This window comes from Pholcus phalangioides, unplaced genomic scaffold (genome assembly GCF_987345545.1).
Source record: "Pholcus phalangioides strain wild (caught in Gottingen) unplaced genomic scaffold, Ppha-v1.0 ptg000015l_1, whole genome shotgun sequence".
Classification (NCBI taxonomy): domain Eukaryota; kingdom Metazoa; phylum Arthropoda; class Arachnida; order Araneae; family Pholcidae; genus Pholcus; species Pholcus phalangioides.
This window is the reverse complement of record NW_028301608.1, coordinates 35,020,788-35,141,351: the sequence shown is the minus strand read 5'-3', so window position 1 is coordinate 35,141,351 and position 120,564 is coordinate 35,020,788. Positions and strand designations below refer to the sequence as shown.

The 120,564-nt window shown below is 34.9% G+C and overlaps 8 protein-coding genes across 9 annotated transcripts; 3 read left to right on the top strand and 5 right to left on the bottom strand.

Moving 5' to 3' along the window:
• The first annotated feature begins 15,512 nt into the window (after positions 1-15,512).
• LOC149075914 (uncharacterized) lies at positions 15,513-29,630 on the top strand. Its single transcript, XM_089243419.1, has 5 exons — positions 15,513-15,702; positions 18,125-18,279; positions 23,181-23,345; positions 28,187-28,309; positions 29,478-29,630. Exons 2-5 carry the CDS (start codon positions 18,180-18,182, stop codon positions 29,582-29,584), a joined length of 495 nt encoding a protein of 164 aa, XP_089099545.1. The 5' UTR covers positions 15,513-15,702; positions 18,125-18,179; the 3' UTR covers positions 29,585-29,630.
• Positions 29,631-29,989: 359 nt separating this feature from the next.
• Mcm10 (minichromosome maintenance 10 homolog) lies at positions 29,990-56,477 on the bottom strand. Its single transcript, XM_089243417.1, has 17 exons — positions 56,235-56,477; positions 51,151-51,717; positions 50,378-50,474; positions 48,893-49,055; positions 48,548-48,709; positions 47,392-47,519; positions 44,959-45,039; positions 44,727-44,837; positions 44,369-44,539; positions 41,409-41,488; positions 38,703-38,929; positions 37,839-37,980; positions 36,397-36,512; positions 36,170-36,283; positions 31,945-32,093; positions 30,807-30,849; positions 29,990-30,407 (listed from the first exon to the last, which is right to left on the bottom strand). The coding sequence occupies exons 1-17, from the start codon at positions 56,248-56,250 to the stop codon at positions 30,333-30,335; spliced, it is 2,442 nt and encodes an 813-aa protein (XP_089099543.1). The 5' UTR covers positions 56,251-56,477; the 3' UTR covers positions 29,990-30,332.
• Positions 56,478-56,761: 284 nt separating this feature from the next.
• On the top strand, positions 56,762-76,239 carry asun (integrator complex subunit 13 asun). The gene is made up of 17 exons (XM_089243418.1): positions 56,762-57,193; positions 59,170-59,244; positions 62,964-63,169; positions 63,780-63,860; positions 66,864-66,954; positions 67,650-67,778; positions 68,431-68,515; positions 69,461-69,559; positions 69,663-69,752; positions 71,485-71,663; positions 72,196-72,277; positions 72,622-72,698; positions 72,843-73,000; positions 73,098-73,379; positions 74,343-74,555; positions 75,059-75,123; positions 76,078-76,239. The coding sequence occupies exons 1-16, from the start codon at positions 56,972-56,974 to the stop codon at positions 75,072-75,074; spliced, it is 2,085 nt and encodes a 694-aa protein (XP_089099544.1). The 5' UTR covers positions 56,762-56,971; the 3' UTR covers positions 75,075-75,123; positions 76,078-76,239.
• An 80-nt stretch (positions 76,240-76,319) lies between these two features.
• On the bottom strand, positions 76,320-80,460 carry LOC149075911 (formylglycine-generating enzyme). The gene is made up of 8 exons (XM_089243415.1): positions 79,945-80,460; positions 78,929-79,003; positions 78,742-78,824; positions 78,272-78,394; positions 77,386-77,500; positions 77,185-77,298; positions 76,992-77,051; positions 76,320-76,638 (listed from the first exon to the last, which is right to left on the bottom strand). Exons 1-8 carry the CDS (start codon positions 80,383-80,385, stop codon positions 76,531-76,533), a joined length of 1,119 nt encoding a protein of 372 aa, XP_089099541.1. The 5' UTR covers positions 80,386-80,460; the 3' UTR covers positions 76,320-76,530.
• Positions 80,461-81,091: 631 nt separating this feature from the next.
• On the top strand, positions 81,092-93,854 carry LOC149075910 (uncharacterized). The gene is made up of 6 exons (XM_089243414.1): positions 81,092-82,285; positions 83,388-83,559; positions 85,034-85,123; positions 88,380-88,514; positions 89,693-89,748; positions 91,940-93,854. Exons 1-6 carry the CDS (start codon positions 81,377-81,379, stop codon positions 92,084-92,086), a joined length of 1,509 nt encoding a protein of 502 aa, XP_089099540.1. The 5' UTR covers positions 81,092-81,376; the 3' UTR covers positions 92,087-93,854.
• Positions 93,855-95,510: 1,656 nt separating this feature from the next.
• LOC149075908 (U8 snoRNA-decapping enzyme-like) lies at positions 95,511-102,057 on the bottom strand. The gene is made up of 3 exons (XM_089243413.1): positions 101,371-102,057; positions 97,090-97,356; positions 95,511-96,026 (listed from the first exon to the last, which is right to left on the bottom strand). Exons 1-3 carry the CDS (start codon positions 101,542-101,544, stop codon positions 95,832-95,834), a joined length of 636 nt encoding a protein of 211 aa, XP_089099539.1. The 5' UTR covers positions 101,545-102,057; the 3' UTR covers positions 95,511-95,831.
• On the bottom strand, positions 98,099-101,372 carry Fpps (Farnesyl pyrophosphate synthase). Its single transcript, XM_089243412.1, has one exon. The coding sequence runs from the start codon at positions 101,168-101,170 to the stop codon at positions 99,902-99,904; it is 1,269 nt and encodes a 422-aa protein (XP_089099538.1). The 5' UTR covers positions 101,171-101,372; the 3' UTR covers positions 98,099-99,901.
• Positions 102,058-106,577: 4,520 nt separating the features above from the next.
• On the bottom strand, positions 106,578-118,290 carry BCL7-like (chromatin remodeling complex subunit BCL7B-like protein). 2 transcript variants are annotated; one of them, XM_089243409.1, is made up of 7 exons: positions 118,051-118,290; positions 116,242-116,300; positions 114,518-114,537; positions 114,298-114,391; positions 112,339-112,422; positions 108,971-109,102; positions 106,578-106,957 (listed from the first exon to the last, which is right to left on the bottom strand). In XM_089243409.1, the coding sequence occupies exons 1-7, from the start codon at positions 118,140-118,142 to the stop codon at positions 106,878-106,880; spliced, it is 561 nt and encodes a 186-aa protein (XP_089099535.1). In that variant the 5' UTR covers positions 118,143-118,290; the 3' UTR covers positions 106,578-106,877. The 2 variants fall into 2 exon arrangements, with proteins under 2 accessions (XP_089099535.1, XP_089099536.1); XM_089243410.1 differs by having other exon boundaries at positions 109,010-109,102; positions 118,051-118,284.
• Between the last annotated feature and the right edge of the window lie 2,274 nt (positions 118,291-120,564).

Sequence of the window (120,564 nt, the reverse complement as noted above, 5' to 3'; positions counted from 1 at the left end):
CGCTTATGTGGGGAATATGTCACCTGGAGGCATCCGTCCATATGGGGACCCCCCTTCTGATCCTGAAAACTACATTCTTCTTGACGCCGCCGGTCAAGGCTTTAAAAGCTTTTGTGCTTAATGGATGGCCATCCGTGAAGGACGCCGACATAGATGATCCTAATTGGAATATAAAGAAATTACGGTGGTGAAGAAAAATCTAGACGAGGTTTGCGATTCTGCAAAATAAGAATAGCTGTGTTTGGAGCCACTTGAAGTAAACTCCTTGTTTTTCCCCTGAAAAAAAAAACCCCACAAATGTTGAGATAGACAGTTCCACAGTATTTTATGGTTTGTGTGGACCACATTCGGTTGTGCACGTACATTATAACCTTCTGTTAGTAAAACATGTTGTATTACAAGAAAACGGAAAAGTTCCTCGTGATTCCGCACAGTTTCCTGACAGAAAAAGTAAGCAATATTAAATATAGCTACACATTTTTGATAAATTCATGCATTTTAAACATTTTCTTTAATGATAATTTATTCAGAATCTTCAAAAACAATCTAGATTTTGCAGCCCTCTAATACTTATAATCAATAAAGCGTAGTATAAAATACTTTTTTTTCTGTTAGACATATCAATAAATTAATAAAACTTACCATGTTTTATTTTTTTTCAATCATATTTAAAATTTATTTAAGAAAAATTTAAACTCCATTTGGCTTGCATACTTGTAAAAGTGACAATATTTGAATCGAGTTTTTAATAAGAAATTTATGCAACTAAAAAAATTATTATTTTTCTAATTTAAAACCTGATATATGACTCAATATATGAGAGTAAAATAAATCTTAAATAAGTGACATGTAATTTGATTTTGGGGGAAATATACACTGTATCATAAAATATAAATAAATACAGGGCTCGATAAAAATCATTAAAAAATCTAGGCACCAGCCAAATTTTGTAAGAGCCAAGCATGGTTTTTTCACGAGAGAAGTATCTTAAATAATCTTTTTTCAACCTTTCTGGGAATTGATGACCCCTTCCCAGGGCCGCAACTAGATACTTTGTCACCTGGGGCAATTCGGAATTTCGGCGTCCCTTGCATGTAGAAGAAGCAGTTAAAGGGTGAATTCGACTCACATTCTGGTCCAGCGTCCGGAGCACCAGACCTACCTGCTTTCTCTAGTTGTGGCTCTGCTCCTTTCCATGTTGGAAGACAATTATGAAATCGGAAAATTTTGAGCCATCACTAGATTCTGATTTAGCAATCACATATACAAAATTTTAGGCGCGAATACAGATTTTCCAGTCACCATGGTGACCTGGCACTTGGGGTTTGTCCAACCCTGGAATAAATAAAGATGCATATACTGTTCTGAATATATTTTTTGTATATAGTCATTTTCATGACCCCGCCCAGGGGATTTCGGGATTCATGAGATCTGGGGGAATCCTGGGAGGATATACTCAGATTTACGGCATGACTAGATCTGAATAAATTGCCTATGGCGATAGACCGGAGTTGTGCTCGTTTCAATGAGAGAGAGAGAATGAAAGTATATTTTTACTTGGACCGTGATCAAACTAGAATGGGGCTCAAGGGCAAAGGCTACGCCCCCAACAATCAAATAAATTTTTGTTAATTAAATGCTTTTGGGAAATTGGCACCAACTCAAAAATTCTCTGAAAGAAATTCCGTGTCCCCCCCCCCCCCCAATAGATTGGTTTTCTTGGGTACGCTCATGCTCAGGGGTAGTCCCATTCCAAGGGCGTAGCGAAGAGGAAGACTTGGGTGTCTGGTCCCCTCGTCCGAAATGTGAGAAAATGACCGAAAAAAGGGGAAAAAGATGACCAAATCTATTGTTCTGTCACTTTGGTCCCCCCTGCCGAACGAAATTTCTGGCTACGCCCTTGTCCCATTCACTTTGATAACAATACATTAAATGATTGTTATACAGTCGAATATCCTGTTATAACGAACTCCAAGAAACCGGAGAAAACACTTCATTATAAAGAAATTTCAGATTGTTTGCATTGTTCCTATGTATACTTATTAGAGGGATTAGAAAACCATTCGTTAAAACGATATTTTCGCTGTAACGGTATTCGTTAAAACGGGATTCGCCTGTAATTAGAGCCCGAATTTTCCACTTAAAAAAAATGGCTAAATATGAACTAAAACTGAGAAAATATGTGCTAAAAGAACAAATAACCAAGCAAAAAACGCAAATGCTTTTTTAAATGCATCTTTTCTATTTATCTCGATGCATATTCATTTGCAAAAACATTCTCATGCAAATGATTTCTACATGTATTTTATTTAAGAATTTCTATTTATTAGTACTGTAGCTGCTCACTAATAGAAAGAAAAAGTTGCTCGAAAAAGAAGCAAACTACACGTGCACACAAGTAACAAAACATGAATAATGTCAAAAATGGGCGGATTTTTCTCCTGAGATTTTACTTCTTTTTACTTGAAAAAAAAGAAATGACAAGCAAATAAAGCACCCGGGCTTCGGGTATGGTCCATGTAGCTAGAAGGTCCTTGTAGTTGAGCAACCAAACTATTTGAAAATGTCGAATTTCCGATTCGATAGACGATGTTGCCTGATCCATAAATCCATGGAAGTGAGCATGAATGTAATAAGTTCAGACTTTTAATTGTTCAGTTGGTCATCTAAACCGCTTTGATGATACGAAATTCTATGGAAAACGTCTTATACTCTTAGAGAATCAACTGATTTGAGATCAAAAATCAATTTCACATGACTAGAGTTCCGTTCAATCGTTAATATTAGAACGAAATGATCTCAAAGACGTCCCAATGCAGATAAAGCAGCAATTTTCAATAATTTTATGTCCTTACAGAGCGAAACGTGAAAATTCGTTTATAATGAGAACTACGTTACAGCGAGAACTTTTCTTGTGGTTGTGAGCTGTTGTTATAACGAACTTTTATTGTATTATGAGCAATATTAATTTGAAAAATTACAAAAATTTAATTAATCTTCCGCACAACTTGAAAATTTGCACTTATTCTGAAAATTCTTCAATTACATACATTTATATACACATTAATGCTAAAAAGAGGTTAATTTATATAAATGCAACAAACAGGACTAATCATAACAAATTTATAAATAGTGCAAAAAAAAAAAAAAAATGAATAAATCAAAATTAAAAAGGTCAATTTCCCGTGACCTTTCATTAAATTAAGTTGTATAATAACCAAGAATGGCCACTGAAGCTGTGCTTTCCAAAGTGTGAAATATCGACCCCTGGGGGAAGGGGTCGATGCAATTGTCCAAAGGGTCGATAGAAGCTATGGGTTTAGTATAGGATCCTATGGGTGGGCTTGAGTTGGGAGAAATGAGAAAGAAATTTTTTTTAAAGAAGAACTATGGAACACAAAAAGTTTGGGAGACTTTTCACTGAAGCAGCGGTTCTCAACCGGTGCTCCGTGTACACTTCCCGGGGGCTCCGCACCCACTCGAAGAAAATAAATCAGTAAATTCGATAAATGAATATAAGGAGAGCGTACGGGGCTCCACCATAGAAATTTTACGCCGAATAGAGGCGACCACTGATGCATATTTGTGTTTGAGTACAGGTGATCATTTATGGAGATTTTACTGTATTTAGGAAAATGTAATGGAACCCTTTGTATATATCTCCCTATTACGTTTCTGACCTTACTTATTTGTACGAGGTTTTGCTTCAGTTGCTATACATTTCTATACATTATCCCTGTATACAGGGCCTAATTTCTTCATGGGCAAATGAAGCCTTTATAACTTTGAGCCCCCGAAATTCAAACAACATACATTCACTGACCAATTAACATCTTTGACTCTTGTCGCAAGAGCCTCCTAATTCCTGCTTTACCCAGGGCCCTGCCTGTATACACTTCAATTAATCGACGTTTTCACTTCGATTCGAACTCCCAAGTCTTTGGAAAACACCTTTTCTATCAATCGAATCACATAATTTTTCAATTGGTGAAAACGTGTCACTGAAATACAGTGTTTTACAGTTTTCAAAAACCCATCATGAAGAAACGTTGTAAGCGGAAAAACTAAGCGGGATCGACTGTAGTTTCTCATGCATATTTTTTACTGAAAAAGTAATAAAATTTAAAATGATTGACTGGTTCAATCAGGGCTGCAACTAGATGCTTGGTTACCCGGGGCAAGCGCGCATTTTGACGCCCCCCTTGTAATGTTGAAGGAGAGGTTTTAGAATGAAATTTGCACCCCATCCGGTCTAGCGCCCGGGACACGAGACCCGCCTGCTCCTCCCTAGTTGTGGCCCTGTGTTCCATGGCTTTTGACAGGTACTGAAATAATTATTGAACGGGCTACGGTATGCTGATAGCCAGGGCTGTAACTGGGATTTTTGTCGCCCCCACATTCGATAATTTTGTAACGGTGTTCTCTGTCAAGTAAAGGACGTTTTACATAACGTTTAAATAACGCTTTTTTTTCTGTTAAATCTTGAAATGAATACCGTAAAATTGCTTGAGACTTTAGCAACAATAATGTTATGATAGTATTATAAGTATATTTCTTCTCAAGCATAAGATTTTGAATCAAAACGACAGATTTTCACAAAATTTTTTTTCGGAAACGTCTGTAAAAAAAAAGTGGGGGGGAGGGTAATTTTCGGAAAAAGTTCGTTTTTCAGTACTGCTTTCGCATTTATACGACGCGTCGTATAAACGAGGTTCCACTAGAGCCTGAGCCCCCCCAACATTTTCAATAAGTTTACGCCTATGGACTCTGCCAATTCCTGTGCAGTAGTGCGCTTTGCAATGATAGTTAGATTCTAATAAGGTGGGTGAAGACGTAGGTTCACCTGAGACCCAAGGGGTTTTTTTTTTCTTTCAAGCTCGGCTCTCAAGAGCCGAGCTATAATTTCGTAGTTTTCAAATGTTCATAGACCTGGCAACACAGGTCGAGGCATGTGTAGAAAATTTTTTGGTCTTTTTAATCGTGCTTTATCTCTACTGTCGTATGATGAAATCTCCGCAAGGTGTGGAAATTCAGAATCGTTCAATTTATCAAATCAGTTCTTTGCCCGTTTCTTTGCATATGACGTTACATCAGCTACTCCGGAATCACGTCTGATATTAACGTTTCTAACGTACCAAGGTAGTCCGGTGTATCTCCTCAGAGTCTTGTTCTGAAATCTCTCCAGAGCGATGATATTCATTTTCTTCGAGAACAACCAGACAGGCACAGCAAACAGAAGAATCGGTCTAATTGCCATCTTATACAGAATAATTTTATTTCGAACTAGCTGATACCCGGCGACGTTGCCCGCCCCGTAAAAAATTTATATATTTATAGCTTATTAATTACTTCTTAATCAAAAAAATTTCTGCATCAAGTAAGAGAAAATTACTTTCACATTTTTAAATATTTTAATTAAAAACTTGAGGCAATCGCTTGTGGGTACACAATATTTTTTGTTTGTCCATCTGGTGTGTAGATGTACAAATTTTTGCTATTACCAACACGCGAACAGGTGACGAAAAGGTGTGAAAAACAGGGCTCAAGTAAGTTGATACCTGCCACTGCTAACAACTGGCCTTGCACTTTGTTGATTGTCATGGCAAAAGCTAAACGAATCGGGAACTGCAATCGCTTGAAAGAGAATGGCATTTCTTCGGTGATGATTGGGATACGTGGAATGAAGACGTCTTTTTCTTTGTAACATCCAGTTAGAATCGTTGCTTCAATGATGCAATTGTGGAATTTCTTCACGCAGAGTCTGTTGCCATAGCAGAGTATCGGTGTCTCCAAATTTCTTAAAAGCATTACAGGTGCTCCGACTTTGAGGGTCAAATTGTGTGGTGGCAGACCCGGAATATCCAGAGTTCAGAAATTCTGCAGGATACAGAACTGTCTGCGCTGTGTCTCTGACCGTGTCAACCGATTTGTAAGATGTGGAGTCTCCCGGAATAATTTTTAGGATTTTTCCGTTGATCTTGTTCACACTCATTTTTCGGTGCCAGAATCGCACTCTCACAAAGCCACTCATGGTTTCGGTGATTTTGTTGAATGTTTGGGAAGACTTTGTCTGCAAGTTCTTGAACTGAGTTTATATATATAATAACTGGCAAAATCCATTTGGGAACGTTATCAGTCCAGTGCTTGGGTCTATGGGAATTCTTCCATTGCCAAGTTTGATCAACTGATGTGAAAATGATAGCAGTGCTGAGTCATTTTGCAGTTGAACTCGCATGTTGGTGGATAATGATAATTTTTTTGGCTTCGTGCCAGAGTGTTGATGTCCTAACAAACTCGAGGCGACCACCGATAGACAGAACCTTCACTTCCAACCCATCTCACTAATGGCAGTAAATTGCAATGTAGCGATATGGCCAGAGTTGGTGTTTGGTGAAGTAGAGTGCTGATGATTTGAGGCAAGCATTGAGTTCATCAGCTGGCGTTGAACATTTTTATTCCCAGTTTTATCGCCGTAGTTGTTGTTCTCTGTTGTTAGTGACGCCGTATGTCCAGCTTCTGCAGCGAATATTATTCAAACTCCTTTTAAGCACTTTTTAAATTGAAACTATACCTATACGATGGGCGGTTGATGAGATAATGGCCGCGTTAGCACTTACAGGATACCCTGTATATACGCTAGCAGAAATACCCAGCGCTCTTCCCGGGTTTTCTGCAATTAATGGGAGGATTGGAAAAGTGACAAACCGTTATAAAGGAATAAACTGCTATAATAACGGAATTGAAGGTGTGACAAACCATTGTAAAGGCATATATTCACGTCTGAAACGCATTGTTGGGAACCACGGTAACCAAAGTACACGTTCCGAAAGTGATTGTTGAGGCCCCAAAACCATTGTTGACCGACAGTTTTTTGCCCATTTCGGGCATTTGCCCAGCTCTGACGAACTTTTAAAGTAGCCTACGGTTCAATCCCGGACCTGTTTGGTATATATGCAAAATCTGGCGACGATCGGTCTAAAACTGTAGATTTGTATAAAGAGCATACATACATACATATTTTCACATTTATATATAAGATTGAAAGACTTGAGTGCCTGTGGCTTAGTCTGTTGAGCATGACCGAGGCCACGGTCGCCCTACGGATAGCATCAACACACTGCCGGGAGAAACTGAATCTCTTGTCCATTATCACCCCCAAATATTTATTGTGAATGACTGGGTTGATTATAACTCCTTGTACCTATTGGCGTAAAAGCAGCACCATCTAAATGACCTAGAAAACTCGCGCTGACTTATATACGTCTTGCTTATATATATATATATATTCATCAAAAATTAGTTTCGTTTGAAAATGATTGTATTCCGTTGTAGTACGATGTAGTAGCGTGGGGGGATCTTGTACTGCGACTTTTCAAATACCAATGCACTTTAGATCAAAATTGTAAGATGGATGCTATCGATATTAGTACGGGGGAATCTCCAAACAACATGGCACTCTTCGCTATCCATGCGAAGGTTTCAACAACAGGCTGATGCGGCGAAGATGAATTAAGGAAAGGAAGCTCAACTGCTAGGGCAGTCGTCCATGTACGGTCTCGTTCAGCGCACACAAACTCTCAGGAAAGATTGAGGTTCGTTGCCCTTGAAGCGTAGTGGTCTAGCGCGCTCATCCAGTGAGTGAGAGGACGTGAGTTTGATTCTCCGCCAGCGCAATTGAATTTTCTTTCTTACCTGAATTCGTCTTTGCATCAGCTAGTTTTTGAAACTTTCGTACAGGGGAAACCTCTCAATAACGAACACCCTTGGGACCGAAAATTTTAACGTGACTAAAATTTCAATCATAACATGGGAGGTTCCACTGTACGGTACATTATGATTATTTTTTTATGCCATACGGTCATTTTTTGCACATAAAGCAAAGGCGGATTTAGCGATGGGTGTACCGGGCGTACGCCCTGGAACCCGACTTCTGAAGGGTCCACAAAATCCCAACTTTACACTTTTCCCCCTAATTTAGGGGGGGGGGGGCTTAACCGACCTTAGTCCGTCTTTGACATGAAGGCTAATTTGACTGAGACCTACAGTTTATATTGCCGAATCCGAATGGCAAGCAAGTTTATTTATTTTTTCTTATTTTTTCTGTGCTGATTCCTCGAAGGGTGGGGGGCGAATTACTGCAGTTGCAATGTATTATGCTATCATCCTATCGCGCCGCTGTGGTGGTCGAGTGGTCATAGTGACGGACTCGTATATCGAGGATCCGGGTTCAAACCCCAGGCCGGCTGAAGTTGGTTTTCTGCGGTTCCCAACTTCGAGGCGCGAATGCGAGCCGAAATCCCTATTAAAAAGTCTCGCCGCAGAGAGCAACAGGCCTACAACGGTATAATTATTCACTCATTACACTTCACTCACTATGAGTTGAGAAAAACTGATTGCAGGTGGCAGCACTACACATAACAAGCATTACACAGACACAAACTTCACGGAAGGTTCACTATACGTAGACACGCATTTCAACATGTACCAATTCATTAGAAGTTCTGCAGAGGAATATGGACGAGGTGCAAGAGTCTGGTTTAGTAATAGTTGTACCATCTTATCGCCGTTTCTGTTGAACATTCCTTCAGGAAAGATTCTAACAAGGATGTATCGAACTCGCGACACCTCTGAATAACCTTTGGTGCTGCAGGCGAGTAACTGATCGCTCTGGGCTACACAGTGTCCCCAACACATTATGAAGTATGCTGGGGTAATTTTTCTTTGTTCGTTAGCAGACATACATATCGGTATACAATGGCGATAATTTCCAATTAGGTCTTGCAGGTGAGTCACGTGCTATCCTCAGACATTACGGAGGGAGGTCAAAATACATGCTTACCCGACTGACCGAGTATCTAGGTGCAGCCACACAGGGCCTGTTTCTCTTAAGTTCGAGCCCTGCACAACTATGAATTTTTTGGAACCACTTATACGGGGTCTCCTGCAGGTCCTAATTCGGCCTTTATCTCATCAACTGTTCGTCATATAGGTGTGGTTATAATTTTAAAAATGCTCAAAATGCGTCTAAGAATCACTGTACCAGTTTCTAGAGTAAAAATAGAGTTTGTCATAAATTAAAAAAAATAAAAATTTTTAAACGGTCCCTCTGTCCTCTGACTTTCAATTAGAGAGTTGTTTCTCTGTCTCTTTTGAGGTCGAAAACAAATTCTATACTTCTAGGTGCAATATTCACTGAGATATTTGAATACAAAAATCGTAGAAAAGTTGAGGGGAAAAAAACAGTATAAACTAACGAGCAACGCTTCTTTTTTTCGTTTATGCTGTTCGTTCCCATATTTTCTCCGATTTTTGAATTAAAAAATCTAAGCGATTATTACACTTGAAAACGTGTACATTTTTTTTTGTTGGTCTAAGGACAGAGAGAGAGCAACAACTTTCTAATTGAAGTTAGAGGACGTGTGTGTATAAAAATTTAGATTTTTTTATTTTGTGACACTGTATTTTCACTCTCGAAACTGGTACAGAATGATTCTTGAACACATTTTAGGCATTTTTTTTAAATTAGGACCATGCTTCTACGACGAACAGTTGATGAAATATAGACCGAATTAGGACTCACAGGACTCCCTGCATATAGCGTTCTTTTTGGTAGAAGCATACGCAGGCATGTGAGGCATTGCTTAAAGTACAAAAGGTAGTTAGTTTTGAGGCCCTGGGCACATTCCCCGTTTGCCAATGTGAAAAACAGTCTCTGATTACAGCCCTAAAAACGTCATTCAGCAGAAAACCAACCATAAAGCTAATTTCTTGGCCGAAAGATGACACGGTATTTTTTTAATGTATTCTCCTTAAAACATTTTTTTCCATTTGCGTATTCTATGTTTAGATAGCGCTGCATGTTACTGTGGGAACTGTGTACGTAATTATACAGGAAATGTCTTCTACGAGAGTTCTACATTTTCATTTGTTACATTAATTTGTTGTTGTTTTGCAATCAACCATTGCGTAACTACACCAAAAGCTTCTATCATCGTGATTGCTAAAAAACTGAAATTTTTGGCGTTTTACAGATGCCAAATGATTCTGGGGGAAAAACAAAGGGAATGTGTCTTTTCGGTGTCGCCACATCAGTGATCGCTAAAAATCGAAAGTCTCAAATTTTAATCGACTGATCCACAAATAAAAGAAAATTATTTTCAGAGGAACGTAGCCATAACATGGATTTTATAAATTAAAATTTAAAAAAATTGAAATCATGTTGATTTCATCCTTGGTGCCATAAAAATGAAAACGGTTGATTAATTACAGTTTATAATTATTAGAAATTCCTTGATTCGAATGTGCTAGTATTGGAAATAGCCTGCGAAAGTGCACGAACAAAGAAATAACAGGTGTTCTGTTTCGAAATTGTAAGTTTCGATTTTTTTCTATAATTAAGAAATAATACTAGAATTTGTGTTGCATTATTTTTTGAAAATATCTGATCGATATCGTTAACGGTTTGTGCCCAAAATATCCGTATTCACTCGCTTAAATTACATCTAATTTACATCTGCCTTAGAATAATGAAAGTCTGATGATGTTATAAATATTTATGATGGTCGGAATATTAAGAAAATTAGTTTCGTATCGTATTTCATGAATTCGCGATGAGCATGTGTGCATATTATTTCTTTACTATATACTTTTTTACTGATCTTTAAGGTATCTAAAAACATCATTTTGGAAGAAAATATCAATTTTTTTTTTTTTAATGAAAGCCCTATTCCTTTTAATTCCAAAACAGCCCTTACTCTGTTTATATGACACTTATTTTGGCTCGGGGATCCATGATGTTCTTAAGTCAGCCACCTCGTTGGGCAATTTGCCTGTTGTGGCGTTGTATTTGTATCTCTTTGTATAATCGAAGTTACGTCTACTTTAGTGTTGCATTTTTACATGCAAGCAATCCGTAAATAAAAAATTTAAGCACATTCAACGAGGAATGCCATTTTCCACATTTTACAATAACGATTAATTTGGAAATCGATTGCGAACGAATGTAAAAATTGGTGTCGTACTTGCATCGCTTGTCAGAAGTCGAAGATTATCAAACATACCAACTCTCCTTTAGGCTCTTTCGAGGTTCCTGATTGTTGCTTTGCACACGTTCATCTGGACATTGTCGGGCCCTTGCCTCCCCTCTAAAGGATACACGTATCTCTTGACATGCGTTGATCAGTACACGCAGTGGCCTGAAGCGGTAACAATGTCTAACCAAAGCACTGAAACTACAGCTGAGACATTCTTTTCTACCTGGATATGTCGGTTTGGCGTTCCCGAAAAATTGACCCTTGCACGGCTGTGCGGCATCGAAAAATCCCGCGCACTGCCTACAATCCAAAGTGCTACGGCCAGGTCGAGAGATTCCACCGCGAAATGATTCGTGGTACAGTTCCAGAGCACTTAAAGCCGGGTTTTCCTAGGAGCAGGCTTCCTGTGCCGCGCGCAACGTGATTCGCCCAGCGCGACACGCCGTCCACTCACCAATAAGAAAAGCAGCATGACTGTTTTCCTACAAAGCGCAATATGCCTCACGACAGCGCTTTACGTCGGGCGTGATTGACCAACTGCTTCTGGAGGAGTCAAATCCGTCGTGCGCTGCGGTTTTGCCGATATTCTCTTCACTTTTGTGTGTTTTCTTTACCTTCCCTTCAAACCGGAGCATGCAGACGACAGAATAGCCGATGCCAAGGCCATATACTATAATATAGCCGCCCTGATCTGATGCGCCACGCTAGGAAAACACAAACGCGTAGCGTGATTATGTAACACGTTGCTGCCGACGCGAAATTATACTGTCCGGTTCACGCGGCGCAAAACACCTATTCCTAGGAAAACCCGGCTTAAGCGGTCCACAAACGCGCTCTAACGCGTTTCGAAACGGCCGCTCCGCAAACGTTAAAACGGCATTCCGGTTGAAATTTATCTGGAGAAGAAGAACAGTATGCATGAAAATGTAAGGAGAAGAAACCGTATGCAAATCTACGTCACAGTGAATAAAAGGCGCGGACGCCAGCCATGTGAAGTTATTCCAGCGTGTAAACGTTCTAACAGTTGTAGCATATGGGATAATGACGCACTTTAGTAATACTGAAAAAGGATACATGCATTTCATTTACGGAGCTTTGCATACGGTTTCTTCTTCCCCAGGTTACATTTGCATTATGCATGGTGTTCTTTTCATCCCTATAAATTTCAACAGGAATGGCGTTTTAACGTTTGCGGAACGTTAGACCAAAAATTCTTTGATGACAATTGTTTGTAGTGGTGTGTACTATCACCTCTTAAAGTTTCCCCATCTTTTCTGAATCACCCTGTATTTTCTCAATGACAAGCCTATATAGTTGGTAGAGCTGATTTTTTTCAATGGGATACATTTTCTTATCCCCCTTACTATGCATCTGCTAAAACGTGGAAAATACTTCAGAAAAAAAAAAAAGTGTTGTGTTTTATAGTTTAGTAAGCTCTACTATACGAAGATTTTTTAACAACTGGCTGTTGCGAACATATATTTTGGAAAGAGAAAATTCAACTGCCTCTGCGGGGAATCGAACCCACGTTCTTCCACTTTCCGGATGAACGCCCTAGACTACAGATGCATCGAATCTCTCAATCTTTCCTTGGAGCTCGTATACACTGAAAGGGACCGTACATGGACGGCCGAACCAGATTCAGGCCAAGCTCACAACTGCTGATGCTGCCACTAGATGGCGACTTATACAAGGATCGATCCTTGTCCCTTTCAGTGTACACGAGCTCCAAGGAAAGATTGAGCGATTCGGTGCCTCTGCAGTCTAGTGGTCTAGGGCGTTCACCCGGGAAGTGAAAGGACGTGGGTTCGATTCCCCGCAGAAGCAATTGAATTTCTCTCTTTCCAAAATATATGTTCGCAACAGCCAGTTGTTAAAAAACATCGTATGGTAGCGGAGAGTGACGTCATCCTTGTATATGTTCTACTATGCCGGTATAAAAGCCCTATTCCACGAGCTCGTATTCCAATGCGTGTGTCCGTTAATTGGGGGTGTTCAGACTCGTGATGTTGCTCGGCTTTAAACTTAGTGTAGGAAATATTAATTTTTGAATTAATCGGGGGGGGGGGGGAAGTTTATCAGATAAATGCTACAAAAATACTGTGGGTGCACTACAAGAACTTTTGGCTCTAACGCCAATTTCGTGCTCGCTAGGTGGTAATGTCCGTCCCGGGAAGTTTCACTATAGACATAAGGAATAGAAAATTATTCGTACCGTGAAAGGGGCTCCGTTGTCTATTTTCGCACATGGTCCCGCGTTCGGTAGAGGCATCCTGGTGCTGGATCACTGTTTCAGCCAATTCATTACAAATGCGAATATAGAGGTCGCTTTTCCGACACATAGCCCTGGATCAGCCTGTCTCCGCTTCATTCGCAGCAGGTCTGCCTCAGCTTCTTTCACTATTGAAGATGCCTGCCTCCACTTCATTCATAGCTGAAGATGTCTGCCTGCTGCCTCCGTTCCATTTGGATCTGAAGCCTCCGCTCAATTCACAGCTGAAAATGCGTGCCTCTGCTCCATTCGCAGCTGAAGACGTCTACCTTCGCTCAGGCACGGATCCCAGAGGGGGATAGGAACGATCGCCTCTCCCAAGAACCGAATGCATGTAATATGGAAAGAATTTGTCTGTCCCGTAAAATACGGACGATCCAACAAACTTACACAATTCACCCCTCCAGATCATCGTTCTGGATCCACACCTGATTGATTATATACTTCGGTGGTTCTCAAAGTGTGCGTCGCGGCTGCTAGGGGTGTCGGAGTGAGCTGGCGATATTGATGTGTGCCGGTTGCGTGCTTTGGAAGGCTCTTTCTTTCTTTGTCAGACTATTCTAGGGATCCGCGGATGAACGTTGACCTAGGCAAGCAAGGGAGCGCGGGTGAAAATAAATTGAATACCACTGATATACAGTCGAGTTCCGTTTAAACGAATACCGTAATAGCGAAAATCTCGTTTTAACGAAAACTTTTTTAATCCCTCCAGATAAGTTTACATAGGTTCAATGTAAAAATCTGGAATTCCCTTGTAATTAAATTTCGTTATTACGAAGTGATTTCTCTGGTCTCTTGGAGTTCGTTGTAATGGGATTCGACTGTACTACTCCATCAGTCGGGCAAACATGCATTTTCTTGTATCATATCAGACACGAAGAATAAGGAGGGGGGGGGGGGTAAATTCGGATGCCAGTTAAAACATCACTGTATATGTGTGGGTGAATTCATCCATTCTTCAACAACTATAAACCACCCGTAAATGCCATCACACAGTGGTGTATTTACGGGGGGGGGGGGTTCTTAGAGGGCTATAGCCCAAGGCGGGAAGTTCAGAGGGGTGGCTTATTTGAGGAATGAGTGGCCAAGAAAATTAGTAGAATGAGAGAAGGGTGGCAAAATTTGCATAACCCTAAATAAATCCACCTCTGCAGTGATAGTGACTGTGTCAGCGAATGACCAAAAGAGTGACCTACGAGCATGAGTGTGAGCAAAACAACGACCTATAGAGCGAAGGACCAAGTTAGCGAGTGAGTGACCAAGAGCGTGTGCAAGCATGTGAATGACCTAGAGTGTGTGTAAGCATGTGAATAACCAAGAGCAAGTGCAAGGAGTGCCCTGGAAAGTGTGAAAGCATGTGAATGACCAAGAATGGCCAAGAACATGTGTAATCACGTACATGATCAAAAGAGGGACTTATAAAGCAAGGAACCATGTCAGTGAGCAACCAAAAGAGGGACTTAGAGCGTGTGCAAACATGTGAATGACTAAAAGAGTGACTTAGAGACGGTATGAGCCTCGGAGTGACAGAAAGATAGACTTAGAGACACGGGGGTACTTGCAGGAGAGGGGAGCAAACGGGGTTATAGCACAGAGTAGAGGATTATAGAAAATAATAGTCAAGAAAATTAGACTAAAATAGGAGTAGGGAGGCAAAATTCGCGTAGCCCACAGGCTGCAAAACCATAAATGCTCTTCTGCGTACACAAACACGCATATTTTTCTTTCATCATCCTGAAATACTTTCGCAGGATTTCAAACATTAATATGTGTGTTATCATTCTTCTAATAAATCATCGACAAAAAAAAAAAAGTGTAAATCAATGGATATGTTGAGAAAGCGGAAAATGCTGTCTATGATCGAATTATATAGAATGACGAGCCGGAAACAGAAAAAGTTTGGGTTTTTTTTTTCTTCTTTTTACATAAAAGTGTATTTCTTTTCTTCATTTATATATACTACATATACACATTTTTCACTCTTCTTCCTTTCAAGGAGAAAAAAAAGAAAAAAATGTTAGGTACACCCATCGGTTTTTTATCTCATAATATTCTCTTTTTTTGTCTTTTCTCGTGTCTGTATGTGAGAGTTGTCTTTTTTTTTTTTTTTTTTTTGCATTGTTTTCCACTTTCAGTGCGTCACATCGATGATTGCGTCACATTCGTTATTTACGGTTTTTTAGCCAAAAAAAAAAATGCTTTTCTATCTTTCTACCTCATTTTACCTTCGTTGTCAGTATCGCAAAGATAATGGTATCCTCTTGATAGAACATAAACTTTGATTATATACTCATTTTCTTCTATATCTTTTTTTTTTTTGCATTTCAAGCGGAATGCTTTGAAGCACTGAAGTCACGGGTATTCATTGCGGTGGTGAACTGAACGGTCGAAATACAGGTAATGTGAAAATTATTATGTTTTTTTTCCGATATCATTCAGTTTGCCCTTTAAAAAAGTATTATGTACTATGTGGAATTTATTTATTTTATCTGAGATTTTCTTCAAACACACGTGTGTGTGGTAGTATTGCAACGCGCCTTATCTGTACGTACGCGTGTCATTACACTTTCAGTTACTCTTGTTTTTGTGTTTGCCTTATATTAGACGGTATAGGCTGGAATAAAGATCGTTCGTGTCTCAACGGGTGCAACGAGGCCTCTAAAATATTGAAGACTTTCACTCATCCATCCTGAATTCTCATTCTTTTTAGTGTATGACTATTTTTATGAAGATATCTTTCCAGCATTTCTGTATATTCCAAGAGTATACAGTAGAACCTTGATTATCCGGGATAATGGTGGGAGGGAAGGTAAACATTGATAATCGAAATACACGGTTAAACCACCGGGAGTAAGAAAAAAAGATTTAAAATAACAAAAATTGGAAAAAAAAATAGTATTTATGTATTTTATCTGTTTAAAATGACTCTATCCACCGTATATATTCATATTATCCGTGCGAAAATTCTAATAAGAAAATACACTTATTGAAGGATAGCCACATTACTAATATACTGGGTTTCATTGATGGCAGAAATACTATATATGCCTCACAGGATGCCGTTTTTTTTTGCCCTGAAATGGGCAAAATTGGCTCAAGGTGGGTTTCGAAAAACATTTGGTCCTGGACTTCCAAGCTCATTGAGTCAGTCCCGATATTAACCACGTTAAAAGAGGGGGGTGATGGGCTAAAAATGAAAATTTCAAAAACAAAGTCCACTGAAATAATTATTTCAGATTCATTTTATATACAGTGAAACCTCGCTACAACGATACTCGATATAACGATAACTTTTTTAGGAGCTTTCGAAACTGCTTTATATATACAGCGATACATAGGCGTATGCAGAATTTTCTCGAGGGTGGGGGGGGGGGTTTAAGATTTTTTTCCTTCTAAGGAGAGGTTTTTACGTTTTTTTCTGCAAAATAACACTATAATCTTGGCTCGGGGGGGGGGGGAGGATTAGAACCCCAAAACCCTTCCTTTGCATACGCAAATGCAGCGATACATATATATCTATATTTCATATTTCACTCAAAATTATATTCAATATATTTTCAAATTCCTCACCAGTTTTGGTTTTTTTCTGGCAAAAAACATCGGTATTTTGCACTATTTACCCTACGAAAGTGTTGAAATTGCCGTGAATATGCTTTCTGTGAAATTACCACCCATAAAAGGGATGGGTGGTAAGCTACTTTACGGGGGCAAAACAAGTAACTGAATTGTATTAATCAACTAAATACAAATACCGGCCGCAACAAGCAAAATGCCCAACGAGGTGGCTGAGAATCACTTGTAGTTTTTTGCTGCGAATAAATACTTATAAATGCACTTTATGGTGGTCTCATTCAGAAGAGATGCCAACCACAGCATAAAATGTGACGGCACCTGGTGATATATTTTATAATGCCACCTCTCTTAATATATCGATAACCCCTATACAACGATGTGTTTCTTGATCTGCAGAGTATCATTGCATTGAGGTTTCACGTTACTATCTTCAGGACAGAAATTAGCCATTTTGCTACACTCTCACAATATATCTGTTGCAGTAAATGCAATAAATCTGATTATCATACATAATCATCGGCGACTTTGGTTAGTTTGATAAATTTTGTTCACATATTGTTAATTTATCACATTTACTGGTAATTACGTATAATTCCCCCCCCCCCCAACTCTTATTTGTAAATGCAATAAATCGTCAACGATTTTACTCAAATTTACCGGACATTATGTACAAACTTCAGTCTCAGGATAATAAATTCGATCGGTAATGTTGGCTAACTTTGCACATGACAAATGTGAAGAAAGCCAACCCCATCTCAAGACATAAAATTTTTTATAATTTCTTCTTTAATTTCACACATTTCAATTTAATTCAATTTTTATGGCGAAATACGTGTAGTGCCCGCATCGGGCCCGTTATTTGGGGAGGGGGGGGGGTCAGGAGGGAGGGCCGTTGCCCCCCCCCGCCCGGCTTTTGATAATACACTAAAAATGGTATATATATATATACATACATTGAGTACATGTTCTTTGCCCCCCCCCCCGGAAAAAGTTGAAATGACGGCCCTGGCCCGCATTAGGGGTTCGGGCAAAACTGATAAATTTAAATTAGTGACATATTTTCATATTGATTTCTTTCACATTAATCAAACTCACCGACTTCATTTGGGAATTAAGCATAATCACCGGTAAAAGTGATAATTTGCTATGAAATTTGTCAAACTTATTGAGGTGATTGGCGACTATGCATAATAACGACAAAGATACTCAAAGATGAAATCAATCATGTCATCATTTTCTTTGTCAGGATTCCTCGATCAAAATCATCTCATCCATCCATGTGAATCAAAGTTCGAACAGTAATGATCAAATCAACTCCGTTATTTGCTGGAATTACTTACTGTTTCGGAGGATGTTTGCTGTTCCTACTAATGACATGCTCGTCTTCATCTAGTGCTGGGGGTGAGTGACTTTAAGCCTTCATACACATCTGTACAATTATTTATTTTTGCGTGATAGATATTTTCGCTAGCAGATATATTGTTGTACATACATGTATAATAGTCTATGAAGGGTAATTAGAAATCTCTTTTGAGGGACAATAAAGAAAAAGACCAACGATAAAAGAAATATAAAAACAAAATCGTGATATACCCGATAAAAAAAACGTTAGATAAAACGCAGTGGTGAAAATATATTCCGCGCCAAGAAATTCCGATGTGTTTTTAATGTATAATACGTAGATTAGACGCAGGAAAACAGGGTAGGTTCGTAAAAACTCTAAGCATAAAAAATTGCATCATCCCAACTCTGACCACAAGGAGTACCGTACGGGGAATCACCAGTCAGTGTGACCAATACCGCATTAGAAAGAGTCATTACCCCACTAGAATAGTCATAGACTAAAGATATAATTATTTATTCTAACTATAATAATTTAATTATAATTATTATTCTAACTCTGTGAGAATAGTACAGTCGAATCCCGTTAAAGATATTCGTTTATAACGAAATTTCGTTATAAAGGAATTCCAGGATTTTGCATTGTTCCCACGTAACCTGTATCTGAGATATTAGAAAAGTGTTCATTAAAACAAGATTTTCACTATAACGATATTCGGCTGTATGGTATCTTTAGTATAGTATTGGCGTGACAGAGTGGCTGTATTATACTTTTGAAAATGGCGTCCATAGTTTGTCCAAAAAAAGCAGGATTTTGTTTTTTTCTATATTTTCCCCCTTTCACGCTAATTTTTTTTTCTTTATTATGGATGGAATATACTGAGTGGCTACTTCATGATGACAAGTTTAACCCTTTAAGTGGCATTGACGAGATATCTCACCTCCTTACCACTGGAACCGTGGACTGGGTCAAATTGACCCAAACTGTGAAAAAACGGTGTTCCGAAGCGAAAACAGGAATTTATTTTTGGTTCCTGGATTTTTCCCTACTCTTATTCAACGTTGTTTAACTGTGTATTCAATAACGGAAAAATGTTTATGAATATGAAATAAGCTTCAAAATTAATTAAAAAATGATGTAATTTAGTAAAAATATGATTTGTATACAATACACCGTTCAATACAATACACTTTTTTTTTGGTAATTCTGTAATAATAAAGAAAGATGTAAAACGAGCGTGTCAAATTAAGTATGGGAAAGTTATAATATGATCCTGTCAAAATAAATATAGAGTTCTTCCCGATAAACGGTTTAATCATTTATGATGAGCAGTTTGAAGCAAATTATTTTCGTGATTTTTGTATTTTACCGCATGTTGAAGCTGCACAACTCATGCAAAAATTAACAGATTTGTTTCTACATTTTTATGTTACCTAAAAAATCAGACTCGTTTCTTTTTTTTTTTCTTTCTTTTGATAATTAACGAAATTACGCGATCAAGAGCGTACAAATAAGTCTTCTTGCGTAGGGTGACATGTATGATGAACGCATCTCTTCAATAACATTTTAGAGGAACTGCTTTAGAAAAATAGTTTTGCCCAAGGGCGTAGCCAGAGGGGGGGACTTGGGGGTCTGGTTCCCCCCCCTGAAATGTGAGAAAATGACCAAAAAAGGGAAAAAGATGGCCAAATCTATTGTTCTGTCACTTTGGTCCCCCCCCAAACTAAATTTCTGGCTACGCCCCTGGTTTTGCCGTTCTGTACTATTCTACACAAAATCCAGGAACTTATAATAGTAAGAACCAGGATGTTGTAGGAAATGTGGACAGAGGCCAGCTCCGTGAGGCTACCTTCACCAATTATTTTTTCGGTCACTTTATCGGTACATCTATGGCAAATTTTGTTGAATTTTAGTATGAAATTGTTTTTGGGTGTGCTACTGTCGATATCGACTGTTACATGAAGCGTGCTGACTGATGCAGTTTTTTTCCTTTTTTCTTTGATAAATTTTCATTATGACATCATTGTATTTCAGTAGTGATGTTTCGTGCAACTGTAGTTTCACCATCTTTATTGTTTCAGGTACTTCTCTTCGATTTCGTCTCACCGTCCCTACTAAGCTCGTATTTTTTGGCTTTTAGCATTTCAGCCAGCTTCAGTGTAGCTAAAAAAGTTGCCAGTAGTGAGATTTCTGTCCTTGTTCTCAAATGGCTTGATCAGTTGGATGACTACGTGCTCTCTGAAAGAGAGACACTCGTTGGGCGCTGATCCTTCCCTGGATTTGGAAATCAAAATGTATTGGTGTCCACCTCAACTGCAAGCCAGAATTCTGTGACATCGCTTGCGTACAGAAATTCAATTTCAGCTACACGTTTTTTCTAAAGTTGAGTTTTTACTTTCCCAAAATCTTTCTACGTTGGGTCAAAATGACCCAAACCGCGGTTCTAGTGTTAAAGATCCCTTATTTGAGCTATTATATATACCGATATTTTGTAAAGTTCATTTCCAATGGAACACTTTCCCTCTACACCCCTTACTACTTACTTGCTGAAAATTAGGAGAAAGCTTATTTCATTAAAAAAATAATTTGGCATTTTAAAGGGTGGGGATAGAAATTTCCGTTGCGCCGCTAAAAGGGTTAAGCAAAGGAGTTATGGTGTCACACTGTTCTTAAACTTCGGGCATGTAAATACTAAGACGGACACTGTATGAGATGGAAACCTGTCGTAAACGAAACAAATACATAGTGTTGTGAATAATGCTTTTTCAATAAGAAACCTGTAAAAGACGGAAACTTTCTAACGCGGAAACGGAAGGCATATTTAGTCCATTAACAGAACCTGTTAAAATGGAAAGCCTTTTTTGCCGGGTGCGTGTTTTTGTCCTTTGGATGGGAGGAAGTTACGTCGTTCTGATCCCCCTTTTGTTAGGCGAACTCTAACTTCTTGCAAAAACGATGAGTACTTATTTATCTGAACTGGTTCTTGGGGTCGGACTTGAGAGGAAGCGGATTTACTCTTCGAAATTTAGTAAAAGCTTGTTTACCATTTCATTTATAATGGAAATGTTGACTTTTGTTAAAAAACACTCCTATTTTTCTTGGAAAAAGTTTGATAATTTCGAGAAAGAAATACGCGATGGAGAATGTGACTTACTGTTCAAAATTTAGCGATACGTACCGTGTTTTGGCTACTGCAGAGATTTTCATTCAGTGTAAAGATGGCCACCAGCAACAAGAAACGCGTATTGAATTTGAACAAAAAATAGAGTTTGTAGAGGCGTAAAAAAGCAAAATTTTAAAAAGTGTTATAAATATGCAGAATCTTTCTTTAACAAACGTCATTGATCTCATGAGTTTTTCATAAAAAGGTATGCAATTTCTCGATTTTTATTTTAAATATAGTGAAACCTTGCTACAACGATACTCGATATCCTTTACTAAGATTAAATACCTACTACCTCTATAACGGTATTTTTAGGTTCTGAAACCACTATAAAAAAAACAATATTTTTTTATATTGATCAAAATAGTTTTGAATTTAATTTTAACTTCGTCACTTATTTTCCTTCTTCTGAAGGCATCTGATAACATCATCTTTCACTAAAAAACCACAGAAAGCTAAAGGAAGTTATTGCTACTTTCTGTGTAAGACACAATAAGTAAGTGCAATGCGGTAAACTTCTTTACAGGGACAATGCATCTTGATGAATTTTTATAATAAATTAATCAATTAGAATTTTTTTGCGTCGAATAAATACATGAAAAAGCATATTTTCTGATGCCATTAACAATGTCCATGTAGAAAAGATGACAACAGAAGCATAAATTTGATGACACGCAAGGATAATTTTGCCTCTTAATATAACGATATTTTTTCTTGGTCAGCAGAATATAGTTATATCCAGGGGTTTTACTGTATTTAAAAATTTTAATTTTTTACAAAAGTAAGTGTTCATTCTATTGCGATTCAGGAGAACGTTTTGTATTGAAGTTTAACTATATTAGCGTATTAAATATGAAATTTCAAATTTATAGTTATTTGAAACAGCACATGAGAAAAAATTCAAAATAATAAATATGCATATCTGTTTAACACTTATTGGTTTGTAGAAGTTAGTACCATGTTCTCAAAATAAGTTTTGTGAACGATAGAAATAAACTCCTGCATATATTTTTATGTGCACCTCTATGAAACCTGTCTGGAACAGAAGATAATTTCTCTCTTGACCTTCCGTTTCATACAGGTTTCACTTTATAATACTTGAACTAACACGTTCCAGCGCATATTCGGTCAGATGGCATCACTCCACATATCAAGCATCACACAGAAACAAACTTCACGTTAGGTTCACAACACTTATACACATTGCAATATGTATCAATTTGTTAAAAATTTCGCAGAGGAATATGGATGAGGTGCATGCGTGGTTTAGTAGTAGTGGTGCACATTCGGTCATGTTTTTAGGGGGGCCAACAAAAAAAAAAAAAGTAAAAAAAAGGATTAACCTTGTTTCATAAAAAGCTGCAAATTATTTGTAACTTTCACAGAATACAGTCGAACCCTGTTTTAACTAATGCCATTATAGCGAAAATCTTGTTTTAACGAACACTTTTCTAATCCCTCAGAAAATTAAAGGATTAGAAAAGTGTTCGTTGTAATGAGATTTTCGCTATAACAGTATTCGTTAAAACGGGATTCGACTATAATACCCCTTTTACCAGCAAATAATTACCCTTACATAATGAAAGCATGCATTTCAAACCTCTGAGAAACGGTCACCCCTTTTTTTGCAGACAATTTTTTTTGTCCCACTGATATTCGCAAAAGAGGTTTTACTGTATTTATTTTTTTCATTCCCTTTTTATTTCACAGTCCTCTGTGACTATAACATCAATATTGGCAGTTAACGTAATTTATCTCAAAAAACCTATGAAATCATTGTTTGTATGCTTTTACCAGAATTTCAAGTTGGAATTCTTCCGAATATAACTTGCACAGCCGACTCTGAATGCACCGGCACCATTAATGGATCTGAATGTTTAGACGGCAACTGCAACTGTCCAGAAAACCTTACAGTTCCTGTTCTGGTTTCAAATCGGACTTTTCAGTATTATTGCTTCCCTAGTAAGTATTAATTTCTTTTCTTTTTTTTTTAAATAAATCAAATTCATAAGGTACACTTTATAACAGTCAGAGCTATCTCTGAAAGAGTTCAAGGGCATAGGGACTGAACCTTTTTTGAGGCTCCCAATGTAAAAAAATAAGTTACAGGTGGGGGACGGGAGAGGAGGCTGAATAAAATTGAAAATATGAACACGATGAATAAAAATTAATGAATTCAGAATTAATGAAAATTCAGAATGAAAGAACGATTTCAGAATAGATGAAAATTCAGAATGAAAGAACGATTTCAGAATAGATGAAAATTCAGAATGAAAGAGAAATAGTTTCATTAATTCTGAAACTATTTATCTTCAGATCAAAATTAGTTTTTATACAGATACCAGTCTTCTTATCAACTCGGTTGTCAGTCAGCTTAAGAAATGGCTCAGTAGAGCCTTTGAAAAGATTACTAGTTTAAAAAAAATCATTTTTGGACTAATACTAGGCCAAGCCTATGTAGTCTCCCTAGCAACAAAATCATTTATACAAACTACTAACCCTGGTTCTGACTAAACTTAATTTAAGTTTTGATAAACTTATTATGTGCCACCTTGATTTTACATAAACTGAAGAGCCAAAAAAAACTGGTACAGGCATGAGTATGCAAATAAAGAGATATGGAACCAATCAGAGTACGGCGCTGCGGTCGGCAACGCCTATATAACACAACAAGTGTCTGGCATAGTTGTTAGATCGGTTACTGCTGCTACAATGGCAGGTTATCGAGATTTAAGTGAGTTTGAACGTGTCTGGGACATAGCGTCTCCGAGGTAGCGATGAAATTTGGATTTTCACGTACGATCATTTCACGAGTGTACCGTGAATATCGGGAATCCGGTAAAAAATTAAATCTACGACATCGCTGCGGCCGGAAAAAGATCACGCAAGAACGGGACCAACGACGACTGACGAGAATCATTAAACGTGACAGACGTGCAACCCTTCCGCAAATTGCTGCAGATTTCAATGCTGGGCCATCAACAAGTGTCAGCGTGCGAACCATTTAACGAAACATCATCGATATGGGCTCTCGGAGCCGAAGGCCCACTCGTGTACCCTTGATGACTGCACGACACAAAGCTTTACGCCTCGCCTGGGTCCGACAACACCGGCATTGGACTGTTGAGGACTGGAAACACGTTGGCTGGTCTGACGAGTCCCGGTTCCAATTGCTTCGAGCTGATGGACGTGTACGGGTATGGAAACAACCTCATGAATCCATGGACCCTACATGTCAACAGGGGACTGTTCAAGCTGGTGGAGGCTCTGTGATGGTATGGGGCGTGTGCAGTTGGCATGATATGAGACCCCTGATACGTCTAGATACGACTCTGACAGGTACAACATAAGCATGCTGTCTGATCACCTGCACCCATTCATGTCCATTGTGCATTCCGACGGACTTGGACAATTTCAGCAGGACTCTTCTGACTTTAGACACTTCCGCTGGCCACCAAAATCCCCAGACATGAACATTATTGAACATATCTGGGATGCCTTGCAACGTGCTGTTCAGAAGAGATCTCCACACCCTCTTACTCCTATGGATTCATGGTGTCAATTACCTCCAGCACTACTTCAGACATTAGTTGAGTCCATGCCACGTCGTGTTGCAGCACTTCTGCGTGCTCGCGGGGGCCCTACACGATATTAGGCAGGTGTACTTTTTTTTTTTTATGATACACTTACCGTCAATAGATGGTAACATAGTTTTTTGTGGAATCGATAGTAAAGGCATTTCAATGTACAATATATTGTTTTTTACATTTAACAAGAAAACAATACTCCTACAATCAACCCAAGATATTCCGAAATTAAAATGTTTGCACATAAATATTTTATGTAAGTTATATAGCCTACAATATTTTTAGAAAGAATTTATTGCAAATCACTCTTATAAAGACCTAAGGAATAATAAAAATGAGAATTTAAAAAATAACAATTTTTTTAAATAAAATCTTCACACTTTACAGCTGGAATTTACAATTGTTTATAGCTAATAATTAACATTATTACTTAACACATTATATACAGTCGAACCCTGTTATAGTGCCAACCCTGATTAGCACTACAAATTTTCATTGAACTAATCTTACATACAGGGATTACAATGAAAAAACCTGTTTTAGCACCAACTAATTATGATGCCAACTATTGTTTGGATGTATACAAAGTCAATAAGTCATTTTCTAAGAAAATTCCACAGTTCTTCCAACATTTTGCTTTTTTTTTCAAAAGGAGTTGAGGATTTATCCTTTTACTACACTGTTATTTTCAGTCAACATGACAACAGTTTAGAGCAAATAAAGGCTAAAGAATGGTGTGGTCGCGGAAAGGAAGGGGCCAGCTGAATTACTTCTTCCTTGGTCAATGTCTCTGAATTACTATTAATTAGCTGTTCAACTTCTTCTATATCCATATCATTGAAAACCCTTCTCCATCCACCTGTTTCGCTAACATGACAATGTCTTTTATAATCTTTTCAGTTGGCTCTGTAGAATTGGTTGTCTTGAAGCACACATTATAGCCAAAGGTTAATCCAACCTGAGTTGACTTTCTCTCTCTTAAGAGCTGCCACAGCTCTAGTGACGACATTAGCAATAGTGTAATTCTTCTAAGGAGTACGTTGAAGATAATCTTAATCTTTGGTTTATTAACAATTAATTAACACATAATTATAATACTACTATTATTCACAATTTTAGATTATTGTAGAAATTAAACATGAACAATTAACAAATTTTAGATGGAGTTCGGAGATAATCCAACACCATCCCCTTACTAGTGTTGACTGCCTGCGTAACAACTTACTTCTTTCTTCTCGCCTTTGCACTTTTTTTTTTCCTACACGCCCACACGTTTTTTGCACCCTGCGAGTCTTTAGTCAACATTCAGTGGGCTGCTGCACTTCCATACCTTCAAGACATTTTCTGCATTTGCATCATCTTCTATTACGTGCGCAATCATCTCCATTGAGTGACATGTACAGTGAACCTTGAATGCTCGCATCACTCCCTGATCATGGGGCTGAATGATAGAGGTAGTATTAGGAGGCATGTAAAGGACTTCCATACCATCAGCTTTAAACTCATTAGCATCTGGTTATCCAAAAGCATTATCCAGTATCAAAAGAACTTTGAATACATGTCTTCACTCTCAAGGTACCTCCTGACTTCCAGAACGAAACACTGTTTAAGCCAATCTAGGAAAAGTGTTTTCGTCGTCCAAGCCTTTCTTTTTATTGTTCACCCAAAATACTGGGAGCTTTGACTTATCCCTTTCCTTCAATGCTCGCGGATTCATAGATTTAAAAATGATGACAGGCTTTATCATGTACTCATACGTATTTGCATTAACAAATCAGCATTAAACACCTGCTTCTGTTCACTAATTTTTTAATATGTTAAGTCTTTGGAGATTTTTTAGCTGGCACCTGGTCGGCTGAGGCATGAACAATGAACACCAGTGATTAATTTTTACATTGCTTAATCTAAATCGTTTCCTAAACCTATGAAACCAACCTTAAATAGACGTTTCACCAGCCCTTTCCTTTACAGAAATGTAAAATTTTTGCATCTTTTCCGTTATAATATTACTATCAATTGGAATACCATTTTTGTAGCAGTCTTGTATCCACAAAAAAAGCATTTTGTGTACGAGAAACACATGGATCCTGTAGGCGATGAAAAGTTTTCGCTGCCACAGGTGCAGCTACAGCCTTGGCTGTTGATATATATATATCTCACTGTAGATTCGTTGATTCCGTAATGGTAGGCCGCAGCAGCAATCGACATACTTTTGCCAAGCATAGTCAATATATCCAATTTTTCTTATAAAGTTTTCACTTTTTTTTTTTGTCTTTTCAAAGTATCAGTAGTACTAGAAAAATGAGCCATCCTTACAGGCACAACTCAAATTTTGTAAACAAAATAAGTAAATGACGATTGCTGAGTTGTGCCAGAAAAAATTTTCAATAAAGGAAAAAAATCATGAAACTGAAACTGCAAATACGAGGGGACCGGCTACACTTCCAATGTCTGAAAAATGGGAAATTTGTGATTAACAAATACAACTAAAAGCAATGTCACCATTATTTCCTTTGATTTATTTTGTTTTTGTACTTATACAATGTGTCACCAAATTTATGTAGAAGTAAAATAATTTTGAAGGTAAATGTACCTGTTTTTAATATGTTAAGTTTTATATCAAGAAATATTTAAATAATTGTACAGTGTTTACAATTTTACAAATTTTCTCAACTTGAAATTGAATGCATATAAAATAGGTTATCTTATTTATAGAGTAACACTAATAAGACACTGAAATACAGTAGTTCATAATAAACGTATGAATTTATGTCATTGAACTTCTCTGAAACACTATTCCGAACATGATCTGATATAACACCAAAATTCTTTGGGGACAAATGGTGGTGTTACAACAGTTTGACTGTATTTTTATTTAATTAATCCCTCCTGACTTTACCCAGCTGAGCTGTCACACATGTTCTGGCACATTGCAAGTGAAGCTCGGATGCAGAAAAACTTAATACATGGTATCATTGTAATCATTCATGCACTTTAATTGTGCAAATTTGTTTGAAACTTATCTGATTATGAAAATAAGCAAAAAAAAAAAAAAATGTGAATCTGAAATATTTATTTTCAGACCCAAAATAAGCAGCCAGAAAAGGGTTTGAAAATGTCTTTACATATATGCACGTGTGTATATCACAAATACAAAGAGACTATTTAATACCTAGTTATGCACAACTAACACATATTCTTAATCCAATGCTTCAGTGCTCAATCTCACAGATTCTGGTTGTGAATTCAAGGTGCAATGTGGTTACAGCCATAGTGATTGCATCAAAGGTGTTTGCACATGCGAAAAAGGTTACTACAATGATGCAATGGACTGTAGAGGTAAGTTTAACATTTATGCATAAAAATATAATGGTTATTAATTTATAGAAAAATGGTAAATAGAAATGAGGAATAGAAATGTGCTCAAAATTAAACTTATTTATAGACTTACAGAAAAGCTTTGGGCACAATCTTGTTTTATCTATTCCTCCTCCCCCCCTTTAATAATGAAATTATCATTAGAGAGAGGGAGAATAGGTTATTTTACTTGAATATTTTCATTTTAAATACGGATGATCAAGAAAACACAATCAAGCTTAGAGTTACACAATAATCGCTCATTATACAGTGCATGTCTAGTGACAAGGAAAAAAATGAGATGTAATGAGAGTGCAATATAACTGACCATTTTATCTGGGTTGTAATGTTAAAAATTCCTAACAGCATTTCTAACAAGAGGCACAAAATATATAAATGTGAGTTATAACAGAGCACAGAGAGAAGTGACTTCTATATATATTTTTTTCCAACCTTATAAATTTTCACTCAATAAACAATATGGCAAGAATAGTGTACCCTTGAAATGGTTTAATTTTGCCTCTGCAGCACATGTACAAGCACATTTAGCATATTCTGTTACCTCTAAAATACTATCAATTCTTGTATGATAACTAATAATCATGTGATCACAGCTTTCAGTCTAATAACTTTCCTCATTACAGCAACACTTAAAAATGCTTGTCAATTACCATAGCTAATATACTTGTAATATCAGAATTTGATATACACACACATTACTCTACAGGAGAAAATGAGAGAGAGATCCTTTTTCATCGTAAATTATATTCCCAAGAATAAATATGCTAATTATGAGTCAACTTGAAACATTTGCATCATATTTAAATGTCACTACAGCCACTGGTTGAATCAAATTTAAATTTCTGAAAACCAAAATTGGAAAGATGATAAATTTATTTCGTTGGGAATCATCTGTATGGAGATAGAGAGGGAAAAACAAATTATAAAATTTTTTTGTAGTTACAAGGTGAGCTTATAATATGATTTACATGGCATATTATATTATTTATTTGCGGGAGTGCAACTTATCATATGATGGATGGGAATGGGTTAGCGTGAACTAAAATGTATCCGATAAGAAAATATGTTTGCGAGTGGAACAGAGAACTGGTTTTGTTTATTACATTGTTTTAATTTATTTTTTTCATAGTTCAAAAAAAGATGATTGTGCCAATCGCAGTCGGAAGTGTCCTAGGAGCACTCATCATATGTGTACTTGGAATTTATCTATGCAGAAGCTCAAAAAATGAGAACTGATGAAAAAAAGTTAAAACGATCATTGAGCACAATGAAGGAAAAAGAAGAGTTAAGCAACAGTCATAACTCCAGCTTCGTGGTGCTGACACAAAGCTCAACTACAGACAGCAGTTGATTGATAGATTTTGGAGAAGGATCATGTGATATGCCAAGATAGCAATGAACAGGCAGATTTTCTCAAGCACAACTATTTATAAATATGCAGATGTATTTTCATGTACATCAAGAAGCTTTAGGAACAAATAAAGTTTCGTTCATCTTGTGTATAAACATATATATTTATAAAATAAGAATTTTTTTTCACAAGTTCAATATTACTTTATAGATTAAAAATTGAAATTGACTCTTACACATTGAGAAGAAAAACATATCACACAAATCACTATAGCTTTGTAGCTTTCTTCTGGAAAATGATCATCATAATTTTATTTGTAACATTACTAATTTCCAATATTTCAACTTGGATATCTATGATTTCCTTTGAAATTAAAATACGAAAAATATTTGTCAAGAGTGAAATAAACATTGATCGCCTCTTTTAAGAATCCTAATCTCAAGACTGAGGAAAATGTCACATAATAACATGACCTTCAACGATAAGAATGTCAAATACACACATACCTCAAAAAAGAACTAAAAACTTTTATAGATTTTTACAAAAACCAAACTGTAAAAATTAAGTTAAATAAACATGAATTGATTTTTTTCCCTGGTTTGTCCAGAATTTAGCCATCAAAAACTTTGTCTTCTAACTGTTTATAAATTTCCGCTCTTCCCCTCTGATATGAAGAATTTCACTGTCTAATTTTGGTCCCACACGAGGCTGTTAATACAACAAAAGAAAAAAAATTACTTGCATGGCATGGATTTTAAGATCTCCATCATACATCCAACTGGATTTTTCAAAATTTGTTTTACATCAAAGGGAATATAACAGAATCTTAAAACTTTAGTAGTTGGGATTATTGAAATGTTGACTCTCATCAGAATCAAAGTTTTAAGCAATATTTTTATATAAATAAAATATGACGAAGCAATAAAAAACAAACAAAACTGTGGTATAAATAATGAAAATGAAATTTGAATATCTGATCATGATCATATATATATATATTTGTATTGAATAATACTGTATTTCTCTGAGGGAGTGTCTTAATGAAAGATGAAAATTTTTTAAAAATAATTTATCTATGAATGTTCGAGAATATCTTATCAAACTTACTTTCATCATTCCTGTTTTCTCAAAGCTGGAGCCACCGCATCCCCTGTGAATAGATATAATAATTAAGAACATTGAAACAAGTGTTTTTTAAAATAAAACTATTTCATCAAATTATAACAATAAAATTAGAAAAGCAAACCATTAAACACAAATTTTTATGGTATTGAATAGGATTTATTTGTTATCAGTTGAGATTAGAAATCTCAGAAGTCCTGTGATGTGTCAAGTTACATTTGTAAAATAATTTGCAGAATTTTACATTTTTTTTATAATGAATTAATTTCCCCAGCATAACTTTTGAGTTCTTTGAAAATGTTATGCATAATAAAATAGAATGACCATCAAAGCTTATCAATTAAAATTCAGATTATGTTTCAACAGTTTTTACTTTCATTTCTAACTTATATACAGTCTGACCTCGGTATAATGTCAATCACACTTTTAACATTCGTTTTTCAAGGTCTAACCAACATAATTCATAAATTGGGGTTTTTCATTATAGAGTTACCCTTCTTATGCAGTCATTTTCATTTGGTCCTGAAGGGTGACATTATACCTAGGTCTTATATTACATACCGTCACCCTCATGCCATGAGCATGAATGTGCAATGTCCTTGAAAAAAAAAGAACGTGGGAAATGACGTTTGAATGTTTACTCTACCCATGTTATTCTATGGAAATTATTCTCTTAAAATTTTTTGTAACATGTGTCAATACGGATACACATTCATGCTTTTGGAAAGGAGGGGGGCAATATTTCATTAGAAAAAAATATTTATATTAATTATAAATAATTTATATAAATTATAAATAATTCATATTAATTATAAATAATTCATATTAATTATAAATAATTCATATTAATTATAAATAATTCATATTAATTATAAATAATTCATATTAATTATAAATAATTCATATTAATTATAAATAATTCATATTAATTATAAATAATTCATATTAATTATAAATAATTTATATTAATTATCAATCATTCAATAAAATCCAACATTACCCTAGAAAAACTGAAATTTTGAAATAAACTTATATCTAAGCACTAACTAGTATTAATGCTTGAATACTGAAGTGAGGAAATTTCTTAGGCAAACAATGACATAATGCTGTGAGAAATGCATACCTGCATGATTTTTTGGGAAGTTTAGTGAAACAATACGTTCTGCGCTTGCAGTCTGTGCATGCAAAAAATCTTTTCACTGCTTTATGGAACTTCAATGGGTGCTGCTCATTCTTACATAAATCAGTGGCATGATGTGCAGTGTAGTTACACTAGAGAAGCAAAAACATTCACATTACAAAAAATGCATTAGTATAATTTTTTATAATATTATTTATGCCATGGGTTCTTAAACTTTTTCTCACACGTGGCACCCTTTCTCCCTATTCAATGCTTATCCGCGAGCTCTGCTGGCTCCCCAGAGATGTTTAACAAAGAATATTTTCAAAATACCTTCGTCAGGGTCACTGCTACGGGGCGCTCCTGACAAAACTTGGAGGAGCACAGTTTGAGAACCCTTGATTTATGCTAAGAATTAAAAATTTAAATGGAAAATAAGAAAGGCAAATAATCCTTGTTTCTAATGCTGAAATGTATACAGGGTGGTAATAAAATAACTGCCTATATACAAGCCTCTAGCAGCTGCAAAAATTGACAAATGCGAATGAAATTTGAGATAAAGGGATTTCAAAGTGTGTGCTCGAGAATGAAGGAAAAAAAAAACAAAACCCTAGCTTTTGCGGCCACAGCAACAAAATTGCAACCCACTTTTTTGCAATGATAAGTGATCATTGCAGTAAAAGGCATTCAAATTGTATCTGTAGTACCATACGTGGCAGCCAGCACAGAACACTTACAATAACAGATCTCACCAAGGGGTTGGTGCAATGACAACCCCCCCCCCCCCCCGTTGGGGATCTTCCTGTGCCAGTAATGCAAGGCTCCCACTGAAAAACTTGTAAAAAGTAGGACGGGGGAGGGTACCCACCTTAGACAATATAATCATAGCATAATAAATAAAAATTCCTCAATTTTTTCTAAACTTTAAATTATTTTTTTCATAGTACTATATTACCATCCTATCAGATTGACTCAAGCCAAATAAAAATGACAGAAATGAATTGGTTATAAAAACAATTTTTGGCCAAAACAGTGTACTAGCAAACACAGATAATTCTTTTCTGTCTCTCCTAACAATATACATTACATTCTTTTTTGAAGTTTTCCACAGTCTAGTCTGCCCACGCTTTTTGGCAACACACAGCAAATTATGAAGACATGTAAGAAAGTATTGTAAAGTTTTTTAAGAATGAAACTCTTTCAGAAAGAAAACTCTTTCAGACCACTTTCAGAAGAACAATGAAAAATGTGTAAATCACAAGGTCCAATGTAAATAAGTCTAAGTGAACTGGATGGTTTTACTGCATTGCCATCCTTTTTTTTGAAGGGATTTGTTTGCATTTTACTGTTCAATGCTAGTGTAATCGTTGTTGATGAATGAAGCATTTTCATTTCTAGCTCTTTGCTGAGCATTGTAAATATTGTTTATGCCTCCTAATGCCCTAAAAGTAGACGACAATTAAATACTACAAACCTAGAATAGGCTTATATATTCAACTGCTTTGTAATGCAAACTGTTGTTCCACCTATGTAAAAAAAGTGGGCCATTATTTTGAATGATGAATGTTACTGTCCAAGACCATGAAGTAGTAAATATAAAATTATTTTTTCCATCCAGACAAGTTTTTGATGACTACTCTACTTTTTGAACCTTCAAATTAAGCAAATGGAAAATTTATAAACCAAATGTTCCACATATACTTCTAAATAACCTTAAAAATGATATAATTTATACTTTGGCAGAATCACTAATCACAATCTACATTTGTAATATTTGTCATTCTATATTGATTATTCCGTCCTCAAGTAAAATCAATTACACAAATTTTGTTGATAGAATTTGCTAAAAAAAGTAAGCCAAAACCAAGAAAATAGGACAAAAGAAGGGCATTTTACAGAAAAGTAAAAAAAAGTATGATGAGTGGGAGCCATGAAGTAATGTGATCTGCATTGGTTGTTTACACATGCTTCTTTGTTTGTGTCCAGCCGACATTTATCATTCTGCAGGTACTATTCAAACTCCATTTATGACTTTTTACTTAGATCACTTTGCATTGCATAAAACTGAGTGTTACCACAAGAATTTTTCAACCTGTTCTTTCCGTCACCACACCCACAAGAGCTAGGGGTTTATGTTTCTCATTTCATACTCGAGAGCATACTTTAAAACACCTGTATATCAAATTTTGTTCACATTAGTTGATTTTTGTGGCCGCTAAGAGCTTGTATATTGAGGGTTATTTTATGACCACCTATATATACATGACTTAATGTCTGAATTAAAGATAGCTACGGTCGCAAATGAAATCACTGTATTCCAGGGCTTGACAAATCCCAGATGCCTAGTCACAATGGCGACTAAAAAATTGGGATTGTTGTCTAAAATTTTCTAAACGTGGTTACTAAATTAGAGAGTCATGACCACACAAAATTTTTCAATTCTTAGCATATCTTATCTTATCAACATGGAAAGGGGTTGCTATATCCTGAAAAAAAATTGAGAAATTGAATTTGCTGGATGTTATGCCGAAACTAATATTTGGAAAGAAAAGTGATTTGTCTCCTCCAGGAATCGAACCCGGGTCCCCTTGCATACAGGGCTCAAATGCGCTAACCAATACACCAGAGACACACTTTTCAATTCCTCATAACACGCATTAGTAATGTGAAGTGCTGAGTGGAGACATAAATAAAATACTAATGTGTGTTATAAGGAATTGGAAAACTGTGCTTCTGGTGTATTGGTTAGCGCACTTGCCTGGTATACAAGGGGACCCAGGTTTGATTTCCGGAGGAGACAAACTTTTCTTTCCAAATATTAGTTTCGGCATAACATCCAAAAAATTTAATTTCTCAGTATATTTCAGGCCGAAAACATACCATCTCATTTCTTAAAAAAATATTGTTAGAAAAATTATGTAAATAGTCCTCATTTATCTTTAAGTCAAACTTACGTTTTTGACTTGCTAGTTGATGCCATGTGGCTCACAATTTTGTGACATTACTATTAAAGAGGTGAATTTCAGATAGGATTTTACATTTTTAATTTCCTATTATTAAGACTTTCTCGAACACACTTTTGTGGAGGTGTCCATTAAATATTGTGCTACTAATGTATTTTTCGTGTCTTTCTAGTTTTTTTTCCCAGTATTTGCTTCTTTCGACTTCCAAGGGTTTTTTTTTTTGCAAAAACGTCGGAAGGGGTGGGGGGAGGGGAGAACTGATGGTAATTCTATGTCTTTCTTTGGCTTACCATCATCAGAAACATTTTTGCTTCTTGGGACAATGTGGGGAGGGGGGTCCTCCCCTTCAGAAAAACCTTCTGATTGCTCCATTTATTTTTTTTATTTTCCCCTTTTGGCTCTAATTTTACTTGTATAATTTCTAGTTATATGCATACAGCTGCCATGGGTGCTCTACTCTGGCTTTTGAAATGTTTTAATTTTGAATTTTTCAACACATGATTTTAAATTCAATATTTCTTTTACAATGTATGTTATGACAAGAATGTCGCTCTCCACTTGTTAATACAAGATATACAGAAGACTGGATGTTGTGAAGATATTTATTATTTGAGATGTTAATTTTTTTAAGGAAGGAGATGAGTTTTTTCCTTCCTTAAAAAAATTAACATCTCAAATAATAAATATCTTCACAACATCCAGTCTTCTGTATATCTTGAATGTATGTTACATATATATATTGTGATTTGTCAATTCCTGCTGTATTCAAAGTTGCAGAAATGAAGTAGTATGAGTCCCACAAACTCATTGTTCTGGAAGTTCAGAAAAAATGAGAACCCCCTTTCTTACTAATAAAAAGTAAACTTCCATGAAATATTTTTCTGTTTTTCAAGATAACACAAGAAATGAATGATACTAGCAAATGGTATTTTCATTAAATAACAGATGACAACATAACAATGAGACTCAAAATTGTTTTTAAAAGTTTTCTCAAAACAAAATAACAATTCAGGCTATTTTTTGCGTCATAAACATGTGACAAGTCTTTCTCAAATTTTTACATTACAGTCAAACCCTGCTATAAAGAATTTCAACAGACCAAGGGTATCGGGGGGGGGGGTGCTATAATTAATCCAATAAGTACATAGGGAATCACGTATACAAAACAGGACCAAAGCGTTTGTTCTCTATAAGCCAGGTTCACTATAGCAGGGTTTGACTGTGCATATAAATCTATTCTAAAAGAAACAATCCTTATAACTTACTACTCTGCAGGACACAACATCACAAGAAATTTCTTTAGTAGCCATCATTTTTTCCTCCATTTTTTCTTTTTTTTCCAGTGTGTTGAAATAAATTTCATGTTTCTCAGCATCCATCTAGAATTAAAAAAAAAAACAAATGTGAACAAATTAAAAAACAATAGTTAATTCATAATTATACTCTCTAAACATATGAAATCAAGACAGGAAAAAACTGTGCAAAACCTAACCATTTCAACTTCATGGAAATGACTGGATTTCTTATCAAGTAATTTTTTCATTTTTTCTGAAGAAATATCAATACATCCCAATGCGCTGCTCACTACTTTCTTAGGTGTTTCATCAGCTAGAATTTAACAATACAACAAAAATTATATTTAAACTGCCTTAAAAAATTCAAACAAAACAAAGTATGTTTGGTTTTATATATATCATCAGGGATCAGGAAAGTATAGTCCTCCAAGCAGGAGATGAGAATTGGCTTTGTCACACCACAATAGAGTTAGAACGATTTTATTCATTTTTAGGAGAGACCAAATATGAATTTGCTGACAAGCAATTTTTGATGTGCAATCACTTTATTTGAAAGAAAAGAATACAATTGTTCGACATAATGTGATATAGCCTCGTTCTCACCTCGTTCTTGGAAGACTATATTCCATCTACATATACAGTGAAATGCCTGTATGATATTCACAGGGCCAGAGAAACAAAAGGGATAAATGATTTATATATAATTTTTTCTGTATTCGAAAAGTAGAATGTTCACCTATGCTATATACCAGAGGTTCTCAACCTGTGCTCCAGGGTAATAAAATAAACTGGTAAATTTGATAAGTGAACAAAAAAAAAGACTTTTGGGAACTGTGCCATATTTATTTGCCTATAACTACTTGTCTGATTTCTATGACTTCACCACAGAAATTATAGACTAAAAAGGTCTCCATGAGCCAAAAAAGGTTGAGCACCGCCGCTATATACACTACGTGTATAAAAAGTTCCAGACTCTATTTTTTTTAGGGGGGGGGGCTTGTTTAATATGCCATCTAAGCATCCTAATATTGCATTTTGTGAAAAATTGTTATTTCTCTCAAATTTTTTGTCTAGTTACTTTTCTAGTACATTTAAGTGTTTTTGATGTATCTAAGCTTTGATTTATAAATTTAAAAACATTATTTTGTTTTCAAATGAAAAATTAGTGTTGATGAGGGGGGGGGGCACTTACAGCATATCTATTTCTCTCATGAAGCAATTTTATGTGATATCAACACTCAAAAGCAAGCTATGCCAGTTGCTCACACAAAAACAGTTCATGAAAGGGCGTGTTTGAACACAAGGGTCATGCAAGAAAATATGAATAAGTGTGCAGTCCTTTCACTAAAGATGGGCATCAGACCGACCACCAGATTGATTGCTAAGATGCTGAATGTCAGTAAGAGCTCACTATTTCCCAAAGCTTTCAAGTTCAAATCAAGATGAAAACTTGGAATATTTGAAGTTGAGCTCATAAATGAAATTTATTTCAACATTAAAATGCATAGGGATGTATCAGGACGAAAGCCAAACGTCATATAAATGAGAGGTGCAAACAGGGTTCATTATATGAACACTTCTGATGGAAGGAAAAATTAAAGAAATTCAATTTAATCTACTCGTATACATCAATCATTACCTTTATCTTCGACTTTTTCTATGCTTGTTTCAAGGGATTTTTTTACCCTTTCCTGCTGTTCTAGTGACACTTTGCATTTAACTGCATTTGGATCTTTTGGTTGAATGGGGCCTTTCTCCTTAATCTTCTGTATTGCTTTGATCTACATGAAATATATTATAATAAAAACTCAGTTTCACTTTGAAATATGATGCATAATAAGAAAAAAATCACTTTACTCACATTAAACAGAAAAATTTACTAAGAAACAATACGGTTGCTACTTGTAATTGTTCTTTTGTGGATACTGTTTTTATTTTTTTTCCCCTTGCCAAATACCAATCTTTGCCAATCTTTTAATAACCAACCGCAAAGTTGTAAACTCTGGTAAGAAATGAAAGATACACAATACGTAAATGCTACTTCAGTTGAATACCATTATAGCGAAAAAAATCTCGTTTTAATAAGAGCTTTTATAATCCCCCCAGATAAGTTTACATAAGAACAATGCAAAAACCTGAATTTCCTTTATAATGAAATTTTGTTATAACAAAGTAATTTCTTCGGTCTCTTGAAGTTTGTTATAACAGGATTTGACTATTATCAGAATATATCATAGTGATTATGTCTCCACTGGATGTCCAAAGAAACAGATGAAAAGCTAAAACCATTAGAAGTAAAAAAAAACATATTTTGATTCCCAGCTAAAAAATTTAAAACTAAACTTTAAATCCTGAGAACTGAATGGGATTTGAATTTGACCTGAAATTTATAATGTTCATTTTTAAATATAAGTTGAATTTTTTAGAAATATGTTTTTTTCTTGTACATTCTCATAGCCATTTATAAATTCATGACAAAGAGATCAGGTGGTTTTTTCATTACCTTTGTCAGTTCCGCAGAACGAGAAAGTAAATGTTTCTTGAGATTGGGTTTCAAATCTAAACAAATTTCATCACCAGGTTTCAGCCCCAATCCAATTCTAGGTTGACTTTGCGGAGTTGAAGAAGAATCATTTCTGAGACCTTTTTCTATTTGTTTCTTTCTAAGTTGCTGTTCATGTAACTTGAGTAGTTCTTTCGGTGTAACTGATACAATAGAATTAGCTCCAGCTAAAACAGGATAAAAGACAATTAAAATTATATACAGTGAGACTCCTCTAAGACAGCCAATCAGCATTCAGCAAAAAGTGGCTGTCTGCAAAGGTGACCGCCGAATAGGGATTGTATGACAGGAAAAGCATATTTCAGGGACATATCAAAATAATGGTTTTCAATGTCACAAAAAAATCATATGATCAATTTAATTACAATGCCCATAAAACAGATACATGCATAGTGAAACCTTGCTACAACAATACTCGAAATAACGATAAATCACACTACAATGTTATTTTTAAAATATTGTTTGGAACAACTTATAGTCTGTAATATTAAACTTCTCTCGATACAACGATATCCTTTACTCCCCTCTATAGCAATATTTTTAAAAGGATTTTGAAACCACTACAACTTTTACTATTTTTATGTATTTTTCACTTGAAATATCTTTCAGTAAATTTTTTTAACTCATGTCGCATGTTTCAGTTCTTCCGAGGACGTCTAATAATATTGGTGTTGGACATCACCCAATTGCTGAAAGTGTTCGGTATTGCTACTTTTTGTGCAATACACTAAAGTGAATTGCGATAAACCCCTTTACAGGAGCAATAAGCATCCGACTGAATTTTTTCTTTTACCAGCTAATCAGTTAAAATATTTTGCAGCTAATAAATACTCAAAAGCGCATTTTTTTGGTGATACTGAAAACGTCAATTTAGACAAGTTACTAATTTATGTGTATTGAGGTTTCACTGTATCTTATGCAGAACTCGAAATACATCATCCGATCAATTCCTAAATCTGTATTATCAGGGATCTGTTCTTTCTTTATAGCAAGTACTGTACATGTTCTTTCATCACATTTTTTTTATTCCCTCACTGTTATTCTGCTGAATCCCTGAAGAAAGTGTCCTCAAAGCAGAAACTTCAACATCCTTTATTCAATAAAGATCACATACTATATTTGTCAGGTTTATCCTGTCATCCCGGGAGAAAATTTTCAAACTATCTCACTTACCAGCTAGCAGCACCCGTATAGCATTAGCCTTTGTTATCCTATCTACGAATTTTTCCAACCTGATAGTGTCATACATGAACAGGAACTCTGATTGATCCAAAAAAGTATTTATGCTGATTTATAAAGATTATAAGGTTACATTAAAAGAATTTCCAGCTCTGAATGCACTAGGAAGGGAAAAACTCACAGAAACTTGTTTGTTTAAAGTCTTATCTACAAAGTGGTCGTGGACAGGTTGGCTGCTGACCGCATACAGAGGTAGCCGCGGAATGGGGGTGATTTTCATATTATGTCCATAGAGCCTAAACCTCGAACATTCATCTGAGACATTGACAAATGAAGTAGAGCCTTTATTGACTGGACAGTAATGGGTCTGGGGTCTTCTCTAATGATAACAAGTTCACCCCTTCACTACCAATTTTAGACCCAGTATAAGACATACATGTCCCGGCAGAGTGAAAGAATTTATAGAGACAATCTCTTGAAAACATGAAAATAAGTCTGCCGATCACAGACGAAAGTTTGATATTTATTTACAAACAAATAAATATCAAACTTTTACACATGATGGCAATTATAAATTTGAATAGTTTTCTTGCTCATTATTCAGCGGCAGTAAAAAGTATATGGGTTGGTTGAAATTGATCAGATCCCACACCTCTGTTATGAGGCCTCAATTGATGGATGCTTTGTTAATTGAGGCTCTAATGCACACACACAAACAATGCAAATCCTGATGCATTGGGAACATTCAAGTATTACGTAAGCAGATTTTCAGCCATTTTTAACCCCCTCCCCTGTCAGCAGCTTAGAATATTTCATATCTTCAAAAAGGAGTGGTTGATGACGTAAGCAACTTTCAAACCCACCCCCCCCCCCTGATGCTGACCTAATACTTGAATAAACCCATTCAGAAGAAAATGGTTTAATCATTCTGTAGAGTTCTGTATACTCGTCTCCCAGTTAAAACCTTGACTTAAAAATACTGGATAAGACTCAAGAGCCCAAGAAGGGAAAAAGCCTCAGGAGAATATAAGTTGCAAGAACTGAAGGGGGACATTCGAAAATGAAAAAGTGAGAGAAATGTGAGTGAAAAATGATTGAGTAGGATCGTTGTCTCTAATTTAAGTTTTTATTGTTTACTAATAAATCCCTGTTTAACTTTGTCTTGATGAGTGCCCACTATTCAGAAAACCTAGGATCACTACACACATTCCTTTTTACTCATCTTTATTTTATGAGTTTTAATAACTACGGTAAAACCTTTCTTTTGTGCCGGTGGGACCGTTAATCAAGAGTTTGAAATGCATATTTTTATTATACAAGGGGAGATTACTGTTTGGCCATAAAAGAGGGGTGTCCGTTAAGAGGGGTTTTACTGTATACACTATACTTTACTTCAACTTACTTCATGCCACAATATTATCTATCATTTTGAAACTGAATAATCCACGAGTAGATTATCTCATTTACCTTTCTTCACTTTTTCCATATTGACCAGATGCTGAAATAAATTTCTTGAACCAGGTGTTTGATTTGATAGCCTTTCATCACTGAGAAAATTATGAAAGAAAAATGATATATTGAACTCTATCATATGCTGAATGTTTTGAGAAAAAATAATTATCAAAATAAATATTAATGTATCCCATAGGAAATTCATTTCCCTTATTCAGACTTCAATGCAACTGCCCCTTTATGAAATTAATTGGTTACTAAAAATAATCATGTGAAGTGAGTTGTATTTATTATGGGTAGAGATAAAAGGTTTCTCTACCATTCTTCAAAACAATAGAAAATGAAACTTGACACCCCACAGCAAGAAATTTCCATGAATGGAATCTTAAAAGAAACTCATAAATTTACGCAAGATAAATAAATAATTAATATTATTTTAAACACTATACTACTGATAATCTCCAATCTGATAATAAATGAACTGATTCTAGTGAGCATGAATCTCTACTCACCTTCAGTTTCCGGGATATAAAAGTCAAAATTTGGCTAACCAGCAACATTATCCGTCTGTCAATAAAATTTTTTTAACAAGCCAGAGAATTTTAAATATCTCTCGCAAATATAAAAATTCTAGTTTCATTGGGATAATTCTTTCTTCAGTTGTAATTCTGATGGCATTGGCACGGAGTTAAAAAAAAAATAACCATGTGTTTTCTTAAAAGCATGGTGGGCTCAATAATAAAAATCTTCCAATTCATATAATTCATGTTGTTAACAATTTCTAAAAATATATTTATAGGTGACCGATAGATGAGTAGAGTTTGAGCAGTTTATCCACATTTGTCTCATTCACATCCCAAAACCCAACAGATTTTGTCATTTTAACTATTTAATTTTTTTTATTCATGATACACTCTCTCTCATGCGGCTTCTCTTGGACATCACAACTGATTTATTACATTTCTGCATTAATATATGTTGAGTTATGCAATATATCTGACAAATCTTAAATTAAAAACACAGTATTTGAAATAATTTAGACAATAACAACACAGATGTATGCTATACGAGACATGCATTTATGAAAAATTCGAAATTGAACAACTATAGTCCATTTCAGGTTAACTTTGCAGTGAAGAGGAAGCTACGAGGGAACCGCATCACTCGTTGCTATGACAACGAAAGCCTCTTAACCTATGTATCGATGCGCGGCCTCGGTAAAGTATGGCTGATTCTCGCCAATGGCGCAGAAAAAAAAAATTTTTACGTGCAACGTAATGCTTGTAGAAAAAATTGCAGTCAGTTAGTAACAAAAAATTAGCTAATGAAAAAAAAAAATCATTGTCAATACTTTCAGAAATTAAAATGCGGTTTTTGAAATCATTTTTTTTTTATTGAAAAGTATCTTAGTAACTCCTATTAACCCGGTTTTCCCGTTTGAATTTGGGAATAGCCCAAATAATAATAAAAATGATACGGAAAAATTTAGAATTCTTTTACTCACTTTTCTTGCCGAAATTTCCGTCGCTCACCCACCCAAACGCACGGTATACGTCGATGCCACTTATTATAACTACAGTTTTAGTAATTTTTCACGGATTCCCATTCTATGGAGTCCTCACTTGACGTTGTAGAACTATCTGTTTCTCTATTACTTATTAATTGTTGTTGCTCCATCAAGCCACCTGCAATCCAAAATTCCTCTTCTTTTTCAATAACGTGCTTTATGCATTATTGCCAAAAAGAACGGAGAACGTTTTAGCGTGTCTATCTCTGGTGAAAAGAAAGATACAACTGTCACAGAAAAAAAAATACACTGCAAGCCTAAACCATTGTAGGTCTCTCTCTCTCTCTTGTTTGTTTATATTCATCTGGAGGAACAGCCTCTGCTGTGGGGGAGGAAGTTGGTGTGGGTGAAAAAGAGACATTACTTATGTCAACACCCTCCACTATGGGAATTCAGAAACCACCCCTATCCTACGAATACGGCAAGAAATAGATATAAAAAAAAGGGAGGGGGGTCTGGAACCGTAACCTACACCCATAAAGAGAGCCTCTCACAATGGTATCGGCGCTGTCGTGGAAGAGGGACACTTCCTGTAATCTATGAGTGAATATCTGAATTCATTGGAGGTTATTTTCGCGAGAAAAAAAAAAAACTGATTGAATATTCGTCTGGGTGTGTAGGCCTATAACTACATGCAAAACTTAATGAAAAATTGTATCGGAAAAAATTCAACAAAATGACGATATAATATATATAACTGTGCAATCAAAAAAAAAAAAAGCAAGATAGTAATATTGGCGGGGAAAATTTCTTGGAAATTGCGCCAAAATGTTCTTGAGCTCGCCATGGATTTTTAATTTAAAAATTTTAAACGAATATACATTGGTTCAAAACGGTATTTGTTCAGTATCTTTTTCAAAATCATAAAAAAATTTGAAATATTCTATATAAATGATCATCATAAACCTCCGATGTATGGGAACTATATTTTGCGGCGAAGGAATACACTCTCTACCTTTCTCTCCACTGCAAAGTTAACCTGAAACAAACTATAGCATCTTAAAAATTCTACATCAGCACTCCAGGGTTAATTACCAAGCTCATTTTTAATATTAAAATCATTGGAATCATGCTCAAAGAAAAATTTCACAGGCTGTGATTTTTTTATATTTCCTTTTCAATTTTGTGTTACAGCGAAAACATCTTAAGTGAGATCGCATAAAGTGAAGGATGCCTGTACATGTTAATAGGATGATTTAGAGTGAAACCTTGATTTCTAATGAATCTTATTCAACAAATTTTATTGATTTAAGAAACTATTCTGACTCGTGTGCATATTTATATTCATATTGGCCCCGATTTCACATTTCTTTGATATAGATAATCAAAATATCAGTCTCACCTGATTTGTTAAATCAGTGTTTGACTGCATATCAGAAATGCTATGTACACACCTTTATCAACTTACATGAATTTAGATTCGGTAGATTTCTTGCTGGTATCTTCAGTTTGTTCGGGTATTTTACTAGATTTTTTGTTCCGTTCCTCCAGATCTAGAGCATCAGCTTTCCTCTTTAAAGAATTAAGGTTGCCCAGAATAAACCTGTCTTTAGGAACTTTACTTTTTGTCTGCAGAGTGCTGCATAAATAACATATGAACGAAATTCAATGCACTTAATTACAGATATCAACCTATATATAAAAATAATTTCAGATATTTTCTAAAGTCATTGAAATATATTTTTGTTGACAGTTGAGACAACTAGTCACAGGACAAGCATATACAGCTCTTGGGAACAAGGTCAGGAATGAATCAATAAACTCACCTCCTAGAAGGGGTAGAAAACATCTGCCCGCCATACATGAAATTTTCTCCCTTGAGGACTCTAGTTTTGAAATTTGGCTGCTGTCCTCCTGATTTTGAATTTAATCTGCCACTAATTTGAAAAGAAAATATCTTTAGTATCAGTTGTGTTTCACAATCAATACTATTGTAATGTATCTCAGGTTAAAATAAAATTTTAAATTACTTTGCACAAAAATTTTATCATTACTTACAATCCTTGGAACTCGGTTCGACTTAAACTGAATTTCTTGTACTCTTTGCTGATATGATAGGTGCAGTATTCACATTTGGATCTATTTGAAAAAATAGAATGCATATTTATGAACTTGTGGATACACATGGATCATATAAGTTTTCAAAATGTAAATTTAACATTTTTTTAATTCAGTGTAATTCATATTCCTCTCTTCAATTACTACATCAGGTACAAAGTTTTTGCTTGATTCCATAACAAAAACTCACGAGTCAAGGGCTTATGCACTTGAAAACTAAAATTCACATGTATATCACCTTACTACTTAACAAGAAGAATTATGACAGCAGGTTAAAAGAATTTAAATCAAAATGTCAAAATAGAAAGAAATGTCATATGAGGATGTTATAACAATACTCATAGCTATACTTTTAAAATTATTAACACTAGAAAGATAGACAAGGTCTGTGTGACCTTGCACACTCTAGCTGCTCCCATATCTCAAGAATAAACCAAAAGATTAAAAATTTCTCTACTTTTTCTCAATTACCATGTTCTTATTGTACACTATGTATAAAGCTTTATTTATTATCTTTCTTAGCAATGGAGATACAAGCGGATATACCTAGAAAGACAGAAGTCAAACTGACCCTTCCATATATTTTAGAACACATTCACTGTACTACCAACATTGTCACAATGATTTTGTAAGACTAAAATTCTTCTGATAGTGTCTTTGTGCATCTAATATAGTGTAATCTCCCATTAGTGAAACTTTTATTTACTTCATTTTTATCTGCAGATGTTGGTTAGCAGGGACCTCAGCCTTGGTTGTCAAGTATTTTAGTCATTTTGTCTGATAGATTGTTTGTTCTGCAAAGTAGAAATATCCACATGCTCATGATTGTTGTAGAGATGGCAAAAAGATGTAGATTCATAGAAGAGTAAACTTTTCAGAAGTTGGCAAAGATTTCGTTAGAAAAATCCAGAAACAATGTTGCTCGTGATGAGAATTTAGAGAACAATAAAAACTATCCCAAGCAAAACCTTCGTGAAGTAAGCAACAGATAAATGATGGATGTGTGAATCAGAATGACATATCTCCAACAATGGCTCAGCTGATGCAAAATTAAATGCTACTAGAAACAGTGATCACAAACCACACTGAAATCACCAATAAAAACCTTGTCCTACATCCAACCGTCCACTGATTTCCATAAAAATCTGAGTTTTCAATAATATCTTGTCTATTGGTTGCGAAGACACTGTTACAGATGAAAGTGTATGAAATATTGTGGGGCCTTCTTCATCAACAGGATGTCAAGAATTCCAAAATATTTTGCCAGAAACTCATTGCTTACAGATACTGATTCCACATCACTGGAATTATGTGAATTTTTTAAAATCAAAATTGACAAGATTAGTTGAAACCCTTTGGACAGAATATTGTCAGGTGCTCCCAACTATGAAAAAAATAAAGTAAGATCACACTATCAAAACCTAGTGGAGACTAAAATCCTACCATGAATATAGAAAATAGAAATCCCCAGTCACACATTTCCTCCACACTGACACACATCGAGAGAGGTCATTTGCACAGAATGCTTTAAAAACTAAATAATAAAAAAGAAATAATATATCAATGGTTTCACCCACTAATGCTTTGTGTTATAACTATATTCTATAAAAAAATATTATATTAAAATGCTCAAAAATTTCTGGGAAAAGCTATTGGGTCACACAGCCTCCCTCCCCGTCTTTATAGTGTTAATCACTCAAACTATACTCTTAAGTATACTATCATCACCTGTTTTCAATCTTTTAGGAGCAACATTTCAGAGCAAAATTGAACATTTCAAATTTGTCAAGTAACATATATAAATGTTGAGTTTGTTTTAAATACTTTTTTTGTCACCCGCCTTTTTTTCACTCAAAAAGGTTTGTAGAAATTAATAGAAGTTAATCTCACTACAATTGGAAGCAGCAAATGTTGATACCAGAGCCACTACTACTAATTAACTGTATATGCACCTTGTTTATATTCTTCTGCAGAATTTCTAACAAAGCTGTACATGCTGGAATATGTGTTCTGAATGTACACGTGACCTCCACTGTATTCATGTTGTCAGAATTGTGTTTGTCCCACGTTCTTGCTGGTGCTGCCATCTGGCTTCTACATTTTGAAGTAAAGATTATAAATGCTTAAATTTTCCTGTTAGAGGTCTGTCTGGTCTCTGCAGAAAGACTATGTTAAATGAGAAACGGCTTGCACACACGCCTAAAAGTTTGAAAAACCACAAAACCCACTTCAGCCAACCACCACTGTGCCATGAACAAGGTTCAAACCTGAATTCTCCTAATGAGAGAGAGTCCTGCACAATGCCCATGTGGCTACCAGAACACTGAAGCATGTCTTCACATGTAAATGAGATAATACACAATAAATACTGACTTGTCAATTACTGCTGTGCAAAATCCTCCATTTTTAACTTTTCCTTTGCAGGTGCCGAAATCTTTTGATGAGCCAAACATTAACACTTTTCCAGGATGGTCAATTGATATTGACACTCCAGAGAATTTCTGAAAACAATTGAAAATATATAAAGATGCAGAAAAGCTTGCACCACTAGAGACACAACCCTGCCTTCCTTATTTCCCACACTGTGGCGTGAGGTGCTGAAGTAGAGAGGCATTAGTAGTCTCTCAAAACCTCAACAAATGGTCCTCCAGGTGGGACGATAGAGATAGAAATATTTTTTCTAAGCCCAGTATATCAAGGAAACATATTTTTGGGGTTTTTCTGCTGAGGTGAACTCAGAAAAAAAAGTTATCTGGTCTTCTCTGGGCAAGCCTGTTACCATCTACACCACTGGGGACAAGATCCTGTCTTCCTTATTTCACGCACTGTGGCACTACCATCCTACCTTGGGGGGGGGGGGACATTTGCTGAAGTTAAGAGAGGTTACTATACTATACCTCTATACTTCAGCATCTCATGGTGCAGTGCGTGAAATAAAGAAGGCAAGATCATGTCTGAAGCGGTGTATAGATGGTATCATGTTTGCCCGGAATACAAAGGGCCTGGGTTCGAGTCCTGGCGGAGACCAGATTACTTTTCTTTCAGAGTTCACCTCGGCATAAAATCCAAAAAATATCTATTTCCTTGATATATTGGGATGAGAAAAAAAGCTGTCTCTCAATCCAATTATGGTTTTATACCAATATTTATCATGGGTTATTTATTAGCATTTATTTTGAATTGAATGTATTCTTAGTTAAAGAAAAAGCTTACAAAACAAAAAAAAAATTACACGAAAGGTGATTTATGATTAGTTCTGGGTTTTTGAAAGAAATAAAAATGGTCATTTATGTAATTGTTAAAAATTGATGGATTCAAGACATAATGGGCAGGCATGTAAAATTTTTTTTGGGCCCTTTTTTCAAAATTAAAAGTAAAACTTAAAAATTGATGTCTCAAGATCGGAAAGACATCATTAAAAACTATCCAAAACTAAAATGTGAAGAACTGTCATTTTCATTTAATTATTTAGGTTTGCATTCTAATTGTGAATTTTATACAACCTAAACCTGAAAAAATAAATACTCACGGAAGAATCTTGATCAGGAACAATGGATGGATTCAAAATCCCTAAAACTGTGCCAATGGCTGTCTTCCAATGTGCTGTATGAGCTTTACCAAAGAAGAAAACACTGCTATAGATCTCTGAATCCAAACGATCACACATCTTCCATATTGAGTACGTCGCACCCTTCATCAAAAAAGGGGGAAAATATAAATCAATTATTTACATATAAGTTAGTAATGTCTTTGCTACTTTCAAAACTTTTCAATTTGATTATGTTTTGCACTATATTACTTGATTTCATCCAAACTAATCTCAATGGCAGTTCTTTATTTAGACACAACCTAAATAAATATCAAGTTTTCTTACATTCTTTGAAGTTTTAGGGGGCAGTTTATTTACAAGGACTCCAATGGTAACCCAATCACCTTCAACATCACCATTTCTCATACAACTCTTTATACATGACATCTTGACTAAACGCCTGCCCATCATACGTTCTTTCAGAAAGTCCCGTGAAACCACAGGATTGCTGAAATAAATCAAGGTTCAAACTAATTAAACCAATTTCCTCAAAAATACAAGAATATTCAAAAAATTTGAACTAGAAATCTAAAATCATGTCATTTAGCTGTAGCATTCACAGGATGAATTGATTTGATAAGAACTATTTTATGAAGATTCTACTTCTAAAATGAAATATAACTCATTTCCATGTGGAATAACTCTCATATTGGATTATGATCCACCCACTAGATCAGTGGGTCCCAAAATTTTTTGAAGCTTGTCTACCCAATCCTCTTTTGATAAGAATTTGCAGTACAACCTCCTTCATCTGAACTCCTCAGGACCTAGGTGATTCCAGATTTGAAAATCTTCCAGTTTATGAATCAACTTTTGTTTATTTCCCATGTTTTTTCATATTCAAAGTAGTAATATACATCTTTGAGAACTTTGATTCATATTTTTCTTTGAAAAAGAAATTAATAAAACAATATGTATATTCATATAGTAACAGATAATTTTATTAAAACCATAATTAAATTATGGTTGCATATTGTTGCTAGCTACAATAAATACATTAAAACATTTTGTAAATCATTGCTCAAATTAAAAAAAACTGGAAAAAAAAAACTTTTTTTTTTTGTTTCTGAAGATTGTAAATGGCAAATTTTTCCTTCTTCCCACAATATTCACATTGATGTTCCACCTGGTAGCTTTTTCAAAAGTTACTTTCTCACATATACATAAAGCATCATGTCTAAGTTTGCAGTTTGTACTTGTCATATCACTTGACGTTTTTGACTTGTTTGGAGAGAGAGAGAGAAATTCACTTTGATAAATACTTCTCGAGGGAGGTACTTCTCGGCCCCAGTATACAGTGTTGTCACACTAATGTCTCTGTAATATTCGTCTATTTGTATACTTGTATTTTGTTTAGTACTTGTTAGTATATGAAAATGTTTGCCAACAAAGAAAAATTTATGTTTGTATACTCTGGATGGATCAAGCGATCCCTGAGTAGAATACTGTATTTATATATATATTGTTTTTTTTCTTTCTCTCTTAATAAAAAAAAAAATGGCCCATGTATTAGAAAAGGGTGAATTTGAGTAAAGAAGAAACATCAAAAGTCCCCAGCTGAAAAAAGAAAAATTTCAGCTGAGGTGTCTAGATTTTATGGGAGGTTCTTATATATTACTAAATATATTTTGAAAAGGGAAGAAAGGAAAAAAAAAAGTTAGGTTTATACATTGCATTTAATATATAGGTATATGTGTTTCTAAAGTATTTATACATTATGTGAAATTAAAATTTCACTAAATATCTGAAATAAAAACATCAAATCCTCACATTATTCGCAAGCCAGAAAATTCTTCCACCATGTAAGATTCTTTGTTATTAACATGAGCTTTACTTGATAGAATAGTAGAATTCTCCTTATCTTTCCCTAAAGAAACAAAAAAAAAAGAAAAACCAGAATTTTTGGAATTTAATCATTTTGGAGTCATATGAGCATTTATTTTGAAAGAAAAAGAATCAAAATCAAATGAAGACCATATGAATGATAAGTTTAAGGAGAATCATTTTATATTAGCTAAACATCCCGAATTACAGCACACAATTAAGTTCTGAAACTCTGACATGTCATACGTTTTATTCCTCAAAGTTCTTGAACTAATATACATAAAAAATTCAGAAATGCAAGACGATACATTTTTTAAATACAGTGATCTCCCACTTATGCATATGTACAAGGAAAAAAGATGCATAAATGAAAGAGGCGTATAAGTGAATAGCATTATTTATCCATATCTTTAACTGGTAGTGCAGAAAATTGTCTTATAGCGGAGAGAAACGTATAGTCTAAGTGAGAGATCAATGTACAGTTAAAACTTGTCTGTAACGATACTGCGGGGCCTAGAAAAAATATTGTTATAGACAGGTTATCATTGTAGACAGTTTGAGGATTTGTGCTATTTCCTATTAAATAAGAATTCCACCAGGACCAAAGAAAATATCACTATGGGCAAGTTTATCATCATAAGTTTATCGTTATGAACAGGTTTCACAGTATTAAAAAAATGTTGAGGGAATAAAGACAAACACTACATAAACATACTTACACGTTTTAATTACTAATCTCTCTGGTTTTTCATAGGATTTCTTTACAGCAATTCTTTTCTTGATCATCTTACCACTCTCAGTCAAATGCATCTTGTGTTCTGGATCAATATCATCATCTGAACTGTCTGTATCACCTTTCCGCTCAGATCTTGATACATCTACAGATTCACTACTTGTAGTCCTTGATTCATTTGTTTTATTGAATAATGATTCAATAGAAATGTCTTTCAATATTCTCATGTTATTTTCATTACTTTTTTGACTGATAAGTTTATCACTTGCAAATTTTTCACCCTTGTTTGATTCATTATTTACTTCGCTGAAATTCCTGTTTGTGCATTGTTTCTTAAAAGTGTCTTTAGCATCACAAAACTGTTTAGTTAGACTATTTGAAGAGATTTTCTGTGAATTTTCTTCCTCTTCATTTTTTAAGGCGATCTCATCAATTTTTGTGTTAATAAATTCATGCTTTCTTTCTAAATCTTGAAAACTCACACTTGTGTCATTACTTGCATCTATTTCATCAGCAAGACCAGATAATTCAATTAGATCATCCAAGTTAACTTCTAAAAGAAAAATTTGAGTAAGACATAAGAAAAACTTTGAAAAATATGCATAGAAATTTAACAATGCCATTACCAATCAGCAATCAGTGGTGGATTTATGGCTTTGCTGCCAGTGGCTATTCATAAATTATTTGCAAATCTTGTCCACAAATGGCCTCTTAAAGAAGGCAGGGGCAGATCTAATAGTCAATGTATTGGCATAATGTACGTGCATTTTATACTGCTTTTTGATTAAAGAAATTAAGTAAGTGCATTTTATACTGCTTTTTGATTAAAGAAATTAAGTAAGTGCATTTTATACTGCTTTTTGATTAAAGAAATTAAGTAAGTGCATTTTATACTGCTTTTTGATTAAAGAAATTCCACTTCCTTTAACCCCCCCCCCCCCCAATGCTCTAACATCCTTCCCCAGATACTCGACCAATCACAAAATCATTCTGATTTGACCAAACGCGCTAGAGCAACCAGGTCCCTGAAGACTCTGTGGCTCCTTTTTTCCCTAAACTAACATAAACTAAAACAACTAACACTCTCGTCCCGACACATTCACTTTAAAATTTTCTATCAAGCTAAATTTCTTTTTTATCCAAAACATTTTATTCCTACTTACAAACATTCACTTCACACTAAAACATACATATAAACTCGTCTTTCGCCTCACATGGTTCCTTAACATGGGTAAAGTTCATAAGCCAGCTAGGTACCATACAAATTTTCAATTTTTGTCAATCTTGCCCCATTTTAACTTTATGTTCTTGACCACCAGACTTGCCGTCCTGGGCTATAGCTACTCTGTAAGTATGCACCTCTGTTAACAAATTAACAAACATACTTTTGCATACAATCAACATACAATTATCAGCATCAAATTATTCATTTTTATAACTTCAAACGCCACATTTCTAGCTGGAATGATGGGAATTTTATGGAGCTTCATGAGATAAACATACAAAGTTAGCATGAAGCTTTGCTCCGAGAAGTGTGTTTAAAGGACTTATAGGTAAGGTGCCCCCCCCCCCCCCCACAACTTGAGCCAGGCACGTCCAAAATAAATTAATAATGTATAAATATTTAAAATGAGATTTATCTCAAGCTGGAACCCTCCTCCACTTAGGACTCCTAAGTTGGGAGCCATGGTTAACTCTTTACCTACCAGAGGGGTGCAAATCTATGGACCCTAGAATTTCGGAGAGCTTCTTCGAGACAAATTTCTTCCCCCCCATATTTATTTCGTCTATTCTTCTGCTGCACATTGTAGAACCTTTCGCAACAATGACTGGACTACTCGTAGAAAGCAAAGTATTTCAACGCTCTCTTCTCCGACCAAACAAAGCGAACGGGTATGAAAAGAAGATTCGTCTTTCTTCACACAGTAAATTTCCCGTGATGCAAAGTTTTGGCTACTTATGCTATTTGACATAACCAACTTCGCCAATTGTCCTCATCAACGGCATTTTGTGACAGCAGAAATCGGATTAAACTTATTAATCGATAAAGATTTAAGAGGCTGAGTGACAAAATATTTTACGACCTACTGTTTTAAACAGAATATGTATCAAGACAAGATGACGAAAACTAGAGAAATGTGAAGCTTAAAAATAATCCCTAAACTAATCACATTACAGAATTGTGTGGACCATTGGCGTACGCAGGGTAGTGGGGGGGGGGAAGGTTGAGCCAATATTATAGTGCAGAATATTTTGCAGGACAAAAAGTAAAAACCCCTCCCCAGAAGGGAAAAAAATCTGAAAACTCCCTCGAGAAAATTCTGGGTACGCCTATGTTGTGGACATTATCTATTCAAGAAGATTGCTTATAACTAGTAGCATATCTGTTAGTAGAAGACAGAGTTTAGACTATATAAACATCCCACAAACTTTTAATCCTTATTTATCACACAATGGAACCCAATACCAGACGCATTGGTGGTCAAAAAAAGGTGCCCTGGGAAATACACGAGAATAAAGGTAAATTTTCTCTAATACAACACCTTTGCATTTCCCAACAAAATACTTATAGAGATCTCTGAATTACACGCCACTTGGGGTCAGCTAGCTTTTCAGTCCAAGGAGACAAAGCTGTCTTTCACAATAACTCAAAACTTATTCACGAGACAAAAAGTTTTTATTTTTTTTGCTAGTAAACTACACTGTATTATGCTTTTCTTAGTTTTACTGAAGAGCCACGTGTACGTACCCACAGAGCCGTAGTTCTCCACTCCCAATCTATGAATCGATAAAAAAAAATCCCCTTTTTTGAAAAGAATTTTAAATACCGTGTTTTCAGATAAGTAAGGACCTCCCAAACTCCAATCGCAGTAGGAAATCATTCAAATCATTTGAAGCCCCGAATCTTTTCACCGTAAGTCTTTCTGTTTTCACGAAGTCTTTCTTTTGCAGTGCCCTGCCCATGGGCGAATATTTTCCTTAATCCAGCCGTTGTTTTGATACAAACAAAACGAGAGCTAAAAATGAAAAGAGATGTCCAAACACGAAAAAGCAGCAGGATAACAAACAGCACAACAAACCGATGGTGAGAGCCACAACCCAAATTCTGCTATTGTTACAAGCATATATGTGTTGAGTATAGGCCAGGCCAATTTTTCTTGGAACTCGCCTGTATAACAGCCCTTACTTATCTTCTCATACATGTATTGTCCACTTTGCGATAGTGAATTCTTCAAGAATCTCAACCTTCTGTCAAGTGGATTAGAAGCTGAAAATGTTGGAGACAAGGAGTGGTGCTTATCAAAATCTATTCTAGTTTTGTTATCACCAATTTTAAGCCGACAGGGCAGTGTTTCTCAAAGTGTGCGTTGTGGCTCCTAGGGGGTGTTCCCACTTTTTTGTGAGGGGTGTCACGACGAGCTGGAAATACTGATGTGTATGTGTGTGCCTATTTATGCTTTGAAGTGGTTCTTTTATGGATGTACAATATCTATATTAAATTATTTTGCGAGCCACAGATGAACTATGAACAGGGCAAGGGAGGCACGAGCATGACCAACACCCACTAGAAAACATAATAAACCCACTAGAAAATATTAATTTACAAAAAAACTTCCACTTTCCGTGGATTTTTTTTTCTCTGTGGGTGTGTGATATGAAACTTGATTGAGAAAAATTTCATTTCAGTTATAAATTTATTTTCCTAAAACCATTTTCAAGGAGGAAAAGGATAATTTTTTTCTGTGGTTCATATTTTCAATGGTTCTGTGAACCTAGACAAGTACAGGGAATTTTTTGTATTTTTGTCTGAACTGAAAAAGGGGGGGGGGTGAGTAAAATAAAAAAATATAAATATATATAATCTAAATTCATCTAGTAAAACGTTAAGGCAGAAATATTTCATAGCACCAATTTTACTCGCGGAATAATAAATGAGTACGGTACATATATCAAGTCGATTCCACAGTGCGTAGCGCAAGCAGTCGCCTAAGTTTAGTGACGTCACGAGCTCGTGTTGCGACCTTGAAAATTCTCTAGTAGATGTTGGCATGACCCCCACAAGGGTAGAGCTGACAGGGCACCAGCCCCGGGGTCCGGGATGATTCTTAATTCCCCCCTCCCGCATAAGAAGGCCCGTGATGCAGGAGATCCGAGCCAATCTGATTCAATATGTGGAGGGGGGGGGGTTTGGCCACGACTGACGAAAGGTTGAGAACCACTGCAGTTGGATGTGGAAGATGGAATTCGCACTAAATCCAAAACAAATAAAAAATAAAAATTTCCCTTTCAGTTTTACAGATATTTAATTACTTTTTTGACGGAAACATCTTATTTTCTTGGTGTGCGTATGTTTTGCTAGAAAAACACAAACAGCTAGAAAAAAAAAGGAAAGATCGAACTTCGGTAATCTTAGTTCTAGAAATCATTTGAAATTGTACGTAAGTTAATTAACAATAACGACAGTGATGTGCAAGTACAATAATATTTAGTTGTCTTTTTCGACATTGATTCCTTCAAAATTTAATGGGTCCGATGTACAGTGCATCTGAACTTTTTGAGTGTTTCATAAAAAATGTCAAAAATAAAATTTTCGTAAGTTTTTAATTAGAAAAATAAATTAAGATATTCTGATGTATTTAAATTAATGTTCTTTTTTTTCTATTGTATTACGGAAAAAATTCTTCGACTACTAATTAAACCTATAGCTAGCTGGCGGATCTTTTACTAGTTTCAAAGAAAACTTTCAATGAAAATCAGAATGTTGGCGAAATTTCAAAGGATAGTAACCACGCGTCTTTCTCAAAGCTCATCCGAGGTATTGTCATTGTCAATAGCCATTCTTTCACAGGCAACTAGCTGTAAAATAATCCTCTTTCTCCGACAAGAACCCCACTCAGCAGCCGTCAACAATCCGTCACTGCGTCCCGCCCGCGGAATAAAAGAATGTGAAATGCCTATCCCCCCTACCTCGGCCGGCTGGGCCGGATCTGGTAGTCTGCATGACGAGCCGGATCGGCCGGATATAGTAGGGAAAGAGTTAAGGTAACTTTTATCATACTAATTAGTTACCTTCGTCAAGATCCATGTTGATGCTTGGAGGTAACTAGACAAATAGAAGGCGAAAACTATAGTTTGAACAACGTCTCGATGAAAATATGTATTACTCATAAATTTATTAACATCACGCTAATAGATAAGTTCATTATATTACTTTAAACATTCTAAATTTGGCACTAAATAAGGTACATTATAATGACTTTTTTCGACTTCTCAAGCGACACCGGACGATTTGGCGGGAACGCGACGTTCAGTGTTGCCAAATTTCATATTCCCCAAAATTTTATTAATGTGTTTCGAAGTGACCATATGACACATATTTACCGGGACAGAATTATTGATTTTCTTTCGACTGACACATTGTTTAGTAAAAATGTTCACTTTTTTAAGTTAAAAAAGCTTGCGCTAAAATTTTTCAATCTTGAATTTGACATCCAACGCTAGTTGTGCATCAATGAAATGTTCCGTTGTTTCAAATATGGTCATCCATGGAAAGAAAAAATAGAGGAAGGTCAATGCCGTTCATAGCAAGATGTGCCAAAATGGTTGAGACATAAACAAACCGTTTCCACGCATGTAAACAACAGGTCTACCCCATGGCAAATGAGTATTTTGTGACTCGAAACCCTTTATATAGGTGTTTATATGCACAATAAAGTGTTGCTCTTGACAGTTCTCCAATTGTTATTTAATAATCTGTGGGAAATCTCATCGAAATTGAATAAGTCTCGTGAAATTATAATTACCGCATGGCTCATCCCGTAAGTCACAAAACTGTTTTCGTGTTGGACCACGGACCCGATTTCAACGTATCGTGTCAACAGAGCATGGAATTCGATATATTCACGAAAACGAGGCAACCGGGAATCGTACCCTTGGCTCCTATATCCAAATCTCTATGGACTTGTTCAGTTGAAGCTGCGTTAGAATATTGCCGAATTATTTGGGATATATTTCCGGCTGGAAAGTTGGTATGACATGCTTAAAAGATGCTAAATATTCGTCACTGTAATCGTCTCATACATTGTTCTGTAACCAACATTTATATATATATATTGCATGCTTTTCTTTCCTTCATAGCATGAATTTTTCTAGGCTTGTTATATTATAGTACCACGGCTTTGAAATTTTTGTTCTTTGACCCTATTCTTTGCCACATGTCATGCTAAATGATTGCTGTAGTGCATTATGAGTATGGTTGATTCTTACTATATGGTGTACCTTTTTGTTGCTAAGTTTTTGACTATGCCAAAACATTGATACGTCTACAACACCAGTGATATATCCTCATCGCCACATTTTTAAATGCTGTGATTTTCTTATTCTGTTGGTAGCTTTAACAAATAGCACGGAATTGGGTTTGGCGATGAAATCAACATATACTGTACTGGTAGTCAACAGTATACCATATATTGAGGATTTACCATTAGTATTTACCACCTCATAGAAATTAAATAAGTCCTGTGAAGTTATAATTACAGCATAGCTTATCTGGTAAGTCATAAAACTGTTTTTGTGTTGGACCACTGACTTGATTTCAATGTATCATGTCAACGGAGTATGAAATTCAATATATTTATAAAAACGAGGCAACTGGGAATCGTACCCTTGGCTTCTATATCCAAATCTCTATGAACTTGTTCAGTTGAAGCTGTGTTAAAATATTGCAGAATTATTTGAGATGTATTTCTGGCTGGAAAGTTGGTATGACATGCTTAAAAGATGCTAAACATTGGTCACTGCGATCACCATATGCATTGTTTTGTAACTACCATTTATTGCATGTTTTTCTTTTTCATAGCATGAAATTTTCTAGGCTTATGTCTTGTTATATTACAGTACTACTGCCTCAAAATATTTGTTGTTTGACACTACGGAACAGCTATAGTATAATCCCTTTTGTTGACGTGTCTGCAATTTTTTTTATTAGCACCTAAAATTTTCTGTGTGTGATTTTTAAATTGGAGTTTATGAATATGACACAAAATTTTCAGATTTCATAACTGTGTCTCTTTTAACATAGGAAAAGTAAAAAACATTATTAATGACTATAATTAGAAATATAGGTAGCGGGATAATTTAACATAAAACAACCAGCACTATTTTTAAAAAAAAAATTATGACTTGCATAAGAAGAAAGATTGTGGAAAGAATCATCTGAGCAGGGCTAGAGAAATCTCAAGCACCAGGTCATGCTGGTGACTAAAAATTAGTATTGGCATCTAACATTTTCTTCATGTAGTTACTGAATTACAGGCTAAGAGCAGTACAAAGTGTTTGGAATTTAGAGCAGCATATCCACCAACATGAAAGAGGGTCACTATGCCCTGAAAAAGCCAAAAGAAGCATTCTTTTGCACCTTTTTCTTCAGGTAAAAAAATTTTCTGACTCTGAGTTTTTTGCAATTTGTCCAGCCCTGCATCTGAGTTTCCATTATTTCCTATGGGGAAGTTTGATATGATATAAAAACGAGTGTATTGACTGGGCAGCTCTTGGACAGTGCGGCTGCATGGGGTACCGCCATAGGAGGGGCACTAAATCCAAGTTTAAAGGGCAGAAACAGCTTTACTGACCAAAAAAACATGGTCAGGCGCACCAAAAATAGCTCCTGCTCGGTATATATTTTTTCTCGAGCCACTCCTGGTTTCGGATTATGAGCACGTTCACGAAACAAATTACGCTTATAAACTAAAATTTAACTGTACACAAATTACCTTTTCATCACCAAGTTTCTGATTATGTCAAAACATTGATTTGTTCCCAATGTGGTTATAAATTGTGTTATATGCAGTGCCATCTTAACAACATTATAGCCCCTGGGCAAAGGGATCTTTGGCCGAGAAATGCATCTATATATCTTTTTTATATAAAAAATATGTGTATTAGTCAAGTGTATAATTCATCAGGTTTCACTTTAACCTTAAAAGATTTTGTTTTTCATTTGTAGATTCGTTTTGTTGTGTCTGACAGTGCTGCTCAGAATCTGAATACATGGCAAGATGATCAACAGAATCTCTTCCATGTAAGTCTATTAGGTGCATATATATATATATAATATTTATATAATATGATAATTATATAGTAATTTCATTATTTTAGCATGTTGATCTTTATTATAAAGAAAATCTATTCACAAAACGTTTGGAATTTATAGCAGCATATCTGCCAAGGTATGAAAGAGGGTCACTGGCCCTGAAAAAGTCAAAATAAGCATTAATTTGAACCTTTTTCTTCAGGTAAATTTTTTTTGAAGCCTAAAAATTATTTTCTGACTCTTGGATTTTTTTGCAATTTGTCCAGCTCTGCATCATAGTTTCCATTATTTCCAGTGCTGTTATATCTTTCCATTAAAATAACTGTTAACAAGAAAAATATGTGAATTAGTTCATATGTGCTTTGGTTGTAAAATACTTTTCCTGATGCATTTCATCAGGAAATTAACATGCCATATGTATTGGTTAATATGGAAAAAATACAAGATACAAATTTTTTTTAATTGAACAGTTACAAAATAAAACTAATGAATACAACTTTTGAAACAATACATTAGCATTCATTCATCATCTATTGTGAAGTCTGCCAGTTGATCTTCTTTCCCTCTGTGTCTATCTCCCTGTTGGTGATAACTTTTTGCGATTTCTTTGGTCCCTTTGAAGTCAATCCTTCTGCATTTGTGACACAACAATTTTTTGTTTTTGCGATATCCTGCCATCACCCTAACTTATTCCTCCAAACTGTATAGTCTTTATTGGTTTTTTAGGGCAGATTCTACATTGCTAAAATCAGAATCATTTGCAAGATTGCTGGGCCCTGAAATGAGCTACTTCAACATCACAGATTCCAGCATGTCTAGATCATCAATTAATGCATTCATTGTAAACACTTTTTTATGTTTCATTCTGACCCCCACATGAGTCAAACCATAAAATAAGATCTGTCACATTCCTTCCAACATGAGTAAGAATGTATTTTTGCAAGCAGGAACAAGGTTCGTTGATACAGGGTGATCAGCGAATAAGCCTTTATTTCAAAATTAAATATCTCTACAACAAAGATCAATAGAATTATGCGGTAAACGGTACGTTTATTAGCAAAACTGTAAGAATGTTGTACAGAAATTTCGAAAATTTAGTTTTTTTAAAAATTTTTTTAAAAATTAAAAAAGCAAAACTGGAGATTTTGGCGTTCCAAAAATCCTCATTTGTGTGAAGAGAAACCACTGCATTCACCTAAAGTTACTGCATGGGCTGCGGTATGCGCCAGAGGCATTATCAGCCCCTTCTTCGTGCGAGAAACGATTACTACTGAACGTTACATTACAATTTTGGAACAATTTGTCAGCACACATGCCACATACCGCAGCCCATGCAGTAACTTTAGGCGAATGCAGTGGTTTCTCTTCACACAAATGAGGATTTTTGGAACCCCAAAATCTCCAGTTTTGTTTTTTTAATTTTTAAAAAATTAAAAAAAAAAACTAAATTTTTGAAATTTCTGTACAACATTCTTACAGTTTTGCTAATAAACGTACCATTTACCGCATAATTCTATTGATCTTTGTTATAGAGATATTTAATTTTGAAACTAGGGCTTATTCGCTGATCACCCTGTATATATCAATAAATATCAATATATATGATATATATATCTGATATTTATTTTCAAAATATCACGATATCTGATATTTTCATGATTTAATTATCAATGAATTTACATAAATTATTTGAATTTTTTAATCAGAAATTGGTTTATCAGTGAATAAATAGATTTGTTTAAAATAGATCTATTCAGTCTGGAATGGTTTGATATTTTTAGTTGAGAATGCATGTGATATTTTCAGTACCATATTTCCATTTGAGAACAGTTTAATATTTTCAGTGTCATATTTTCATTTGAGAATGGTTTGCTATTTTCAGTTGAGAACGATTTGCCATTTTCAGTTGAGAATGATTTGATATTTGAACTGAAAATATCAAACCATTCTCGAATGAAAATATGAGACTGAAAATATCAAACCCTTGTCAATTGAAAATATCAAACCCTTGTCAATTGAAAATATCAAACCCTTGTCAATTGAAAATATCAAACCCTTGTCAATTGAAAATATCCCTTCTCAACTGAAAAAATATCAAACCCTTCTCAAATAAAAATATCAAACTATTTTCATAATATATTGTATATATATATCAAAAATATCAGATACACATATGAAAATATTGGTTATACATGAAAATATCAGATGTGAGATTAGAAAGTAAGAGATTAGATTTAAAATATTTTTCTTATTAATAAACAGTAAAAGGAAATGTTAATGTTAAGTAAAATGTTCTCATTTTTAATTTATATCGTTCTTAAAAGATTTATAATAAACATTAGGTTGACCATTTTATTGAAAATATCAGATATATATCAAAATATTGGATATTTTCGAAAATACCGCAATATTTACGTACCCTGAGCAGCAACCCACTTCCTGGGCACCTCGTCCTGCAGTCCATTCTTCCCAAACATGAGAGAAACTTTGGTTTTGTTTTCCAGAGTGGATCCTAGTATTATATACCCTTATTTGCTTCTTGTAATAAATAACATTTGTTGGGATTCTCTTGGTAGGGGCAATGTTTTCTCCATGTCATAACATAAAGTTTGCAGGTGTTCGTTTTCCTTTGCAGTTCTGGGGTCTTCACTCAGTGCTTCTCTTGCTTCTAACTCATGCACATTTGAATTATCCTCTATTTTTCCCATGTCAGCAATGTTGTGATTGTTCTGCGTATTAGCATGGAAGCTGTCACATTTATTGTAGGTATCTTTTCCCTTCAAAGCACAAGTGTAAGCCGATCTCCCCATTAAAAAGCCTCACCGCAGAGAGCAACGGACCTACAAAAGTATACTATTCAATCATTTCATTTCATGCATAGTTAGAAAAATTGATGGCAGATGGTAGCACTACACATAACAAACATTACACTGAACAAACTTCACGGAAGGCTCACTACATGCACATCCCATTGTATACCAATTTGTTAGAAGTTCCGCAGAGGAATATGGACAAGGTGCATGTCTAGTTTAGTAGTAATAGTGGGTATCTTTCTTCAGCTTCTTTCTTTTGATATTAAAATGTTTGTAAAGTATCATCCTGTAGCAACTAAAATTTACTGTGTCATTCCCTTTATTTTCTTCCTTGTATAGGTCATACCTTGTTGATTCTGTTAGTTCTGTTGACAGATATTTTATATCACCACTCTTTCTTTGACAATAGTGGGATTTAAATCAGGGAACTTTTTAATATGTGATCCTTTACTTTCCGAATTTCATCTGGGGAAATTCTAGGGTGTCCTTTCCTGTGAGTTCCTCTCCTGTCAGTTTTCTGTAAACAGAGCCAACTGCCAAATATAACCTGGTTCTGTTTAAATAAAGTAAGATGATGAAAACTCAGTTTGGTAGTTGGTTCAAGTGCACACAGATGGCATCAATCCTAGATGTCACTTAGTTCTATTTAAATAAAAAAATTCCACAAATTCCACAATTCCTTTCTTTTTTCTTTCAATAGTTCAGATGTTGGTATATCTCAAAAATTTTTAAAATGACGCTTGGTTCCTTATATATAAATGCTGTCCATTTGAGAAACATGTTTTAACAGATTAATTAAACCTATACTTTCAGAACAGATTCCTTCTGCAATTATTGTTTGTTGTTTTGAAATTATTTGTTTTAATCATTTATAGGTGTACTTTTTTATTTTAGCTCATGGCTGCTCTGGCTCGTGTAGGTCCTCCTCAAGGTGCAAAATCTCGCAGAACATGCAGTATCATTCATGGATTAAATGCTGCAGTTGAAGCGCTTACAGAGTGCAGTGAAACTCAGCATCAATTGAGAACATGCATCTCAGAAACCACACAATCAAAAGTTATAAACAAGGGTAGAATAATTTGTATTGCATCATATAAAAGGTAAGATTTCTGGGGATTAATTATACCACCATGTTGGGCATTTTGCCTGTTGTGGCATTGTATTTGTATTAATTTGCAAACATATTCTCTTAAATTTCCTTTTTTATTTGTGCTCTGAGCTACTACAAACTTATGAAATAAATTTTCATTCATATTGTTTTTAATCTGAAAATTTCTAAAGTTGAGAAATCTAGGTATTAACTAAATTTTGTCATAGTTTCTTTATTCATCAAAATTTTAGCATTAATTTATCCATACTAACTTATTATGTGATTCATAGTTTTCATTAACCCTAGTATGATTTTTTTTTTAATCATTTTTTTGCTTGTATTACAATATTCTTAATATAACTTACCTTTTACTGAAAATGTATCTTTTTCATTATATCCAACATTAAAAATAAAAAGCTCTGTAATTAAAAATTGGCTTGAAGAATAAATATCTTTTTTATATCTTGCACATCCTATGAAACCCTCTTCCTAATTCCTAATTCCAATATTCTTATATGGTGCTTGATTCTCAATTTCAGAGTATTTTTGTTTAAAGACTTGTTTGAGAAATCTCATAGATTTTGTATGTGACATATATATTTTTTCTTTTTTTTCATTAGTGATGCTGAAGTGAAAGAGATCGAAGAATGCTTCCAGCAGACACTCTTACAAAATAACAAGCTTGCAGCTAGCTCAGACAGGTTATTTATATAATCATACGAAGTTTTTAACTACTTTTATTAAATTTGCTTTAAAATCTCCCTTACCTAAAATAAAGGGAAGCTGAACAAATCTTGTATATGAGTAAATATCTGTGCGCAGCTGTGAAAAGGCCTAAAAGTTTTAAAAATCTGCTTGTTCCACTTATACAATTGTATATAAATCTCTAAAAACACTACCGTATATACTCGTGTATAAGCCGACTCGTATACAAGCGAACCCCCCTACTTCAGGACCACCAAAACCGCAATAAATTGAAAACCCGTGTATAAGCCGACCCCAAAAAATCTGTGCATTTCAGAGAAAAAAAAAATCTTATATTTCCATGCAAAATGAATATCTTACGGAAATTTACAATAGAAAACGATTCAAACTTTTTAAACCGTTTCTTCTCAGTCTCCAAGCTCATCGTAATCCATCAGATCATCATAGCGTGCAGCATCGCCCCTATGATGGGTATGCTGTCATCGCCATTGTCACTTTCAAAGAGGATATCATCTTCAGTTCCGTCCATCGCATTGCTGATGCAACACTTTTTGAAGGATCAGATATGATAATTTCGGTGGAGACAGAATTCCACGCCTCATGTACCCATTGGCACACTAGGCCAATGTCAGGTTTCTTCAAGGCACCACCATTTGTGGTTTCTTTATCATCGGAACTCATCCATTCGATCCACAAATTTCTCAAACAGTCTTTGATAGCAAGGAAACAGTTATTTTCCGGATATTATGCTGAGGTGAGCTCGGAAAGAAAAGTCATCACGTCTCCGCCGGGACTCGAACCCAGGCCCTCTTGCATACCGGGCAAGCATGCTACCATCTACACCACTGGAGACACATGAATCTGCCTTCCTAATTTCACGCATTGTGTCGTGAGGCGCTGAAGTAGAGGCATTAGTAGCCTCTCTTAACTTCAGGAAATGGCCCCCCGGGTGGGACAGTTTAGAGAGATTTAGATGGCTTTTTTCTCAGCCAGAGATATCAAGGAAACAGTTATTTTCCGGATATTATGCTGAGGTGAGCTCGGAAAGAAAAGTCATCACGTCTCCGCCGGGACTTGAACCCAAGCCCTCTTGCATACCAGGCAAGCATGCTACTATCTACACCACTGGAGACACATGAATCTGCCTTCCTAATTTCACGCACTGTGTCGTGAGGCGCTGAGGGCCTGGGGTCGAGTCCCGGCGGAGACGTGATGACTTTTCTTTCCGAGCTCACCTCAGCATAATATCCGGAAAATAACTGTTTCCTTGATATCTCTGGCTGAGAAAAAAGCCATCTAAATCTCTCTAAAGTCTTTGATAGGCTTGTTGATGATCACATAAGGCTTTACAATCGACGTTAGCCCACCTGGTATCAAAGTCAATGATGTTTTCGATTTCTTTGACATTTTCGAGGGTTTGAACATATCCCATACCAATAACTATCCCATATCCATACTAATACTGCTTCAAAAATGATTACTGATTGTGGGGGTCAAAATTTTCTCATCAAAACCGACCCGAGTATAAGCCGACCCCCCCCCCCCCCACTTGAGAAACGAATTTTTCCACACAAAACACTCGGCTTATACACGAGTATATACGGTAGTTTCACATGATAATTTGTGCGATTTCTTTGGTAGCTCACCTCACATGCACTTCTCTTATCATATATCTTTGAATACGTAAAAATTACAGTCGAACCCTATTGTAACGCCACCATCTGCCCCAAAGAATTTGGGACACTATAACAAGTTTGACGTCATATCAAATCATGGTTAGAATAACGTTTCAGAGAAGCTCTATTTCATAAATTCAAACGTTTATTATGAACTACTGTATCTCAGTCTTATTAATGTTGCTCCATAAATAAGAACTTATTTCATACTCATTCAATTTTAAAATGATAAAAATTCATAAAATTGTAAAAACTGTTCAGTTGCTTAAATATTTCTTGATATAAAACTCAACAGGAAAACATACATTTGCCTTTGAAATTATTTTAATTCTACATAAACTTAGGGATATATTTAATAAGTACAAAAATGGAAAATAATGCAGGCATTGCTTTTAGTCTGTATTGGATTTATAATCACAAATTTCCCATTTTTCAGATATTGAAAAAACAACTCCTTTCAACATGATTTGAATGAAACAAATCGAGGGAGTTGATAGCACTTGTAATGGAATGACCAGCAAGTAAAAACATGCACTATGGAAAAACTTTCTTGGCAATCTTGAAAAAGCTGGTGCAGTACGCATGTTGTACTTTTTCCCTTAAATCTGTTTCTTTGAATACCTTGGTTGTTTTAATCCCTACACATGTTCAGTTATTCAATGCGACCCCTTGACCACAACATTCTTTATTATCCAAGTCATTTTTGCTAAACTATTGTTATGCTAATTATTATAGTGGAAAGAAAAAGATAAATCCTCAACACTTTAAAAAAAATGCAGAATATTATGGGAGAAAAAAGTCTGGGAATGATATAATGACTTGGTATACATCCAAGTAACAGTTGGCATTATAACAAGTTGGTGCTGAATCGGGTTTTTGGCATTATAATCCCTATATGGAAGATTTGTTCACTAAAAATTTGTGGAGCTAAGCAGGGGCCTATGCAGGATCGACCTTTGGAGGGGACAGAAAAATTTCCTTCCTGAGAAATTTTGAGTTATCACCCTTGAAAAAGCATTTAGATTAACAAAAATTGGCTAATATATTATAAAAACAGTATTTTCTGTCAATATTTAAATTTTTTCACCAAAATATAGTTTTTCCCTAATTTTTGGTGGGCTGGGGGGAGGGGCCCTGCATACACCTCTGGTGTTAAGTGGGGTTGATAATATAACGGGGGCGTATAACAGGGTTTGACTGTATCTTGGTTGTGCAGATGTCAGAGATCTTACCATGATGATAATTTTAAGCATTATCTTCTCTTAAGAATCAGTGTTTCAGATTTCAAAATTGTTTAATAAATGCACATCCTATGAATTCCAGCCAAATGGTGATACATCAGTGTGAGCTTGTCATGATGCACATATATCCAGTAAACAAAGAAAGTTGTGTTACAGAAAATGCAAAGCACACAGTAAGTAACATATTGAATAAAAATGTCTTGAGTATTTTAAATTAAAAATCCTACTTTTGCACTTTCTAATAGAATATAAACTTACAGTTATGCAACAGAAGGTTAATCAATTCAAATTCTAAAATCAGTACTAAAACATTATAATCTTATTTCTCAACTTTTGTGTTTGCTGATGGAATTTTCATCAAGAAGACTAAAAGTATAAAAAAATTAATAATTTTTAATTGTTTCCTTGTTCAACCATTATTATCAGCAATTGTTAAAATGGCCAGAACTCAAGAGGCTGAATAAAAAAACCAATTTATTGATATTTCAGTCAAAAAAATCTTTGACTTATACTTCAAGTCAATCTTATATGCCATCAAACACTGATAGGGGGTGGGGTCAACTGTAGTCAAGTTTCATTTGTTTTTTAAAAATCCAAATTTGATTGATTTTCTGGAAAGAATTTTTTCAGACCAACAATATTAAAATTCCTGTAAATCCTTTAATATGTTGATTATATTGTCATTTAATCTTCAACCAATACCTCAGCGAGAGTGAAAATTGTAAAATGAACTGTAATAATTGCAATTGTCCATGGAAATTATAAAATAAGCCTTTTATAATTCAGTTCATAACTTAAAAACATAATGGTTTCTGTGTTATATGTATGTATAGACATAAAACATAACCATTTCTGCCTGCATTTTCAGTTGTCTCCATCAGCCACTAGTGAACTACACTGTGTTAAATCTGGTCGTCACTTAGCTGCAAAGCTTGGAATTCTTGTTCAGCAGCACTACAATTTGGCATCAACTACTGTTACTGGTATTCCAATGAAGGTTTCATGCATTATTTATTTATTTATTTATTTTTACCATTAAAAAAATTGCAGTGAATGATCTGAAAAAAATCATTGAGTATAGAGTATAAAAAAAATCTTTTATTGCTACTTAATAGTTTTATCATTTCTCTGTGCAGCTAACACTAGAATTTTACATGGTGATTATTTGAAGTTGTCATAAAATTTTCTTGTATTTTATCACATGCTTCACAAAAATTTTTGTTGGTGGCTTTCTAGTTTTAAGAGAAAGAAAAATGCTTGGTATCAATGAAAAGCAAGGACAACCATTCCTAGAATTATTTTTCATTTGTTTTCTTTCCTCAACACAAAATCTGGACAACAAAACTCATAAAATTGGTTGCTCCGTGATCTTTGTGATTTTTAACTGTTGAATTTTGTCGAATTGAAAATTAGAGAGAACTATCAGAAGATATCCTTACGATGTTTCTAAAAAGTAGCTGTGATTTTAAATGAAATTCCAGATTCTTTATATTAGCAGAATGTTGTTATATCACAGTTGAAATACATTGCCAAAACATAAGTGAAGCTTTGAAAAAACACTGGTCATTTTTGATTTGTATTCCTCCAGGTGAAATTTTTATCTTTAGCGATATTTCATATCAATATGCTTATTGTTATTTTTTTAATAGGAAGAACAAAATGCTAATTCATCTGCAAATTATGATGTTGAGCTCCTTCACCCAGCCGCTGCACATGCTGAAGTGTTCAAAACTGGTATGTGTGGGTTATGCTTTTGGCGTGATAGTAATGTCCTAAGAGATGGAAGCTAGAAATAAATGCAATGTTACAGATTCGTCAGTATTTCACTTGTTCATATTATCTCCTCAACATACATATGTATATATATAATATGTTTGCATTATAACTCAAATGGGGATCGATTACATAAATTCATTTAGTCAAATTTATCTTATTTTCCTTCAAACAGCCTGCAAGTTTATATCAGTTAATGTTTTATGCAGTTTCCAATAGAATTTTTTTGAATTAAAGTTGCAGAAATTGTTCCTATGGTTGTTTGAAGATAACGGAAAATATTTTTTGAAGTGAAAGTTCTTCACATTGCATCATGAAACCATAATGTAGTGAATTTGTTTCATAGAAAATTGGAGTCAAGAAAATTGAAATGCTTTTATCACCATATTTACAACACGAGTCTCTAATAACGAGTTGTTGCTTGCACATATATGGCATGTAGTGGTAATGCCTTCATGTTTTTAATCACAAGTGTGTTGTTGCTGGGAGTGGGTTCTCACTCCATGTGCTGGGTAGAAGATATATTTGCATCACATTTCAGAACTTCAGAACCTTTATTGCAGAAGACATTATACTCTGTAGGGGGCTAGCTTCTACACATTATAATTGCTGTGGAAAATTAGTTTGTGAGACTTTTTTTTAAGTCCTTCTCAAATTCGCATTTAACCCATGTTCACACTATATTTAGAGATTTTGGTATCAAAAGTCTTTTTAGGTCATTCTCAGGTTATACACATGTATAACATAATCAATGTGAAATACATAAGAATATTGTATAAATCCATGATGTAATGTATATTAATTTAAAATCCATCACCATCATATCAACTACTCGCATTCTCAATTTCATTTGCAAATTTCACTTCTATCGCATGAGATTTTGACACTGGTTTTTTTTTACAATAGGTGTTGTGAGTACCGATGTTCAGGTAACTACTATGAAGGAAGGACAAATATATGAAACTGTCACTTTAAAATGGTGTACACCAAGATCAAGTGCTGTTGGTAATGAATTTTCTTCTAAATAATTTGTTTTTTTAAACATTGTCTTATTTTATTTTAATTTATCGTCTTGGCTGTCTCTCTCTCACCTACAATTTATTTTCAGAACTTCAGTACTGCACATCATCTTTTCGTATCACTCCAGTTGATGTGAATAGCCGGCCATCTTCCTGTTTGACCAATTTCTTATTAAATGGTGAGTATCACTTTCAATCAGCAGCACAGCCTTGTGATATTTATTTAGCTATAAATGAGAGAAAATTACTTAAAATGAGGTTAAACATGGGATTAGCGATGTTAAAAAAAAGAAAAACAGAAATGATGAAAATACAAAATTTTAAGTGATCATTAAGTGATAATTAAGTGCTCATTTCTTTGATCCGCTCAGTTTGACTACTCTTTGGGTGGTTAGTTGATTCATTTTGTTGAATGTTGCAAATAATCTTTTTTGCAAGAAAGCAGAACATTTAAAATTCACAGCTTTGTGATAAAGAATTGCAAATATGCTGGGTTTTATTTTTCACAATTGTTTCCTATTTCACAATCAGTAGACTTGGGTTTCAAAGCATGGATAATTTACTTATTTGAATATGAAATTATGATATAAGTTGATTTTACCAAGAGGACTGCCAAATAGCGAGGGAAAACCATTCAAGCCTAAAGAAATTAACCAATAAGCCTATTGTTACATTTGCGTGAATGATAGTTGTTGAATGTGCTTATTGATTACATTTTTCAAGTTTTATAAAAGAACTTTGATAAACGTTCTTTTATATAAAGGATCTTTTATTAAAGAACTTCATAAAACTTAACAAAGAACACCTACTGATACACTGTAGAAAACACTTCTATAGTGTATCAGTAGGTGTGGTAAGTCAGTGGGAAGAATTCAGAACAAAACTTTCTTCTGTTTTGCATGATGTTATACCCTTTGTTTGTAAAAAAGCGTTTTTTATTGCACGCTTTTACCCTGGTTCACGAATAATGTGCGCAATCTTTACCTTCAAAAGAAAATGGTATTCATAAAATTCAAAAGTGGAAGAGGTGATCGGTCGGAAATCGTGTCGAATTATCATCCAGTGAGTTTGACGAGCTCCCTCTCAAAAATTTTGTAAATTATTATCAAAAGGCAATTTGTGAAGTGGATTGATGAAAATAATGTGATGTTGGAAAACATGCATGGGTTCAGGAAGGAGGAAATCATGTGTAACCAACCTCCTTTCCTTCTATGATCACATGACCATTGCCTTTTGAAAAGACAAAAACGTTTTTATCTTGATTTCCAGAAGGCACTCAATCGGGTCCCACATGGTAAACTCTCGATGCATTTACATGAGATTGGGATTGGGGACAACTTGTTGAATTGGATAGAATCGTGGTTGCGAGGTCACAGCAGGTTATGATGAATGGGGAATTTTCTGATTAGAAAGATGTTAGAACTAGAGTCCCTCAAGGAAGGGTCCTTGGTCCCATTCTTTTTCACTCTTTGTCAATAAGCTCGATCAGGGTATCAAAGATATTGTGAGTGAATTCGCAGATGATGGGGGCCATGAATTCTAGCATGATTTGCATATTTAAAAACAAATACAATAAATATATTGAGATAAATCGAGAAGCTATCTATACTTGGATGAGACAAGCATAATTTTTTATGGGCAGGATGCAGATTTATATTTGATCATAATCATTGGTTTTTTATTGATCTTATTGAGTTGCTGTATGTTTGATATAGTTTGGATATATTTCGACAACCATATTTTTATAGGCATCTTTTTTCAGCCACTTCGTTTGGCATTTTGTCTGTTGTGGCATTTGTATTTGTAATCCCGGCCTTATTCTTGTAAGTCTGATTTCTGAAATAAGATTTTTTTTTTCAGATGCTATAAATCTTTTTTTTTAATATTTTATAAAATTGTATTAATTCATAGGAAGAGCCGTTATGCTGGAGATGCCGAGAAAATCTGGTTCAAAAGTCATGTCACACATGCTTGCTTGCCATGGTGGTGAAATTTTCATTCATACATTAGGTACTGGCAGATCTATTTTAGAAGATCCGCCATCCATCAGCGAAGGCTGCGGAGGTAGAGTCACTGACTACAGGATAAATGTAATTTTTTTATATATTAGCATGTTTACATAGGTTGTCAAGTGAAGGTAATCAAAGCTAAAGATGGAAGAAAATACTGGCATGAAATTTGTTACCTAACCTGCTTTGGGAAATATGAATTTCAAATTAGTTAAATTATTCATTTTTCTGCCTGGCAGTCAAGTGGTTGGGAACTAGACTCTGACTATGAAGGTCTGTATTTGGGCATGAATGTCTACTAACACTAACAAATTCCTTGGACAGATCATTCACAGATGCCTTAAAAATACACAAAGATCACATTATTAAAAATAAATAAATAAACGTAAAATCGTACAATACTACATCAGATAGATATAGAATGTTGAAATTAAAATAATTTTTGCTCATCATCAAAAATCATCGAAAAAATTTTTTTTCAGTAAAAAAAATAATTTCAGTATAATTTGTTATAGAAATTTTTTTGTGCACATAGATTCTGTTTTATAGTTGCTGAATTGACAGTTGAATGTCAGTTGTATATATCTTATACATGTATTTATTTTCCCCCCAGGATTTTGGACAGTTTATGAAACAAAATAAACTCTATCCTCTTTTACCTCCATCTGGTGAAATGGACACAAATATGGAGCAAGGTGAAATTTTATACATAGATTACTTGATGTACATTCTTTATATACATAGCATAGATTTCTGCAGTGTAATGGTTGGCTGAAGGTGTTTTTATGATTTAAAGGCAAAAATTTAAGCTGCGCTCCCATTTGAAAGTCTCTCTCCAAAGACCAGGCTGACCTGCAATATGATAATTCTATCATATCAGCTCTGATCAACATGATTCTTAATAATAAATGTGTTGAAATAAAAGAGAATGAATTTTCAACTCCTGGGTTCATTGACTCTGATCTATTATTTTTATAATGAAAAGTTTTCATTTATTAAAATTTATGTTCATTTATTTTGATAAATATTTCTTTTCCAGCTAAAAGAAAATTGTCAAGACTCACACAGTATTGGCCAATGGTCATCAGTCACACTACCATATTTAACATGATACCAGTAAGTTTAATTCAATACGAGCATACTTACAATGCTTGGGAAGGTAAAAAAGTTACTCCTTTAATGAAAACTCCATAAATGAAACTGTTTGAGAAACAAATTGATTCAGTTCTCTCAATCAATATTCTATTGTTTAATTTTTAGCAAATGAGTCCTCTTCTACAGCTAATAACAAAAGAAATCCTTACTGAAGAAGAGGTCCTCGAATGTAAAAAAGTTATTTTCAATATTGTGGGATTTGAAACAAAAGGAACATCACTGCCAGTACCTACCGTTGGGACCAGAGGGAAGGGACCTAAAAAGTTAGTTGAACCTTTCAAAACCCATTGAAATTATTTTTATTTACTTAAAAATTTTGATAGAATAAATTTGATTATTTTCTTTTGCTGTGTTATTAAGGGAGGAACAGTACAGGTTGATGTGGAACGAGCTTGAAGCATTCATCAGATGTAACTGTCTAACTGATGAACACCAACAGATCTTAGACTGCTTACTTGAGTGTCGTAAGCCTAATTTAGAAGAAGGTGCTTCCTCTATCGCAAGTGTTCGGATGCAATTGGGTGTTGTTCAGGGAGCACCAAATTCATTATCAGTTAAGAAAATGGAGAGAGCTCATTCAAAAGAAGATGGGACCGAAAATGGAAAGAGCTGTGATGATGATTTGAAAAGAGACATGTATTCGTAAGACTAGTTTTATAATTCTTATTTGAAAATGATTGTAAATTTCATCAAATACATAATTTACAAAGAGAATTGAGGGTAAATTATCAATAAACTGACCCTTCTAAAACAGTTTACCGTCAAAACCGACACACTCTGTGTTTCTAAAAGCAGTTCATTTAGTGGTTCAGCGTAGCGGGTCTGGACCCGTCTTCATTTACACAGTGCATGTTCGAGCTCACGGAACTTGTGTTGGAAAAAATGTTTCGTCGTAGGTGCATAGGAACTCTGATATGAAGAAAACGGAGATGGGGGGGGGGTCTAGGGTTGTTAGACGTCTTATATACTGCCCACAAGGTGTATACAGGTTTTAATTGCATTGAATATTCATGAATTATTAAGGGACTCTGCGACCTCGGCAAGTTGCTTCATGCAGCCCAAACCTTCTAGGTTCCAGTGCCAATGAGGTGATGCATTTAATGAACTTTCAATTAAAAATTTAAAAAAAAATTAAAGTTTTGAATAATTGTTTTATTGTGTTATGATTATGTTGTCCTAGATTATTGTTGTCATAGAGGCCCTCCATGGCAACAAAGCTGAACATTCATCACTACTGACTAGCTTTAAGCCAATGTTCACACGTCTGTGTATACCATTTCTAGTGTATTTTCAAAAGCTGCCCCTGCCCCAAATGACTGGCCTGCGTGTTACTGACAAAAAAAAATGGCTTTGACACAAAACATTAAAACCCCTGGTCAAACCACTACCAAAGAAAACACTGAAAGAGAAAGGAAGCCCCCATGTTGGAAATTGCCGATTTAGATGTTGAATTTGCTTCTTTATAATGCTTGTGAATATTTTTGGTGGATATTTTAATTTGATAATTATAGTAAATAGTGATAGTTGTAGATTCCTTTTAATTAATCAGTGTATAATGTAATGGCATCGCATTGATCTTTTTAAGTATTTAAATTTTTTTTTTAGATCAAGGACCTCTGATAATCAAGATGATGGTCTGTCATTAAAAATTTCCCCATCAAAGAAACTGAAGTTCAGTACAAAATCAGCTGCTCCACAATCGTTGCTGGAGATTTGGACTAATCGACTCAGTTTACAGCATTCCAAGCATCATGCAGAATTTGCAGGAAGAGCTTCTGGTACACAAGCTAAGCTGTACAGCAATTTATCAACTGAAAAGTAAGTTTTTTCCCACCCATTTCTCTTCCGTACTTGACTAATCTTTTCTTTCTGTGGGAAAAACTCTCCAATAGAGGTGATAATTTTATGGTCATGCCATTAAGTTAAGAGATATTTTCCTTTTGTCATATTTTCAATCATCTTGTATTCAACTGGTAGCAAATGATTTATTCTATTCAATTAGTTCTAAAAAAATTATTCATTTTAATTTTTTTCCTCTTAAAAATCTAAAAAATTCTCAAAATCTTAAAGGGGGATATGACAGATGATTATAAAATTAAGATAAATTTTTTTATGAAGCAAAAGAAAAAATTACCATTGTTAATCTAAAGCATATTAATTTAAAAATTATGTATCAACAAATTATATCAACATACTTTAGATCAAAAATAAATTGTTTAAAACCCAACTAGCCTATCCCCTGCAAAATGTTTGTATTTTATAAAGCAAATCATATTCATGACCTTGAATTAAAATTGGTTCATTTTCTTAATTAATTTCAGCAATAATGAAACTTGACTATCCCACAATTGGTGCTGTATTGTGAAGTACTTGTACAGAAAGAAAGGTATTAAGTTATTTTGTATACACATATTGTTTATTATTTTTTGAGATTCTCAGCTGTTGATATGTTGTTGTTGAATATACAACCAGACATCTTGCCACTGATATAATCAGTGGGAAATCATTAGATCGCAAAGCAAATAAAAATACATTTACAGTGAGACCTCCCATTCAAACTTGCTCTAACCATCAGACTAGTTCTCATCTAGAAGGCTTTGGTACATAATTAATTTAGTACAGTAGACTCTTGATAATCTGGCCATGCACTAGTCCGACCTATCCAGTAAGCCAGCATTTTTTAGGCTGTATACATAGATCATGATCTTGCAACTGATTTATGCTTAAATTATGATTTTATACTTGTTATGATTGTAATGTGTTTTTATAAAGAAATTTCCAGAGATACCCAGTTCATGAAGACAATGAGCCGATATTGCTATATGATGATGTGGCCTGGGTATCTTTTGGTTTGATGACGTTTTAAGGCAGGTTTTCTTAGAGCATAGAAGAAAATGTGTCTGTGCTCAGAAGTTATAGTATTTAAATAGGCTTGCTCAACCAACTTCCAGTAATCTGTCATACTCTAGTCTGATATGTGCCAGATTATCGAGAGTCTATTTATAAGTAAAAATGTTTGCTCATCTTGCTAAACACTTGAAAAAAACAAGTTACTCATGATCATAATGGTTTTCTAGCTATTATAGCATGAAAAAAAAAAGGATTGTATAGTCAATGATGTTGAAAATCATAAAAGTTTATATCAATTCATTAATAATATTCTTCATCAATTGTAATTGAGATAAACTCTGTGATATTGTGTCTGATGTTTGTGGTGAAATTTACAATTTAGAAGTTTTAAATACCAAGACAATTTTAGAAATTTAAAAATCGATTTATTTTTCATACATAGGATTTTTTTAGTTTTAAAATATGACTATTCCCATTTCTCTCTTTTCAGAATGTCTTGTAAATGTTGGTGGCTTTTAATCAGCTGATTTTCATCATGTTATAGTTGTTATCAATCGTGAAATTGTAGATTTTGGTTCCAATCAGTCATCTTTATATATTTTCCACACTGAATTTGATTCTGTACATTAATAAATCAACTTTTTTTAATGACAAATTTAGTGTAGTTGGATTACTTAGTATATTGAATATCCTCTGCTCAAGAATGACATCAGAAAATAAGTAACAATGAAATCAGAAAAATTCAATATTTATAGATCATATAAATAATTTACACACAGTGGTCATCTTGAATGACTATGAAAATTATACGAATGTACAATATACATTTCACATAAAAAAAATTTAAAAAATAAGATCTGTGGTTTTCTATCAAACTATTAATACTGTTTCTTGATTATTATGACTTGGTTGAAAGACGTATCATTTTCCTTCCTTTCTCATATCACTTTCTTGGATCATTTGAAGAAGCACACCGAAAACCAAGGTTGATTGCAGTAGTGTCTGGAGTGTTTTGACTTCGTGCTGCACATCGATATCGGTAGCAGTAACTCTGCAAGAGTAATGTTAATAATTCAAATAATATGAAGAGGAGAAAGACAATAATTCATTGTTTATTATTAAGGTTAAAATAAATTATTTTGACTTACACTGTTGAGATTAATTGATATGGTATCACACTGGTAGTATGGAAAATAGAAATAAATACATGACCTTCTTTAGTGTTTAAAATAACCGAAAAAACTTTATACTTTTTATGTGTTGATATAACTGGATTTTATAATTACAAACATGGTGTTTTATTTCTTTCTGAATACAATTGATTAATAATTCTTCAAAATATTTTAAATTGGTTTAAAATTATGGATGAAAAGTTAAGTTTTCCTATTAAAGAATCTCACACACCTTGTGACACATGAAAGAACCTCCTTTTTTCACTTTATCTTTCCCAGAAGGTGGGCCAGTCTAGAATAATACATCAAAATTAATCAAATACCTTTTGTAATTATTTGTGATAATAAAAAAAAAAGTGTCAGTCTCATCTGATTCATTAAATCAGGGTTTAATTATAAATGGTATATAAGTTTTAGGATATTACTGGATTGCCTATTGATTCCTTTGTGTGCCTATTATTCCACCAATCATTCGTCCACTCCCAGACATTTCCGACCATGTTTTTCAATCCATATTTGTTGGCAGGAAATGATGTCACCTGTTAATGGTACACACTATTTTATTCATAAATCTATTTGGATAAATTACAACTATTAATTACTATAATATATCAAACAGTACTAACCGGAGCAGTTCCGATGTATCCATCATCTTTTGAGTTATCTGTTGGAAATTTTCCTTGCCAAATATTGGTGTAATGTTTGTCATGAGGCATTAGTTTGTTTCCCCAAGGAAAGAGCCTAGTTTTTTTTAAAATGGAAAGGTAAGGGAAAATATTTTATTACTATTTAATTTAAAAAACAGAAAAAAAAATAGATTAAATTTCCACATTGGTAAAACTTTCTTGGGTAAGATGCTGTTGTGAATTTGAGTATTGACTCCAATACTACTCCAACTGCAGCAGTTGGCATCATCATGGAATATTAAATGAAACTGAACTGCATTAAAAATATTTAAAAAACTATATTGAAAATCATATATAAATATTAAAAACTGTTTATTTTCAGTTCAAAATCTTCAATCACAGTGTAACACTTCTTAAGTGGCTGCTGCATTTTTATATTAATTTCCCTATTTGCACAAAATGTGTATTAAGTGTGCTTGTAGTAGAAATTCGCTTGTAAAAAAGCTGTATTTAAAGCAGTTTGCAAAAAGCACATAGTAAACAAATTTGACAGTATTTTGCATGATTGGATGAACTGCTTTTGTCAAATTTTGTGCTTTTGGTCCCTATAGCAGGTAATCTACTTAGAGAGTTTTGACAATATGCGCTGAATGTAGATGAAAAAAATTAGTTATTATAATTACATTAATTTTTATTTTAATTTGAATAATTTTGATTTTTTTTTTTAGTTGACTATTCTGTTTTCCATACTAATCTTTACTAGCATTTACCAGAATGGGTCATTTTTTTGATTGACTCCTAGGTAAATTTTTTCTTTTTGTACTGTTATATGATAACAATAAATTTGATTTATATATATATATATATAAAAAAAAAAAAAAATCACCTGTCATGCAATCCACCTCTACAAGCATACTCCCATTCAGCTTCAGTTGGAAGTCTTTTCCCTTGCCATTCGCAAAATGCTTTAGCATCATTCCAAGACACATGAAGCACAGGATGATCCATCCTAGAATTGAAGAAAAAAGAAATCATGACTGTGAAAACCTCATTTATTCAGAGAATTTAGATTTTGGGGAACTAAAACTTTGAATTTTACAGCTTTGTATCATTTCTTATTTTGACATAATTAAAAGGTTTTATAAAAAGCTTAATTTGAACAAATCTGTATTTCTCTTATACTAACAAAAAAAATTATCTGGAAAACAAAGTTTTATTATAATAATTATTAAGGAATAAATGATAATTCAAGTTTGTCAGTCATATCCTCGAATGAAAAAAAACTAAAACGAAACCATAAAATGTTTATTGTGATGGCTTTATTCCTGCTCCTTTTGATTTCCTAAAGTTTGTTACCTTTCAGAAATGTCAGACCCAGGTCCTTCCGGATGTTTCCAATCAGCACCTTTAACTGGTACCCACCATGGTGCAGCTGCTACCTGTTAAAATTAAAATTTTTGTGTTGATCATTAAAAAATATGCATTGATCCGTCGCATGCTAATTTCAGAGTCACTGCAAAAATTTGTTTTAGAAATAACTTACTGCTTGTTTGATATCTTTTTTTACTGATTCACTCAATAAACTTTCCAGCACAAAAGAGTCCCCAAACTTCTCTGCCTGGAAAGGAAAATGTGACAAATTATGTCATACGGGTATGGATTGAGGAAAATAGCCATCACATAATTTAGGTAAATCGTTATATGATGATCACTCGTCTCCGTTTGATATCAAAGTTGTTTTTCCATCAGAGTTGCTCATAATTAATGATGCTGAGATAATAAAAAAAGGTCCGGAGTATGTAAAACTCAAAGTGTATTATTAAAATTGTAACTATTAAAAGTAATAATTGTAGTACAAGATACAGTGGAATCTCAGTAATGGGCAATCGACACTGAAATTTTTGTCTGGTAATAGGGACTGTCCATTAACCCATTAAAGACGACTGATTTTTTGAAAGAAAAAACACTGAGTGGAAACCACTCCCACCATTTATTGGCAAAGAAAAAAATTAAAAATTTGAATGGCAAATTTTCTTACCAACCGGCATTAATGGGTTAAGAGAGGTTCACCTGTATCAGTTTTTCTTTTTATACTACTATTTGTTACTCTACGTTTCTTCTATTTATAAATTGTGTAAGAGAAAACTTCAAAATCTGCAATCGTGTTTGTTTTCCCCATTCTTATAAAGGTAAAACTATTTGTTACTAAGGTTTCAATGGCTAGCTGATGAATAGGATAAATCCAGGGGGGAAAAATTCAATTTCCTCTGTGGAATTCCACAAACTCCTCACCCAACACTTGGGTTTGATTTCCCCCACAGAGGCAATTGAATTTTCTTTCCTGGATTTCTCTTCACATCATCCTGCTGTTGAAACCTTAGTATGAATGACGGAGAGTGACATCATTTTCGAATAAGTCACAATGTGATGGCAGTGTCAGCAATTGTGAACTTAGACCAGACCAACTGAATAGTTTTGCAGATTTTTATATTTACACGCCTTCAACAGAAGGTGTGTCTCATAGTTTAGCAATACCTGTGGTCTACAATTAAAACTTACCTCAGTGACGTGGCCAGTCATTTTGACAAACTCTTCAAAATCGTTATTGCTAACTTCGTAAATGTCCATGAAGAAATCGTTAATGTTTACACTTCTAGATGGGCCTTCACCATCAGCATGGAAGACTGGTTCATCCGTTCCCATCTGAAACACCCCTCCTTTAATTTGCGCAACTGCGCCAATCTTAACCGGTTGATTTACCACATTTTCAAAATTAACGTTAGTCTTCCCTTTGTATTTTTCGTGTTGATTATTACACGACTCTTTGTCCTTCATATCAGTAATTGGACAATAACTATCATCTTTGGGATTCCGGGATAATTTGTCACAACCACATCCACTTTTTTCTTCCACAGATCCTCTAATTCGGTCAACAACGCCAAATATTAACAGCGATGTAAAAAATAATTGGTAGAGCAGCGCGTATGGGTAAACGGGCATATTAATAGCAAACAATCGTGTCAAGGATAAATACAAATGTAAATCGGACGACTTTGACTGATACGATGATGGATCAAAAAAATTAAAATACTTTTTGTATACGTGAATGGCAACATAATCAAACGACGAATTTTTTAATTTATTTTTTATCTTCGTGAGGGAAAAACATTTGGCAAGAGTCTTGCCAAATGTTTTTCTGAGTCTTGCCGCAAGACTCAGTGACAATAAATTTTATGAACTTTTTCCGATTTTTCTCACTGTTCAGATATTCTGATAAGGAAGTGTCAGTCTGACCATGACCGATTCGATAACTTGAGTCGGCTGTGGTCTTACGGTCCTACTGTTGATAAGTTGACGGGCTGTATCAACATACTGAGATAGAGGAAGCTGTCGGCTGTATTCAGCATCGAAAATGAAATGGACGGTATTTTCGAGGGAAAACTTTAGTTGTACGAAAATTTCAACCATGCAACTTCAAGCTTATGAAGACTATCAGTAGAAAGTAAAACAATGACTTGACTTGACCATTTATTGTCCTCTATGACTGCTGAGAGCTTTAAAACAGATGAGCAAGCATATAAGTCACATCAAAAAAGAAAATTAAAGAATGATAAAATTGACAACAAAACAAAACGCATAAAGTAGTCTTGACAAGTGTAAATATGTACGACCGTGACCAAGGAAGCATTAAGGAAAATGCTTTTGTATATACGCTAGTTGGCAACACTATGGAAAGACGTAAATTTAAAAGTCTCTTACCTTTTGAAGTGGTTTTGCGGAAACGAATTTTTAACTTATTTTTTAAAGACAGAATTCATTGTTTTTAAAAAATAATATGTGTGAATGTTGTAATTGAAAGCATCGGTTTTGCCGAAGAAAGCAACTAAACCAATTTACGGGGGACAGTTCGGTGCGATATCGTGTCTGGACATGTTTTGACGCTGTTTTTGTTTTCTGACACTGACAAAAACTCTCTAAGTAAACTGTCAGTATGTTGATTCTCTTGTCGTATTTTCGTTTGTCGCTTGTGATGTTGATAAGTTATTGTGACTCAGCTGTATTCAGCGTCGAAAATGAAATGGACGTTATTTCGGAAGGGAAACAGTTATACGAAGATTTCAACCTCAAAGTTCAAACATATGGTGACTGTTGGCAGAAAGCTGTATTTGAACTTCACGCCGGATGCAAGATGCTCACGGAAGAGACGCAAGCGAGATTGGCTCTTTCATTCGCCAACTGTTTTCTTGAGAAATCTGGATCAGAGACTTGCGATTGCTCTCAAGATAAGCAGATATCAGACTGCTTGAAGAATGTTAATGATAGGATATTCTCAACATACAGAGAGTTTTTCACTCACACTAAAAGCATTTGTTATTTCCTCCAGCAAAGATCATGGCAAAAACAAACCGAGAACACCATCATCAGACTTTCGGTGAGTTCGGAGAAAGTTAGTCAACAGCTGGAGAAATCGGTCAAATCGCAAAATGAAATGCTGAGTCTCCAGCAAACTGTCCTCAAAAAACATCAAGATTTGATCAATACAACTGATCTGGGGATCAAGAATTTGAACCTGGAACTCGAGCGTTCGCGTGACAATGCACGAAGTATTTTTGAAGATTTCAAAACGACAACAGATGAACAGCGTTTCTTAATGTTCTCTGTATTTGAGCAAGTCCAGAAGCTTGAAGCGCTGGTACTAGGAAAGTTTGCGAACTTTTACACCATTATATATTACATTCTAGCTGTTTCTCTGTCCTATTTCCTAACATCCACTCCTCGAACATTTGACGCAAGAATCTGGTTGATGCTCTTGTTTACGGGCAATGCTGCTATCGAGAAATTCATCTCATCATATAGTATTGTTGAAGAGTCTAAAAGCCAAATTCTTTTGCAAAATGATGTAAGCCTATATTTTTTTGATTTAGCTCTTTTACATTCAAAGATTAGCCTATAATTTATTCACTTTCATTGTGAAATGAATAATATTCATTAAAATCTCTCTAAAGTTAAATTTTAGTGGTTTTGTGGTTATATGAGAAATCGTTCCACCACCAGAGGCAGATTTATAATTTTTGTCATTTGTGGGCTAGCCCATACAAATTTTGTCTTCCTCCCCCTCCCCACATTGTATTCAAATTTTGGTGACCACTCAGTTCGAATTTGCAGCTCCCCCCCCCCCCCCCCCCAAATGTATAACCGCCATGGTCTATAGCCCATTATGCCATATAAATATGCCTCTGCGTGACTATTCTTTTTATATGCGTAAAAAAGATGTTTATCTGTGAAATATGCTGTATATGTTATAATTTGTTTTATTAGTAAATGAGATTAGTTTTACCTAAGTGTAGTCGGCACCAACCTGGCAACTTTTTTTTGTGCCAAAATTGACACTTCTGATTGCCTGTCTGCTTTTTCCAGTTTCAGCAACCATTTGTCTCTTTCTCATATCTTTTTTAATTAATCAATTGTATATTTGATTAATTCCATTATTTGTAATATTTTTTCTGTATTTCCTTTACATTTCAATCTAATCAAATATTACTGCATATTCAATTGACTGATGTAATAACATTCTTTGTGAGATTGCATGTGTTTATCAGCCATCTTGAATTGACCGCCACAAAAGAGGTGATTGCTTGACACAAAAAATAATTCGGCACTTTGACGCTGTTCATGCTATGGAAATTAACCACTTGTCTCTTTCCCTTCTCATATTTTTTATTTTTGCATATTTCGTTTATTCAATTATTTGTAGTAATTTTTCGGTATTTCGCATGTATTATCGCATATTAGATTGATTGACATAATAAATTTCATTTTATATGTAATTGCATGTTTGTCTACCATTTTGAATTGACTGCCACAAAAGAGGTGATCGTTTGGTGCAAAGAAAAATTTGCCACTTTGTTGCTGACCCATGCTTAAGGAAAATTAACCTTAAACGAATGTAGATATAGTGCAAGAAATTATTTTTAATGTTAATTTTTCTTAATTTACTTCAGGGACCTATTCTGGATCGAATATGGGCATGCCGTAACATATGCTGCATACTAGCTATAGTTATCCTGCTACTATTCTTTTTCCATTACAAGGACTATAACATCATAAACAACCAGCTCCTTGTGGAAATTCGAAAGCAAAATGCTGAAATGCAAAGTTATATAAAAAACTTAAGTAAGTATCAACTTTGCATATTGAGAAAATGTTTTGTTTCATGAACCTTTTGGCATGATGATACGTTTCTAAAGTAAAATTGACTGTTGTATTATTGCATTTAAAGATTTTTAGTTTTTTAACACTAGAATGATAGAGGTGGTCATTTTCACTACAAATCTAATTTGACATGCGATCACACAGAAACAATTTATCTTAGGTGGTTGTAATTTCATGACTTTTCTCATCTCGTTAAAGATTCTAATATTCCTGAAATATAAATGTGTTCCAGGTTTCTTAGTTTAATGGTAAAGAGAAGTTCTACCTAGAATGAAAGTAGTGGTCATTTTGACCGCTATATAGATATTGCACTAATTTGGTTGCCAAACATACTGAAATTTACAGTCTTCTTATGTGAACATTTATATTGAAACACCCACACACAACAGAACATCTGTTGCAATGTTTTGTTTTTCCCTGGGTACCCATTTTGTACCACTTATAGGTACACTTTTAAAAAAGCTTGTTGTTGTACTTTATTTAATTAATTTAGCGCTTCTATATATCTTTACATTTTTACTGTAATATATTTGCGGTTGCAATGTCGCATGACAAAAATAATCTTTGTTTTTCACTATTTTACTCATGGACAGGCCTCATCCTGGAGACTGAGATGATTCTTATCATTTTTTTGTTTCTTCACACTATAAATTCGCTGCAGAAGGCCCACCAAAGATCTCAAATCACAGACAAAGAAAATTTTTACCAGAAATTATGAAATTTTATTGCACTACTAGTGTCATTGATTTTGTTTGACAAAATTAATTGATTCAGTGCTCAATGCGATCAGCATTGAACATTGAAGGACCGTTCACACCCCGCTTCCCATCTCAAGGAGATATCGAAGCGTTCCCGAAAGATGGGTGCATCCGGAATTTTATTAAATGCGATCAGCATCAAAAAGCTGTCTTACGTATGTATTTTATATTGGTCACATAGGATTTGGTGGAGGGATTCAGTTTTTCATTCCGTACGTGTAATGTAATATCTTCATAAATTTCTCAAGAGCATTAAACTTCAAACCTTATCAGTGGACTGTTAAGTGAAAATGCAGCCATGCATTATAAGATACTAAATTACAAGAGCTCAAAAAGTCATAGTCAAACTTCTTTTTAAAGTAACACAACACAGGATTAATTTTTGTTACAACAAGTCCTTTTGTCCAAAATTCTAAAAGATTGATACGTGAACAAGGGTTTATTGCAAAAGTAAATCAAAGAAAGACAATGACATTTTTTAAGAAGTTTCTTTAAAAAAATAAATTTATGGTCCTTTTTTTTCTCTTATATTGCGATCCAAATGACCACTACCCATCATCGTAGAAAGTTCGAAATTTCTGTTGTTTAATGTTAAAGATTCTTGATTTTTCTTGTATAAGTTTATATTTTTATAGCACAATGTATATTATTCGTGTATTTTAATTTACCCCTTTCAGGTCACAATATAACCGGAACCACTTCTGATATTCCTAATGGTCAATCAACAGCAATGACGCCTGATTTGAGAGAAAAGATTACCTTGCAAAGTAATATATATATAATTCATGCACAAAAGATATGTAATTTTTTATATCTGTTTATGAGTAGTTTTTACTTCTCTGACCTTTGGATTGAACAATCACTTTACAAATTTCACACGAAATTACCTTTTAAAGAAAATAGGTGATAAAATTTTTATTTTATATAGGAAAAAAACTTCCAATAATATTAGGACTTGACAAATCCCAGGTGCGTTGTTGCCATGGTGACTGAAAAATTGGTATTAATGCCTGAAACTTTCTATGTGTGATCACTAAATTACGGTCTTAGAACAACAAAAGTTTTTAGAATTATATCTATGTATCTACCTATATAGAAAAGGGTCATCAAGTCTTGTTAAAGAAGCAAAAATATGTTCATTTAAGACTTTTTTCTAAAAAAAAAAGAAAATGCTTGGCTTCTAAGAAATTTGACTTGTGCCTAAATTTTTTTTAAGCCTTTTAAAATCAATAGCTTATTTGCATTAGAGATGCAGAATAATTCACTAAAATATAAATACGCAAATTGAACTTGCAGATGTACCAGTATACTTCTAATCAATGTAATGTTTCTAAATTCGGTAATTAAACAATTTATTGGAATTTAAGATTGACTTTGATAACATTCAAGCCATTTGTCAGGCCTTGAATAATAATTGTGCAGATATACCGCAGAACCTTGATTATTAACCTTTTACCAGCGGAATTAAGATTTGAATTGATTTTCTAAATTTTTTATTCTGTTATTTTCTCTTCTGATCCTTTAGTTTAGAGATATCAGCCATAAAATTCATGAAAAAATTTCTTATATGGTTTTTGGACTTGATCGTGTCCGTAGAAACATTAAAATAAAAAAATTTTATTCTTCCATAAAAATAGGTGATTTAAAAAAAAATAAATTTATGGCTTAAGTGTTGAAATGAATGAAATTTTTGTTTTGTAAATTAAGTTTAGAATCTCATGTATTCAGGGAAAAAATCAAGTGCTTTTATGCAAGAAAAATATTTTTTTCTAATTAATAAAACCTTTTTAAATTTCTAATAATAATGTTTCCAATTTGGAACATTGGTTGTTAAGAGGTTAATTGGGAGAAACCTATGTTGAAAAATAAAAATTTCCTGATAAAACTTACATCATTTGAATGCAAAAAGAAAAAGTTTAAAAGGTATTGCTTTGCACAGGTTGAAATGAAGTGTCTGATGTGTCCCAAAAACTAAAACCTGGTTGTGGTAGGCAACACAGTACCAGTTTGCACAGAAAAAAAGTAGTTGGAAATTGGTTTCAACACAAAAAATGACCTTGCAGGAAATTATGAAAGATCCTGGAGTGAAAATTTCAACAGATACAGCTCATAGACAGATCAGAGAAGCTTGTATTTGAGTCATAAACAAGTGGTTATAAAATCGCTTGACACAAGGAAGCATCAAAGTGATGCACAGAAGAGAGACTGAAATGGGCATGAAATCATGTTTTATAGAGACAAATAGCTTGGTATCATATTTAGTGGTGCAAACAAAATACAAATACAACGCCACAACAGGCAAATTGCCCAACGAGGTGGCTGAGTTAAGAACATCATGGATCCCGAGCCCCTACCTACTACTGCTACCCACACATGCACCCCCCCCCCCCCCGCGGAACCCCCCCAACAAATCGGTACATGCGGGGATGTGCGTGTACGTGTAGTGCTACCTGACGTAAAGTTTTGTTTCTGTGTAATGCTTGTTATGTGTAGTGCTGTCATCTGCCCCCAGTTTTACAAACTATGAGTGAAGTGTTATGGTTGAATGATTTATCATTGTAGGACTGTTGCTCTCTGTGGCGAGACTTTTTAACGGGGAGATCGGCTCGCATTTGCGCCTTGAAGTTGGGAACCACAGAAAACCAACTTCAGCCGACCACCACTGTGGGGTTCGAACCCGGATCCTCGCGTCACGAGTCCGGCACTATAACCACTCGACCACCACAGCGGCCAATGTAACTCACATGTTCCAGATGGATGTTTGCAGCAGACAGTAAGGTCAAGCTTCGATAATGGTATGGGCAGCATTTGCTTCTATTGGTCAGGCTTCCTTAACTTTTGAAATTGGTTGTCAAACTCTTATGCTTAAAGGAGATCCTCGAGAACAATTTGTTACTTATTGGAGAAGATTTAAGGGGACCTAACTTGACATTTCAGCATTATAATATGTCTATTCAAAGATCTGCTATTACAAAAAAAGCTCTTTAATTGCGAAAATGTATCGGTTTTAGACTGGCCATCGATGAGTCATGACTTGAATCCTATTAAGAATGTATGGGGCATACTTACGATAAATGTGTTTGAAATACAGTATTTTCGGGTGTTGATGACTTGGAGCTCTAGGGAGGAAGCATGGGAACAGTTTTGATGCTGAAACCCCCACAGAATTTAATTAGATCCATGGAGGATAGTGGGTTTGAGGTTGTTAGAAACAAAAATGAAAAGTCTATTAGCTATTGAAAGCCTGTAATTTTTGTGAATCTGAATTTTCTGTAAATCTGTAGAAATGCTTCAGTTATCATTCATTAAAAGGTGCTAATTTTACTCTACATATTTTTCTTGTTATTTTGAGAAAAGTGCATTATCTAAACTTTTGAGATGGACGGTACTAGGTTGCACCTTCACCAAACTGGAGTTCAGATTTTTGTACCCCCCACTTGACTAATGAATATAAGTTTTGTCATGAAATATTTTTTCAGCTCGCACCTCCTGGTTAAGAACCACTGATCTATGCTGATTACAATGAAATACACATTCAATCAACATGTAGACAATTTAGTTATCCTTTGCAGGCGTATCATGTTTTAACAACATTGTTTTGGGTGAATCACAATATTCTTGTTGTTTTCAAAGAACAATGCCTTTCATATAAACACTCAAAAGTATGGTTGTTGCTTATTTCACTTGCAAAGTCTCTTCCCCTCTGATAATCATAAATGCACTGAAGATTCATATACTTGTGTACTACTGTAGTTAATCCTTATTTCTAGCTCTCAAAATTGTAATTTTATCAAAGTTAACTGATATGTAAGTTACCTAAAAATGAACTCGACCAAGAACACTTTTACAGATGCTATGCAAGGGTTTATCTGGACACCAACCTGCCTTTCTATTTTGAGGTATAAAATTTTTCATTCACAATCATTTCACCCTCATCCTGAATTTTATAGTGTGCTGTTGTACATTACACATGCCTTAGATGTGTTTTTTACAATGTCAAAATTTATCTTATTTTTATGATAGCTGTTCCTCAAAGCAAAGAGTTAGAAGAAGGCGGCCAGAGCTACTTACATTCAACTCCTAATCCAACGAAAAAGGTCACAGTCACATCTTCTGGGAAACCAAAAAAGAAAAAGGAAGCTCTTCCTTTCAGTCCCAGTGAGTAAAAATTTCTCCCCCATTGTGTAGAAAATTTTAACATGATTAGTAAAAGTAGTAATTAAAATTTATCTATATTGCTATTATTGAACTCTTTATCAGTTATGAAACAGCCGAGTTTGAAGTCATAAAATCAATATAATTTTTATAATTTCATTCATAACTATCAATATTACCTGTATTGCCTGGAAAAAGTGGAAAAAACACAAAGTACAGTGCTCATTAGCTCATTCCAACGTCTTTATGGCGTCAGCAGGATTCAGATCAGTAAAATAATGGTGACACATTATTGTCCAATTGAGACAATGGGGACTTTTACTGTTTTTTTTTATTTTCCTAATTTTTTATTTACTTTCTTTACTACTTAAATGCCATCATTTATTGTTTATTCCAGGCTAACCCATAATGGATAATATGGGAAAATTTGCGTGCCCTATAAAATATGGGGTGATCAAACAAACTTACACAATTCGCCCCTTCCATCAGATTGTCCAGGATCCACACCTGATTTAACATGTCGCTTATCTCATCCTTATCTTTTATAAGTTAGCTGGTAAAAAATGATCATTCTAACAGTAAGAACCAAATACTCTTTTTTTTTTCTTCTTTCAAAGTGAAAATAATGCATACATGATGAACATTTTTTGAAAGATTTATTCTATGCATGGATATATTCAATTGTCAATTATGCAATCAGTGCTTGGGGAGGAGCATATTATAAGAATATTTGGAAATTAGATAATATATATATAATAGAATAAGATCTGAAATATTAATCGATAGTTCCAAAATACAATGCCATACTCTTAGGTGAAAATACATTTGAACACATATCTAATAAATATAATAATGCTGTTGCAAGAGAAAGAAAAAATGTTCTAGCTTATTCCTATAGGTTAGTCCTATAGCTTATTCCTTTAGGCCTGCTGGAAGGACTTTTCAGTCCCTTGAGGCTACAAAGTGTTGGTTTGTGATACGTATGCATCCATTTATTTATTTTGTTGTGTATTGTATGATTGTATTTGTGTGACACATGTCTGAATTTGTGTGACACATGTCTGAATTTGTGTATTACATGTTTGTATTTGTGAAATTAAAAAATATATATACATTGCATAGTTTTCATCAAATATTACATTACAAAAATTACATTACCATTTTTTTTTTATTCTTTGCAGTTACAGTAATCTCTTCTGATTCACTTGATGACAAAAGCAGCTCTGGCATACTCCAAGTAAGAAAACGTTTTATTACTTAGCTCTGTGCATATATGTGTAGATATTGACTTTATAAAGGCTGGAGGGAGGGGGGTCATCTCCCTATAAGCCTCTGTATCTCCTCCATGACCCAGGCCCGTCATTTGGGGGGAGGCTGTTAGCCAAGGGGGGGGGGCAACCTTGGCTTCGAAAATACACAAAAAATGGTATATATATATATACATACATTGAGTACATGTGCTTTGTCGTCCCCCCCCCCCCCCGGAAAAAAATGACGGCCCTGCCATGACCCTGTCTGTGGAGTACAATATTCTATTAATCATTTTTGTATATATATAGTTTCTCCAAAAATTCATTTTGTGTTGATGTTTTGAGTAGTCATTAGAAACTTCTGTCTGGATAGAAAAAATAATTTTGTATTTATTATTTCATGGTCTTGGACTATTTATTATATAGTAGTAACTAACATTCGTCATTCAAAATTATGGTGCCTATTTTGTGCATAGGTGAAACAACAGCTTGCACACAGCAAAGTAGTTGCATATTGCACCCTATTGTAGGTTTTGTGACTGATGCTACCTGATAGCATTGAATTGTCTTCTGTATTTTTGGGACATGAAGAGGTATAGAAAATGCTTACAAAGCTCTGAAAAGAGCTAGAAATGAGAGTGTTTCATTTGTCAAAAGCGATGCTGCTGGTATTGAATTGTAAAATGTAAAAAAATCCCTTTCAAAACGGATGGAAAACACAGTACAACCATCCAGTTCACCTCGACTTATTTTTATTGGACCCTGCAATTTACACATCACTGGAAGTGGTCTCAAAAGAGTGTCATTCTTGAAAAAACTTACGTGTCTTCATAATATGCTGTGCATTGAGAAAAAGAGTTGACAGACTGGACTGTGGAAGACTTCAAAAAAAGAATGCAACATATATAGTGAGGAGAGACACAAAAGAATTATCAGTAGTTGCTAGTACGCGGTTTTGGCCCATAAATTGTTTTTGTTGCCAAGTCATTTCTATTATTTTGCTTTGGCTCGAGTCAATCTTATAAAATACTAAAAGTGCTATGAAATTTTTTTTTAAATAAAATATTTTTCTGAGTTTTTCTTTCCATAAGACTATGCTTATGTTGTCTTGGTGGAGGGGGTTTACATCCTACTTTTTCTAATTTTTTGAGTGGAAAGCCTGGAAAAATCATTTGCAAAAAAAAAAAAAATCATTTTTAAATGCAATATTTATCAAGATATATAATTTTTAAAATCACTATGTTTTGGCAACTTACCATTCCATTTGTAAGTTTTCATTGGCTCGAAAGGTGCCATTTTTTGAAATGTATGCAAATAGAATGAACTCGATCATTTTATTTTCTCACTCTATAAATGACAATTACATTTTTTGACAATTACACAATTTTTACAACTTTAGCCTAATATCGCATTTAAAAATACGAATTTTTTTTATAAATGCTACTATCCGAGCTACATTTGCATTTCATTAATTGGAAGTTATAGCACACAGGGTTTATATAAAAAGTTAATTATTCTATTTTTTATGTGTACGACTTGGAAAATTTAAGGCATTTTGAGTAACAGCGCATCATTTGAAAACTTTTTTGTAATTGAAAGTATGTTTCTAAAGTCAATGGTTTGAGATATCTGTAATGACTAATAATATTACTTCTTTTACCTGAAAGTCATCCTAATCTCAACCTCTTTTAAATTTGGAGTTTTAAATTCAGTTTCTCTGCGCCATCATTTTCTTTCTTTGTGTTTTTTTTAATTTTGTCTCATCTTTTAATAAAGGTTACCATAACTAAATTTTTTCAGCATAGAGGTGGTGAGGGTTTTATCTGTTCTCTGAGGAGTGATGTTTTGATACACTTTAAATATATACTTGATACTTTGATTCACGTGTTCATTAGACTAATGTAATTGTGCATAGGTTATCATTGAGAGTTTGAGTTTGTTTCGCAGCAAATAAAAGTAGCGATGGTGAAGCTTGGCATTCTCTTGAGGTAGTCAGGATTGGTTTTCCCATCGCACATGCAAAATTTATGCACACTGACTGTGCATGAAGTTAGTTATATCAGAGCCAAGTTCTCATAACAATTAAGTTTCCTGTGAGTTAAATGTATATTAGAGAAATAGTGCTGTAAAAGTAATACTAAAAGAATTTTATAATTTTTCAATATTTGTCTTTTCTAGGATGATGCTCCAGTTCGGCGATACAACCTACGTGATAGAAGCACTCTCTCATCGTCTAGGACAACTTCATATATTTCTATGAATGCTGAAACATCACAAAAAAGGAGAGAACAAATTGATAGGAAATTGAAGCGGAACAGGAACTGAGTGATATGAAACGTGGTCTTCATGAATGAATTTTTCATACTTTTGGAGCTAATGTCTTTCACACGCTTTCGCTTTGTGTTTTATTTGCCACTAATTATTGTTTTTGTTTGTCAAACATTAATTTCGAGGTAAGATGCTATTTTGGTAAAAGTTGCAGATATGAGACATCTTTTTAGAAACAATGTAAATCTGGTTTTCTACCACTTGATTTTTCCTTTGAACTTGCTGCAAAAACAAGATAATTCTTACAATAGGATATAATCACAAACAGGAGCACACAAACAAAGTTAAAATTTAGCAGTGAAAGTGTTAATTGAGTGTGCAAGTACCTAAAGTCATACAACACGAAATTAACATCCTTTTTGCCTGTCCAAAAGTTATCTTCAATAGTCGGTGAATATTATTTGAGATAGTAAGCAGCCATGGATTTAATGAAATCATGCAGTGCTGTTTATCAAAACATTTTTTTAATATAAAAAATATATATGTATTTTATATGTTATAGAATTATTGTTCTTCAATGTCATATTTAATTTCATTGTTATTTTCACCAATAGATATTTATTGTTCAATGTCCAGCAGAGTTATAGATTAAAATCAAGATGTTTTCTGATTTATATCAAAAACTTTACTAGATTCATTTACTATTCTACCATTTGTCGTTTAATCACCCAGCTTTATAATTCCTTATGCATTTCAACACCTAGAAGTAGTATTTTCTTGGGACACAGATGCTTTCCCATTTTCGTGTTCATATTTATATAATTCTTTAGCTTTTATCAAGTTTATTGTTTTTTTTTAAATCTTCATTAATGTTGATGACAATACATTTGCATTGCATTGCTGCCAAGTCTCTCGGATTTTCCGAGTGGCTCCATAATTTCTACTCCATCTCCCGGGAAACTTATATCCCTGAATTTATATAATTGCAAAAATCCCTACATGTGGAGTAAAAAAATTACTACCCAGAAAAAGCCTATTGCTAGTGTTCCCTCCCTGTAAAATGATGTTGCATGCCTGAAGTGAATTGTCGCCCTTGTTCCACATCATGAAATTTTCAGTTTTGTAAAGAAAAGGTAAAATTTGCCAAACAGCCAGTTTCAGTGCAGCCTTTCCACAGTCGAATCAGTGAGATGACCTGTGTCTTTTTTAAATAACTATATATACCGTTTAGTCTGTCTATTCTGTTTGTGTGATTTCAATTTTGAGTGTGGTAATAACAGGTGATTTAATTTATTGTTGGCAAATTTGGCAGTGGCTAGCAAGATATCACATTTTTGCAAAGGGAAAAAATTTCTACAATTTCAATTTCATCAAAAAAAATCTCTTATATTGGTATTGAATTCGGATCGGCACAAAAACCTCCCTAATTCTCAAAAGTTAACAGCTATGTATTTCATCCATTCTCATTATTGTGTAGAAAATGTTTTATCTATACAAGTTATATATATATGTAGTAAACAATGTAGAGGGATTCTTTTTATTATAACCAAAGAATGTTTAAACAAAAAAAATTGTGATCATTAATTTATTAGTTTGAAGGCATGTTTGGAAATGGAATTAACCAAATTTTTTTTGTTATACACATTAATATATTTGAATAAAATCTGTAGTAATGTCTTTTAAACCTTGTGATTTTTTTTATTTATTCATATATTATGACCTTCAATGGTAAAAATTTTTTAAACATGAATGTACTGTGTACATGATAGTCATAAATGTAGTGTTTATTTTTATAACAAATATCATTAAAGTTTTAATTTTTGTCAATTTTGCACTGGGGCTCTTTGATGGATTCTAAAATGGTGTTTTCTTTCCAGAAAAAACAAAGTGGATCATATACAAGTGTGCATGCTGTGAATTATTTATTTTTTGTGATACAGTGAAACCTCACTACAATGATAAATCACCTCTATACAACAATATTTTTTCAGTCTTGTTTTGGAAATGCCCGATACTCTAATGTTAAACTTTTTTCTGCCTCTCTATATAACTATACTCCCTCTACAACATTTTTTATTGGTCCACAGAGTATCATTATATCAAGATTTCACTATAATTGCTACATAATTTTATCTAATTAAAAAACAGGCCAGATTTAATGAGAGTTCAATTTGCTCAGTTCTTTTTGTCAGGCAGTCATCATGAAATACAGTAAAACTACTCTTTTACAACCAAATAATTTTCCCTTGTATAATAAAAACATATTTCAAACCCCTGATTAATTATCACCCGTCTTTTATGGACAAATTTTTTTGTCCCACCGGCGAGAGGTTTTACTGCGTATAGTTTTTGTATATTTTGATCGGTTTTTGCAACCACTAATATTTTAAGGCACGTCTGCAACTGGGCCTATAGACTAGTGTCTCTTCCAGCCAGGATTTTCACAGGCTCCATCACAAATTTGTCGATTAATCTCAGGCCCCGGGCTGAGGTCCTGTCAGTCTTCTACTTCCACCCCCCTTCATGAATGGAAGCTATGGGTTTGGCTGCACCTGCCCAAGTTGTATCTCAAATTGGTTATGATTCCAAGAGTGAAGTGAATACCACTGAATTTTGAATTTTTTTTTATGCAAGAGAGTATCTTTTCTTTTAATTTTTAAACACAGTAAATCCAGTGTTAATATTTAGTAATAATTCAATACTTTTGGGCATATTAAGTATTGCTTTGAGCATATAGTGATTTAAATTTTTTTACATTTGTCCAGCCACAATACAAACCTCAAACTTTCGTCGGGGGGGGGGGGAATGCATTCATTCAAATTGCACAAATTTGAACTTCTAATAGTTCTTTCTCTGGAAAATATATCTTGAAATTCACAAAAATGAACTTGAATGTAATTGCATCATCACAATCAATGTCCGAGAGAATCTAACTAAAAATTCATAAATTCACACCAAGTGTTTTGGGTATAGTTTAGATCGAAGTTTCCCAACCTTTTTGTCCCATTGCCCTCTTCTTAAAAAAAAATTTTTCTCCCATCGCCCCCCCCCCCCAATGCAATCTAACCCATAGGATCCTAATATACCCATACCTTCTATTGCCCCTAACGGGGCACTAATGCGCCCACGTGGGAATCACTGGTTTAGATTCTTGGGAACATATAACCTCTGCCTTTTTTTTTTCTGATAAAGTTTTTTTGCATACAAAATAGAATGTAATTGAGACAAATATTAAAAAAACGTGAAGCAAAAGATTTCACTACTCAAAAACACTATTAAAATGCCTTTCAGAGAAATAAAAAAAAAGACCATTATTGTACTTGTACTGTATTTTAGAAAGGTTAATTCTTAGATAAGATTAAGATTACAAAGAAATATGTGTTTGAAAACTTGTTATAGGCATACTTTGTAGCAATCCGTGTTCATCATAAGCAATCAAAATAGCATAGTTAAGCAATACAAAATTCACGAGACATGGGAAAACATATATGAAATTTTTTAATATCCTTGTTCGTTGTAAGTGAGCCCAACTGTATGTGAGTTTTGTTTCATTTGGAAACAAATTTAGGCAATGAAACACTAAGCTCACAAACAAATCATATCGCAGTACATTTATTTTTCAAATTAATTTGCAGAGTTCATATAAATAATGACATGCATTTTTTATTTCTCAACAAGTTTTAAACTTTCAAATGAGTTCAAGTGATCAGATCTCAGTGATCATCATAACCATTTTATTTCAAAAGCAAAATCAGACACTGATGCTTCGTAGTAATGTTCTTCTCATATTAGATTGTGAAAACTATGTTTCTTGCTGCTTTGTTTTCCATATGCTAATAACATTCCTCATTTCTTCTTCACTTACAATTTTCTCTTTCATCAAGATGTAAAACAGCTCCTCTCTGGCAAAGCCTACAAAGCGGTTGCACAAAAACATGGGGAAACCTCTGATTCCACACTCCATTGTATACAGGGGGACTCTGGTCAACCCCATATTCTAAGAGGAGGGAAAATAAATACACGCATAATTCACTGATCATTAAAAAACGATTCTTGAAATTCTATTAGTTAACGTAAATTAAAAACCAGAAAAGAATTTGCAATACCACAATAAGATCTTTTGTGCATCAATTTGCACTTTTTTCTTCCTTGATACATATTTTTGATGTTGGCAGTCATTAATTAAAAACTTTCTTTTTCAATTTAAGGGTGAAAATATTTTTATTTGCTTAGAGAGGTGACTTTGAAAATAAATCCTTGAGATAATAAATTTTCATGTTACTATTTTTGAACAGCTGTTCATATCAAACCAGCATAAAAAATTATTCAGTTATTCATACAATTATATTACTTCCTGGATAATTATATCTCAAGATGCACAGTAGGAAACCAATGCTCAATTCCAAACGTTGGTAGGTGACTTTTTGAGTCATTAATAAAAACCAGTCCTCCTTCTTTTCCCTTTCCAACCTTATATTAAGCTAGGTATACAGTCAAGTCCCCCACACATCAAGACTTTTCTTCAACAGCTGACGGACTGATGATCCTAGTGTGTACTTATGCTTTTTCTATACATTTGCATGCTATTCTATGCATTGATACATTTGGAAGGACGTAATTTTAGACAAGAGGGTGCTAAGCAATCTAAGTGGTTGTGTTGCTGATTTCATTAATGGCTACGAAACAGAGGGTCTTTTTTAAGAGGCGGAATCTACATCTTGCTGAGCTTCATTACTTTTCCTCTTATCCTAGGAATTTTTATGTTTAAATATTTGAATAGCCTTCCTGTACGTTCGAGGAAAAAAGCTTTCTTTGTTTGCTAGCACCTGTATCAGAAAATTTGATTTTATGGCCATTGTTGAGAGCATGTTAGAAACATGAACAATATTGTGTATCCAAAGACAAACATTACGTTGGGTTGTGAAACTTTTATGAATCTGGTAGAAATATTTCTTCCACAAAAACAAAATATAAAGAATATTTAATGTATAAATAAAGGACGAAAAATTCAGAATATATTTTTGTCGTCTAACTTTAGTCAAATCCTGTCCATTACTCACCTCATGACCATATTCCTTAGCATCGAGTGCTCTTTTCTCGATTTCAATAAATTCATCAAGAGAAACAGACATCTTATAGAAATGAAGAACCAGCTTATGTTCTTCATGTAAATGGGAACATAAATGATCCTTTTGCGTGACATGATGTTTTGAAACATCCAAGTTTATTTCTTCTACCAATTCTCTATTAAGGCCAATGAGTATATCTTTTTCCTTATCAATAAAACCACCAGGGAAGCCAAATGTTCCGTCAAATCTATTTTGCATCTGAAATGGAAAACTATGATAAGCTTTGGGTGTTTTAGTGATTTTTAATGAACCAGATGGGATTTTTTTGTGCTTCTTTTGCCATCAATTACATGTACAATCAGATCTTGTGTAACATCACCCTTGTGGATTGAATAAGAATTACTTCATAGGTGGGGTGCTTAATAATGAGGAAGCCTTGAGAGGCTGGGGAGGGGCGTGATGATGATGGTATAAAGGTTGTGGGGGGGGGGCCCATGGTGGTGATTTCAATTCATACAAATGCATATTCTTAGGTCAGTTGGTTCTGCCAGATGTGGGGGGATTAATCCCCCCAAGTATCTCCACCCATGAGTAATCACACTAGCAACAAAATTTCAAAAACTGACGTTATAAGCATGGAAAAATAATAGCTGGTATGCTGATGTCTAGTTCCAAGTTTATCAATGTAGTGGTAAAATGAAGTTTTACCTAGAACAATGATAGTGGTCATATGACTGCTTATCATTGTTCTCATCATATTAAGTTTATATGGAGTTTCCCCAAACTAATACGGCCATAGTCATAAGCAGTGATAGACTAGAAAGGCTGGGTGACACATGGTGAGGATCAAGACAATACATAAAGCAAGCCTATATAGCAGTACCAGCTATGTAGGCCTGCTACAGTACATGAATGGTGTACATGGATTTGTCAACCTCCATAATCAATGATAATGGGCCTTCTCCCTTCCCCTATCTCTGCTTATTGGTTATTCAACATCAACAGCTTTAAGGCATGTTTACACAAAAAGTTAAGTGATTAAATAGTTAACTAAATTGAAAGTTAAGTGCGCAAAAATTGTCTCAACGTAAGTAATCAGATAGGGAATGCTCATTGTATAATATAAAGTCATGCCCACTAAACGCATAGTGCATAGACTGGTTCCTATTCTACTTAACCACTAAATCACTTACCAAACTAAGCATGTGTAAATAACCCTCAACCTCTTCATACATTTTGAAGTACTTGACAATTTAAAATTTAGTCAACTATCAAATTACTTGATGCATGTGAACAGGCTTTTACCTGAAGACCATCTTGGTTTTTGTTTTCTGTGAATGTTGATACACATTGGTCATAATGTAAATTTATAAGAAGACACATACGCTGATGGAAAAAATACCCAATCAGCTTTTTTTCGGGCCTGAAAATGCAGAAAAATCATAAATAAATGCAGGGAACAAAAGGACACCAGAAGTGTGTGTGTGTTTTTTTTTACAAAATATTTAATTTCTACATGCTTCGTGGCAAGAAGTTGTATTGCATGTATTTCAGTTCGCAATACATGTATTATACACCTCTTGTCATAGAGCATGTAGAAATAAATTAAAGGCCCACTTGTTAAGATGCCACTGGGTAGATAAAAGAAAAAAATATGATAGACTAAAATGAGATTAAATGCAAATGCCATATTGTGTATCCATGCAACTTTTCTGGACAAAATTTAACCACAGCCGCCCTTAGGAGTGTGCAACAGGTGCAGCTGCACTAGGCCTCACACTTACAGTAACGATAATTTCTTTCATAAATTCTAAATTTTTCTGAAATTCCATCAATTGTGGAAATATTTTTTCATTTATTGTTTTTTTTCCCCGAATTTTCATCAGGTCTGAAATTATATTTCTTTCATTTATTCTGAATTTTCATGGGAGCTGGAATTATCTCTGTAAATTATTTTTCTTATTTTCAATTCATCAATTCTGAATTTACATTATTTCTCAGATAATATCTTTCATTAGGCCTCAATTTTAATTGGTTTTGAAGTTTTTTCTTTTCTTTTCATCAATTCAAAAAATTTTTCAGTAAGAAATTTTCATCAAATTTTTTTTTGTTAATTTGTGTCTATATATTTTTTATATGGAAATTTTTCGGCACTTTGGATATGCGATTTCCCCCTTTCCCACAGAATATATAAAATCAGGGCTAAGGGACCCTAAAATTATTAAGATGCCTCTGATCCTGCTATTATTTTCATACCAGGTATCTCATCTAGTAAGGGCAGCCCAGAATTTAATATGTTCACTCATAATATACAGTTTCTTTCATTTCGTAAACATATAATATAAGCATATTCATCCACAAAACAATTGCTAAATTTGTTCAGAAAATGTTTGTCAATATTGCTAGGTCCTTGAATTGTGTTAACAGACATAAAATTTGAGATATATTCAATGTAAGTTTCTAACGTACAAAGTACGAAAGACATGGATACTAAGCAGAGATGAAGTTTTGAGCGAAAATTCACATGCCTCCACAAAGAATCAAACCACCAACCTCTTGCAGGCCGGGTGAGTGCGAGAGGTTGGTGGTTCAATTCCCTGCTGAGGCATGTGAAACTTCATCGGGGAGAAGGTATACATGCCTTTCATACTTTGCAAAAACGGCAGAGAGGAGACATAGTTTCTAACCTTGTATCTAACAGCATAAGCGCTATGGAGATTATTCCAAGAAATAACACAAGCTGCTTGAAAAATAGAACTTATTGAGGTAAGTGAAAAACCATTCAAATGAAATGACATTGATATTATTTTTTCCTTTTGTATATACTATTCAAGATTTCAAAGAAAAATTCTTTCTTAAGAAACTCTTCATCCAAATCAGTTATTAACGATAATAGTTCTGTATACATTTTCTCCTGGGCAACATAAAATTTCTCTTTGACAGATAACGAATCATAGAACTGTACTATTTCTTTCACAGCGGAATCATCATCGACACCATACTTTTTAAACATTAAAGTTTTGCCTTCTTCACTACAGTGTTGTAAAGCAGTGACTGCAAGCCACGTACATTTTCCTTCTTTGATGTCCGTCCCTTCCTTCCCCGTCAAACTTGGATCGCCATAAACATCGAGGAAATCATCTTGGATCTGGAATAACGTACCTAGTTTAAGACAGATCACCATTGCTCTGGTATAATGATCAGCACTGATTTTCCTGCCTTTCGTAGAAGAAACAAGATGAATTGCAAGACGCACTGGAAGACAGAATGTGTAAAATGCTGTCTTATTCTCTATGACACTCAAGTAATGGTCGAGATTGAAAAGGTTCAGTTGAGGTTTCCCTTGACTGAAACCAGAAATGTCTAAGCTTTGACCCCAGACAGTCCTTTGCGTGATTTCGTGAAAATCTTCTAGAAGTTTTTCATAGCAATCCATTTTCCCGAAATGATCTTTTAAAAGTTGATATATGCAACACTCTAACAAAAGAGAATCATTGATAGCGTAAAGACCAATATCACACACTTTAAACCAAGACGGTTTGCCTCTCCTCATGCTTGAGTTATCCATGATATCGTCACTCACAACGAAAAAACCTTGTAGCAACTCCACGCACCAACCAAGAATATGAGCAAGTTTGAGTTCATGCGGCATCAGCTGGCCATTACAAAAAGACTTAACAGCCGCAATCACAGCCAACCCACGAGTCATTTTACCCCCCAGCACATTATATCTCAATACAGACTCGAGTCTCTTCGCTACTATAGGCGGAACTCTATCTTGATTCACTAATTCATCAATAATGTCATCAAAAGAGGACAAAAACTCTTCAGAGTTACGCGAGAGCAAAGCTATAGAACTATACCTCCTCTGACCACGCGCCAATTCAAAACTTATGTTTTGAACTGTACAAATGTTGGTTGCAGTACACCGCTGTTTAGAAACTGCAAGTGAAGAGAGAAATAAGTTCCTGCTAGAGTCCTGAGAATCAGGTCTTGAACACATTTTCCTTGAGAGCAATGCCAGCCTCATGGAATGAGGCAACCGACATACTAGTTTCGATGCCGAATGCATGGTGATCTATATAATAATATATCCTGGGCGAAAAATGCCAATTATATAATCGTTGCAAAAATTGGCCGCAATCACAGTTTAGACAAACTACATGCTACTGGTCTATGGAAATTTCACTTTAGATCTCCAAAAATCAACATAAACACAATCTTTTTTTTCAACAACAGCAAAAATTTAGCACGTGCTTATTATAACATTACCATGACGGCTGCTTTGGCTGGATATTTTCCCATAACTATAGTTGAATTCATCGCGTAGATACAACAGTGAGCGGCATGTTTGTATTCATCGGAGAGTTTCCCGGCTTCGTCGAACGTAATATATTTCATCGCTGAATCGTAACGCACACAATTTCTCGTTCCTTCTCCGTCCATTACACTCACGGACACAGTATAGCGCTACGCGGACATTACATACATATATTAGCATGGACTGTCAACCGAGATTTGACGCAAGCACCAGCTGATATTCGCCACGTTGGAAATAATTACGGAGGCGTCGTTTCAAAACTGTGTCGAAAGTCTGCGAAATCAGTTCATTGCGAAATAATCATCACTGATAAAGAGGAGAAATCGGTGATAAACTGAGAATAACGTAAGGTACAATCATTAGAGAGATACAATCACTTTCAGAGAGATAAACAGAAGAGTTTCGTTTCCGCCGTGACAGCCTCTCCAGTCACAGCTAGTGATGCAAATGCCTTGAGGAGGAACAAGAACAAGAGGAAGTACATTCCACAGAGGCGATCTTTTTTTATTTCTTTCCCTTCTCCTTTTTTTTTTTTTTTCTTCAATCCTCTTGCGCACTTGAAATACCAAACAAGTTCACATTCCTTCCTTTTCTGTTTTCTCAGTTCTGAGATGGTGAAAGGAAACATGTTATGGGTCAGAGGCGTACGCAGGGAAAGAGAAGTTCATGCTCTCCCAGGGCCGCAACTAGATATTCGGTCACCCGCGGCAAGTGCGCATTTTGGCGCTCCCGTAATGCTGAAGGAGAGGTTTGAGAATAAAATTTGTGCCCCCCTATGGTCCAGCGCCCGGGGCACGAGAACCGCCTGCTCCCCCCCCCCCCAGATGATCAAAAATTAATTACACTAGAACCCCGCTAATCCGAACTGATTGGGACCGCAACCTGTTCGGATTATCGAGTTAGTCTTTTCACCCTTTCAGCGGTGATCCCGAGATATCTCGTCAAACTTGATTTGCTTTATTTCAGCCACCCCGAAATATCTCAGCTTCTAAAAACGCGCTGAAGTTGTTTTTACAGTCAAACATGTTTTCCATCCCGACAATCATCCGCCAGTGGGCGGAGTCAGCCGTTATTGTTCAAGGTTAGATAAGAGAATGAGCGAGAGATAAAGATGAGACTGCGTTTTTTCTCTCGTTTCTTTCAGCACTGTAAAGAAATATACGCTTAGTATAAGTAATAAAAATGTACCAAAAAAAATTTTTTTTTCAAAAACTTTGTTCTTGGAAAGTAACACACGTCATGGTGGTGTTTTTGTATCGTAGTGAGGGAAATAAAAGCGATGGGTGGAGTAAATTTTTTCTTGTTGGGGAGGGAGAGGGAAAACAGTTATATATATATATATCTGTTTGCAATCGGAAAAAAATTCTTAACGTGGCAATTTGTGAAGGTTTCGTAATTTCAAATGTGGCAGTTATAATGCGGATCAGGAAAATTTTAAAAGCCACTTAAAGGGTTGAACGAGGCTTTTTTTTTTTAAATTGTAATATTAGTGTGTATCCCTATATGAGTGGGATGAGTTACAGACCAGCACGAGATAATTCCGTTTAACAATGACCGGAACAATTGCTGGGAAATTAAAGTGATTTTGTTTTACCTTCGAACAAGCCTTTTTTTAATGTACGTTAACTGGTGGGGTTTTTTGGCCCACCAGTAAAGAGAAAAAAATGTTCACTTGTGGGCTATGACCTATTTCCGTCAATGATTGTGATTCCGGTACACTGTTTTTTTTATTTGCAAAAACAAATACAAAATAATACATATAAAAGACAACAAAAACCACATAGAAAGAACAACACATGAACACAATAGTCATATTTATTGAGTGCCCTTTCTTCAAGGCACACCGCAGTTTGAAATTCTTATAAAATGGCCCGCCTTCGAAAGATACGTCTTTGCTGCAGCTAATGGACCAAGGGCGTTACAATACATCAAACGGGTGTACAAAAAAATTTTACTTCAATATCTCACTGAAGATGAAAGTCACTTCCTTTTCACTATAAGTCAACCTTATAGCCAGTGTGTGTTAGCAAAGCTTCCTAGATACTACTTCTAGGAGGCTTTGGTGTTAGACGCAAGGTTTCTAGAATAGACGCTCGGTCGCGGACTTCCGCAGATTTTAAGAAATTCTCCCGATCGAGCGTCTAGCGCGCTGAGTGAGATCACCTTTCTTTGCCTGCGTCGACCATAGGCGGAGGTAGACTTGGAAGTCTGGGTGGGGATAGGCTCAAGGCGTCGACATTTAAGGTGCTACAGATACCGTTTCAATGCCATTTGTTTTTCTGATACGGCGATCATTTTGCAATGCATGAAAGGTGGGCGTTTCTATTCGAATTTTTCGAAATATTTTCGTCGTGGCCGTGACCACAAAAGAGCTAGAGTTTTATTTTTTTCCCTTACATCCTCGAGCGCATATTGTGAAACACCTATACGTACTTCGAATTTCATCCAAGTTCGTTGATTTTTGCGCCCGTTACGGGCTCGTATACAGGCAAAGTTATTTTATGCCCACCTGTGTATACAGTGCGATTACTTAATTCCCCTTGCCGCATTTTACTAGCGAGCCGTTGATCCTATAGCATACTTCCCATCGGAGGTATCCAAATAACATGTGAACTCAGAAACGCACGGGGGTTTATAGTTATTAAAATGCAAAAACTACTTTTTAAACGGACGCCCTATCCTAAAAACCCAGTTAGGAAGTTGTTGCCGTCTTTCTAAGTGCAATATTTGGAGAGATATTATATGTATGTATATAGAATTCACAAATCGGAAGAAAGTTGGGAAAGAACAGCATAAATAAGAGGAAAGAAGCGGCGTCTTAGTTTTTTGCTGTTCTTTCCCGAGTTTTGAATTTGTGTTGTTGCATTCGGAAACTTTTTTTTTTTTTTTTTATCGTCAGGGGTGAGACGGTAACAACTTATTCTTAATATGAGAGATTGATTATATATAATAAATATTTTGAAATTTTTTTTAAATATACGTAAGTGCCATCGTGAAGTAAGCGACATAAGTCTTTCAAAATTGTTTTTTTTTTTAAACATAATTGTCGGGGTGGATAGGTAAGGCTAAGAACTGCACTAATAGCAATCGCCGCTGTGGTGGTCTGGTCATAGTGATGGACTCGCGTCGCGAGGTCCCGGGTTCGAACCCCACCACAGTGGTGGTTGGCTGAAGTTGGTTTTCTGTGGTTTCAAACTTCAAGACGCGAATGCGAGCTGATCTCCCCTTCAAGAAGTCTCGCCGCAGAGAGCAACAGATGTACAAATGTAATTCAATCATAACACTTCACTTCTGAAATATAGATAGCAGCACTGAAAAATCAAACAACACTACATACGCAACTCAGAGACTGTTAGGCAGACTTACAATTCCAGCATAACTCACTAGGTAGTAAATCGCCCATACATGCATGTATGGGCAATTTACTATCACCATGGTGATAGACCTGAGTTGTGCTCAGTTTGAAAGAAAGTAATAGTTAATCACTAAGTTTTTTTAGGATAGGGTGTCCGCATAAAAAGTGTTTTATTTTAATATAACTATACTACCCCTTGCAACATGAATGTGTGTCTGTTCTACGTTATTTGCATACTTTTTCTAATTAGAAATATGTCTCTAGGATCAATGGTTTACCAGTAAAATGCATATATTTTACAGCCAAAGCCCGAAATCGGCCAGTTCAGAAGGGGTTATAACATCAAGGCATGAGCTTATGACCTAATTATGTATGTATATTTGTGCATTTTGATATCTCTTTTGCCTCTACTCCCCCTCCAGCTTTTCTCAGTCTTATGCCACCAGTGTGTGCCTTCCTCTCCTCCATTCTGGAGCAGGACTCTTCTAAAGTAAATTTAAATTATAAACAAAAAAACAAAATAGGATTCATCCTGGGTCCCAGCACTATGTATAAGCTGCTATTCTCCGAAGATGAGTCTTTGATAGACCCCATGTTCTAGGCCAGTACATACTTCTACTTGGGACCCTCTAGTGAAGACTGAAGATGAAAATCAAGTTGATGAATGAATCAAGTATAAAAGGCAGCACATCAACATTCCACAAGTTGAAGACAAGGATGTTAAAATCGGAGGAAAACAAAGTACAGTAGAACTTTGATTATCCGAACATATTAGGATCGAAGGGTGTACAGAAAATCGATTTTGAAACTAATTTGATGACTCAAAGGAATAAATTGAACTTAAGATGAATTCGTCAGACGAAAAAAAAGATGACAGCTAACTCTGCTCCTATCCACATGTTTATTTGCTTGTCAATCATTTATAACTACATACACTGTAAATGGATCTGTCCCTTACTCACATCTATAGCTCACAGGCACGGTATGTATAATTGTTCGGAAGTGAATTATTGTACAATAGAGCAAATCTATCGAGTTTGGGAGAAAAGAAGATGTAAGATCCAAGAAAATACCAACCACATCTGAAAATTAGTTTGGTTGAAAAGTTGTTCGGTTGACAGTTGTTCGGAAAATTGATGTTCATGTAAGCAAGGTTCAGTGCTACCCAGAAGCCTCAGTGCATTAGACGAACCACGTTAAATTGAGATTAAGAATCATGAAATATGTGAACTGAGAGGCTTGTGTGTGCCTAGGGAGCCTCAAAACATTAATTTGCTGAGTAGGGGCAGTGATGTGGTTGAGACAATCCTGGATAAAGATGGCAAGGAGTCGTTTGTGAATATCAGTCACCTATGCAGATGAACTTCCCAGAATCCCTCCCACCCTTTCCTGAATTTTTGCTCCTTTCCATCTTTTAAAACCTACCCCCTCCCCCGCATTTAAACTTCCCACCCCTTACTTTTTTTCTAAAGTTAGCCCCCTTCCCTGCTCCACTTCTGAATTCTACCCTTCTTAGAATTTCTTGGAGTCTTCCTTGCCCTCTTTTTCTTTTTTTTAATTTCTACTACCCACATCCCCTTTTCAGCTTTAGACATACTTGCTTGGAGACCTATAATGTAATTCATACAAAAAAAAATTCTCTTTTCAATAGGTTCTCATAGAATTTGCTATATTTGTGCAAGCTATAGAAAAGGCATAATCTCAACTTTCCACAAAACATAAATATATAACTTTTGAATACAGTACCTAATCTGATCTCAAAATATAAAATACAGTCAAACACAATTTACAGCTTCACCAAACTAGCATTGGACGTCATTTAATATACACAAATGAAAACAATGAAGAGACCTGAGTAAGATTACAAGAGATGCACACGCATGCCAATACATGAAAAAAAGGTTATAGATCTTTGGGGGGGGGGGGGGTTTCCTGCATGTTATGCCATCCATTCATTCGTTCAATACACACACATGATCTCGACATTTTGAATATCGATGCTGCAAGCATACGGGAAGCAGATGACTTCTTGATCAAAGGGCCCCCAGATATATTCATAAATAAGTGACTCATGAAAAGTTTACACTGCCCTTGCTTTTTCCTTCATACTTTATCATCCGTGCGACACTTTTTAGAGGGAGGTTCACAGCTGTCTTCACTATCATCTTGCTTCAAAGATTGATCTAAATTTTTAAAAAGATAGCAAAATAATTATGGCTGAAAGTTTTTTTTTCAAATCACTATAAAAATTTAATAATATTAATACCCCCATGAAATTTATCAGAGAGAGAAGGTTATCACACAATTACACAAAATATACGCTTCTATACAAGGTAAGAAAAAAAGGAAAGAGAAGAAAAACGAAAGGAAAAAGATGACTATCTAACAAAAACGACAATCTAACAAAAAGATCTCAGCGGAGAGATGGTTTTAAAATGAGAATAGCTCATGTTCGTGTCTCAAAGTTGAAAACCAGCTTAAGCCACCACTGTGCCATCTACTATTCCAAAGCCAATTAGAATGAACAGAGAAAAGACAATAATGGCCTATCCTTAAGACAGAAATGAATGGGAGGAATATTGCATGTAAATTTGGAATCGGCTCCCCAGCTTTACTATAAAATATGTTTTCAGTTTTTACCACAACATAATTATAAATACAAAAACTCGGGAAATTCCCTCATCCACTCATTTTGAAGTTAGATGACAGCACTTCAAATGCACATTGACATGCACTTAAACCTATTACGGACACACAGAAATAAACAACTTTTTTGAACATGCAGTAATTCCATACTTAGACTAATGTTTGTGATGTGCATGTGAAATTTGGTAGTGGTATTGGTTCTTGCGACCATCGTAAGAACAATAAGATGGAGTCCAGTGCCACTGAATCTGTCTAGAAGTTTTGTAAAAGATCTTTCAAAAACTTTTAGTGAAATTCTAGCCTAAGATATGCAATAAGTTTTAATCAAATCACTGCACATGTGTATATTAACCCCTTTTTTACTTTCAATTAGTTTTGTAAATTTTTGTAACTTGTAGACATCACAGAATTCAAAGCAAGGTTCAGACTAACAACACTGATGCTTACCAAGCCAAATAAGTTTGAAAGAGTGGCAAAGCATGATTCCTGAATGAGCCAATTCTAATTTGTAGAAATTTAGCAAATTTTTTTTTCTCGTCTTTGAGTGATGCATAATATGCAGCAAAATACAGCTCAGTAGGCCAAATGTGGCCGCCTGAACTTTTGCTGTGGCTCACCAACCATTTTTAGAAAATAGCTACTTTAGATATACATACAGGGTGCATGGGTAAAAGAGCATATGGCAATTTAATGGCAAACCACTTATCCTACGAGCATTCTTTCAATTACAGAAAGTATCCAACTAACATGTAGTACTCAGATATGTCATTCATGTTTGAAGGCGTTATATAGTTATTAAAATTTGAAAAAAATTAAATTTTTTATGCAGTCTGTGCATGCCCCAAAACCCAATCAGAAAGTTGTTGCCCTGTCTCTCCTGACATCAAAAAAACAATTCCACGTTCTAAGCGCAAAGTTCAATGAGATATATTAAAATTCAAAAAATAGAGGAAAGTTGGGAAAAAACAGCATTAATTGGGGAAAACCATTTTACCCACATTTAATGCTGTTCTTTTTGAGGGCTACGATTTCATACACGCTACATATTTCGAGAGGCCTAATTCAGCATCCAAAAGGTACAATTAATTGCAGAATTTACAGAAGTGCTAAAAACATCTTAATGAAAGAAATACTTTCATAATTCATGGGAAATCTATAATAGAAATTATTTCAGAATTGTTCCAAATAATTTTTAGAATTGTTAAAAGCAATAATTCCTGAAAAAATTAATTTTTTTGAAAGAAATAATTTTACAATTAATGAAAAAATAATTTCAGAATTATTGAGAAAATTTAAGATTTAATAAAATAATTAATTGAGGAATTAATGAATTATAGAAAATTATTTAAACATAAAAATTTAATGTAGTAAAATAAAATAAAAAAAAAATAAAAGTGCTCACTAAAAATTTAACCCACAATGTCTAAAAAGGTTGAAGACCCCTGTTGTAGACAAAACTTGAGTAAAAGACTAATTCTCGAAATTTTGGTTTCTGCATATAATATGTTATCAACTAAAACCAAGTTATGAAAATTAGAGAATTTCCTTACAATACTTCAATTGAACTTTTTTCTTTTCTGAAAACAAACCTGGCTGTGTGTCTGGAAACTGGGCATCACTACTATTTTCTAAGCTCATGTTTGTAGCATCATCACTAGCAGCTCGGGAATCATCAGCAAAGCCTGTAAAGTATTCAACATAAATTAATAACATTATAAAATTATAACATTGATAACAAATATCAATCACTTGAAAAAAATAATCGTAATATAGGAAGGTTACAGACAAGAGCTGCTGTGTAGTTAAGACAAGACTTCAAATATCAAGCCTTTTTTTAACACCTTAACTGGTGGGGGTTTTTGGTCCACCAGTAAAGAGAAAATTTTTTTCACTTTTTGGTTATAACCTATTGTTTTTCCATTAATGATTATGATTCCTGCCACACCGTTACATGTCCTCTCTCCAAAGTGGCCAACCAGTTTCAATTTTTTATAAAATAGCCCATTAAATACAGGGAAGCTTCACGTTAAGAGTGTTTCACAAGGTCAGAAATTTTTTTTAAAAACTCATCTACAAATCACCTTTTTTCTACAATACGTCTACCAAAGACTCTAGACTGTAACAGGCTCACCTTGTCTGTTGAGTCCCACTTTTTTCAACTTGAGACAAAATGATGATTCTTTTTCTCTCTGTGGATACGGCTGTCTTAACAGGTTAAGGGGGCCATGCTAGAGAATCTTATAAATGTGAAAGTATGCATGTCTGTTCTTTACACAAATCTATAGTTTTAGGCAGATCGTCGCCAGATTTTGCATATATACCAAACAGAACCGGGAATGAACCGTAGGCTACTTTAAAAGTTCGGAGCTGGGCAAATGCCCCAAATGGGCAAAAAACTATTAGGCAACAATGGTTTTGGAGCCTCAACACTCACTTTCGGAACGTTTACTTTGGTTACCGTGGTTGCTAACAATGAGTTTCAGACATTTATATGTCTTTACAATCGTTTGCCCCATCTTTAATGCTGCCATTATAACAGATTATTCCTTTATAATGGTTTGTCACTTTTCTAATCCTCCCAGTAATTGAAGAAAACCCAGGAAGCGCCGTGTATTTTTGTTAACCTATATACAGGGTGCCTTGTAAGTGCTAATGCAGCCTTTATCTCATCAACCACCCATCGTAGAGGTATGTTTTCAATTTAAAAAATGCTTAATGTGAATAATATTCGCTACACAAGCTGGACATATGACGTCACTAACAACAGACAACAACAAATACAACGACAAAACTCAGAATAAAAATGTTCAATGCCAGCTGATGAACTCAATACTTGTCTCAAATCATCAACACTCTGGCACAAAGTTAAAAGATTATTATCCACCAACATGCGAATTCAACAGCAAAATAACTCAGCGTTGCTATCATTTTCACATCAGTTGATCAAACTTGGCAATGGAAGAATTCCCGTAGACCCAATAACTGGACTGATTACGTTCACAAATGGATTTTACCAGTTTTTAAACTCAGTTAAGAACTTGCAGACAAAGTCTTTTCAAACCATTCAACAAAATCACAAAAACCATGAGTGGTTTTGTGAGAGCGATTCTGGCACAGAAAAATGAGAGTGTGAACAAGAGCAACGAGAAAATCCTAAAAATTATTCCAGCAGACTCCACATCTTACAAATCGGTTGACACTGCCACAGACAGTTCTGTATCATGCAGAATTTCTGAACTCTTTGGATATTCCGGATGTGCCACCACACAACTTGACCCTCAAAGTTGGAGCATTTATAATGCTTTTAAGAAATTTGGCAACACAGACTTTGCAATGGCACCAGACTCTGCATGAAGAAATTTCACAATTACATCATTGAAGCAACGATTCTAACTGGATGTGTCAAAGGAGAAGACGTCTTCATTCCACGTATCCCAATTATCACTGAAGAAATGCCATTCACTTTCAAGCGATTACAGTTCCCATTAGCACCACCACAGTATATTCATTTAGCATTCATTTCCACAGTATATTCATTTAGCATTCATTTCCACAGTATATTCATTTAGCTTTTGCTAAGACAATCAACAAAGCGCAAGGCCAGTCGTTAGCAGTGGCAGGTATCAACCTACTTGAGCCCTGTTTTTTACATGGACAGCTTTTCGTCGCCTGTTCACATGTTGGTAATCCCAAAAATTTATACAACCTCACAACAGATGGAAAAACAAAAAACATTGTGTATCCACAGTGATTGCCTAAAGTTTTTAATTAAAATATTTAAAAATAAAACTAATTTTTTTCTCACTTGATGCAGAAATTTTTGATTAAGAAATAATTGAAAAGCTAGACATATATAAATTCTTTACAGGGCGGGCAACGCCGCCGGGTATCAGCTAGTTATATTTTTTTCAGGTCCCTTTATTACTTTAATGAAAGACTAAATCAGAAAATATAATGTATTGAAAAGATGTATTTTTACGAGACCCTTAAATAGCTTAAGGTCCCCTGTTTGATATTTTGGCCTATTTAGTTTGTTGTAAGATCACTGACTACAGGAGTAGTATGGCACAAGCACATGAAACCCTCATGCTGTGTGTGCAAGTGGTGGTTTCAAAGTGGAACCTCTTGGTCTTGGTGTAAGGGAACACAGTTGTGGAGGGAAATCTTTTGAGTTTTAATTATTTCTTATGAGAAAAGTTGCTCTGTTATACAAGTGTTTTGGATTACGTGCATATTCAGGAGAAGTATTATACTGATACAAAAGAAAAGTTCCACAGTATATTCATGTAAATCATAATTTCCCTGATCACAACTTTAAAACAAATACAGTTTATCCTACTTGTAACACTGTTCAAAAATCATGGGAAAAAAACATAGAATATAGAACATTCATATACAATCATGGGAAAAAACATAGTGAGCGGGACACTCACACTCGCGGGAGCATTGTGAGCGGTATGCACTGTATTAACGATTGACACCAGCTATGAGAGCATGAATTTTTATAAAACATATGTTTATATCAGTGTTTTCCAAAGTGGGCGATGGAATGGTCCAAGGGGGCGGTAGAACCTACTGATTTAACATAGGATCCTATGGGTTTACGTGAGTTAGGGGGCGATGAGAGGAAAAAATTTCTGATGAAGGGGGCAATGGAACAAAAAGTTTGGGAAACTATGGTTTATATTGTAGCAAAATTTTACGTATCAAATTCAACCAAAATGTAAAAAAACATGTGCACTAATTAGAAAAAAAGTGTTAACCTTTAGTATAATAGAAAACCAGTGTTTCTATTAAAAAAACTTATCTATATAACACTACCTCTATTTGGAAGAGCATTGACTTTCACGTAAACAGTATAAAATAAGGATCAATTTGTATTTTTTAGAAAAAAAATCAATATAAGTGACAATCCTACCCAGACTCGATTCTTCCATCGCACTTGATAAGGAGCTTGATTCCCTTGTACTAATCAGTTTACTATCACTGCTTCTAGATGAGTCTTGATGGGAAAAGAAAAAATATAGAATTAGGTAAAACCCATAAATTACATTTTAATTCATAACCAGCTTGTTAGAATATTGACACAAATAATTTTACTTCTATACTCTATGCTTAGTTATTGTTGAAATTGTTTGAAGATTACTATCAGTAAAAAATACAGGGAATGAAAAAGCATTTCTCCAAAAAAAAAATTGAATGTGACAAATATGTGAAAGATTAATAATCATATTTATCTGTCATAATTACAATATTAATACAAGCAAACTTGGCTAATTCAAACTTGGTTAATTCAAATATTAGGAATTTCCCTCGAGTTCTTTATTCAATTTAATGTTGAAAAATTACATGCTTAATTCAATTTTCGTAATGTTTTGGAAAATTCAAAGTTTGATACACAGATATTATTTTCAAAACCTCTCTTCTCAGAACTCCCAGCTAACTTTTAACTTTTAGTCATCCTGTCCTTATTCCGTGGCTTACAGATTTCTTCAGAAAATGACATGCCATATTCTGAAAAAATCTGTCTGTTCTGAAAAATTCTGGAATAAGGACAGGATGACTAAAAGTTATAAAAAAAACTATAAAAAACAAAAAAACTGAAATGAAACATCTGGACCCTTTTTTTTTGTTTCAGCTTTACGAAGCAATGATTTTGTTACCAGTCTCACATACTGGCTTTTGTCTTCTCGCTGCAGCTGGCGTTCTATCTGATCTTGGATGGCTTCATGATTGGCAGATGCCAATTCTAATACTCAGGAAATATGTTAATGTGAGATAATTTCTTTCCCAAAAAGAATTTTTAAAAGCTGGAGTGCTCAAATCCCAGTGACTTTTCAGGTAAAACGTGTTGAAGATTCATATCTCTCTAGAATTATTGTTCATTCACTTTGGAATATCAATGTAATGTTTTTCACCATTGTCCAAACATAGTTCATAAGCTTGTTCACCTCTAAAAAAAATTGTGGTTAACTTACGGATGTGGACATTGGTTAAAAATTAGAAAATAATGCCGCATGAAATCGTCTTACGAAGAGGATGAAAACAAATCTAAGAAAACAGAGTTCCTTATTCTAATACATAGTTGCAGAAGCTACAGACATGTTAGAAAAAATAAAGCTGTTGAAGCTCAAAAATTACATCTATCTCATTCTTTAAATCAACCTAAAGATTTTGTGCAATATTCAAGAGTATCCAAAAAAAAATTACAAATGAAATATTTTCTATGATCATTTAATGTTTTATACTACTTCACCACATACCAATTCTGGCTATACCACTATACTGCAGTTTGCTGCTGTTAACGAGTCGGGTTGAGTTCACCTCAAGCTCGTTGGGAAAAAAATATGTCATATATATATATTTTCCCCCTCGGTTTTCAAACCTGGAACCTGACGCAACCTTCACTGTGGTAGACGCGCATTTTACTACCTCACCACTTGGGGCGCTAACGTTTTATACAAACATTAGTTGCAGCAAAGAGGAAATTAACAGTATGATAAAAATTATGGAAACTGTAGTAAATGCTAAGAGTTTTTGAATTGTTATGAAAGTTTCATTATCGTTGTCCCATATTGATGAACTGGATAATTTAAATTTTTAATAATTTGAACTTTTTTGCTGTGAACTCTTCACTTGAGATTCAAATCAGCCAAGTTTGACTGTGATTGAGTGGTTATAAAAAAATTATCCTTTGCCATAATTTTAGTAAAGATAACAAACTCAAGCTGTGATTTAAAAAAAAAAAATGTTTTTATCAGACCATTAAGACAGCCGAAAAGGGAGAAACATAGAAATATTTTGTAAAATACTGGTCACTACAATAAATTAAAAAACCTCATTTTAACAACAATGTACCAATGATTAAAAAAATTACCTTTTCCCTGCGAACCTTTTACATCTAATTTCCCCAGTTTTTCAATATTTTCCTTGTTTCGACCACTAAGAGCACTTTTACTTTTAGAGCGCGCCTATAAAACAAGATCAGACAATGTTAATCTAAATGCAATTAAAATTCACACATTACACTCACCATATGAAATTAGTTTTCAGTGCTACAAAATAGAACAACGAAATAGAAACAACGAAATTCTCACCGCTTGATCCACAGTCGGAACTGAAACAAAAAGAAAAATTGCCTCATGAAGATACTCAAGAATGAAGAATTACTAATAAATCACATCAGTAACTTTATGAGCTTATAATCTGTATGCCGGAGGTAAAGGGCACCAAGTCATAAAAGGGAAATTTTACAGGATAGCCATTTAAAGACTATTTTTAGTATTTTTTCCTACAAAGCTTGCTTGTTTTATAAATTGAATATCTGTTATTTATTGAAATAAGGACTTATTGTCCACAGTCCCCACATCTTGAAGCAGGGCCCCTAGACTGGGACCTTCACAGGCCCCTTTATAGTGAATTTATGGCATGAAAAAACAATGATGAGAATCGTCCCGGGTCCTGGGACTGGAGCCCTGTCAGCCCCTCCCTTATGGGGGGCCATGTTGGTGTCATATGACACAAAAGAACTGAACATCAATAGCATTATCCCAAATATTAATGAAAATGGACATAGTGCACTTTACCTTCTGCATACAGATAGTACTGTAGTAAAAACTGAGCAGCTATCAACTGCTCAGGTATGTGGCCAAACCAAAGTCGAATGGTTTTGTGTTCCTTTCATAATTGCAACATGGCGAGTATCATGGCAAGCTATGTAAGTATCATGTTGTTCGTCAACCTTGCTCTCTGCAGAAGAGAGACTTTCAAATGAAAGACTACCTCACAAAAAGCAAAGCAATCAATCGTCACCTAAACTGAAAAAAAATCATGACTATAAAACCAATATTTTTTTTGTTTTCCTCCTAAACTAGATCCCACTTTCCGCATGTGCTCTCTCTCTAGTTTTATTTCATCTCTGCTACTATTTTTCGAGAGAAGTTAATGGTTAATGAAGAACAGGTTGATAATGAAACGGTCATGACAAATTCTATAAGTAGTGTAAGGAAATGTGCCATCTAGTTGTAATTGCGTTAAGACATGGCTGCAGACACCCATGCTTTTGCAGTGTTTTGTTTTTTATTCTGGGGTTGATCCTAGCAAAAGGATCATTACTATTCCTGTGTGACATCATGAGTTGGTTCTGACGACCTTAACTATGACACCAGAGGTCATTCCCTTCATTTTCTTATGATATCACCTAAAAGCAAAGCCTGGGATTGGTTGGCTCTTTTGGCTGCCAAACCAGTTGTGCCATGGTTTTACCCTCTATATAAGAAAGGTGTGCCATTGCATCGATTATTATCTCTGTTCATGCACTGTTGCTGGTTACTGCAACGTTACGAGCAGAGTCTTTTTTTAAGGTGATTTAAGCCTATTGCTGAACTTTAGAATTTTATAAGATGGACGAAGAAGAGACGTGGTCCAGTATGTCACAGTAGCAGGGTTTAGAAAACAGGATATGCACAGAGAAAATCAGACAATTGAATTCATGGATAGATGATCAACAAGCTGTTTTCTTTTTGTACTCTTTCAGGTATCGTTTTTATTGACTAAAGCTCTTGTTATTCAAGGTGATTACTACTGGACCAGACATGCACCTCACCCATATTCTTTTGCGGAACCTCTAACAAATTGGTACATGTTGGAATGTGTGTGTAATGAGCCTGAGATGTGAAGTTTGTTTCTGTGTAATGCTTGTTGTGTGCAGTGCTTCCACCTGCCATCAAGTATTCAAGGTGACTCCAGATAATTGAAGTTCTGCTGCAATAGCAAAGGATAGGAGAATTCATTTAAAAGGTGCTTCACACTGTATTCTTACCTGGGACCCACTTGTATATTTTCATTGTCGTGTCACCGATTGTAACCCATTTCTTTTCCCTAAGAATAAATTAAATTCAATGATGTAAAAATGACATGAAATATAAATCCAAAGCAATAATATACATAAAATACAATGGGAATACATTATCCTAAATATTTATGAATCCTTTCGAGCAACCAAAGTATATTAAAAGTCTGCTATAATAAGAGTTCACAATAACTATTGTTTGTAACAGGGCTTGACAAATCCCAGGCACGAGGTCCAGGGGCGTTGGAAGTGTTTCGAACCTGTGGGTGCCCGTCTTGAGATTCATGTAGGAAATTTCGATTTTTTAATCAATTCTGTGGGTGCTCGAGCACCCACAGCACCCCCGGCTCCGACGCCACTGACGAGGTCGACACATAACTAGAACAATCAGTATTGGTACCTAAAACTATCCAAATAAGATTGCTGAATTGGGGTCTAAGGATGACACAAAAATTTCAGATTTCATCATAGTACATCCATGCCCCCCCAGGGTTTAAGCTGGATAAAAAATTCCTTTCGCAAAAAAAGCGAAAATGGAGGGAAAAGCTTTAGCAAAATGCTACAATGCTAATGTAATGATTGATGGTTGGATGTCTACTCGTTTCGTACCTCCTGTATGCATTTTTGCAAAAATGGCTACTACTTCTTTCGCATTCTACGATTTTCTTTCGCGTTTTGCAAAAAATGCGACCGTAGCTTAAACCCTGATGGCCCCCCCCCCCACAAAAGTGCAGCTGACAAGACTCCTGCCCTAGGGTATAGAGATGTTTCTTATCATATTTGTTTTTTCATGCTATAAATTAATTATAGAGGGTCCTACTCCCCTAGCAGATGGAGGGGCACGAGTACATCTCAATGGGAAGGGGGGGGGGGGTTATGATCTGAGAATTATTTCAGGAAACTGATATTAGGTCATGAAGGAGTCTCATTGTTTTCTTTTTAATAGACCATGTGTTATTTCTACCAAGGTAGGGGACCAAGATTCTATAAACTAGGATTAAAAATTTCCAATTCCGTCAGAGGTTATCTCTGCAATTCAATATGTCTAAACATCAGTAGAATTCAAACAAATTCTGTGCCCCCCCCCCCCACACCATTGTGAAGCTGTATAGTAAGCCTATTTTACAGCCTCTATCTATGGAAGTTGCTCGTCATTTTCCTCTTTTTCATTTTATATTTGTTCCTTCCCCCTTTTTTCTTTTTCTAACACTCGGTTAGGTCAGCACAAGGTTACCTGGTTTAACGGCAATTCGTCAAATGGGAAGATAATCTAAACTTGTAGGCTAAGTGATGTGGTTAAAGAACGTTCATCCATGAAAAAAAAATTAAAAAATTCATGATAACAAGACCTACGACACTGGTGATGTGAATTAAAAAAGGGTGCTAAAACAAATAAGGATAGCATGTTAGCTTGAAAAACATTCTCATTGCCATGTAAACATTTTGAAAAAGCCAAAGCGCCAAGGTAATCTATTGGCGACAAAAAATATCGCTGAACTCGCCACAATCTTGCTTACGGAATTTTAAGCGGAACAGATGCAGTATGGTAGGCCACAAAAACCGAAATGTTCCACTTGGCAGAAAATTAAAAAACCGCCAAAATGGTTATAATGTAGCCGCGCCATCATGATATTGTAACCATTAATTAAAACCTAAACACATTATTGACATAACATTGAATTTAATAAATCAATAAAAGTGGATATGAATGACTAAGCTTTCTTCAAATAAACTAAAAATGAACTACAAACCCGCTATGGGAAAGTTTTCACAACTCACCATTTTCTAACTTTGTCAACAGCTTGCATGACCCGCTTTATGTCATCTTTGGCACGACTTCTCGTTTCCGCACGAATCGACCGGGACATCATCTTCAAATGTTATATATTCGAAATGGACTAGATGCGAAAAAAATAAACCGGAGAAAATAATGCTATGACAGTTTAAACATTAAAAATTTAAATGCCTCTCGCTCCCTGACCGATGAATAATCAACAAACAATAAGCGCATGCGCAAACGTGGGAAACACTTACACTGGTGAGGAAACTGTACGAAGGAATTTCTCCTCGGCCGTTACGATTATTATGCTGCTTTTAAGATTATTATCCCATACTTCTGATAAGCGTCGGTTGGAAATTTAAAAGATCCTTGTCATTCGTTTTTTTTTTTTTCCGAATTACATCAGTGACCATATGACCCATATTTCCCGGGACATTCCGATATTTTCACGCCTCTGCCTTTTTTTGAAAAATGTACTTTTCGTCCCGCATTTACAACGAAGCCTACGCAGTGGCGTCGGAGCCGGGGGTGCTCGAGCACCCACGGAAGTTTGTAGAGCGGGTTCGAGCACCCACAGAATTGATTCAAAAATCGAAATTTCCTATATGAATCTCAAGACGGGCACCCACAGGTTCGAAACAGTTCCGACGCCCCTGAGCCTACGTGAATTTTTATCGATATCAATGATTAACATTTTACAAACCTATCTAAAAATTGGGTCATCAATCATAAATATTCATCTGACATATGTCCTTTTGAAAGCTTTTTATAGTTAGAGCAGATCTTAATCCCCGTGATATATAGCAGTGCTTCATTTTCCGTGATCATAATTTCATTTATCGTTGATTTTAGCAATAACTGGTAACTGATATAATTTCTGGTGATTTTTCATATTGCGTAAAAACTTATTGATTACCATTAAAAAATGGTAGTCTAACCTCCCATACCGGAAACCTTCTGTTAATAGCATGCACAAGGGTAGGGCAGCAGCCCTGAAACGATTCTCGTTTTTTTTTTTCCTTTCAAGCTGTAATGTAAGAGGCCCGTGTGTGGAAAGTCTGATCTGAAGGCCCCGCTTCAGGATGTAAAAGGGGCCATAATTAAACACTTTTTTGGATTGCGTCAACGGTGACTCGTATTATGCATCTACATAGGGTGCATAGCAAACAGGGCCTAGGGCGAACCGTTCATCCAGAGGTATACTTCCAGTTAGAAAAATAGTGCGTAGTACTCGGATATGACATTCATGTTGCACGGGGAGCGGACAAAATTTTTGATCCCGTGGTTGTCAGTTATCGAGATTCTACTGTAACAGTTTAAAACAGAGCGCAGGAGTAGCAGAAAAACTGAACGGAGTGAGGTGATTCAGTGAGCAGCTTGTTCTATGTGGAGCGTGCGCTAATACGGTATTATAGTTCCGAGGCCAAATTTTTCACTGGCCCTTCTATCGTGAATTTGTAGCTTGTAAAAACAAAAAACATGAACATCGTTATGGACCCTGTCAGCCCTACTCTTGTGGGGGCAAATGCAGGGCCGGTTCTTTTTTAAACCGAGCACAGCTCAGGTCTGGCAAATGGGCAATTTACTACCTAGTGAGTTGTGCCAGAAATTTAAGTTATGTACCTAAACAGTGATTGCGTAATCTAGTGTTGCACCTGATTTTTCAATGCTGCCATCTATATTTCGGAAGTGAAGTGTAATGATTGAATATTTGTGCCTGTTGCTCTTTGTGGCGTCTTCTGGAGTTTAAAGGTCGAGACCTCCCCGAACGACCACCATGTGTCGTGTGCAGGAAAGGTTCTGGACATTTAACTGTACGCGAATAATATTTTGGTCCGTAAAAATTCGGGATACCTTCAGTTGGTGCCTTCTGCGGCCGCATAGTTTACAGGATTCAAAGTCCGGGCCATGGCTAGTAACGATCCGATAATTGCACCAGACAACGACACGTCGCAAGAGACCATCGTCCAAATACGCAGAATGCGCAATTTTCTTTCACGCACGGACTCGTAAAGGCGAGTATACATTAGCGAGCGAATCATTCGTAATTGGTTGTTTGAGTAAACGTGGTTGTGAACGACGAACTAATCCTATTTAGGCCGGACCACCGAGTGTTTTCAGCGAACACAAAGGAAAGAAAAGGGAACCCGTGAGGAAATTCGCGTACCCATGAACGAATTAGAACCGCTCCAAAGAGTCTTACCTTACATGTTCTGCCCGATCATGTATACGCCCCTTAATGGATCGCGCTCCCAATTTTGAGCTGTACACCGTTCGCATTGACCGCACTGCGCGGCTCCACCTCAAAAACTGGTTTTCCGCAGCGGACGTGAACCTATGGAACGATGAAACGCTTTTTTATTGGCCTCCGTGGCGGAAAAAACTCCATAGTTCCATAAGATTCTCCGTATTGTTTCGGGTAATTTCTCTCCAATCCTTGTAATGAGCAGAGGATGAAACAATTTGAAGGACGTCACATATTTATTCGCAGAAACAGCTATTTGCAAGCAGAG

What these genes read in the sequence shown, in the direction of transcription:
- LOC149075910 (XM_089243414.1), top strand. Translation starts at nt 81,377, where the DNA reads ATGTTGATTCTCTTGTCGTATTTTCGTTTGTCGCTTGTGATGTTGATA. An exon ending in AAATTCTTTTGCAAAATGAT is followed by an intron (nt 82,286 to 83,387) that starts GTAAGCCTATAT and finishes AATTTACTTCAG; the next exon opens with GGACCTATTCTGGATCGAAT. An exon ending in GCAGCTCTGGCATACTCCAA is followed by an intron (nt 89,749 to 91,939) that starts GTAAGAAAACGT and finishes TGTCTTTTCTAG; the next exon opens with GATGATGCTCCAGTTCGGCG.
- BCL7-like (XM_089243409.1), bottom strand. Translation starts at nt 118,142, where the DNA reads ATGATGTCCCGGTCGATTCGTGCGGAAACGAGAAGTCGTGCCAAAGAT. An exon ending in GATGGAAGAATCGAGTCTGG is followed by an intron (nt 109,103 to 112,338) that starts GTAGGATTGTCA and finishes AATACTTTACAG; the next exon opens with GCTTTGCTGATGATTCCCGA. An exon ending in AAAAGTTCAATTGAAGTATT is followed by an intron (nt 106,958 to 108,970) that starts GTAAGGAAATTC and finishes TTAAAAATTTAG; the next exon opens with ATCAATCTTTGAAGCAAGAT.
- LOC149075908 (XM_089243413.1), bottom strand. Translation starts at nt 101,544, where the DNA reads ATGGACGGAGAAGGAACGAGAAATTGTGTGCGTTACGATTCAGCGATG. An exon ending in CAGCCAAAGCAGCCGTCATG is followed by an intron (nt 97,357 to 101,370) that starts GTAATGTTATAA and finishes TTTCCATTTCAG; the next exon opens with ATGCAAAATAGATTTGACGG. An exon ending in CTAAGGAATATGGTCATGAG is followed by an intron (nt 96,027 to 97,089) that starts GTGAGTAATGGA and finishes CCCTCCTCTTAG; the next exon opens with AATATGGGGTTGACCAGAGT.
- asun (XM_089243418.1), top strand. Translation starts at nt 56,972, where the DNA reads ATGGCTCATCCCGTAAGTCACAAAACTGTTTTCGTGTTGGACCACGGA. An exon ending in GGACACAAATATGGAGCAAG is followed by an intron (nt 72,278 to 72,621) that starts GTGAAATTTTAT and finishes TTTCTTTTCCAG; the next exon opens with CTAAAAGAAAATTGTCAAGA. An exon ending in CCATATTTAACATGATACCA is followed by an intron (nt 72,699 to 72,842) that starts GTAAGTTTAATT and finishes TTTAATTTTTAG; the next exon opens with CAAATGAGTCCTCTTCTACA.
- LOC149075914 (XM_089243419.1), top strand. Translation starts at nt 18,180, where the DNA reads ATGATCAAATCAACTCCGTTATTTGCTGGAATTACTTACTGTTTCGGA. An exon ending in GTCTTCATCTAGTGCTGGGG is followed by an intron (nt 18,280 to 23,180) that starts GTGAGTGACTTT and finishes TGCTTTTACCAG; the next exon opens with AATTTCAAGTTGGAATTCTT. An exon ending in TCAGTATTATTGCTTCCCTA is followed by an intron (nt 23,346 to 28,186) that starts GTAAGTATTAAT and finishes CCAATGCTTCAG; the next exon opens with TGCTCAATCTCACAGATTCT.
- LOC149075911 (XM_089243415.1), bottom strand. Translation starts at nt 80,385, where the DNA reads ATGCCCGTTTACCCATACGCGCTGCTCTACCAATTATTTTTTACATCG. An exon ending in TGACTGGCCACGTCACTGAG is followed by an intron (nt 79,004 to 79,944) that starts GTAAGTTTTAAT and finishes TTTCCTTTCCAG; the next exon opens with GCAGAGAAGTTTGGGGACTC. An exon ending in AAAAAGATATCAAACAAGCA is followed by an intron (nt 78,825 to 78,928) that starts GTAAGTTATTTC and finishes TAATTTTAACAG; the next exon opens with GTAGCAGCTGCACCATGGTG.
- Fpps (XM_089243412.1), bottom strand. Translation starts at nt 101,170, where the DNA reads ATGCATTCGGCATCGAAACTAGTATGTCGGTTGCCTCATTCCATGAGG.
- Mcm10 (XM_089243417.1), bottom strand. An exon ending in TCTACCGAATCTAAATTCAT is followed by an intron (nt 41,489 to 44,368) that starts GTAAGTTGATAA and finishes TAATTTTCTCAG; the next exon opens with TGATGAAAGGCTATCAAATC. An exon ending in ATGTTGTGTCCTGCAGAGTA is followed by an intron (nt 32,094 to 36,169) that starts GTAAGTTATAAG and finishes TTGCTTCTCTAG; the next exon opens with TGTAACTACACTGCACATCA.